Raw genomic sequence first — 103,574 nt, 5'->3', positions numbered from 1 at the left:
TGTCCAGTAGTAGGTTTTGACGTGTCTATGGGTTCAGTATGGTTTGGGGCAGCCTGTCTGCTAATGTGCAGCATTGTGTTCCTGTCTCATTAAATAATTGGTGTGGGGTATCTGGGTACTGGTGCTTGCTGGCTTTTGGGTGGGCTTGGTTTTGGTGTTGAGATGGAGGCCTTTGGGAAGGGTCTCATCTATTAATGTTCCCTGGTGTCAGGAGTTCTCCGGTGGTTCAAAGTCCTGGGCTTGAGTCTCTCACCTCAGGGATTCAGGCTCGATGCCTATTGAAGTTCCAAGACCTTACAAGCCACACAGCACAAAAGACAAATTACCAATACTCTTGGTGAAGGCAACACTCAGCAGCCCAGAACATCCAGTGAGGCTTACACCAAAGACCTCTAATATTTCTAGAAAAGTTTCTGGATCTGTTGTGGGCAGCATAGGGTGACGTCAGTGTCAAATCTGGCCTTATTACAGCTTGTAGTTGCTCCCAATGTTTAGACTTGCCACTTGGGTCCACTGTCTGTTCCTACCCTGGACATGAGGGGGCAAAGGCCAAGTCTCATTGGGGTTCACTTGCTCTCTTAGGCTGGGGAAAGGGGAGGATATGCCCACCATTTATGGGTTGTACCGGGTAGTGCCTGTGGCAGTAGTGACCTATTGGAGTTGATACAATCTGAGGTAGGTCATAAATTCTTCCAGTGGAAAAGGGTTCCTAGAAAGAGCTCAGCTGTTTAAGTTCCCAGCAAGGTGCAAGCAGTAACCTGTGCCTGCTCACTGCCTCATGGTAGCTGCAACCTATGGGATCAGGACCAGATCGGTGGTGTTTTGTCCACTGTCTCTGGCACCCCTCCTGGTTTTGGCAGTAATAGGCAAGTCTATTTCCACTGCCGCATTAAATTATCTCAGCGAATTCTCACTGCCACCAGACCACTACCTCTCCCTGGGATCTTTGCCAGAGCTTCCGAACCAGGTCCTACCCTGTGTTGCAGGTGGAGCTTGCTAGGGGGAGGCTCATGCGGTGCTTTTCTCGGCTTCTTGCCCCCTCCTTCTGGGCAGAGCTGGGGCTTGTTAGCTACTTCTCTTGGCTCCCCACCTCCACCCTCTGGTCAGGGCTAAGACTTGTGAGCTGCTTATGGGCTGAGAAGTGCAACTTTCTCTGTATTTTGCCTTCTGGGCTCCCACTTTTGCATGGCTCTCTGAGGTTCCGCAGCTCCCTCTTGGTCCCACCTGTGAGGGAGTTTCCCAGTGCATGGAAACTTTTCCTCCTTCAGGACTCCCTCCCTCCCTTGGGGCACAGGCTCCTGTCCTAAAGTTCTCTCTCTCTCTCTCCCTCTCTCTTTCTCTCTCTCTCTCTCTTTTAATGTCTTTATCTTTTGTCCTACCTGATTCCAGGGAGCTTAGCTTGCCCCTTTGGAGATCTCGGGTCTTCAGCTGTCATTTAGAGGTTGTTTTGTAGTTGTTTCATATCTTGATGAGTTTTTGATGTTTCTGGGAAGGCAGGTGATCTCCCCATCTTACTTCTCCATGATCTTCTTCTGCTCTAAACTTTAAATTTTTGAGATAAAAAATTTATCTCCCTTTTCTCCCTCTCACTCAAACCTTCAGGAAGCACCAAGTTGAACAAATTAATCTCTTGCAAATTCTTCTAATAAAGCTTTCCTAAGCTTTCTCAGCTCATGTACATACCTAACAGGATATTCTACTTTCTTAGATTTTATTTTTGATGATGAATGTGAAGATAGTTATAATACACTAGAAATTTGGACAATTATAGAAGATGATGGTGAAATCCTTTTCACAGAGTGTCTAAAGGACCACTGAGGCTCATGCTTCATCCTCATATCCCAAACCAAAGAGGAGAAATCAATATCTGTTATAGCAAATTTATGAATTGTAACTGTTTTGTACACAGTATGTGTGGGGCTCCCCAGGTGGCCCAGTGGTAAAAGAATTCACCTGCCAATGCAGGAGACACAAGAGACACAGGTTGGATCCCTGGGTCAGGAAGATCCCCAGGAGAAGGAAATGGCAACCCACTCCAGTACTCTTACCTGGGGAATCCCATGGACAGAGGAGCCTAGCAGGCTACAGTCCATAGGATCATAGAATTGGACACAACTGAAATGGCTGAGCATAAGCACAAGAGATTTGATTAGGGGAAAAATGGATAGGCTGGAACAGCACTTCAACAGAGAAAAAGCAACTAGAGAAGACATGACTTGTGCTCTGCCCACATACCTGCTCTGGAGATTACCACAAGCAGCCCCACGGAATCATTGGCTACATGTGTCTCTCTGCCTTGATGTCTCATTGCTGCCCCCACTGGCCCACAGTGCAGGTCAGATGTGACTGCGTGTCAGTCCTACCAGAACAAGTCTTTACCAATGAAAGGAGAGAAGTGGCAATAAATACCCTGGGTCCTCCTCCTTGGAAAGACAACTTGGTTTTGTGTTCCACATGCTCCCAGAAAGCCATCAGTGTGACTGAGCCTCTGCTTGCAACAGCAATGGCCTCTTGAGGCAATCTTCCCTTTCCCACTTCTTCCACTCAATCACAGCACTTTCTCGGGCACCTCCCAAGGAAAGTAGTTCCTCACTTGTCTCAGGAGAAACCAAAACAATACCAACCAAAAGAAATTCTGAGTAAAAGGATCAGATAAATGGCTTTTAAGACCATGAATAGATACCTTCTGTGTTAAGTAGGTAACTATAGCAAATTCAAACTTATTGAAGGTTTAGTGAAAGCCTGTTATATAACGTTGTCTCATTGGAGTATGTTGAGAGGAGTTAAAGAAGCCCCTGTTCCCACATAGAGTTCCGTGTACAAAACAGATGGAATAACCAAAAAAACCAAGGTGTGAGTAAGAGAGAGATTTCAGAGGATGCAAGAGTTGGAGGAAGTGGTTAGTGCAAAGGATAAGTCTCCAAACACCCTGAGACATAAAAGTGATTGATATGAGGTTTCTCTTCAGATGGGAAACAATTGCTCAAGTCATTTTTCTTTCTATTGAGGAAAATCTCAAGGATTAAACCAGATCAAGGACTTAGGAGCACAAAGGTGGCTGCCGGGTTGGCTTCCACTCGTCAAACCTTCAGAGCTTGTTGCTCAGGATGGAATCAGGAGACCGACACAGATAAGAATCCCCTTCTCGTAAGGCAATGCTCATGCATTAATGGGGCAGAGGCCAAGTGCATGGCACTTAGAAAAGGGCATGACTGCTAAAAATGGGCAACAGTGAACAAGGCGTTGGGGGTGTGTTGATGTTTAATCTAAATACTGAGCTCCTGAGTGACCTATATGCAGAACTGTTGAGTAAAGGCAATGCAGAAAAATGTATTGGTGTAAACCCAAGTCCCTATGTCCAGGGTCTCTACAGTAAAATAAATGTATCAACTTTATGCATGGGTTTATTCTCAGAGCTCATTTCACAGAGACCTGATGACCATGAAGACAAAATATTGTTGGATATGTTAATTTTTAGTGGGAAAAAAATATGTACAATGTAGACAGAAAAGCAAAAACAATGAGTCAGAAAATGATCAACAATTCTACAACCTCAAATAACTAAATGTTAACAAATTATTCTTTCTAGATAACTATTACCACAATCAATGGCATAAAGAGATGGTAAAGGTGATTAACTGATCTATTTTGGATTAAAGGCACAGGTACATTTTTCTCCCTCTCTCTTTAAAGAAATTCTTCCTCAGAGGATTTCTTTAGTTTTTCTGTATGAAGGAGTTCAATCTCCAGGGACAGCTTGTACACTTCCAGGGCCAATTTCACCTCCTCTGGCCGTGGGAGGCACTGCAAGAGTTTCCTGCCTGTGATTACTTGCTCACAGCCTTCAGGATACTCCTAAAAAAGAAACACATGATGAGTATGCTTGAAAGACTTCTCTCTCAATTGTTAGGGGGCACAGTTCATGTAGAAACAGGCAGGGTTGCAGATTCAGGACCAAGACACACCCCAGGACTCCTGGGGGAGCAGGAAAACCAGAAACACCTTGTTTCCCACCATCATCTTCCTGAGAGGAATATAACTCTGCTCTGAGACAGCCTCCCAGAAAGCTTCTGTGGGAACAGACACTACTTCTGACCATCCAGAAATGGGACAAGAGTATGTCAAATCCTCTAGAAAAGTTGCCAGTCAGTACTACCAGGTCTGCCAGTACTACCAGGTCTGAGACCCTCCACTTCAAAGGGGCTGTTTTCCCTGATCACAAGTGAGAGCACAAAAATTTTGCATTTCCTATCTGACCAGAAGGCTCCAAAGCAAAAATGAGAGTTCCTTTGAATGAATGAATCGACAAGTCAGGTATCACCTTTGCTGGCAGGACAGTGCTTTGGGGTTTAATAAAAAAAATTACCTCAAATTGTGTGACTTACCCACTCACACTTGGGTGCCTCCGGGTACCAGGTTCTGTCCTCTGAGCAAGTGATATTTTCGGAACCAACCAAACTATAGCCAGACTTGCACTGGATAGTAATTCTTTCAGGTTCAACATATCTAACCTTCTCCACAGATAACTTTCCATATTCTATCTCTGGTTTCACACACCGTGCTGCAATGGAAACATAATTTGAAGCAATCCACAGGTCTGAGAAGAAACATGCCAGCCTAGGGTACTAAGAATGAACTGTATTTAAGTGTTGCTAATTGTTTTACCTTTTTTTTAATCTTGAGAAGAAAAATAATATTCATTAGCATATTTATTGAGCATTGGAATAGCACTTTATCAGACTTTGGGGTAGATCTTTATGTGATCATCTTATTTAAGTCTCACTGTTTTATCTAAGAGAAAGTGAGATACAGAGAGGTTAAGTGACTGGCTTAAGGATATATAACAATTTCAAATAGCCTGACAGAATATAAAAAGGGCTGCTACTGCTAAGTCGCTTCAGTCGTGTCCGACTCTGTGTGACCCCATAGATGGCAGCCCACCAGGCTCCCCCGTCCCTGCGATTTTCCAGGCAAGAACACTGCAGTGGGTTGCCATTTCCTTCTCCAATGCAGGAAAGTGAAAGTGAAGTCGTTCAGTTGTGCCCGACTCTTAGAGACCCCATGGACTGCAGCCTATCAGGCTCCTCCATCCATGGGATTTTCCAGGCAAGAGTACCGGAGTGGGTTGCCATTGCCTTCTCCGATAAAAAGGGCATGTGACCCCAAATCTTCAACTATCAGATCAGCTGTCTCTTGTATCTTGACTCCTGTAAGACAATAGTTGAAAAATTTTCCCTCTTGCTTATTATTCTCCTGTGTGCAAAGGAAATGACGGTGGCAAATCATCCCGGAAGCTGTTGATGGTGAAATGATACTAAACCTGTGTGCATGCAATAATCAGACCTTATTTTGACCTCTTGTCCCCATAACAGCTGGAAAATTAGGAGTCCCTCACCACACAGCTACATGGTGAGCAACTGGTGCCCTGCACTGGCACTGATGGATATACTTGTGATTTCACAATGTTTGGCATTAGCCCACTAGGGCTTACATTCTAGACCAACTTTTCATGAAAATTTTGCTGCAGGCCACAGCTACACTCAGATAGAATGTACCATCTGTAGACTATTTCCGGAATTATGTAAGAAACTGGGAAATGGAGATGCCTCACAAACTGAATTTTGTACCTGGGAGAAAGAAGGGGAGATTAATGTTCTGTGTGCCTTCTGCGCTTTTTGCTTTGGATACCATCAGACCATAGTAATTGTTTTCAATAAATCAAATCAAATGTTTTTTTGGTGCCTCTCACAGGGAAGAAGCTGTGCTCTCAATCCTTTGATGATAGCCCTACCCCTGCCACCTAAAATGAAGAGGGAGCCAGAGTTACCTTTACACTGAGGGACTGCAGGTGACCAGCCTGAAGAAGTGCAGGAGAGTCTTTCTGCTCCATCCAGGATGTACCCTTCATCGCATTCATATTCAACTTCCTCATGTTGATTCCACAAGCCTTTAGAGACTATTTTATGTCGTCCATGTGCAATGACAGGAGGGGATTCACAATCTTGAGGTGAGACATAAAAGTGAAAGAAGGTCAGCATGTAGAATGCATATAATAACACTTCCTAGAATCTGTCTGGTTCAAAGGAGGCTTCCATCTGTCCTTCTGTCTTCTCTACCCATTCAGTCACTTAGCCAAACACAGAACTCGAGCTGCCTTCATAAAGGCCTGAGGCTGGGGAACCATAGAAAGGTTACAATGGACTGACAAGCACTTAGGATTTGCTTCATTTTTTTGAAAATTCACTAAACTTGACACTATTTAGGAGCCATTTTGGCAGGAAGACAGAATTCAGTCAAAGTCACCCTGTACTGGTGTCATACTCCACTGCTTTTGTGCTAAATGCAGAGAAGTATATCTGGGAGAAACTTACGGTGCAAGATAAATCTGCAAGCTCTGACTCATTTCTCCCAACAAGACCAGTCCATCTATCCACCCAAGAGTATACTCACTGTCCTCTAAAACAGTTCAGAAAGAGCTTATAGAAAGAATAAAAATGATGGCTTGCATGCTGGAACAAGAGACATGACACGGTGCTGAGCACCTGTGTGAAAGGGAACACTGTCAGGACCCAGAAACACTGCATGAGAGGTTTAAATAAAACAGGTAATTGGAAATGCCTTTCCCGGTGGTTCAGACCGTAAAGAATCTGCCTGCAGTGAGGGAGACCTGGGTTTGATCCCTGGGTCAGGAAAATCCTCTGGGGAAGGGAATGGCAACCCACCCCAGTATTCTTGCCTGGAGAATCCATGGATAAAGAAGCCTGGTGGGCTTCCTGGTGGGGTCTCAGAGAGTCAGTCACGACTGAGCAACCAACACCTGACACTTTTGGAAATGTCAGTAAAATATTAAAATGATGGATGATAGTACCTACAGTACTATCCTAAGATGCCTCCTTGAGGCATGGAAAATGTGATGCCAACAATGAGGTTCAAATGCTGGAGCTGCTGTGGCAAGTGGTAGAGAGAGTGATTAAGTGATTCAGAAGAGTGAGTAAGCTGGAGGAGATGTGCCACACACATGCAGGAAACTCCACCAAGTGATTGTGTTGTCTGGGAAGACCTGGAGGATACATTTACCAAGGACAGAAGCAATATCATGAGAGGAGCACTGTATCAGAGACCAGAGCTGATGATGGGAAGACTGTTAAAGACCAAGTTTCACCCTTAGCAGTCACAGTCTGAGAGGTGCTCATAGGCTTTAGAAGGTAAATAATTGTAATCATCATAAGGAGTGGCAAGTTAGAGACACAACCAGACTAAGATTAGGAAGATGGTTAATAGAACATGACATTCCTAAGGGTGAAAACAGATGAGCAGCCAACTAGATACTACTCAGTCTGTACTATGGAAAGAAATAAAGGATGGATGATCAGGAGGCTGATGGTCTTTGGTCGATTAAAAAGTTATAATATGTTGCTTAGTTTCTGGGCCTGTGCTATTAATAATCTCAGATCTGGAGATCACTAACTGAAGAAAAATGTTTCCAAGACTAAGGAGACTACAACAACTTGAGACATATACACAGTAATGAGTTTCCCAGTCTTCCAAGAGGACCTGTGTCCATTTACATAAGCAACTACACACAGATGAGAAGTGCACAATAATCCAAGTATTATTGGACATAGAGTTTGAGTTGACATAGATACCTGGAACCATCAAGGTTCCCTTATTAAACCACTTGGTGGGCATTTCCATTATTTTTGAAAGTGTGGGCCAGATAGACAAAATTGGTCATTGGCATAATCCCCATATTGGTCCTTGGCCTATGGGGTAACACTGTCCTATCCAAGAAAACCAAGTAGGAGTCATTGATATGACCTATACCCTCCCCTTAGAGACAAAGAAGATAAGTTCTTTTAAATATCATTTACCAGTGTGTAGGGGAAATGGAGAAATATGTGCCACTCTTAAAGAATTAAAGATGCAAAAGTGGTCATCATATCCCCCTGTACTTCATAAGTCTGCCTACTACAAAAAATTAGGATTCTGGAGAATTACAGTAGACTACTAACAACATAGCAACATTGCAGCAGCTGTACCACATGTGGTATCTTTGCTAGAGCAGATTAACCTGTCTTCTGGTAGGTGAGGCCACTGATTCAGCACAGGCCTTCTTTTCCATCCCTGTCAGAAAAGAGCATCACAAGCAGTTTGCATACATATGGAAAGGTCAAGATCATCCATCTGCATTTCTAGTCCTTGGCTGTGATAACACTTCCGTCCCTGTCTTAATAGAGTCTGAAGATATTATGACCATGCAGACATCCATAGAGCAGCACTTTGATAGAGAACGTCAAGGGCATCATGTTAATTCTACTGAATAAGCAAGACTAGATGGCATGGTGATGTTCCAGAGTAAGGAAGGTAGAGAAGGAAGGAAAGATGTAAACTCTGAAAGGCAGGTTCAAACAGATTTGAGCAGGTTTTATAATATAGTAGGTGAAGGCACATGGACCAGAAAGAAAGGAAGAAAAAAGAATAAATACCAAGAAACAAAAGGTAATAATTGAAATGTCTAGCTTATCTATTCGGATAAGGCAATGGCACCCCACTCCAGTATTCTTGCCTGGAAAATCCCATGGACAGAGGAGCCTGGTAGGCTGCAGTCCATGGGGTCGCTACTAGTCGGACACAACTGAGTGACTTCACTTTCACTTTTCACTTTGATGCATTGGAGAAGGAAATGACAACCCACTCCAGTGTTCTTGCCTGGAGAATCCCAGGGATGGGGGAGCCTGGTGGGCTACCGTCTATGGGGTCACACAGAGTCGGACACGACTGAAGCGACTTAGCAGCAGCAGCTTATCTATTAGATGTGACCCTTTTTCATTGATTCAGAAAAAGGAGGGAAACCAGCAAAGTCAAAGAAAAGGAACAAATAATGGGGAATAAAGAGAAAGTTGGACTAACGAGCAGTATTTTTTAACAAACTTATCCACTTAAAAAACATTCAGTATATACAAGCATTTAACCTAATGTGTTTTTTGTTGGTGTGTGTGTGTTTTGTTTCATTTTTCCAACTGAATGATGCTGCAGGAAACGATTTTCACTGCAAGTTCATTTCCTGTGTTCAAATTGTACAAACGAAGCTAGGTAAAAAAATGCAACACATAAAAACATCAGATCAGACAAATCACTACCGTTACACATTTCTTAAATTCTAAACTTACACTGTAAAAGCAAATTATGAAAAAGGCATGCATGGTAGGGAATGAACAATGGTATAGTTCCTCTTTCTTGATGGAAGTCACAACAGTTACTAATATTGATCCCTTTGTGAAGTTCATTGTTCTAATTTCCATTATCCAAGGAGGAAATCTGTTCTTGAGGATATCCAAAACCCTATTATGCTATGATATTAGAAGCACCCTTGATATTGGGACAAAAGCCAAGCTTGTTCTCTGATCAAATGATTGATCCATAAGCAGCACAATAATAGGGTCATTCCACTAGTACCAGGTGCCCTGGGAGGGTGCCGAAATGTTTCAACCAGGGGCTCCTGAGATCAACATACTCACAACTGAGCAGCGTATGGGAACTTCTAGGTTAAAAATTGCCAAAGTATGAGAGAAATTTCTAGTACTGGAAACTTTTCTCAGTTCACACACACTTCAGAACTAAGTAGATTTCCAAGAGGAGAAATCAAAATTAAATTTAATAACTTCATCTGCCTCTAGATCGTTCTCCTTTAGTAATGTTCCAACACTTAAACTGAAAAAAATGTAAGGAGGGGAAGAATGATACTCATCTCAAGATCTGATTTTTTATCCTTTCATTCATTTAGCAGATAGAGACTGAAAGCTACTGGGTGCTGAGCTTTGCACCCCTCCCTGTCTTTAAGAAGTCAGCAGTTGGCTTTAGTGAGAATAAGTCAGGAGCTATAGAATTTGTGCCAGCTTTATTCAACATTTTCTTTTTTAAAGTGTGGATTCAGATCTGACCATAAGAATGCACAGTTATAAGCATTTTTTTCTTCTGCATGAAATTGATCAGGATCCTGTGGGACTCCTGGGCACAGAAGCCCTTCTGTCCCTGGTTTCTTGTAAGGAACACACCTCAAACCTCCATGACATTCCCCAAATTCCAAAGGGCAGATTCTAACAAGTATTAATTTGGCAAAGGAAGGTATGAAAAGACAAGGGAGGGGCAGCCAAGAAACAATAGAGCCTTGAGGCAGTCTTGGTCTGCCTCAAGGATACATAACAATGTCTTTAAACTATTTAAGAGGTCAGCTTCCCACTGACATCTAATAGAAGCAGAAGATATTAAGAAGAGGTGGCAAGAATGCACAGAACTGTACAAAAAAGATCTTCAAGACCCAGATAATCAAAATAGTGTGATCACTCACCTAGAACCAGATATCCTGGAATGTGAAGTCTAGTGGGTCTTAGGAAGCATTGCTGCCAATAAAGCTAGCAGGGGTGATGGAATTCCAGCAGATATTTAAAATCCTAAAAGATGATGTTATTAAAGTGCTGTACTCAATATGTCAGCAAATTTGGAAAACCTAGCAGTGGCCACAGGACTAGAAAAGGTCAATATCTTCCCACTTCCTAAGAAGGGCAGTACTAAAGAATGTTCAAATCATCAGACAGTTGCACTCATCTCCCATGCTAGTAAGGTTTTGCTCAAAATCCTCCAAGCTAGGCCTCAGCATTTGTAAACTGAGAACTTCTAGATTTCAAGTTGGGTTTAGAAAAGGCAGAGGAACCAGAGATCAAATTGCCCTCATTTGCTGGATCATAAAGAAGGCATGGGAAATTCCAGAAAACATCTACCTCTATTTCACTGACTGCATTAAACCCTTGACCGTGTGTATCATAAAAATCTGTAGAAAACTCTTAAAGAGATGGGATACCAGACCATGTTATCTGTCTCCTGAGAAACCTGTATGCGGGTCAAGAGGCAACAGTTAGAACCCCATATGGAACAACTGACTGGTTCAGAATTGAGAAAGGAGTATGATGAGGCTGTTAATTGTCTCCGTGTTTATTAACTTATACACAGAACACATCAGGTGAAATGCCAGACTGGATGAGTTACAAGCTGGAATCAAGATTACCAGGAAAAATATCAACAACCTCAAATATGTGCATGAACCACCCTAAAGGAAAAAAGAGAAGAGGAACTAAAGAACCTCCCGATAAGGGTGAAGGAGGAGAGTGAAAAAGTCAGCTTAAAACTCAATATTGAAAAACTAAGATCACGATACCTGGTCCCATCACCTCATGGCAAATAGAAGGGGAAAATATGGAAGCAGTGACAGATTTCCCTTCTCAGGCCCTAAAATCACTGTGGATGGGGACTGCAGCCATGACATCAGAAGATGATTGCTTCTTGGCAGGAAATCTATGACAAACCTAGACAGTGTGTTAAAAAGCAAAGATATACACAATGGAGTATTACTCAGCCATTAAAAAGACTACATTTGAATCTGTTCTAATGAGGTGGATGAAACTGGAGCCGATTATACAGAGTGAAGTAAGCCAGAAAGAAAAACACTAATACAGTATACTAACACATATATATGGAATTTAGAAAGATGGTAATGATAACCCTGTATGCGAGACCGCAAAAGAGGCACAGATGTATAGAACAGTCTTTTGGACTCTGTGGGAGAGGGATAGGGTGGGATGATTTGGGAGAATGGCATTGAAACATGTATAATATCATATAAGAAATGAATCGCCAGTCTAGGTTTGATGCAGGATACAGGATGCTTAGGGCTGGTGCACTGGGATGACCCAGAGGGATGGTATGGGGATGGGGAGGGAGGGGGATTCAGGATTGGGAACACATGTACACTTTTGGTAGATTCATGTTGATGCATGGCAAAACCAATACAATATTGTAAAGTAACTAGCCTCCAATTAAAATAAATAAATTTAAATTTTAAAAAAAGCAAAGATATCACTTTGCCAACAAAGGCCCATATAGTCAAGGCTATGGTCTTTACAGTAGTCATGTATGGATGTGAGAGCTGGACAATAAAGAAGGCAGAGCACTGAAGAATTTATGCTTTTGCACTGTGGTCCTGGAGAAGACTCTAGAGAGTCCTTTGGACAGCAAGGAGATCAAATCAGTCAATCTTAAATGAAATCAACCCTGAATACTCTGTAAAGACTGAAGCTGAAACTCCAACACTCTGGACATTTGATGCACAGAGCTGCCTCATTGGAAAAGAAGACTAAACGCAGAAGGAGAAGAGGGCAACAGATGATTGAATGGCATCACCGATTCAACAGATACAAACTTGGCCAAACTCCAGGAGATGCTGAAGGACAGGGAAGAAGTCTGGCATGCTGTAGTCCATGGGGTCGGGAAGAATTGGACATGACTTGATTACTGAACAACGAGGACAAGATGATAGCATTCTTCTTACCAGAGAAAGACCACCAGGTGCTACATTAAAGGAACCAGAGAAGTTCATCAAGCTAGGTGTGGGAGGATAGTTAGGAGGTTTGGGATGGACATGTATACGCTGCTATATTCAAATGGATAACCTATAAGGACTGACTTTATAGCACATGGAAATCTGCTCAATATTATATGGCAGCGCGGATGGGAATGGAGTTTGGGGGAGAATGCAAACATGTATATGTATGGCTGAGTTCCTTTGCTTTTCATCTGAAATTATCACAACGTTGTTAATTGGCCAAACCCACAAATAAAATAAAAAGTTAGTAAAAAAGATCACCTGAGATCAGATGAGGGAGTACAGGCCCTGAATTCACCATAATCTTATCAGCAAGCACAACCTTGAACCATTGCTATAAAACCCCTCCTCAAATCCTTTCAGGTTGGGAGACGCAATTTTGAGAGGCATGAACCTGCTATGTCCCCCTTTACCTGGCAAAGTAATGAATTTTTGTCTTTTTTACTTCACCCAACACTCTGTCTCCAAGATCCAATTTGGCAACAGCTCACAGAGCCTGAGCTTTTGGCATCATTCAGAGTTTTGAATCCTTTATCGGGAGTGGTGGAGATATGAAATACAAATAGCAAAAAAAAAGGGAAACTGTCCTATTTTCATTCAAACTTTAACCATAGTCCTATTTTTACCACATAATTGTTTCATGAAGCCTAAAAGTGGTCTATAGAAAGCCACTTCTAGTCTTTTTGCATTACCAATTAATAAAACTTCCGCAAAAATTTAATCAATAACAAACCATATAATAACTTGTGTTTTTAACATGAAACTATGACTTTGATTATTATTTGAGAATTCTATTTTGTGAAAGTCTGTACAGAATAACAAAATGGGAAAAAGTATAAGAAAACAGACAATTTTTCTGCTTGAATTCACAAATGGCTGATGCACAGTGGGTTGAAATAGAAACAGCAAAGTTTTACAGAAACTAAAGAGAGTTAGATTGAAATTACAGAGTTCTTCCAAATTCATTCATCAGTGTTCAAACCTCTGAGCTGAATAAACTGCTGGGCTAACTGGGTATGGCATTTTTATTGATTATTAAGCTATCAGTAAAAGCTAATAGCACTCATACTTCTTAAAATTCTTAAATGAGATCTTTCATTCTCTACGGTTCTCTCTGCTCTAGGTATCATGATGTCATCTCTGAAGTTGTGTCTGAAGATAAAAACATGACAAATGGTCACAGATAGAACACAAGCCACAGTGGAATTCTAAAAAGATGTATATTATACAAAGTAAGGCAGAGGCTCTCTGCCTCTTGCAGGCATCAGAAACATCTCTGCACCTTTCTAAGCATTCACAGGCTTGCGCTTCTCTCCCTACTTCTAAAGGTAATGCTCCAGTGTGTCTCCTGTGTGTCTAGCCAAAGCTTAATTGGTCTTAAGGTAAACTCCAATACCTCCCTTGTTTTTACAAAGGAAACTATAAATCTGAAGTTGTTTTTTTGTTTTTTGTTTTTTTTTTTTTTTTTTGGCAGCGTAAGCTATTGGAACCATTCCAACTTGTGTGTCAACAATCTTCTCAAAGTTGAACTAGAACAGTTGTTTCACACCCAAATTGTCATTCTGTTCCCAAGGCTAGAGGCAAATTTACTGAGGATTTTTATTTATTTTTTCCATTCCATAGAGAGGTTCAAAGAATGAAAGCTCTTTGCTCTACCTTGAATATGACCTTAGCTCAAGATAGCTATATTTGACCCTCACAACTCCACCATCTCAAAATCCCCATTGCTTGACAAAAGAAAGGATCCTGGGCTGATTTCCCCAGCCACCAGTTTCTCCAGGACTCCAGGTGAGGGCTTACCATGTCCACAAGGCCAACCAGCCCAAAGCTTTTTACCTAATTTGAAACCTTCCCTTAATAATCTCCATCATTTGGATGTTCATGGAAGTCTTATTTACAATAGCCAAGATAGAAGCAAGCAGTCAATAAACAGATGAATGGAAAAAGAAGATAGGAAGATAGATACATATATACAATATCACTATATTACCATATCACTATGATATTAATATTTATATATATATATTATTCAGGCATAAAAAATTGTTTTGTCATTTGAAACAACCTGGATGAACCTGGAGAGTAGTAAGCTGACTCAAATAAGGCAAACAGAGACAGACAAATACTCTGTTTTCACTATACATTAACAACAAAAGAACAGAAAGAGAAATTCAAATAACAATTCATTACCATTGCATCAAAAAGGATAAAATATATAGGAATAAACCTACCTAAGAAGACGTCCTGGAGTGTAAAGTCAAGTGGGCTTAGGAAGCATTTCTATAAACAAAGCTAGTGGAGGTGATGGAATCCCAGCAGAGCTATTTCAAATCCTAAAAGATGATGCGGTGACAGTGCTGCACTGAGTATGTCAGCAAATTTGAAAAATTCAACACTGGCCACAGGACTGGAAAAGGTCAGTTTTCATTTCAGTCCCAAAGAGGGACAATGCCAAAGAATGTTCAAGCTACCACACAATTGCACTCATCTCACACGGCAGCAAAGTAATGCTCAAAATCCTTCAAGCTAGGATTCAACAGTACATGAACTGAGAACTTCCAGATGTTCAAGCTGGATTTAGAAAAGGCAGAGGAACCAGAGATCAAATTGCCAACATCCACTGGATCATAGAAAAAGAAGGGAATTCCAAAAAAACATATACTTCTGCTTCACTCACTACACTAAAGCTTTTGACTCTGTGGATCACAAAAAAACTGTGGAAAATTCTTAAACAGATGGGAATACCAGACCACCTTACCTGTCTCCTGAGAAACCTGTATGCAGGTCAAGAAGCAACAGCTAGAACTGGACATGGAACAACAGACTGGTTCCAAATTGGGAAAGGAGTATGTCAAGGCTGTATACTGTCACCCTGATTATTTAATTTTTATGCAGAGTGCATCATGTGAAATGCTGAGCTGGATGACTCACAAGCTATAAACAAGATTGTGGGGAGATATATCAATAACCTCAGATGTACAGATGACACTACCATAATGGCAGAAAGTGAAGAGGATCTAAAGAACCTCTTGAAAATTTAAAGAAGAAAGTGAAAAAGATGGCTTAAAATTCTGCATTCAAAAAATGAACATCATCGCATCTGATCCCCTCCCTTCATGGCAAATAGATGGAGAAACAATGGAAACAGAGATTTCATTGGGCGGGGGGGGAGCACTCCAAAATCACTGCAGATGGTGATTGCAGCAATGAAATTAAAAGATGCTTCTTCCTTGGAAGGAAAGCTATGACCAACCTAGATAGCATATTAAAAAGCAGAAAACAGAGGACAGTACTAAGATGGTGGAGGAATAGGATGGGGAGACCACTTTTTTCCCCATAAATTCATCAAAAGAACATTTAAACGCTGAGTAAATTCCACAAAACAACTTCTGAATGCTGGCAGAGGACATCAGGCACCCAGAAAAGCAGCCCATTGTCTTCGAAAGGAGGTAGGAAAAATATAAAAGACAAAAGAGAGACAAAAAAGGTAGGGACGGAGCTCTGTCCCAGGAAGGGAGTCTTAGAAAGAGAGAAGTTTCTAAACACCAGGAAACACTCTCACTGCCAAGTTTGGGGCGAGACTTGGAACCACAGAGGGCAACATAACTGGGAGGAAAAACAAATAAATAATTAAAACCCGCAGATTATGTGCCCAACGGTACCTCCCCCAGAGGAGAAGCAACGCAGACACCTGAATCCAACACTAGCAAGTGGGGGCTGGGCAGGGAGGCGTGGGCTGCATTTCTTAGAGTAAGGACCGGGCCTGAATGCCCTGAGGACAACCTGAGGGAACTAACTTGGGCTACCAAACCAGACTGTGGGATAGTTACCACGTGAAAAGCCCTAACCTAAGACACAGCCAGGCCTGCTTTCAGAATGAAGGACTGAACAGAACTAGCTGGCAGCAGACCATCCCACTCTGGTGACAGGCAGCCAGAGCTGGAAGGGGGCAATTGCAGCCCCAGAGAGGCAGTATCTGCCAAACTACAAGCAGGCTTCATTGATAACCAAGGCTTCTTGGGGTCCTGGACGGTCACCATCCGCCTGAGAAGGTGCGCTGGTTGTACCCCCAGAAAACCAAGCAGCAGGGGCAGGGGAGGCGATAAGTCACAGCGACCGCGCTCGCCAAACACCTCATCACCTGAGCTCGGACCTGGGAAGGGCACAAAACACAGGCCCAAATGAGTCTGCGCCTCTGAGGACTACCCGAGTGCCTGAACCTGAGCGGCTTAGACCTGGGAGGTGCATGGAGCCCAGGGCCAGCCTCAGACGGCTCCCAGCAGAGCAACCTAGAGCCTGAGCTGTGTGGGCAGGGACGGCACACGTGCCGTGAGCGGGGGCAGGCCCAGTGTGGCTGAGACACTGCAAACACACGCCAGTGTTATTTGTTTGCAGCGTCCCTCCCTCCCCACAGCGCAAATGAACAAGTGAGCCTAAAAAAGTGTCCACCACTGCCCCCTTGTGTCAGGGCGGAAATCAGACACTGAAGAGACCAGCAAACAGAAGCTAAAACAGAGGGACCCGCCTTGGAAGTGACAGGTGCAATAGATTAAAACCCTGTAGTTAGTACCAACTACATAGGTAGGGGCCTAGAGATCTTGAGAAATATAAGCCAGACCAAGGAACTATCCAAAAATGAACTGACCCCACACTGCCCACAACAACACCAGAGAAAGTCCTAGATATATTTTTGCTATTTTACCATCATTCTTTTTTTTTTAATTTTTAACTCCTCTATTACTCCTTTAATTTTCATTTTTATAACCTACTATTACTTTGCAAAAAAAAAAAAGACTATTTTTTAAAGCAAACTTCATATATATATATTTTTATAATTTTTGTGACTTCTTTTTGCCTTTATTTTCTTTAATATTGTATTTTTGAAAATCCAACCTCTACTCTAGATTTTTAATCTTTGATTTTTGGTATTTGTTATCAATTTTGTACCTTTAAGAACCCAATCTTCAGTACCCATTTTTACTTGGGAGTGAGATTACTGGCTTGACTGCTCTCTCCCTCTTTGGATTCTCTTTTTTCTCCACCAGGTCGCCTCTGTCTCTTCCCTCCCCTTTCTCTTCTCTACCCAATTCTGTGAAGCTCTTTGTGTGTTCCAGACGGTGGAGAACACTTAGGGAACTGATTACTGGCTGGATCTGTCTCTCTCCTTTTGATTCCCCCCTTTATCCTCCTGGCCACCTCTGTCTACTTCCTCCCTCTTCTCTTCTCTGTATAACTCTGTGAACATCTCTGAGCAGTCCAGATTGTGGAGCGCACATAAGGAAATGATTACTAGCTAGCTTTCTCTCTCCTCTTTTGAATCCACCTCATCTCATTTGGGTCACCTCTAACTCCCTCCTCACTCTTCTCTTCTCCATGTATCTCTGTGAACCTCCCTGGGTGTCCCTGACTGTGGAGAAACTTTTCATCTTTAACCTAGATGTTTTACCTATGGTGCTGTATAGATGGAGAAGTCTTGAGGCTACTGCAAAAATAAGATTGAAAACCAGAAACAGGAGGCTTAAGTCCAAGTCCTGAGAACACCAGAGAACTCCTGACTCCAGGGAACATTAATCCACAGGAGCTCATCAAATGCCTCCATACCTACAGTGAAACCAAGCACCACCCAAGGGCCAACAAGTTCCAGAGCAAGACATACCATGCAAATTATCCAGCAACACAGGAACACAGCCCTGAGCTTCAATATGCAGGCTGCCCAAAGTCACTCCAAACCCATTGCATCTCATAATTCATTATTGGACACTTCACTGAACTCCAGGGAGAAGAAATCCAGCTCCACCCACCAGAACTCCGACACAAACTTCCCTAACCAGGAAACCTTGACAAGCCACCCCAACAACTTCACCCACAGTGAGAAAACTCCACAATAGAGCTCCACAAACTGCCAGAATACAGAAAGGCCACCCCAAACACAGCAATACAAACAAGATGAAGAGACAGAGGAATACCCAGCAGGTAAAGGAGCAAGAGAAATGTCCACCAAACCAAACAAAAGAGGAAGAGATAGGGAATCTACCTGAGAAAGAATTCTGAATAATGATAGTGAAAATGATCCAAAATCTTGAAATCAAAATGGAATCACAGATAAATAGCCTGGAGACAAGGATTGAGAAGATGCAAGAAAGGTTTAACAAGGACCTAGAAGAAATAAAAAAGAGTCAATATATAACAAATAATGCAATAAATGAGATCAAAAACACTCTGGAGGCAACAAATAGTAGAATAAGAGGAGGCAGAAGATAGGATTAGTGAAGTAGAAGACAGAATGGTAGAAGTAAATGAATCAGAAAGGAAAAAAGAAAAACGAATTAAAAGAAATGAGGACAATCTCAGAGACCTACAGGACAATATGAAACGCTCCAACATTCGAATTATAGGAGTCCCAGAAGAAGAAGACAAAAAAAAGACCATGAGAAAATACTTGAGATAATAGTTGAAAACTTCCCTGAAATGGGGAAGGAAATAATCACCCAAGTCCAAGAAACCCAGAGAGTCCCAAACAGGATAAACCCAAGGCAAAACACCCCAAGACATATATTAATCAAATTAACAAAGATCAAACACAAAGAACAAATATTAAAAGCAACAAGGGAAAAACAACAAATAACATACAAGGGGATTCCCATAAGGATAACAGCTAATCTTTCAATAGAAACTCTGCAGGCCAGGAAGGAATGGCAAGACATACTCAAAGTGATGAAAGAAAATAACCTACAGCCCAGATTACTGTACCCAGCAAGGATCTCATTCTTGCTTACAGACAAGCAAAAGCTGAGAGAATTCAGCACCACCAAACCAGCACTCCAACAAATTCTAAAGGATCTTCTCTAGACAGGAAACACAAAAAGGGTGTATAAACTCGAACGCAAAACAATAAAGGAAATGGCAACGGGATCATACTTATCAATAATTACCTTAAATGTAAATGGGTTGAATGCCCCAACCAAAAGACAAAGACTGGCTGAATGGATACAAAAACAAGATCCCTATATATGTTGTCTACAAGAGACCCACCTCAAAACAGGGGACACATACAGACTGAAAGTGAAGGGATGGAAAAAGATATTTCACACAAATAGAGACCAAAAGAAAGCAGGAGTAGCAATACTCATATCCGATAAAATAGACTTTAAAACAAAGGCTGTGAAAAGAGACAAAGAAGGACACTACATAAGGACCAAAGGATCAATTCAAGAAGATATAACAATTATAAATATATACGCACCCAACATAAGAGCACCGTAATATGTAAGACAAATGCTAACAAGTATGAAAGGGGAAATTAACAATAACACAATAATAGTGGGAGACTTTAATACCTCACTCACACCTATGGATAGATCAACTAAACAGAAAATTAACAAGGAAACACAAACCTGAAATGATACAATAAACCAGTTAAACCTAATTGATATCTATAGGACATTTCACCCAAAAACAATGAATTTCACCTTTTTCTCAAGACCACATGGAACCTTCTCCAGGCTAGATCACATCCTGGGCCATAAATCTAGCTTTGGTAAATTCAAAAAATTGAAATCATTCCAAGCATCTTTTCTGACCACAATGCAGTAAGATTACATCTCAATTACAGGAGAAAAACTATTACAAATTCCAATATATGGAGGCTGAACAACACGCTGCTAAATAACCAACAAATCACAGAAGAAATCAAAAAAGAAATCAAAATATGCATAGAAATGAAAGAAAATGAAAACACAACAACCCAAAACCTATGGGACACTGTAAAAGCAGTGCTAAGGGGAAGGTTCATAGCAATACAGGCTTACCTCAAGAAACAAGAAAAAAAGTCAACTAAATAACCTAACTACACCTCAAGCAACTAGAAAAGGAAGAAATGAAGAACCCCAGGGTTAGTAGAAGGAAAGAAATCTTAAAAATTAGGGCAGAAATAAATGAAAAAGAAGCAAAAGAGGCCATAGTAAAAATCAAAAAGCCAAACGCTGGTTCTTTGAAAGGATAAATAAAATTGACAAACCATTAGCCAGACTCATCAAGAAACAAAGGGAGACATCTGCGTCTTTTTTCCTATCTTGCATACAGGGTTGTCATTGCCATCTTCCTAAATTCCATATATATGTGTTAGTATACTGTATTGGTGTTTTTCTTTCTGGCTTACTTCACTCTGTATAATTGGCTCCAGTTTCATCCATCTTATCAGAACTGATTCAAATGAATTCTTTTTAACGGCTGAGTAATACTCCATTGTGTATATGTACCACAGCTTTCTTATCCATTCACCTGCTGATGGACATCTTTTGGACCCAGAGGGAGAGGGAGAGGGTGGGATGATTTGGGAGAATGGGAATTCTAACATGTATACTGTCATGTAAGAATTGAATTGCCAGTCCATGTCTGACGTAGGGTGCAGCATGCTTGGGGCTGGTGCATGGGGATGACCCAGAGAGATGTTGTGGGGAGGGAGGTGGGAGGGGGGTTCATGTTTGGGAATGCATGTAAGAATTAAAGATTTTAAAATTTAAAAAATAAAAAAAATTTAAAAATTTAAAAAATTTAAAAAAAAATAAAAGCAAAAAAAAAAAAAAAGGTATCTACAGTTAACTTAAAAAAAAAAAAAAAGAAGAAGTTTACCATGGTATTTCCCAGTCATTATCAATAAGGGCATTTTTTAAAGCCAGAAAACCCAGAACACTGTGAGTATATATAGTATGAGCGCTGTGTGTACTCATACTTTTAAATGAGAATAAAACTGATACAATGTCTCATAAAAAGAAAAAAAAGAAACAAAGGGAGAAAAATCAAATCAATAAAATTAGAAATGAAATTGGAGAGATCACAACGGACAACACAGAAATGCAAAGGATCAGAAGAGACTACTATCAGCAATTATATGCCAATAAAATGGACAACGTGGAAGAAATGGACAAATTCTTAGAAAAGTACAACTTTCCAAAACTGAACCAAGAAGAAATAGAAAACCTTAACAGACCCATCACAAGCACGGAAATTGAAACTGTAATCAGAAATCTTCCAGCAAACAAAAGCCCAGGTCCAGATGGCTTCACAGCTGAATTCTACCAAAAATTTAAAGAAGAGCTAACATCTATCCTACTCAAACTCTTCCAGAAAATTGCAGAGGAAGGTAAACTTCCAAACTCATTCTATGAGGCCACCATCACCCTAATACCAAAACCCGACAAAGATGCCACAAAAAAAGAAAACTACAGGCCAATATCACTGATGAACATAGATGCAAAAATCCTTAACAAAATTCTAGCAATCAGAATCCAACAACACATTAAAAAAGTCATACACCATGACCAAGTGGGCTTTAGCCCAGGGATGCAAGGATTCTTCAATATCCACAAATCAATCAATGTAATACACCACATTAACAAACTGGAAAATAAAAGCCATATGATCATCTCAACAGATACAGAGAAAGCCTTTGACAAAATCCAACATCCATTTATGATAAAAACTCTCCAGAAAGCAGGAATAGAGGGAACATAATCAAAATAATAAAAGCTATATATGACAAACCCACAGCAAACATTATCCTCAATGGTGAAAAATTGAAAGCATTTCCCCTAAAGTCAGGAACAAAACAAGGGCGCCCACTTTCACCACTACTATTCAACATAGTTGTGGAAGTTTTGGCCACAGCAATCAGAGCAGAAAAAGAAATAAAAGGAATCCAAATTGGAAAAGAAGAAGTAAAACTCTCACTGTTTGCAGATGACATGATCCTCTACATAGAAAACCCTAAAGACTCCACCAGAAAATTACTAGAGCTAATCAATGAATACAGTAAAGTTGCAGGATATAAAATCAACACAATGCAATCCTTTGCATTCCTATACACTAATAATGAGAAAGTAGAAAAAGAAATTAAGGAAACAATTCCATTCACCATTGCAACGAAAAGAATAAAATACTTAGGAATATATCTACCTAAAGAAACTAAAGACCTATATATAGAAAACTATAAAACACTGATGAAAGAAATCAAAGAGGACACTAATAGATGGCAAAACATGCCATGTTCATGGATCAGAAGAATCAATATAGTGAAAATGAGTATACTACCCAAAGCAATCTATAGATTTAATGCAATCCCTATCAAGCAACAAACGGTATTCTTCACAGAACTAGAACAAATAATTTCACAATTTGTATGCAAATACAGAAAACCTCGAATAGCCAAAGCAATCTTGAGAAAAAAGAATGAAACTGGAGGAATCAACCTGCCTGACTTCAGGCTCTGCTACAAAGCCACAGTCATCAAGACAGTATGGTATTGGCACAAAGACAGAAATATAGATCAATGGAACAAAATAGAAAGCCCAGAGATAAATCCACACACCTATGGACACCTTATCTTTGACAAAGGAGGAAAGAATATACAACGGAGTAAAGATAATCTCTTTAACAAGTGGTGCTGGGAAATCTGGCCAACCACTTGTAAAAGAATGAAACTAGATCACTTTCTAACACCACACACAAAAATAAACTCAAAATGGATTAAAGATCTAAACGTAAGACCAGAAACTATAAAGCTCCTAGAGGAGAACATAGGCAAAACACTCTCCGACAGAAATCACAGCAGGATCCTCTGTGACCCACCTCCCAGAATATTGGAAATAAAAGCAAAAATAAACAAATGGGACCTAATTAATATTAAAAGCTTCTGCACAAGAAAGGAAACTATCATCAAGGTGAAAAGACAGCCTTCAGAATGGGAGAAAATAATAGCAAATGAAGCAACTGACAAACAACGAATCTCAAAAATATACAAGCAACTCCTGCAGCTCAATTCCAGAAAAATAAACAACCCAATCACAAAATGGGCCAAAGAACTAAACAGACATTTTTCCAAAGAAGACATACAGATGGCTAACAAACACATGAAAAGATGCTCAACAGCACTCATTATCACAGAAATGCAAATCAAAACCACAATGAAGTACCATTTCACGCCAATCAGAATGGCTGTGATCCAAAAGTCTACATGCAATAAATGCTGGAGAGGGTGTGGAGAAAAGGGAACCCTCTTGCACTGTTGGTGGAAATGCAAACTAGTACAGCCACTATGGAGAACAGTGTGGAGATTCCTTAAAAAACTGGAAATAGAACTGCCTTATGACCCAGTAATCCTACTGCCGGGCATACACCCTGAGGAAACCAGAATTGAAAGAGACACGTGTACCCCAATGTTCATCGCAGCACTGTTTATAATAGCCAGGACATGGAAGCAACCTAGATGTCCATCAGCAGATGAATGGATAAGAAAGCTGTGGTACATATACACAATGGAGCATTGCTCAGCCATTAAAAAGAATACATTTGAATCAGTTCTAATGAGGTGGATGAAACTGGAGTCGATTATACAGAGTGAAGTAAGCCAGAAAGGAAAATACCAATACAGTATACTAACGCATATATATGGAATTTAGAAAGATGGTAACGATAACCCTGTATGCGAGACAGCAAAAGAGACACAGATGTATAGAACAGTGTTTTGGACTCTGTGGGAGAGGGAGAGGGTGGGATGATTTGGGAGAATGGCATTGAAACATGTATAATATCATATATGAACCAAATCGCCAGCCCAGATTCGATGCAGGATATAGGATGCTAGGGGCTGGTGCACTGGGATGACCCAGAGGGATGGTACGGGGAGGGAGATGGGAGGGGGGTTCAGGAGAGGGAACACGCGTACACCCATGGTAGATTCATGCTGATATATGGCAAAACCAATACAATATTGTAAAGTAATTAGCCTCCAATTAAAATAAATAAATTTATATTTAAAAATAAACAAATAAATAATTCAGAATAGGAAAAAAATAAAAAGCAGAGACATTACTTTGCCAACAAAGGTCTATCTAGTCAAAGCTATGGTTTTTCTAGTAGTCATGTACAGATGTGAGATTTGGACCATGAAGAAGGCTGAGTTCTGAAGAACTGATGCTTTCAAACTGTGGTGCTAGAGAAGACTTTGAGAGCCATTTGGACAGCAAGGAGATCATTCCTAAAGGAAATCAACCCTGAATATTCATTGGAAGGACTGATGCTGAAGGTGAAACTCCAATACTCTGGACACCTGATTCAAAGAGCTCACTCAGTGGAAAAGACCCTGATGCTGGGAAAGATTGAGGTCAGGGGGAGAAGGGGGAAACAGAAGATGAGATGGTTGGATGGCATCACTGACATGAGTTTGATCAAACTCTGAGAGATAGTGAAGGATGGGGAAATCTTGCATGCTGCAGTCCCTGGGGTCGCAAAGAGCCAGACATGACTGAGCAACTAAGCAACAATGAGACAAAAGACCTTCACCCCCAAAACCATGCGATTCTGATGACAGAAATCAAAGAAGACACAAACAGATGAAAAAATACCATGTTTGTATATTAAAAGAATCAATATGGCTAAAATGACTATACTACCCAAGGCAGATTCAATGCAATCCCTATCAAACTACCAATGGAATTTTTCACAGAACTTGAGCAAAAAGTCTTAAAATTTGTAATGGAGACACAACGATCCTGATTAGCCAAAGCAATCTTAAGAAAAAAACAAACCTGGAGGAATTAGCCTCCCTGACTATACTGCAAAGCTACAGTCATCAAGAAAGTATTATATTCATACAAAAGTAGAAATATAGATCAATGGAACAGGATTAAAAAAAAAAACAGATAAAACACATGCACAAAGGAGGCAAGACTACACAATGTTGGAAAGACAGTCTCTTCAAATGATGCAGGGAAAATCATATACAGCTACATATTTAAAAAATAAAATTAGATCATTCTTTAACACCATAGACAAAAAATAAGCTCAAAATGGATTAAAAACCTAAATGTGAGACCAGACTCTATAAAGCTCCTAGAGGAAAACATAGGCAGAACACTCTCTGACATAAATTCCACCAATATCTTTTTCAATTCATCTCCCAGAATAATGGAAATAAAAACAAAAATAAACAAATGATATCTACTTAAACTCAAAAGGTTTTGCACAGCAAAAGAAACAGTAAACAAATAAAAGACAACAACGATGAAAGACAACCCATAGCTTGGGATATTTGTTAATGATGTAACTGAAAAGGGATTAGTCTCCAAAATTCATGAAAAGCCCATGATGTTTAGCAGTATCAAAACATACAGCCTAACCAAAAATGGGCAGAAATCCTAAATATTGACATTTCTCCAAAGAAGACATACAGATGGACAAGAGGCACATGAAAAGATGCTCAGAATCACTAATTATTAAAGAAATGCACATCAAAACTACAATAAGATATCACCTTACAGCAATCACAATGGCCATTATCAAAAACTCCACAAACAGTGAATGCTGTAGAGGATGTGGAGAGAAGGGAACCTTCCCACACTGTTGTGAGAATGTAAATTAGTACAGCCACTATGAAGAACAGTATAGAGTTTCCCTAAAACACTAAGAATAGAACTACTATATAACCCTGCTATCCCATTCCTGTGCATATATCTGGAGAACAACATGGACTGAAAGGATGCATGCACCTCAATGTTCATTGCAGCACTGTTTACAATAGCCAAGAAATGGAAGCAACCTAAATGCCTATTGACATATGAATGGATAAAGAAGATGTGGTACATAAATACAATGAAGTAATACTCAGCCATTACAAAGAATGAAATAATGTCATTTGCAGCAACATGGATGGACCTAGAGATTGTCATGCTGAGTGAAATAAGTCACACAGAGAAAGAGAAATATCACATAATATCACCTACATGTGAAATCTAAAAGGAAATGATACAAATGAACTTACAAAACAGAAACAGACCAACAGACTTAGAGAATGATCTTGTGGTTGCCAGGGGGAATCATGGGAGAAGAGATAGTTAAGTACTTTGGGATGGACACATACACACTACTATATTCATAATGGATAACCAACAAGGACCTACTGTATAGCACATGGAACTCTGCTTAATGTTATGTGGCAGCCTGGATGGGAAGCGTGTTTGGGGAGAATGGATGAGTTCCTTTGCTGTTCACCTAAACCTATCACCACATTGTTAATTGGTTACACAATTAACAAAATAAAAGTTTCCCAAAAAATTGATTTTAATATAGATAGAAAAACAAATATATTCACTAAAAAGTTGGTAAATAAAATGCAAAAATTATAATCTCCATCAATTTGACATGAAAAACTTCTTTTAAAAAAATGTGTTTCCATAAGGTCTTACCTGGGCTGCATTCTGGTGTTCTAGGACGCCAGGTGCCATATTTTGTGCATGTAGCATCAAGCCTATATTTATTATGACATTCATATGAAATCTCATCTCCACTGAAATAGATACAGTGAGTACTATTGCTAAGTCTTCTCCGTAGAGTGATGCTTCCATCATTATTCAGGTTTGGTACTGGGCAACATACCTCTAAAAAATATAAAAGAAGGCTAATAGTAAAATCACTATGAGGAGGCTCCTATGGCTAAATCCCATTTCTGCCATTAGAAGATCTCATCACTGAAGAGAGATTGGGATAACAGGAACACCAACTTTGATCTCCCAGTCCCTGATTTGCTAAAGCACTCCAGCTCATTTGTTTCCAATACCTTATTTAAGTGGTGGTAAAAGATTTTATGGTGGCTCAGACAGTGAAGTGTCTGCCCACAATGCGGGAGACCTGGGTTTGATCCCTGGGTTGGGAAGATCCCCTGGAGAAGGAAATGGCAACCCACTCCAGTACTCTTGCCTAGAAAATTCCAAGGATGGAGGAGCCTGGTGGGCTAAAGTTCATGGGGTCGCAAGGAGTCGGACACAACTGAGCGACTTCACTCACTTAAAGGAATTTATTAATGATATTTTAATTTAGTGATATTAAAGTCTTTCTATTTCCACAAAATGAGTTTGAATGACTGCAATTAAACTTTAACTCCTAATGTGAAACAAATAATCTTTCAATAAGTGAACTACCATTTTTCATTATTTGTGAAAGTGAAAGTCACATAGTCATGTCCAACTCTTTGTGATCCCATGGACTATATAGTCCATGGAATTCTCTAAGCCAGAATACTGAAGTGGGTAAACTTTCCTTTCTCCAGGGAATCACTCCCAACCCAGGGATCAAATCCAGGTGTCCTGCATTGCAGGCGGATTCTTTACCAGCTGAGCCACAAGGGAAGCTCAAGAATATTGGAGTGGGTAGTCCATCCCTTCTCCAGCGAATCTTCCCAGATCAGGAATTGAACTGGGGTTTCCTGAATTGCAGGTGTATTCTTTACCAACTGAGCTATCATTATTTGTGCATTTCACATATTTTTTCAATTCCAGTATACAGAATAAAGTTCCCTGTATTCTGTGCCTCATTGAATTCACCTCTACAATGGCAAGACTCTCATCAGTTCAGTTCAGTTCAGTCGCTCAGTGGAGTCCAATTCTTTGCGACCCCATGAATCGTAGCACGCCAGGCCTCCCTGTCCATCACCAACTCCCGGAGTTCACTCAGACGCACGTCCATTGAGTCAGTGATGCCATCCAGCCATCTCATCCTCTGTCGGCCCCTTCTCCTCCTGCCCCCAATCCCTCCAAGCATCAGAGTCTTTTCCAATGAGTCAACTCTTCGCATCAGGTGGCCAAAGTACTGGAGCTTCAGCTTTAGCATCATTCCTTCCAAAGAAATCCCAGGGCTGATCTCCTTCAGAGTGGACTGATTGGATCTCCTTGCAGTCCAAGGGACTCTCAAGAGTCTTCTCCAACACCACAGTTCCAAAGCATCAATTCTTTGGTGCTCAACCTTCTTCACAGTCCAACTCTCATATCCATACATGACCACAGGAAAAACCACAGCTTTGACTAGACGGACCTTACTCAGTCGGCAAAGTAATGTCTCTGCTTTTGAATATGCTGTCTAGGTTGGTCATAACTTTTCTTCCAAGGAGTAAGCATCTTTTAATTTCATGGCTGCAATCACTATCTGCAGTGATTTTGGAGCCCCCAAAAATAAAGTCTGACACTGTTTCCACTGTTTCCCCATCTATTTCCATGAAGTGATGGGACCAGATGCCATGATCTTCGTTTTCTGAATGTGGAGCTTTAAGCCAACTTTTTCACTCTCCCCTTTCACTTTCATCAAGAGGCTTTTTAGTTCCTCTTCACTTTCTGCCATAAGGGTGGTGTCATCTGCATATCTGAGGTTATTGATATTTCTCCCGGCAATCTTGATTCCAGCTTGTGTTTCTTCCAGTCCAGCATTTCGCATGATGTACTCTGCATATAAGTTAAATAAGCAGGGTGACAATATACAGCCTTGATGGACTCCTTTTCCTATTTGAAACCAGTCTGTTGTTCCACATCCAGTTCTAACTGTTGCTTCCTGACCTGCATACAGATTTCTCAAGAGGCAGGTCAGGTGCTCTGGTATTCCCATCTCTTTCAGAATTTTCCACAGTTTATTGTGATCCACACAGTCTAAGGCTTTGGCATAGTCAATAAAGCAGAAATAGATGTTTTTTCTGGAACTCTCCTGCTTTTTCCATGATCCAGTGGATGTTGGCAATTTGATCTCTGGTTCCTCTGCCTTTTCTAAAACCAGCTTGAACATCAGGAAGTTCACGGTACACGTATTGCTGAAGCCTGGCTTGGAGAATTTTGAGCATTACTTTACTAGTGTGTGAGATGAGTGCAATTGTGTGGTAGTTTGAGCATTCTTTGGCATTGCCTTTCTTTGGGATTGGAATGAAAACTGACCTATTCCAGTCCTGTGACCACTGCAGAGTTTTTGCTGGCATATTGTGTGCAGCACTTTCACAACATCATCTTTCAGGATTTGAAATAGCTCAACTGGAATTCCATCACCTCCAGTAGCTTTGTTCGTAGTGATGCTTTCTAAGGCCCACTTGACTTTACATTCCAGGATGTCTGGCTCTAGATGAGTGATCACATCATTGTGATTATCTGGGTCATGAAGATCTTTTTTGTACAGTTCTTCTGTGTATTCTTGCCACCTCTTCTTAATATCTTCTGCTTCTGTTAGGCCCATACCATTTCTGTCCTTTATCTCATAGATAGGTATAAAAATGCATATTGTCAATTGCAGAATCCCATAAAATTTCATCCATATGTCTCTCCGTCCCTCACTTACTCTCAAGTGAGACTAGAGACAGTCTCCTTCCTGTTCTATTGGGGGAAAAACACTGAGCCAGGGATCAGAGTCTGTCTTTTAGAGGCAGGTCATTCAGCCCACAGTCCCATCATTCAAGAGACATGAGACACAAGTCACGCTGCAGTTGGTTGAGTTCATGACTGCTTCACAGACTTTCCTCTGCAAAGCACCCCAGAGTCTACACTGGGGAGGAAAGGGCTGTGATGGAGGTCTGACTCAAGCAATGGTTGAGTTGTATTCTACATTCTACCTTTACCAATATTGGAGCTAATACTTAATCTGTATAGTATTTGACTTCTGTGCTTATATCTCATTTGATTCTGAATCAGGATAAGATTATAATGTCTCAGCTCAAACTCCAAGAAATTTATGGTCCCTCTGGCAACAATAGTTCATATACAGTTCAATTAATATAAGTTTAAATTTATCTTGAGGAAAAAATTATATCCATTTAAGATGAAAAATCAAGCTCATACTGAATATTTAACATACAAAAAGATTTACAAAAAAAAGAAACTCACCCTTACATTCTATGTATGGGCTCCACTTCAAATTGCTCTGACACGTCACAGTTCTAGGTCCATCTGCCTCTGGCTTATAGCCAAAATGGCAGTTGTAGCTCAATACAGTCCCAATATCATGCACTTCGTGTTTTGTTTGTGTCTGGTAGTCATATCTTCCCCACGAGGCATGAGGGATCTGTGGTAAGCCAACACAACCATCTGCTCATAAAGAAACAAAAAGGGAAAAGTACACTCTCAATAGGGATGCAACAGTGATCAATGAACCTGTCATGTAAAAGGGTGACAAGTCCTCGTTCAGCCAGGAGCCAGCTCACCGTGGCTGATGAATCAGCCATACCAGAAACACACAAGGACAGGCATCCAAATGTGCAAGGCATCAGAGAAGTTCTTACTAGGGGCACTGACAAGTGATTTCTGTGCGTTGTGTCAACTTTTTAAAATGTGAATTATTTTTCATCTTCATTTTATATCACAAACTTTAGTCTCTGAATTGAAGCATTGGGCTTGCTAGGTAGGTATGGCTGGAGAAATGTTCCAGGCAATCACATCGAACTTTCTTGTTTCCTGACTGATTGAAGAAAATAAACAAGAGCCATTCCTCTTATTCAGATGACATCAGGAGCTTTATCATTGAAGGGTTTGTCAAGAACAAATCAAATACCAAGTGACTTGTGAGCCTAAACCTGTGTCTTGTCATCTTCACTCTTTCCTGATAATACAGGTTCACAATATGGAAATATAATACAAACACACTGATTTGGACATTTATTATATTTTCATCTTCAAGGGTAAAGGTCTTTTTAAACGGTTTTATTGAGAGACAAGTCACATAACATAAAATTCATCCATTTAAAGTATGCAATCCAGTGGTTTTCAGTATATTCACAGTTTTCCAACCATCACCACTATCCAATTTTTGGATATTTTCACCAACCCCAAAATAAACTCAGTACTTGTTAGCAGTTATCCCCTAGTCTTGTCTTCTCCCAGGTCCTAGAGACTACTAAAAGACTTTCTCTCTCTGTGGATTTGCCTAACCTGGACATTTCAAATAATGGGTGTCTGATTCTTAAAATAAGGATAATACTAGTGCCCACAATTCTGGACAGAATCCATTGAATTAACTTTTGCTATAAACCTATACTAGCATCAAGTCATTATTATTACTATTTAGATAATTTTCAGGGATCCACATGAGTTTATAATTTTAGAGTATGAGGATTACATTGATAGTTAATCCATATAAAATTTTGTGTAAGTTAGAAAAAGATATTTTTTCCCTCAGGACTCTTTACTGTTTATCTTTAAAACAATTATCATATGATCTCTGTTAGAACAAAGCAATTTCCTATCAGTGCAAGAAAATTGTTGAAATAAACATACTATATGTTGAAATAAACATACAATAAACAGTTTATTGTAGAGCAACCTCTACAGTGCTAACCTCTATCTTTAGGGGTGGAGTATGCACAACCTTTACAACTGTGTGTGACAGCTTTTTGTGATATATGATCTTGCACAGTATACTATAATCCTTTTTTTCAACAAGAAGAAAAGAGGGATTGATCTAAATTTAAACTTCTCAGTTCAGTTCAGTCACTCAGTCGTGTCTGACTCTTTGCAACCCCATAAATCGCAGCACGCCAGGCCTCCCTGTCCATCACCAACTCCCAGAGTTCACTCAGACTCACGCCCATCAAGTCAGTGATGCCATCCAGCCATCTCATCCTCTGTCGTCCCCTTCTCCTCCTGCCCCCAATACCTCCAAGCATCAGAGTGTGATTCAAATGTGCTTAGGCATGTAAGTGTGCTCCCAATAATATTTCTGGATATCTTTAGATGCCAAACATTGAAACTCTTTCATGGTCCATACTTACTGAGTTCACAAGTGGGAGGAGGAGGATTCCAGCTATTATCAGCTTCACAACGGATTAAATTACTGCCTTCAAGCCGAAAACCTTTATTACAGGCGTATACAATAGACTGTTGATAAGTATAGATGGGTCCAAACCCAGAGGTTATTTTTCCATCTTTAACTACTGGTTGAACACAAATGACTTCTAAAAATCCACAAGAAAAGACAAATTTCAACTTTTAAAAGCTTCAGTAAAGTGATGGAATCATATCACTGCTATTTGTTACCACATACTGGTACAGCATAAGTATCAGTTTACCAAATTAATGACTACATCATTAAAACAATTAGTTTTTCTTTGAATAGTTTCACCTCCCCCAATACCTTTACCTTCCTTTTTCTTTTAAACTAAGAATTCAAACCAAAATTCATCATTATGACTTACTTTTACAAGAAGGAGGACTTGGACTCCAGACACCTATTGTCTTATTTTGCACTCTGCAAGAAATGGAGGCTTTGCCTAACATTGAGAAGTCAGGGTCACAGCTGTAGGTGACAGAAGAGCCAAATGTGTAGAAGTCTTCATCTCCACCATTGTGTCTCCCATTACTAATGGTTGGAGGAGGTTTACACTTGGCAACTGAGATGAGTGAAGAGGAAGAAAATGAGGGAAGTCATCCTTAAAATCTAATATTCATGATGCAAATTCTAATGAAGTGTATAAGAAGCAACAATGAGGGACATGAGTTTTATTATTACCTAACATGTAATAAAGTTCAAGTTCATAGTCAAGTCAAAAAGAGTCTTTGCTTACTTAAACATTGTGGGAGAGGATCACTCCAGCCAACTCCTTTATCTTGTATCTCACAATAACTGTTGGCTGAGCCAATTAAGATATACCTGAATAAGACAGGATTGAAGATTTTAATGAAATTATTCCTAATGTAAATTAAGTTGAATAAAGAAGTCTGAACAAATAGACTTATTATTCTATATTAAAAATGAAGAAATAATATTTTATTAGATAATACTTTCCATTAGGAATGCCATTCTGTAAAATTTTATCACTGCAATCAGATGTATATCTGTTCATTTGTTCTTTTATTCTATTATTTATTACTGTCCTGGAAAATTAAACTTGAAACTTGATCTCGTCAAATCTGGGTACTCAAGTAAATGAATAAACAGACAAAGAAGCATGTTACTTTCCTAAGTGAAATGATTAATCCTGATTAGCCATGGGAAATTGGATTGCTTAAAAGCAACAGAGGTGATGGTGTTTATATCTTAAAAGTAGGGAGATTTCCTGGGCACCACCTTGTACTACTTCCATGCCCTCTAATTAAAGTCAGTGAAAACTGTAACAACCCAATACATGCAGGACTGCCAATTATCCTTAAAGAATAAAGGTTCACACATCTTGAGTCAGAAATCAAGTCTCAGTAAATTTAAGAAAATTGAAATCATATCAAGCATCTTTTCCAGCCACAATACTATGAGACTAGAGATCAATTATGGGGGGAAAAAACTATAAAATAAATAAATAAATAAACACACGGAGATTAAATAATACATTCTAAGTAATGAACAGGATACTGAAGAAATAAAAAGGGAAATGAAAAAAATCTTTAGAAACAAATGACAATGAAAACACAACAACCCAAAACCTATGGGATGCATCAAAAGCAGTTCTAAAAGAGAAGTTTATAGCAATACAATCCTACCACAGGAAACAAGAAAAAATCGAATAGAAAACCTATGTTAGGTAGTTAGAAGAGAAAACAGGAGTCCAAAATGGTAGTGACTAAAAGACAAGGAAGGGGAAAGCCTGCGAAAATAGAACAAAGGAAGGCCAAAGGAAGGTCCAAGGACAGGAGTGAAGACCTCATGAAAAACGAACAGCACTCCTCAGTTCAGTTCAGTCGCTCAGTCGTGTCTGACTCTTTGTGACCCCATGAATCGCAGCATGCCAGGCCTCCCTGTCCATCACCAGCTCCCGGAGTTCACTCAGACCCACGTCCATTGAGTCCGTGATGCCATCCAGCCATCTCATCCTCGGTCGTCCCCTTCTCCTCCTGCCCCCAATCCCTCCCAGCATCAGAGTCTTTTCCAATGAGTCAACTCTTCACATGAGGTCGCCAAAGTACTGGAGTTTCAGCTTTAGCATCATTCCTTCCAAAGAAATCCCAGGGCTGATCTCCTTCAGAATGGACTGGTTGGATCTCCTTGCAGTCCAAGGGACTCTCAAGAGTCTTCTCCAACACCACAGTTCTAAAGCATCAGTTCTTCAGCGCTCAGCCTTCTTCACAGTCCAACTCTCACATCCATACATGACCACTGGAAAAACCATAGCCTTGACTAAACGGACCTTAGTTGGCAAAGTAATGTCTCTGCTTTTTGAATATGTTATCTAGGTTGGTCATAACTTTTCTTCCAAGGAGTAAGCATCTTTTAATTTCATGGCAGCACTCCTAGCTAAGCCCAATTTGCATAGGGCAGGCCCAGGGGGAGGAAAAAAACATATAAAAGGAGGAGCTAAAGCACTTTCTCTCTCTCTCTCTCTCTCTCTCTCTCTCTCTCTCTCTCTCTCTCTCTCTCTCTCTCTCTCTCTCTCTCTCTCTCTCTCTCTCACTCTCACTCTCACTCTCACTCTCTCTCTCTCTTCTCCGCACACTGGGGCACTCCTGCAGTCTCTTCTCTTTGAGTCTTTGGGTTGGCATGCCTTTACACGTCAAGGATGGATTCTCCTGTTATCTTCTAAATAAAATAGAACTATAACACTGATTGTCTAAGAGCTATAACACGGTTTCTCCAAGACCCAAGAGCTGTGAAGCGCCGAGGGCTTTAATATCTGTCACTCCAAATCTTTGTTGTGATGAGACAGAACCGAGGAGCATACACTCGCCTGACACCTAACTTTACAACTAAAATAACTGGAAAGAACAAAAAGATCCCAAAGTCACTAAAAGGAAAGATATCATGAAGATGGGAGCAGAAATAAATGAAAAAGAAATAAATTGAATTATAATAAAGATTAATACAACTAAAAGATGGTTCTTTGAGAAGATAAACAAAATTAACAAAACATTAGTCAGACTCATCCAGAAAAAATGGAAAAGAATCAAATCAACAAAATTAGGAATGAAAAAGGATAAGCTCCAAAAGACAATGCAAAAATACAAAGGATTATGAGACTATTATGAGCAACTATGTGTAAATAAAACGGACAACCTAGAAGAAATGGACAGATTTTTAGAAAAGTTCAAACTTCCAAGACTGAACCAGGAAGAAATAGAATATACGAACAAACCAATTACAAGCACTGAAATTAAAAATGTGATAAAAAAAAAAAACTCCCAAAAAACAGAAACCCAGGGCCAGATGGCTTCACAGCTGAATTCTATCAAACATTAGAAGGATTAATGCCAACACTTTTAAAACTCTTTTAAAACATTGCAGTGGAAGGAACACTCCCAAACTCATGCTACAAGGGCACAATCACCCCGATACCAAAACCAGACAAAGACAAAACACAAAAAGGAAAACTGCAGGCTAATATCATTAGTGAATATAGATGTAAAAATCCTCAAGAAAATTCTAGTAAACAATTCAACAACACATTAAGATTATTCACCATGAACAAGTCATGTTTATTTCAAGGATGCAAGGATTCTTCAATATACACAACTCAATCAATGTGATACACCATATTAATAAATTGAAAGATAAAAATGATATGATAATCTCAATAGATGCAGGAAAAGATTTGACAAAATTCAGCACCCATTTATGATAAAGACTCTTCAAAAAATGGGCATAGAAGGAATCTACCTCAACATAATAAAGGGCATATATGATAAACCCACCGCAAACATTATTCTCAATGGTGAAAAACTGAAAGCATTCCCTCTAAGATAAAGAGCAAGGGTGCCCATTCACACCACTGTTATTCAACATTGTTTTGTAAGTCCTAGCTATGGCAGAGAATAAAAAGAAATAAAAGGAATACAGACTAGCAAAGAAGAAATAAAACTCTCACTGTCTGCAGACAACATGATACTATATATAGAAAACCCTAAGGATACTATTAGAAAATTACTAGAGCTAATTAGTTGAATTTAGTAAAGTTACAGGATACAAAATCAATACACAGAAATCACTTATATTCCTATACACTAAAGCAAAGAAAAATCAGAAAGAGAAATTAAGGAATAAATTTCACTTACCATCGCAACACAAAGAATAAAATACCTGGAAATAAACCTACCTAAGGACTGAAGAAGTGCATACAGAAAACTATAAAACAATGATGAAAGAAATCAAAGACGACATAATCAGATGGAGATATTTTCCATGTTCTTAGATTGGAAGAATCAATATTGTGAAAATGACTATACTACCAAATGCAATCTACAGATTCAATGTGATCCCTATCAAATGAACAATGTCATTTTTCACAGAACTAGAACAAAAAACCTCACAATTCATATGGAAACACAAAAGGCCAAGAAGTGGTAAAGCAATCTTGAGAAAGAATAGGGCTGGAGGAATCAAGCACCCTGACTTCAGACTACTCTACAAAATTACAGTCATCACGACAGTATGATATTGGCACAAAAATAGAAATATAGACCAATGGAACAAGATAGAAAGCCAGAGATAAACCCACCCACCTATGGGCAACTTATATTTGACAAAGGAGGCAAGAATATACAGAGGGGCAAAGACAGTCTCTTCAATAAGTGGTGCTGGGAAAACTGGACAAAGAATGAAATTAGAACACATCTTAATACCACACACAAAGATAAACTCAAAATAGATTAAAGATTTAAATTTAAGGCCAGAAACTATAAAACTCATAGAGGAAACATAGGCAGAACACTGTATGACATAAATCATAGCAAGATCCTCTATGACCCACCTCCTAGAGTAATGAAAAAGAAAAATAAACAAGTGGGACCTAATAAACTCAAGAACTTTTGCATAGCAAAGGAAACTATAAACATAGTGAAAAGACAACCCTCAGAATGGGAGAAAATAATAGTAAATGAAACAACTGACAAAGGATTAATCTCCAAAATATACTAGCAACTCATGCACTCAATACCAGAAAAGCAAACAACCCAATCAAAAAAGTGGGCAAAAGATCTAAACAGACATTCTTCCAAAGAAGACATACAAATGAATAATAAACACGTGAAGAGTTATGGTACATATACATGATGGACTATGACTCAGCTATAAAAAAGAACACATTTGAGTCAGTCCTAATGAGGTAGATGAAACTGAAGCCTATTATACAGAGTGAAGTCAGAAAGAGAAACACCGATACAGTGTATTATTACATATATATGGAATTTTAAAAGATAGTAATGGCAATCCTATATGCAAGGCAGCATAAGAAACACAGATGTAAAGAACAGACTTTTGGAACACGTGGGAGAAGGCAAGATGGAATGATATGAAATAATAGCATTGAAGCATGTATATCACCATATATAAAACAGATGACCAGTGAAAGTTTGATGCATGAAGCAGGGCACTCAAAGCCAGTGCTCTGGGACAACCCAGAGGGATGGGGTTGGGAAGAAACTGGGGGGGGGGGGGGGGTCGGTATGCAAGGGACACGTGTGCACCCATGGCTGATTGATGTCAATGTATGGCAAAAACCACCATGATATTGTAAAGTAATTATGCTCCAATTAAAATAAATTAACTAATACAAAAAGAAACTAGGAATAAAACCACCATATAACCCAGCAATCCCACTCCTAGGCATATACCCTGAGGAAACCAAAATTGAAATAGTTACATGTACCCCAATGTTCGTTGCAACACAATTTACAATAGCTACGACATGGAAACAACCTAAATGTCCAGTGACAGATGAATGGATAAAGAAGCTATGTTATGTATATACAATGGAATATTGCTCAGTCAGTCACAAAAAAAGGAATGTGTTTGAGTCAGTTCTAATGAAGTGAATGAATGTAGAGCCTATTAAACAGAGTGAAGTAAATCAGAAAGAGAAAAACAAGTATCGTATATTAATGCATGTATGTATGGAATACAGAAAGACAGTATTGATGAACCTATTTGCAGGGAAGCATGGGAGATGCAGACATAGAGAACAGACTTACAACATGGTGGGGGGAGGAAGGAGAGGGTGGGATATATGGAGAGAGTAACATGGAAACATATACACTATCATATGTAAAATATATAGCCAATAGGAATTTGCTGTATGACTCAGGGAACTCAAACTGGGGCTCTGTTAACAATCTAGAGGGGTGGGATGGGGAGGGAGGTGAGAGGGAGTTTCAAGAGGGAAGGGATATAGTATACCTATGACTGATTCATGTTGATGTTTGGCAGAAAACAACACAATACTGTAAAGCAATTATCCCTCAATTAAAAATAAATAAATTTAATTTTAAAATACAAGAATAAATGTTCAGGTGATCCCCTAGGCAAGGATTCAGGATCAGATGTAGTGTTTTCTGAGGACAAAGAGGATATGGGAAGGATAATAGAAGCAAGTAGTTACAAGCACCAACTACAACCACATGATCATTGTAGAAATAAGAACCATAGTAGTTATAAATATTTCTTTCTTCTTTACATGTGAATAAATTTGGTCTAAATTAAATTTTTCCCTTTTCTTTTTTCATCCCTCTACCATCTAAACAAGATATATTAATAGTAGTTTATCTTATATAGCTCAGTATTTAAATTACAGGATATCAAAGAAGTATGATTTTGCTTAAAGAGGATGGTCTTTGGGAAAGGAAGTTAGCATGTTTTCAGTTGTATAAGAGATAGTTGCATTATGTAAGTTGGAAGCATAATTTTGCTATTGCCTTGATCTGGAAGTTAAGCTAAATATGGTTAAAACAAGTGCATATAAATGCCAATTTTGACAAGGGGTGAACCCTGATAGATTTGAACTGCATCAACTTAACCTAAGGAGAAATTTTTCCAGGATTTTCATTCATGCATAATGCTAAGTTATTGTGCTCTGTGAGTGAATTAATAGCCAAGTTCTGTATATGCTTAAAAGATCAAATCACAGCATAAGATGTGCCTACAGTTAACACATATTTTGCTTCTTTGCTCCATCACCTGGGTGCCATAACACACAGCCAGAATTACAGCAAATCCAGCTCCTGGAGGATGTCCTCCTTCACATAGTCCAACTTCTGATCCAAGTACATTAGCACTGTAGAGAAGGGCAACCACTTCTACAAGACATTCTCATCTTTGAAGTCAAAGGCTAAGAGGTAATGAAAGAACAATATGAATCCCAGTCTATACTCATGGGTATACTCTAGTGCATACTATGACTTCCACTCTATACTCCACTCAGCCATGTGGTTCCTCTTTTGGTTTTGCATCTCCCACTTCAAATCCACATTCCTTTTTTGACTGCCTGCCCTGCTGACCTCAGGTCACAGTAGCAAACATAGAAGAAACAGCCTCCTGTACATTTTCGCCAGCTGTCAGACTGTTATCAAGACAGATTCCTATATCAAATCCATATATATATATATATACACCTGAGTTAGTTCTAACTAATATAACTGATATAGACCCAAAAAAATACAACTAAAAAAAGTATGAAAATGGAAATAATCATTCTTTGCGGAGGATATGATTGCAAACTGGGTAATCCCAAGAGAATTAAACTGGAAAACTAATATAAATAACAAAATAATTTAGAAAGTTAGTTTAGGTATCAAGTTTACATGCAGAAATCAAGCATATTTATGTATAAATACACATATAATGTTACAGTATTTAATGGAAGAAATGATCCATTTAAAGTAGCAAAAATAGGGGCTTCCTTGGTGGCTCAGTGGTAAAGAATCCACCTGCTAATGCAGGAGATATGAGTTTGATCCCTGGTCCAGGAAGATTCCACATACTGCAGAGCATCTAAGCCTGTACACCACAATTGAGCCTGTACTCTAGAGCCCAGGGGCCACAACTACTGAGCCTATGCATCACAAATACCAAAGCCCACACACCCTGTGCTCTGCAACAAGAGAAGCCACCACAATGAGAAGCCAGAGCACCACAATTAGAGAGTAGCGTCACTTGCCACTAGACTAAAGCCCTTGCAGTAACAAAGATCCACCACAGCCAAAAATTAAATAAAATAAGTAAAAAATTAAAAATAAATAAATAAAATAGCAAAACTAAAATACCTAGGTTTAATCACGTAAAGAAATGCAGAAAGAAAATATTGAAACACTTCTAAAGAAACAAGAGAAAAACACTAAAATGAATAGGGTATAGCACCCCAAAACAGACCACTTTGGCATCAGTATTATTTTCAGCTAAAGTTACCCAAAAATTAGCAGATGCAAGAAACTTCTGACCACCCCTTTTCTTCAAGAAAGCAGACCAAATTCCCATGTGAAAGATGACTTTTCTATACCAGGAGGAAAGAACATTTTTATCACCTGAAATAAGAGTATTGAGGCCAAGAGAAATCTGTACTAAAAGATCATGTTAAAAATAACGTTTATCTCTCTTAGCCACCATATATATTTTCATTGCTGTCATTGCTGTTTAGTCACTGAGTTGTGTCCAACTCTTTGTGACCCCGTGGACAGTAGCCCACCAGGCTCCTCTGTCCATGGGATTTTCCAGGCAGGAATACTGGAGTGGGTTACCATTTCCTTCTCCAGGTGATCCACAAATACTATTCTTTGCTCAATCTAATATATAAAGGGTGGGGTAAATGTGGCAGAGTAGGGGGACATGGAGTTCACATCTCCTCACAGCTAGGGCATCTACCAGGCACTGGTGGTGGACCTCAGACACGTGAGGATGGGAGGAACTCCTGTGTTACCAGGTAGGATGTGGGGGGAAGGGAAGGGGGAGGAGAAGTGGAAGCGGGAGGAACTGGCACCCCTGAGGCACAGCTGGGGGGAGAAAAGGGATTCCCAAGCTGGGAGAGGGCCACCCACAGTGAGGATGTGGAGAGACCTTGGGGAAATCACAGGATCAAAAGTCAACACAGCCAGCATTTTCCCTGCCCACCCAAACCCTAGGAAGCCTACTGGGATCTCAGACCTGAACCTTCACCCTCTGAGGCCCCCTCTAGCTGCAGGGTTCCTGTGGGCAAGAGAGTGAGGGAGGAAAGGAGGGAGGAAAAGTAGATGCCAGCAGACCCAGTGCTCCTGAGATGCATCTGGGGGAGGAGATGGGTTCCCACACTCAGCTGAGGACCATCCAGTGAGGGACTCAGCAGAGATGAGGAGAAACATTCCAGGGATTGGATTGGAAGGGAATGGAACCATTGTTTCCCCCTCCAACTTGGACCCCAGAGAGCCTGTTGGGGTCCTGTTGCCTGACCTTGGACCATTGAGGTACCCTCCAGCTCTGCTGAGCCCTAAGTCCTGCCTCCATCACCTCCCAGGACTGGTCCTGAGCCTACGCCCCACATCTGCCTAAGCCCCACTCTCTCCTAAGACCTGCCCCCCTACAGTCAAGGCCTTTTTCCACACCCTTTTTCTTCTCTTTTCATTTTTGCTGTTTTGCTTCTGTTTTCCTATGTTTTTGTTTCATTTATGTTTTTGTTTCATTTATGTTTTTTTTTCCTAATATATTTTTAATTTTCTAATTTTACCTTTTGTTCTTTGTTATTATTTTTTTTTCTTTTTCTTTCTTTTTGCCCTGGAGGTCAGGAGTGAGCTCCTGTAGTGAGAGAGTTGCATCCAAACTACTGGACTAACAGAGAACCTCAGACCAAAGGGAATATTAATCAGAGTGAGTTATCCTGGAGGGCCTCATCTCAGCACCAAAACCTGGCTCTGCCCAACTGCCAGCAACTCCAGTGCTGGAAACCTCAGGCTATACAAGTAAGACAGGGACATAGCCTCACCTATCAGAAAAAAAAAAAAGAGAGAGAGAGAGAGAGAGAGACCACAAAAACATATATTACAAGGTTAAAAACCTACAAGACCAAATAAATGAAGAGGAAATAGGCAACCTATCTGAAAAGAGTTCAAAGTAATGACAGTAGAAATGACCCAAAATCTTGGGAAAAGAATGGAGGCATAGATCCAGAAAAATACAACAAATATTTAACAAAGACCTAGAAGAACTAAAGGACTGAACAAACAGTGGTGAACAATACAATAAATGAAATGAAAAACACATTAGAAGGAATTAATAGCAATAACAGAACCAGAAAAATCAATTTGTGAGCTGGAAAATAGAAGAGTGAAAATAACTGCCATGGAATGAAGAAAAAAGAATGAAAGGAATTGAGGGCAGTCTCAGAGACTTCTGGAACACTAAATGTGCCAACAATTCAAATTGTACGAGCCCAGAAGAAGAGAAAGAGAAAGGGTTTGAGAAAATATTTGAAGAGATTATAGTTGAAAACTTTCCCCATCCACTGATGTCCATGAAGCACAGAGAGTCTCATATAAGATAAACCCAAGAAAAAACACATATCAGTCAAATGAACAAAAAGTAAATTCAAAGAAAAGATGTTAAAAGCAGGAAGGGAAAAGTAAGAAATAACATACAAGGGAATCCCCATAAAGTTGTCAGCTGATTTTTCAGCAGAAACTCTTCAAGCCAGAAGGGAATGGCAGGATATAAAGTGATGAAAGGGGAAAACCTACAACCAAGATTACCCAGCAAGGATCTCATTCAGATTTGGTGGAGAAAAGCAAAACTAAAAGAATTCAGCATCACCAAACTAGCTTTACAACAAATTCTCTAGGTATGAAACCCAAGAGAAAAGGAAGAACAACAAAAACAAGCAAAAACAATTAAGAAAATGGTAATAGGAACATACATGTCAATAATTACCTTGAAAGTAAATGGATTAAGTGCTCCAATCAAAAGGCACAGACTGGCTGAATGAATACAAAAATAAGACCCATATATATGCTGCCTACAAGAAACCCAAGGGCTTCCCTGGTGGCTCAGAGGTTAAAGCGTCTGCCTACAATGTGAGAGACTGGGTTTGATCCCTGGGTCAGGAAGATCCCCTGGAGAAGGAAATTGCAACCCACTCCAGTGTTCTTGCCTGGAGGATTCCACGGACGGGGGAGCCTGGTGGGCTACAGTCCAATGGGTCGCAAAGAGTCGGACACTACTGAGCGACTTCACTTTACTTCTTCTCTTCACAAGAAACCCACTTCAGACTTAGGGACAAATACAGACATAAAGTGAGAGGATGGAAAGAGATATTCCATGCAAATGGAAATAAAAAGAAAGTGGGAGTAGCAATTCTCATATCAGACAAAATAAACTTTAAAATAAATAGAGTTACAAGAGATAAGGGAGGACACTACATATTGATCATGGGATCAATCCAAGAAGAAAATGTAACAATTATAAGTATTTATGCACCCAGCATAGGAGCCCCTCAATATATAAGGCAAATGCTAACTGCCATAAAAGGGCAAACTGATAGTAGCACAATAGTAGCGGGGGACATTAACACCCCACTTACACCAACAGGCATATCATCCAGACAGAAAATAAATAAAGAAATACAGCTTTAAATGACATCATAGACTAGATAGATTTGATGGATATTGATAGGACATTCACTTGAAAGTTGCAAAATACAATTTCTTCTCACGTGCACATGGAATATTCTCCAGGATAGATCACATCTTTGGTCACAAACCAAGCCTTGAAACATTTAAGAAAATTGAAATTGTATCAAGCATCTTTTCTGACCACAACAGATCGAGATTAGAAATTAATTACAAGGAAAAAAACTAAAATGTAAACACATGGAAACTAAACAGTACCCTGCTTAATAACCAAGAGATCACTGAAGAAATCAAAGGGGAAAAAAAATTTATATGCAGAAACAAATGACAACAAAAACAGGACAATTCAAAACCTATGGAGTCAGGCAAGTTGATTCCTCCAGTTCCATTCTTCTTTCTCAAGATTGCTTTGGCTATTCGAGGTTTTTTGTGTTTCCATACAAATCTTGAAATTATTTGTTCTAGTTCTGTGAAAAATGTGGCTGGTAGCTTGACAGGGATTGCATTAAATTTGTAAATTGCTTTGGGTAGTATACTCATTTTCACTATATTGATTCTTCTGATCCATGAACATGGTATATTTCTCCATCTATTAGTGTCCTCTTTGATTTCTTTCATCAGTTCTGATGAGATGGATGAAACTGGAGCCAATTATACAGAGTGAAGTAAGCCAGAAAGAAAAACACCAATACAGTATACTAACACATATATATGGAATTTAGGAAGATGGCAATGACGACCCTGTATGCAAGACAGGAAAAAAGACACAGATGTGTATAATGGACTTTTGGACTCAGAGGGAGAGGGAGAGGGTGGGATGATTTGGGAGAATGGGAATTCTAACTTGTATACTGTCATGTAAGAATTGAATCGCCAGTCCATGTCTGACGTAGGGTGCAGCTTGCTTGGGGCAGGTGCATGGGGATGACCCAGAGAGATGTTGTGGGGAGGGAGGTGGGAGGGGGGTTCATGTTTGGGAACACATGTAAGAATTAAAGATTTTAAAATTTAAAAAAAATAAAAAAATTAAAAAAGAAAAAAAAAAAAAACATAGATAGTATTGGGTACCAAGAAAAAAAAAAAAAAAAAAAAACCTATGGAGTACAGCAAAAGTAATTCTAAAAGGAAAGTTATAGCGATTCAACCTCAACTGAAGAAACAAGAATAGTCTCAAATCAGCAATCTAACCTTACATCTAAAGAAACTAAAGAAAGAACAACAACAACAACCAAAACCCCAAAGTTAGTAAAAGGAAAGAAGAGGTCAGAGAAGAAATAAATGAAATAGAAATGAATAAAACAGTAACAAAAATCAATATAACTAAAAGTTTGTTCTTGGAGAAGATAAATAAAATATATAAACCTTTATCCAGAATCATCAAGAAAAAAAGAAAGGACTCAAATCAATAACATTAGAAATGAAAAAGGAGAAATTATACTTGATACCATAGAAATACAAAGGACTATAAGAGACTGCTAGAAGCAATTATATGCCAACAAAATAGACAACCTGGAAGAAAAGGACAATTTTCCAAGACTGAACCAGGAGGAATTAGAAAATATAAACAGACCAATCACAAGTAACCAGATAGAAACTGTAATTAAAAATCTTCTAAGACCAGATGTCTTCACAGGCAAATTTTATCAAATATTTAGAAAGCATCTAATGCCTATCCTCAAACCTCCCCAAAAAAATGCAGAAGGAGGAACACTCCCAAACTTGTTATATGAGGCTACCATCACCCTGATATCAAAATCAGACAAAGATATCACAAAAAAGATTGTGCACCAATATCACTGATAAAAATAGACTCAAAAATCTTCAACAAAATATTAGCAAATAGAATCCAATAATATGCAAAAAGGCTCATAAACGATGGTCAAGTGAGATTTATCCCAAGGATACAAAGATTCTTCTATACATACAAATCAACTTATGTGATACACTACATTAACAAAATGAAGAACGTAAACAGTATGATCATCTCAGTAGATGCAGAAAATGTTTTTGACAAAATTCAACACCCATTTGTGGGAGGAAAAAAAAAACTCTCCAGAAAGTGGACATAGAGGGAATCTACCTCAACATAATAAAGGCTATATATGACAAACCCATGGCAAACATCATTCTCAGTGGCAAAAAACTGGAAACACTCTCACCGCTATTGTTCAACATAGTTTGGAAGTCCTAGTCATGGCAATCAGAGAAGAAAAAGGAAAAAAAAAAAAAAGTGGAGTCCAGGTTAGAAAAAGAACCCAGAGAAGAAAAACGAGAAAAAAAAAAAGGAACCCAGGTTATCATTGTTTGCAGATGACACGATACTATACATAGAAAATCCTAAAGATGCCACCAGAAAAACACTAAAGTTAACCAATGAACTTGATAAAAAGCTTCAGGATACAATATTAATGCAAAGAACTCTCTTGCATTCCTATACACTAACAGCAAAAGATTAGAAAGAGAAATTAAGGAAACAATCCCATTTACAACAAAAAGAATAAAATACCTAGGAATAAACCTACCTAAGGAGACAAAAGGGGTGTACTCTGAAAACTATAAAACACTGATGAAAAAAGTCAAAGATAACACAAACAGTTGGAGAGATAGACCATGTTCTTGATTGAGAAGAATCAATATCATGAAAATGAATATGCTACCCAAAGCAATCTACAGATTCAGTGCAATCCCTATCAAATTAACAATGGCATTTCTCACACAATTAGAATTAAAAAATTTATAATTTGTATGGAAATACAAAATATCCTGAATAGTCAAAGCAATCTTGAAAAAGAAAGAGAGCTGGAAGATTCAGGCTCCCTGACTATATTACAAAGTTACAGTAATCTAGATAGTATACTATTGTCACAAAAACAGAAATATAGATCAACAGAACAGGATAGAAAGCCCAGAGATAAACCCATATAGTCACCAAATCTATGGTAAAGGAGGTAAGAACATACACAGGAGAAAAGATAGTAACTTCAATAAGTGGTACTGGGAGAACTGGACAGCTATTGATATGTGCTAAATAATGAAATTAGAACACTACCTAACTCCATACACAAAAATAAACTCAAAATGGAATAAAGACCTACTGCAAGACTGAACACTTATTCTAAGAGGAAAACACAGGAAAAACACTTTTTTTTCTGACAGAAATCACAGCAAGATCTTTTTGGACACACCTCTTAAAGTAATGAAAATAAAAACAAAAATAAACAAATGGAATTTAATTAAACTTAGAAAACTTTTTCATAGCAAAGGAAACCATAAACAAGACAAAAAGACAACCCTTAGAATGAGAAAAATATTTTCAAACAAAGCAACAGACAAAAGATTAATCTTCAAATTATATAAACAGCCCACAGAGCTCAATATCAAAGAAAAAACCCAAGAGAAAATGGGCAGAAGACCTAAATAAACATTTCTTCAAGGAAGACATACAGATGGCCAAAAGGCACACAAAAATACGCTCAACATCACTAATTATTAGAGAAATGTTAATCAAAATTACAATGAGGTATCACCTCACTCTGATGATAGTGGGCATCATCAAAAATCTATAAGCAATAAATGCTGGAGAGGGTGTGGGGAAATGGGAACCCTCTTGCACTGTTGCTGGGAATGTAAATTGATACAGCCACTATGGCGAACTGTGTGGAGGTTCTTGAAAAAGTAAACATAGAACTACCTATGGCCCAGCAATCCCACTGCTGGGCATATATCCTGAGAAAACCATAATTCAAAAAGACACAGGTACCCCAGTGTTTACTGTAGCACTGTTTACAGTAGCCAGGACATGGAAACAACCTAGTGTCCATTAACAGATGAATAGATAAAGAAGATGTAGTACATACATACAATGGAATATTATTCACCATATAAGGGAACAAAATTGGCCCATGTGGATGGACCTATAATCTGTCATACAGAGTGAAGTAAGTCAGAAAGAAAAAAATGAATATGGTATATTAATGCATGTATGTGGAATCTAGAAAAAATTACAGATGAACCTAGTTTCAGGGCAGGAATAGAGACACAGACATAGAGAATGGGCATATAACACAGCAGGAAAAGGAGAGTGGAATGATCAGGAGAGTAGGTTTGACATATATACACTACCATGTGTAAAACAGATAGCTAGTGGGAACCTATAGTAAAGCACAGGGGACTCAGCTCAGTGCTCTGGGATAACCTAGATGGATGGGATGGTAGGGAGAGATCTAAAAAGGAGGCAATAGATGTATACATATAACTGATTCTCTTTTTGTAGAGCAGAAACTAACACGTGCATTAGTTGCTCAGTCATGTCCAACTCTTTGCAACCCCATGGATATTAGCCTGCCAGGCTCCTTTATCCATGGAATTCTCCAGGCAAGAACACTGGAGTGTGTTGTCATTTCCTTCTCCAGGGGATCTTCCCGACTCAAGGATCAAACCTGGGTCTCCCGCATTGCATTGCAAGTAGATTCTTTACCATCTAAGCCACCAGGGAAGCCATAGGAAAGCAATTATATTCCAGCCAAAAAAAAAAAAAAAATTAACATATAGCACATAGGCCTAATCATTTTGAAGGTCTTCACTTTCCTGTGAAGGCTCCCATGTACATGCAAAAATAAGATTGGTATAGTTTTTTCCTATTAATCTGTGTTATGTCAACTTAATTCTCAGGCCCAATCAGAGATCCTAAGAGGGTAAAAGTAAAGTTTTGTCTTCCCTACAATAACATATTCATGTCTAGAGAGACTCAGCATTAAAAAAAAAAAAAATCCATTCTCCTAAAATAAAGTTAAAAGCTAATCAACATGATATTAAAATATGCCTAACTTTAAAGTTCATGTAGAAAGATAAACAAGTATTATTAGGAAAATCCTAAAAAAGAAAAGTAATTAGATAGGACTACCCATATTACTGTTAAAACATATTATAAAACATCAATAAGTAGAAGACTGTGCAATGTGTATATAAATATATAGACAAAACAATGATTGAATAGAAAGTCTACAAATAGACCCAGATATATATGAGAATTCCATATAGTATCCAAAAACAATCTCAAATCAGTAAGTTGAAGAGGGACTTTTTAATAAATGGTGTTGAGATAACAGGAAAGTCATATGGAAAAATATAGACTGGGATATGTACCTCATACTGTATAGTATATATTGACTCCAAATGGATCATAGCTTTTAACATTAAAAAATATGAAAACATAAAAGTGTAGAAGAAAGCTAGGCAAATAATTCAAAACCTTGTATTTGGGAAGGCCTTTTAAATTAAGACTTAAATTCAGACGCCATTTTAAAAGGAAGACTGATAAATTTGACAACATATATGAAAGCCAGGGGCTTCCCAGGTGGCTCAGTGGGTAAAGAATTTGCCTGCAGTGCACGAGATACAAAAGACGTGGGTTCAGTCCCTGGGTCAGGAAGATCCCCTGGAAGAGGAGATCCACTCAGTATTCTTGCCTGGAGAATCCCATGGACAGAAAAACCTGGTGGGCTACAGTCCATAGGGTCAAAAAGAGTCAAACATGACTGAAGCAACTTAGCACACATGTGTTCATGCACCAAAGCCAAGTCTAAAGAAAAACTTTGAAGGCAAAGTTGCAGCTCACATCAGAAACAAGGTGTGAACCCTAACAGACACAAATCCATGTGAATATGTATGTCCATATACCTTAAAAATTAAGAATAAAATGCCCAACTAGTTAATAGTAAAAATAGGCAAAGGATATACCAAATAATTCACAAATATTGAATAAATACAAACATCTCTTATTAAAACATGCTGAATTTTACTCAGAATAAGAGAAATATACATTTAAACTATAGTAAGATTTCATTTTTACCTCTTAAATTAGAAATTTTTCAACATTTTTACAAGCATTGAAGCTTTGACAGCAAACTTAGTTGGAAAATTTATGGTGAGATAGACATTTGTATACTCTGCAAAACCATGTAACTCCTACAGACAGCAATTTGGAAATAGTTTTCAAATTTTCAAATACATGTACTCTTTGACCCAGGATTCCTACCATGGAAATTTATATATCCTACAGATATAATTTATATATACAAGGTAATGCATTAGTGCATAGTTCAGAACAGAAAAAGATTGGAAAATTCATGGATTCATCAAAGAGATTATCAGCCCACACTACATCACACAATAAAATCCTGTGCAGGCATAAAAGGGAATTAATGAGAAACCTGTCTATGCACAAACACAGAGACATCTTCTGTTTATATTGATAAATAAAATATAAAGCAAGATTTAAGAGATTTAAGACTAATTTTCCTATTGGAAAGTTGTCAAATAAGAATACATACTAATTTCTTAACTTGTATTTGTTAAAGTAAACACTAGAAAAATACATGAGATGCAAATATAAGTTTATCCCTGTTTAAAGATGGAAAGGAATATGGTGATGGCAAGAGAATGAAAGTGAAAATTCTCAGTGGATACCCTTTATATCATGTTTGGTTTTGAAATATATATTATATTATACATTAGCTATTTTAAAATTTTAATTTAAAAGAAAAGTATCTCTAGATTGCCTCACACTCACCCTTCTGAACAGCTGAATTCTATTTCTGATCCAAAAGAGTAATCTGTCTTAACTATCACTTGCCCATTAAGTAATTCTCCTGGGTTTCCACATCGTTTTTCTGCGAGAAAAATTAAAATGATGATTAGTGATTCCATGTACTCAAGGATATGGCATTAGAAAAGAAAGCTGATGGATCATTGTGGTAATGAAGTCTATGGTCCAGAATTTAACATACTGACCAAGGAACTAAGCTCTATTCTATATCTCCAGTGTGTACTTGGAACTTAAGCCACTCAAAATACATGTCCTTGGTCACAAAAGGTAACAAAAAAGTATAGAACTTTTGTGTATATCCATACTACTAGAAAAACATCACAGAATTTATTCTCAATTAAGAGTGAATAACAGCATCTTCTTCCAAACACAGTATTTGGGATGAGTTTTCTTTTGTATTGTCATTTTCTCGACACATAATTTTCATAATTTTATACAATGAATCCAGTTTTCAGTGTATTAAAATGAATTTGCAGTTCACTTCTGAAAAAAGTACTTAATGAATAGATTGTAAATGATAGATTTACTTTTCAGCGCAACTAGGTGGCTCCTAATTTGTTTGCTTTATTCATTTGTTTGTTTTTTTCCAAAAGTGGTACACATGTGTACATTGAAATCAGAAACTGACCAACTGGATTGTTCCTTAGTGATCAGAGATACTCATTTGCATTTATAAAGCTTAGTTCCTGAGGCAACTTTGCGAAGAAGGACAAAGCACAAATAAGAGAAATGAATGTTCATACTTACTGACACAAAACTCTTTGTAATTCCAATTGCCTGTTGCCTTACAGGTAAGAAAATAACTTTTTGAACTTATCCCATAGCCAGGACGACATTTGTATCTCAGAGTAGTTCCCGTTTCAAATGTTGTCTCATTCAACTCATTTATTGGATAAGCGAAGTCTAAATAGGGTGGAATACCACAACTTCCTGAATACCAAAATGACAAAACACTCAAGTTAGAGCTTGAGACACAGCATCCTAAAGTTTCAGTAGCATTACTTTAGGGCAGGAAACATTCTTTTCTCCTCTAATCAAGAAAAATAATAACTCCTATTATCCCCACTGTTCAATGAATCCAGAGAGTAATTAGTAATACATGTTTGTTGATTAACGACAATGATAAAGATATAAGGCATAAAGTTTTCATTTCTTTTCTCTTATAAATGATTTATCTTAAAAGGATGGCAGACAAGATTTCATCAGCCTATCAGATTGCCCATATCTGCTGACTCATATGCATCCATGCAAATCCAGAAGTCCAACAGTTTTCTTCAACAGAAGTATATTTCATTAATAATAACAGAAACTTATCATTTAATTAATAGTAACATTACATGAGTTTGGGTGAATTCCGGGAGTTGGTGATGGACAGGGAGGCCTGGCATGCTGCAATTCATGGGATCACAAAGAGTCGGACACAACTGAGCGACTGAACTGAACTGAACTGAACATTGCATAACATTGGTTGTTTCAGAGAACAGAAACTCGGCGGCTAGGAGAAGGATGACTATAACATTTCTAATTTGTCCTTTTTGCATCCTTTGGACTTTGTGTGGTCTGAAGGAAGAAACATGGAGCCCTTGAAGCATAACAATCTTAATCCTGCTTTACTTGCAAGAACAAAATGTAGGGCTGATTTATCTTTTAGGAGCCACACTAGAAGTTTACACTTTTCCTGTCCATTCTGGATAAACCCACAGGCAGCGAAGATTGTTTAGTCAGGCTAATAGATAATACAGATTTGTTTCAAGTCATGGTTGGGACAAATTGTTTTGGAAATCCCTGAAGAAATTCTAGGAGGAAATGTCTATAAAATTGACTATGTGTAAAGCAAATGACCCCTACATTCCAAATTATTCCAAATCCCCTTAAGTTCCAAATTTCACATAAATTCCAAACTTCACCAAATAAACCCTTTGTTGCTAAAGCTGAATTTCTGCTAAAAGCTTAATCAGCTCTTTGTTAGTCTTGAAAGTGAAGGAGCAAATGATCGGGAAACTTTGCTGACAATTTGAACTTCTCTCCCTATTACTTACCAAGAACAGTAGCCAACAGAGTAGCAACCAAGGTTACTTGGAACAGAATTGGATCAGAGATACTCCACAGCCTAGAGAAGGGCCAGGATGCCATTGTCCCCTTGCTATGAAGGATCATAACTGGAACTCTCTGATGCTTCATTGACACTTTTCTGCTGAAAGAACTCAATTTAAAAAACAATCATTGGATTCCTACTTGTCATAAAGAACTAGGATCATGCTATGGGATCCATGTCTTGAAATTACAGCCTAGAGTTGGAAGAAAAGAGAGGTGCACCAATATTGCAACACAAAACAGTAGGTGTTAGCCTCTGAAGAAGCACTCTACTCATGAAAGAGATTCATTCCAAATGGAGAGATGGGAGGTAGCTTAATCTAAGTTAGGTATTCTGCAAAAGTTAGAAAATGTAGGCAGGGCATATTGGGGAACAGTACATAGCACTACAGTTTGGCTGGAAAGCAAGGTGTTGCAGATGGTTGTTAACCAGGAGGCAGCTCACAGGTGTGTCTGAATGGGACATAAGAGCCAAGGTTAGGAATTTATGGACGCTACTCTTTAGAAAGTAAAGAGCCATTGTTTCTCAGTTTTGTTTTGATTTGGTTTTGTTTTAGGTGTGTTTGTTTTTAATATGTCCTTAGAGTGATACATCATTGTACCTTAATATCAATAGAGTGGATGTATTAACTATACATGATAGATTGAGTGAACAGAGGAGAAACAAGGAGATTGATTAAGAAGACTATTGTAGTTGGCCAGGTGAGCCACAGAGATGATCAGACCAAGGAAATGGCAAAGGAGTTAGAGAAAATGAAATAAACTTAAAACAAAACAAAAAGCAGGAAGATTATAAGATGAGAAAAAAGAGTTGGATCATCATGTATAATATTGGCAGTTCCTCATGATAACTATCAACTGAAACAATAAACCAAGCAATTTGCAGTTTTAGGGGGAAAAGATAGTTTTATTTATAGATATATGTAGGGGCTTTCCAGGTGGCTCAGCGGTAAAGAACCCACATGACAAGCAGGAGACACAGGTTCCATCTCTGGGTCAGGAAGATCCCCTGGAGAAGGAAATGGTAACACACTCCAGTATTCTTGCCTGGAAAATCCCATGGGTAGAGAAGCCTGGCAGGCTACAGTCCATGATGTCACAAAGAATTGGACATGACTTAGCAACTAAACAATAAAAACATAGATATGTGTAAATATATATATATTTATATATATAGATATATTGGTGGTTCAGATGGTAAAGTGTCTACAACGCAGGAGACCTGGGTTCGATCCCTGGGTTGGGGAGATTCTCTGGAGAAGGAAATGGCAACCCACTCCAGTACTCTTGCCTAGAAAATCCCGTGGATGGAGGAGCCTGGTGCAAGCTACTGTCCATGGGGTCGCAAAGAGTGGGACACGGCTGAGCGAAATCACTATCACTTACATATAGGTATATAAATAAAAATATATGTGACAAATGTACTTTCATTATTTAATTAGACTAAAGACTTATTTAAAGCTAAATCGTGAAGAACATTTTCTCTTCACCACGCTCCTGTTCCCACTGGGAAAAAAAAAAAAAACAGTGTATCTTAAATTTACATTAGAATTAGTCTTTGTCTTCAAAGGAACACATCAAGTTAAGCCCCAATGAAATACTGAGTTTCATCTTTTATTCTGACCCTTGTTAGATCCACAGGATTCTACTCTCCCCATAATTCATATTAATTGCATATCCGTTTAGATAAAAGAGGTCCCCTCAATATTTGCCTCAAAGATGTTTCTGTCCCACATTTAGGGGAAAAAAGTTCATAGTGGCCCTTCACACGACACGGAGGGCTCCAACTTCTTCACTGAGCAAAGACTCGTCTAATCTTACCTTTGCAAAACTCAGTTCTGACACTCAGGCCTGCCACCTGCTATCAGCTGTGGGTAACTCCACCCCTACCCCATGAGTCTGGACTTGGCCACTAGGAAAATTCTGCAAAAAAAACACCTGTTGAAGAATTTATCAAATATCTTTAGTTATTTAAAATGTGTTTGCAGAATTTGTACTGTAAAAGTTGAAAAGAGTCAGGACCAGAATTCTGAGCCCCTGTTTTTCTTGTTTTCCCTTCCCTGTTTTCTTAATACCTCCCTTCTGATCTCTAGTCTCTACTCCTCGCAATCTGATGAGACTGGAGACAGTTGGGGGTACAGCAGGCTCCACACTGAAATGTTGTTGAATGACAACCCCCAGAGGAGAAGAAGTCAATCCGGGGCCAGAAATGAGGCTTGATCGCTCAGAGCTTTTGTGTAATAAAGTTTTATTAAAGTATAAAGGAGATAGAGAAAGCTTCTGACATAGGCATCACAAGCGGGCAGAAAGAGTACCCCCTGCTAGTCTTCAGCTGGATGTTATATAGTCACCAGCAGTCTGTTAATGAAAGAAAGGAATGTCTTAAAACTCAGAATGGCAGCAGGCCCCTCACCCGTAAGATGCATTTTGTGATAATCTTGGCACCAAATGGTTCATCCTGGGCCATGAAATGATTAACTTGAATCTTGAAGAAGGGCAGATCACCATACAAATAGTTTCATTTACATAGATTAGAGAAACAATATCTGAGTATAACATACTGGTTTGTCAAATAGGTTCTGAGCCAAAAGGCAGAACCGACTTGAAGACAGAGTTTGGGTAAATGTATAGCATATTAGCATAGCTTAAGAGAAACATTTCCATAAGAAAAAGGCATTGGTAAACTTCGGGTGAAACCAGGTGTCACTATGGCAACACAGAATTTTAAGAGAAACCTCCTTTTAAATTTGTATAGAGAAGGAAAAAATATCGCTCGTTTTTTCCTCCTGCCACTTAAGAGAGATAAAAATGTCTGACCCTTGCAGGCCATTTCCTCCGTTTGGAGACCCCTGGCCTTACTGCCTGTTATCCTCTCATTCCCCTCTTTTCTTTTAGGAGAATTATGTTGCCTAGGAGAAAGGGGCATCATTTTCGTTCCATAACTGCTTCTGAGCTGAGAAGGGGCGTTGTCCCTAAGTTGGCGAGGCAACATATTCTCCTAATCGTCACATTGAGGATATCTGATCTAGGGGCCCCAAATAGTAGTTGGAGGAAGTTGCAGCAGTAGCAGGAGTTTGAGCAACCATTTGTAACTTAAAAGCTTTCATGCGGCTAGAAACAAATCCAGTTATGCAATTACAGATGCAGGGAGCAAACAGTAAAAACTAAACAATAAGAATTATTGTAATTGAGATAGTTGTCCACCATGGGGAATGAGTTAACGTCTCTCAAAGTGAGGCAATTGAGGCTTCAGGAGTATCCATGGCCCCAATCACACAAAAGCTCTGAGCGATCAAGCCTGTCTCTGGCCCCAGATTAAATTCTTTGCCTCCGGGGGCCAAGAATCCCAACGGCGTGATTCAACAACAACCTTCAAACATGATGAAAAACAGTCCCCTAAATCATCTGCAAATTTTACAAAATATCACAAATTTCTCCCACCCAATTAAAGCTGTTATAAACTATAAAAACCATAAGAATCAGTTTCTTTCATTTTTGATGTCAGTAAATGTGTCACGTTTATTGAATTTCAGTGAAATTAAAGAGATTTAAGAATATCAATGTGTTGGCAAAATAGAATTTGCCTGTAATCAAGAGGATAACAGTATAGAGTAAAATTTTTCCCACATGCATTGCTGTAGTTGTTACAATATTCACAAGAAAAACGTACACACAGAACATAATCAGAAAAATATTTGTGAGTATATTTATAAAGATACAGCCATAGATTGAACCCTTAGTCTCAGGAAATTGAACAATACTTAAAATATTATTTCAAAGATAATATTCATTAGTTGTGCTCCAAAAAAATATTTATAACCATTGAATACATTCAAAATGAATACTTCTTAGAATGATATTAACTAAACTGATAATGTGATAAGTTCAGCAAATTGATTTCAGTGAACTGATCCTTCAGGAATGGGCATTCATCAAACTGGTTTCTGATGACTAACTTTTTAGTCATAAACCAGCTGATCTGGACAACCCAGATCCCTGACATTTCTAAACATGTTCTTACCTTCTACGCCTGCCCATGTCACCTTCCCTCTCATCATTTCCTCTTTAGTTCCTACTCATTCCAGCGGTCCCTTCTCCAGGGTCCCCTCCTGTGCTCCAGACCAGTCTCCAGCTTCCAGTTACAACTGAGTGTTTATAATTCTGATTCCGACTCAGCTTAACTGACAGCTGAGGTCTGTCTTCCCCATTGGACCACAAGTTCCTTGAAGTCAGAAGGTGGGCTGTTAGTCATCTTTTTCCTCCAAGATACCTAGCCCTGTACCTCACTCAAAGTGCTCAAAAAATGTTTGTTGAATTTACTTTCAAAAGTACCTAGTGCTAAAAGTATGTTTTCAAGAAAAATAATACCATTCCATGTCTACTGTTACACTGCTTGCTTTGTCAAGGTCAGATTTTAGCTGATTTTGAAACAAGGCAAATCTGATATCTTAATGAAAACAGATTCTAGTGATTTTACTCTAGGCTGTTCCCCATCCTTAACCCAAAGTTACCATAACATCAACTATAAAACATAGGATAGTAGTGAAGGAAAGAATAAACAAACACCACAGTCTATGACAGAGCTAAAAGGCAGCCACACACACGTACAGACCCCATACTGTGATGAGATTAATGGCATGGCCACAGACACAGGGCTGGGGACTGTGACACAGCAGGACAGCATGTGGCCAGACCCTGGGATATGAACGCTGAAGTCAGACCTAGGCCATGTGGATTCAGTCCTGGTTCCCCCACACAGCAACTGTGTGCTCATGGCAAGAGAGTCAGCTCTCTAAGCTCTCAATTTCCATATTTATAAACTGAAAATAACTCTACATGTCTCCCAAAATTGCTGAAAGGGTTTGGTTTGGTGCATGGACAGCACATAGTAAATATCCATGAGAAATGTTAAGGAAGAGGATAACAGCATTTGTGTTGGAATGTGATTCTAGCAGAAGCAGAACTCCTAGAGTCAAAACATCATCATGAAAATGACATAAAATCATAATGGCTACAATTCCAGGAGACTTTAGCTAAGCCCTGATAAAGAGGAAAACACTCTGGACTTGGGTCAGAAGTCTTAGTCAGGTTTCCACTGTGGCCCATCGTAATAGTGAGGCCCAGTGCATGCTGCATGCTAAGTCACTTCAGTCCTGCCCGACTCTGCAACACTGTGGACCATAGCCCACCAGGCCTCTGTGTCCATGGGATTCTCCAGCCAAGAATACTGGAGTGTGTTGGCATTTCCTTCTCCAGGGGATCTTCCCCACCCAGGGATAGAACTTTTGTCTCTTATATTTCCTGCATTGGCTGGTGGTTTCTTTACCACTAGAGTCACCTGGGAAGTGAGACTCAGGACCATACCCATAGCAATAACAATGGCACCCCCAGGGGTCCCTCCTAGACTTCTGCTTCCCTCATCTTAACTCTCTTCTTGGAAGGAACTCATTCACTCTATGACCATCACCTATGAATCACTCACAGACCTCTAGGCCCAACTGTCTCCTACGGGTACAAAAACTTGTATGTGCCATAAACTCAATTATTAATAAAAAAAAATCTTACTCTGTACTGTTACTTACCACATGTCAATTTTGAGCCTTTCAGGCCTGCCTCCTTTACTCTTGTTGCTAACTAGAAAATTCCTGTGCTGAGCCTTATGACTGGAGTTTTACAAAAGACTGTGAAAAAAAATCTCTGCAAAATAAGGAGGAATTATTTTCTCTTCCCTTGAAATTACAGAATAGCAGATATCTACATCATAAATTGACCTGCAAATGTCATATCTAACAAAGGGATGGTTTCCAACACTTGACCATAACTTGTAACCTTTGAAAGTCTAAAATTCTAACTGGTTATCTTAGAAAATTATTTTTGTCTTAGATAATATTTGTGAGGTGAGGTGAAGTTGCTCAGTCATGTCCGACTCTTTGCGACCCTGTGGACTGTAACCTACTAGGTTTCTCTGTCCATGGGATTCTCCAGGCAAGAATACTGGAGCGGATTGCCATTTCCTTCTCCAGGGGATGTTCCCGACCCAGGGATCGAACCTGGATCTCCCGCATTGGAGGCAGATGCTTTAACCTCTGAGCCCCAGGGAAGCCTTGTGAACTTCTTAGCAAGTCCAAAAATAAATTGTTACACTTTCTTCACTTGCAGTCCTGAACATAAATTAACACTTTTGACTGTTGGATTTCTTTTCTTTAAATTTCAGCTTTATTGAGGCATAGGTGACTAAACTGCAAGATACTTAAAGTGTACATCGTGATGATTTGACAGAGGTATACGTTATGAAAGTATTTCTCCCTGCTCCCCTTCTAATTAATTAATACATCCATTATATCACATATTTGACTTTTCCCCACAGTGTAATTAAAAAATAAGTGACATACATCGTTGCATAAGTTTAAGGTATACAGCATGATGATTTGATTTATACAAATTGTGAAATAATTACCATAATAGGTCCAGCTAACATTCATCTTCTCATATAGATACAATAAATAGAAAACAAAGAAAAAAAGACAAAATTTTTCCTAATGGTGAGAACTCATGATGAATCTTCAACAACTTTCCAGTATATCATGAAGCAGTTAATCATGGTCATCGTGCTGTATATTACATGCCTAGCACTTACTTATCTCATAAATAGAAGTTCGCACCTTTTAATCACATTCTTCCAACTCCTCCCCCCAACTCAACTCATGCCCTCCACCTCTGGTAACCACAAGTCTAATCTCTTTTTCTATAAATTTGTTTTGGACGGTTTTGGTTTTTTGTTTTGTTTTAGATTCCACAAAGAAGTATACCTTTTCTTTCTAGGAATGACATTTAAGTTCTATTGTCTTGGCAAATTTCAATTGTACATTACAGTATTACCACTATGTTTTACATTAAATCCTTAAACCTTCATCTTATAGCTGAAAATTTATACCCTTTTACCAACCTCTCCTTGTTTTTCCCATCCCCCAGCCCCTGGCAACCACTTCTTAGATTTCTTACTTAAGAAAAAAAATGTTTTTAAAATTTGTTGTAATAAGTCTCAAGGTTCAGCTCAGTATTTCCAACTGCTTTATTTGTATCTCCCAGATAACATATCCAAAACTAAACATGCCATCTTCTTTCTAACACTGCTTGACCTTCGCTTTCTGTCTCAACTAAGATAATAATCACCACTCGGTTTTCCAGACTAGAAACCTACGAAAACTAGCTTCCTCTCTTTTGTCACCTTTCCATATGCAAATTCACCAAGTCTTGTCACATTGGCTGCAGAAACACTAAGAATCTGTCATTCTCTCTTCTACCTACTACCATGGTGGTCAGGATTTACGTTCTCAGAGTTTCCTTCACTCCACCCTGTGTGATTGTTAAGTTGCTTCAGTCATGTCTGACTCTTCGTGACGCTATGGACTGTAGCCCTCCACGCTCCTCTGTCCGTGGGATTCTCTGGGCAAGAATACTGGAGTGGGTTGCCAGGCCATCCTCCAGGGGATCTTCCTGACCCAGGGATCAAACCCAAGTCTCTCAGGTCTCCTGCATTGGCAGGCGGATTCTTTACCACTAGCGCCACCTGGGAAGCCCTACACCACCCACCCTACACCACAGCAAAAGCCTCCAAACAACTGCAAGCCAGCTTTCACATTGATGCTGTTATATTCCTAAGAAGCAATTTATAAATTGCTAAACTATTAGCAATTTAAAAACACCCACGGTCCCCAGTTCTCCAGGTTCCCATAAGTCACGCAACTCTCCCTCTACTTCTGCTCACTTAAAACACTGTGCTTCAACCACACACATGTGCTTATCTTTCCCAAAATGTATCCTAGAACTTTGTAAACACCTGCAAGCACTTTCATATGATGTCTCTCAGTGTATGAACGTTCTTAAGTCCCAGCCTCTCCATGATGCACTTATCCAGATTGAATGCCACCTCATTGGTGAAGAATTACCCAACCCCTACACCCAAGAAATATCAGTCTTTGCTATGCTTCCCTGATTACCTTGCTGACATCTCAATTGTAACACCACATTGTATTGTAACTATCTATTCACTTTTGCCCCTTGACTGTAGGACCCTTGAAGGCAAAAAAGGTGTTTATCCAACCTTCCAGTTTCTAACCTAATATTAACTGGCATAATAATAGTTATCTAATAAATGTGAAACAAATGAAATGCAAATTAGTTTTTCCTCAGGGTGAGAATGACTAAACACCTACTGAGGACCAAATGAAATAATCTGTGGGAAGTGCTTGGTAAATTTTGAAGAGATGATTCAGTGATTCATCTCCCCTTGCTGGTTCCCAGGGTGTGTGGTGGCTCATTGGGCCAGTGGAGCATTTCCAGTTCACCACCATGACTCATTGTGGTCCCTCAGCACAGCCTGCACAGGACTCAGCAAACCAGACTATGGAGATGGAGGCTCCAACTTACAAGCTGAGGAGACCTGATTTGAGTCCCAGCAATGACAGTCAATTTCTGTGATCTTGAAGAAGCTATATCAGCTCCCCAGTATCAGTTTCTCATCCTTAAAATGATGACATTAAACTTAGATTATCCTTCTATTCCCTACAAACCCTAGAATTATGGAATTACCCACTGAAAAGCTAAGACTTTCTTAGCAAATGCCCTGATATTTCACTATCACCTTTTAAATTCCTATAGAAATGAAACCAACTCAAGAACTATAGTCACCATGGAGGATCTCTTGTGAAAATACCATTGGCATTTACAAAGCAGTACAATTTGAGAGGCTCTGAGAAAATCCTCAGCCTCCAAATTTCCCCTCTCATTAGAGATTACTTTTTAAAGTTAACTAATTTATTTATTAATTATAATTTATTTAATTATTAAATATTAAAATTTATTTCTTTAAAGTTCCCTTTTTAAAAATTCAGATACCTCTGGAAAAAATAACTTTTTTTTCTCCAGTTTCAAGTGAGTGTCTCCTGGCTCACACCTGTACTCTCAATCACATTCCTTGCAGACTCCAGAAAGAACTTGCTTCCACAATTTTCTCTTTCCTAGAATTTCTTTAAATCTCATCAGCTCCTTCTTTCTGAGCCATATTATAATGTATCTCTAAAATTAATATAAACATTCTTTGATGTTTCTTCCCCTTCTGGACACTCTACTTTGTATTCTCCTTTACTACTACATTGAGGGACAGAACAAGAGTCAGCAAACAGAAGGGTGGTTGAAGAATTAAAACTCAAACTAGAGGAGTACTATGTCTTGCCCAGTGAAAAGAGAAGGCAATTTCGAGAAGGAAAGCTAATCAACAACCAGATTCAACAATTGAGGGAGAGAAAAGAAATCGGAACAATTCAGACCTCTAGCTTCAGATACTAACTGGACGCTGACCAATATCCTCCTTACGAGTAAATCTAAAGGTCTTTGCTGTCAGTGGTGGAGGAGATAAGGGGTTCATAAAATCTTTAAAGAAAATTGCACGAATTTTCAGAATGTAGACTTTGGAAACTGGTCTCCTGTGTCTCTCTTTGGGACATCTGGCTTACCTCCTGTCTCAACTTCCCCATGTGGAGAGATGGTAAAGGATTTATAAACCAACACTCTCAACTTTTAGGTGCAATAATAAGAATAACTTCCTACTTCTTTCTCTCTTCAGTTTATTAGTATGCATTATTATTCCCCCACTTATAATAGAACATCGAGGCTCAGTAGGGATTACAAGTACTTTTCAAGTCACATTGTCTCCTAATGCAATATCCCTAAAAAGATTTCTGTCGAAAACACTCCAAGTTTTGTCTCTGTGTTATCCTTATAATCATGTTCTCTTTAAAGGGCCAAACAACCAGCCTTTCCCCCAAAGTACCCCAAATAATCCACTGACCTGCAGACAGCTGAGGAAGAAGACTCTATCATTGTTCCTTGGGTAGTTTCTTAAGGAGGAAGACTGCTTTGATCTGAAATAGCTTTAGTTCCTCCCCAGATAAGAGTTTAAAAGAATACCCTGAAGTTGACCCCACCAAAAAGTCCCTCACTTCCAGTCATGTGGTTGGCTGTTCAGGGACGGCCAGATAGAAATGGATGGGCAGACACTCTCTATACCCAGTGAATCATTACCCAGTGAATGATTAACAGCATAAATAAAGCAGTAGTGTTTATCTAATCTCCTTCTTCTTCACTAGCCCTTTCTTGATAATATGTTGCAATTGTTTTTTTCTTCTCTGCCAACCATTTCCCCTAAGTAGATGGGTAATATAAATTTGATGCCAGAATTCTTTTTTATTTTCCCCATAAACAAAAGAGGGTTATACAACATGCAAACCAGCTATCCTGGAAACTTTGGATAGTGCAGGGTTCAAACTAGGTCCACAAAAGTGATACACTTTCCAAGATTCTAGGTCCAAGAGGCTTTCCTGGGGCTCATGGGATGGCTGACCTTCCCCTGTACTAGTCTCCAACCCACTCCAAAAAAGTACAGAAGGTGAGGAGCTTAACACACTTACTGAGTTCCTGGCAATGTGCAGAGTTGCTTGGAACATAATTAGTACTTCAAAATTGCATGACCTCCAGAAGTTGGTCTACCATTGAGCACTGCTCAGAAGGATGCAATGAAGGGTCAGCCATGTTTGTTATCACATGTGGTCCTAAGAATGCACTCCAACCTTATCCAGTTAAGCTCTTAATCCTCAGGATTAAGGTTTTGTGCTCAGGGGACTGTTACTAAAGAGAAATTTCTCATGACCATTTCACTTTTTCTGTGCATGTGTGCATGCTAAGTCACTTCAGTCATGTCTGACTCTTTGCAACCCTATGGACTATAGCCCCCATGCTTTTCTGTCAGTGGGATTCACCAGGCAACAATACTGGAGTGAGATGCCATTTTCTCCTCCAGGGGAGCTTCCAGACACAGGGATCTGAACGTGGGTCTCTTAGGCCTCCTGCATTGGCAGGCAGGTTCTTTACCACTAGTGCCCAAAATCTCATAAAATTTTCAGAAAAAGAGTTGAACCACAGAAGAGGTTTTGACAAAATATAGGAAATCTGAGCATGGCATTGAATGAAAAAGTGGAAATTATTAGATGAAAATAAGAAAGATACTAGAAGTAAAACGAGCATAAATGAGGAATTACCTGGTGGCCCAGGGCTTAGGAGCAGTAGCAGCAGGACTGGAAAAGGTCAATCCTCATCCCAATTCCCAAGAAGGGAAGTACTAAAGAATGTGCTAGCCATTGGACAGTTGCTCTCATCTCCCATGCTAGTAAGGTCATGCTTAAAATCTTGCATGCTAAGCTTCAGCATCATGTGAATCAAGACCTTCCAGATGTCCAAGCTGGGTTTAGAAAAGGAAGAGGAACCAGAGACCAAATTGCCGACATTTGTTGGATTATAGAGAAAGCAAGGGACTTTCAGAAGAACATCTATCTGTTTCATCAACTATGTCAAATCCTTTGACTGTGTGGATCATGACAAACTGCAGAAAGCTCTTAGAGAGGTGGAAATACCAGACCATCTTACCTGTCTCCTGAGAAACCTGTTTATGGGTCAAGAAGCAACAGTTAGAACACTGTATGGAACAACTGATTGATTTAAGATCAAGAAAGGAGTAGGACAGGGCTCTGTGCTATCACCCTGTTTGTTTAATACACTGAGCACATCAGGAGAAATGCACACTGGGTGAGTTACAAGCCAGAATTAAGATAGGTGGGAGAATCATAAACAACCTCAGATATGTGGATGTTATCACTGTAATGGCAGAAAGCAAAGAGGAACTAAAGAACCTCCTGATGAGGGTGAAGGAGAGTGAAAGGGCCGACTTAAGACTAAATATTAACAAAAAAAAAAAAACCTAAGATCATAGCATTCAGCCCCATTACTGCATGGCAAATAGAAGGGGAAAGTTGGAAGTAGTGACAGATTTCCTCTTCCTTGTCTCCAAAATCACTGTGGATGGTGACTGGCAGCCATGAAATCAGAAGACAATTGCTTCTTGGCAGGAAAATGATGATAAACCTAGACTGTGTTGAAAAGCAGAGACATTGCTGACAAAGGTCCATATAGTCAAGGCTATGGTCTTTCCAGTGGTCATGTATGGTTGTGAGAGTTGGACCATAAAGAAAGCAGAGCACCAAAGAATCGATGCCTTTGAACTATGGTGCTGGAGAAGATTTCTGAAAGTCTCCTGGACAGCAAGGAGATTGAAACAGTCAATCTGACGGAAGATCAACCCTGAATATTCACTGGAAAGACTAATGCTGAAGCTGAAGCTGAAGCTCCAGTATTTTGGTCATTGGATGTGAATAGATGATTCATTGGAAAAGTCCCTGATGCTGGGAAAGATTGAGGGCAGAAGAAGAAGAGGGCATCAGAGGATGAGATAGCTGGGCGGCAATGAACATGAACTTGGGCAAACTCCCAGAGAGGGACAGGGAAGCCTGAGGGATAGGGAGGTTGCAGTCCATGAGGTTGCAAAGAGTCAGACACAACTGGATGACTGAATAACAACAACCAGAGGTTAGGACTCAACACTTTCACTGCCAGGGTCCAGGTTCAATCTTTGTTCAGAGAACTAAGATCCTGCAAGCCATGTGGTGGGGCCAAAAAAAGAAAGAGAGAGAGAGAACATGGGCCAAGTCACAAAAGTGAAGCTGATTTGGGAATTTAACAAAAATGAACCTGGCCTACTGTAGTCCATGGGATCGCAAAGAGTCGGCCACAACTGAGTGACTGATCTGAACTGAGAATAAAAGAGGATCCAAAATTATGCAGTCTTGACAATGAAGTTAGAGGAAATATAACCTTTAAAGCTGGGTCATCAAATTCCATTTCTCAGTCTGAGTCCTTTTCTTTACTTTCCATAGTGACTGTTCCAAATTTTTCTCTCCAGTTCACCAAACTGTCTTACACTCAGTAAATAATCTTGCCTCCTACTTTACTAAGATATCATTCCACATTAGCATCTCTCTTCCTCAAATTGTCTTCCCTATTTACTCTTGTGTCAGAAGAGATATATTTTCTTTCCTTACTTATTTTCAATGTATGTCATCCTGAAATATTCCTTCAGTCTTACCAAACCTCAAATTCAAGTTTTCTTCTGTTGTGAGATGTTGAACTTCTCAAAAGAATCTCCTATGTTTCAAGCCCAGTTTTTCTCTACAGTCACTCTTCATCCCTCCCATTGAGGTCTTCAATCTGGCTTCCTCCCACTCTACTGACACACCTCTGTGACATATGCCCTTGTCTCCAAATCCAAAATTTCTTTAACTCATCAATTTTGGCTTCTCAGCAGCCTGTAACAATTGTGGATCACCTCCTTTCTGAAGCTTCTCCTTCGACTGCCATAACCCTAAATTTTCCTGTCTTTTCTTGTTTGTTATTACCTTCTCTTCCTACTTTTCAACCCCAAATGCAGATACATCCCAAGTTCTTCTTTTTAAAAATGTTTCTCTTTACATCTTTTTATCTTACTTGTTCTCGTGGCTTTAACTGTTCCCTGTAGGGACTGCCCCATAATACACCTTTATCTTTCATTTCTCTTTGAAACTCAAGCTGACATTTTTTATTGCCCATTAGAAATCTTATAAGCACCTTTATACACAACAAGGAAGAACTTCTCATTTCCTGCCCAGAAACTTCACCTTCTGACCACAAGGTTAATTCAGGCTTCCCGGAATGGAATTTTAGACTCACCTTTAAACCTTTCCTCCCCTCATCCTCCAATGCTCATAAGTTGACAAGCTGTTTTGATTTCACAATGTCTCTCAAGTCTGCTGTTTCTTTTCTATTTCTCATGCCATCAAACTGGTTCAGGTTTTCATTGTCTCTTAGGTGGACTACTGCTGTGGCTTTTTCCTTGGTTTCTCTGTCTCAGTCTTTTTCCTGCTATACCTCTACAACATACTGTTGTGAGAGAAACCTATGTTCTGTCCTTACCACTTCCTTGCTTGGAAGTTTTCCACCTCTACTCACTGTCTACAAAATAAAGTTCAACTTTTCGAACTTGACATTTAAAGTCCTCCATAAACTGGCTTTAATGTATCTTTCCTTCTCTCTGATCACCTCTCATGCTTTATCCAGGCTATGCGGATTACCCTAAATATGCTCCATCCTTCTTGCCTCTTTGCACCACCTTTTTTATTTATTTTGTTGTTGTTGTTGATCCAAATTATTTTATTTTTATTATAAATTTGTTTATTTTATTTGGAGGCTAATTACTTTACAATATTGTATTGGTTTGCCATTAATCAACATGAATCTGCCACGGGTATACACATGTTCCCCATCCTGAACCCCCTTCCCTCCTCCTTCCCTGTACCATCCCTCTCAGTCATCCCAGTGCACCAGCCCTAAGCATCCTGTATCCTGCATCGAACCTGGACTGACGATTTGGTTCATATATGATATTATACATGTTTCAATGCCATTCTCCCAAATCATCCCACCTTCCCCCTCTCCCACAGAGTCCAAAAGACTGTTCTATACATCTGTGTCTCTTTTGCAGTCTCGCATACAGGGTTATCATTACCATCTTTCTAAATTCCATATCTATGCATTAGTATACTGTATTGGTAATTTTCTTTCTGGCTTACTTCACTCTGTATAATAGGTTCCAGTTTCATCGACATCATTAGAACTGATTCAAATGTATTCTTTTTAATGGCTGAGTAATACTCCATTGTGTATATGTACCACGGCTTTCTTATCCATTCATCTGCTGATGGACATCTAGATTGCTTCCATGTCCTGGCTATTATAAACAGTGCTGTGATGAACATTGGGGTACATGTGTCTCTTTCAATCCTGGTTTCCTCGGTGTATATACCCAGCAGTGGGATTGCTGGGTCATATGGCAGTTCTATTTCCAGTTTTTTAAGGAATCTCCACACTGTTCTCCATAGTGGCTGTACTAGTTTGCATTCCCACCAACAGTCTAAGAGGGTTCCCTTTTCTCCACACCCTCTCCAGCATTTATTGCTTGTAGACTTTTGGATAGCAGCCATTCTGATTGGTGTGAAATGGTACCTCATTGTGGTTTTGATTTGCATTTCTCTGATAATGAGTGCTGTTGAGCATCTTTTCATGTGTTTGTTAGCCATCTGTATGTCTTCTTTGGAGAAATGTCTGTTTAGTTCTTTGGCCCATTTTGTGATCAGGTTGTTTATTTTTCTGGAATTGAGCTGCATAAGTTGCTTGTATATTTTTGAGATTTGTTGTTTGTCAGTTGCTTCATTTGCTATTGTTTTCTCCAATTCTGAAGGCTGTCTTTTCACCTTACTTATAGTTTCCTCTGTTGTGCAGAAGTTTTTAAGTTTAATTAGATCCCATTTGTTTATATTTTCTTTTATTTCCAATATTCTGGGAGGTGGGTCACAGAAGATCCTGCTGTGATGTATGTCGGAGAGTGTTTTGCCTATGTTCTCCTCTAGGAGCTTTATAGTTTCTGGTCTTACGTTTAGATCTTTAATCCATTTTGAGTTTATTTTTGTGTGTGGTGTTAAAAAGTGATCTAGTTTCATTCCTTTACAAGTGGTTGGCCAGTTTTCCCAGCACCACTTGTTAAAGAGATTGTCTTTACTCCATTGTATATTCTTGCCTCCTTTGTCAAAGATAAGGCATCCATAGGTGTGTGGATTTATCTCTGGGCTTTCTATTTTGTTCCACTGATCTATATTTCTGTCTTTGTGCCAGTACCATGCTGTCTTGATGACTATGGCTTTGTAGTAGAGCCTGAAGTCAGGCAGGTTGATTCCTCCAGTTCCATTCTTTTTTCTCAAGATTGCTTTGGCTATTCGAGGTTTTTTGTATTTGCGTAAAAATTGTGAAATTATTTGTTCTAGCTCTGTGAAAAATACCATTGGTAGCTTGATAGGGATTGCATTGAATCTGCAGATTGCTTTGGGTAGTATACTCATGTTCACTATATTGATTCTTCTGATCCATGAACATGGTATATTTCTCCATCTATTAGTGTTCTCTTTGATTTCTTTCACCAGTGTTTTATAGTTTTCTTTATAGGTCTTTAGTTTCTTTAGTCAGATATATTTCTAAGTATTTTACTCTTTTCGTTGCAATGTGCACCACCTTTTTTAAAAAATTATTAAAAATTCAATATAAAACATTAAAGAACTTGAGAATTTCATCAAAGAAAACTGTTTTCATCTGCACCTATTATTGCCTGGTCCTTTTCTGTGAGAATAAAGGTTTTATATAAATACTATTATAAGTACTTGCTCTTCTGTACTTTATTTTTACTTAAGATTATAAGATTATATTTTTTAAATTTTCTGTCCATAATTATCCCTGTGAAAGACTGCATTACATTTGATGTGTCACAATTTATTAAAAATTTTACTTAGATTGGACATTTCTAAAGCTCACAAGGTCTTGCTAGTTGCTATATACACAATATAGGCAATAATATAATGAACAACTTTTAATTTAAAATCATTTTGGTCAAGTTAGATTAATCCTAGGAATGGATTTACTTGGTTAAAAAGCTTATGACTTTCATTTGCAACAATGTGGATGGACCTATAGGGTATTATGCTTTAGTGAAATAAGAAAGACAAATGTTCTATGTCATCAATTGTATATGGAATCTAAAAACTAAAGCAAATGAATGAATATGATAAAGCAGAAATAAATTCAGTTATAGAGAACAAACTAGTGGTTACCAGCTCTCTTCTGTATTTTGTTTGTATCCTACCCAGAGTTCCTACATGTTTCTTACAGAGATCAGAGTGAGAGATGGAAAGAGCTGATCATATCAGATAATATAAAATCTTGACAAGAAAACCTTAGGATTCCTATTTCTTCCACCTTCTGAAAAAAGAATAACATATTCATACATGTTACAGCATCTCAAATTGACCATATAGATCTAAGTTTCATCCAAAAGGCAGTAAGCAATATTACAGCAGAAGATTTGGAAGACTTGTTTTATAAACAGGATGTTGGGGAGACTCAGGTGAGAGTTTGGGTTCTAATTCTACTTTTGTTTCGATAAGATACAACTGTGCTGACCTGTTTTCCTAAAATAAGACATTAATTTTTGCCTCATAAGTCTTGGTTAATTTGAGATTAATTTTTGCCTCATCATTTGCATTTCATATTGGAAAATGAGGTGGGAATTCCCTAGAAGTCCAGCAGTTAGGACTCCACGCTTTCATTGCAGAGGGCCAGGGTTCAACCCTTATTCAAGGAACTAAGATTCCACAAGTCACACGGTGCAGCCAAAAAAAATAAATACTGTATACCTTAGCTATGATCTAAGTTTCCCATCCTCTTTTAGACAGAAAATTAAACCCTTCCCTCTTCATTGAAGTGAAAGGGTCAGTCACTCAATCACGTCCAACTCTGCAATCACAAGGACTGTACCCTGCCAGGCTCCTCTGCCCATGGAATTCTCTGTCCATGGAATTCTCCAGGCAAGAATACTGGAGTAAGTAGCCATTCCCTTCTCCAAGGGATCTTTCTGACCCAGGGATCGCACCCAGGTCTCCTGTATTGCAGGCAGATTCTTTACCAAATGAGCCACCAGGGAAGCCTTGTGGCTTCACACCCCATTAATACATTGCTAATTCTGGTCTTAAACAATCACCACACTTGGTCATTCTACTTTCAACACTCACACAAACACATACACACACAGTCAAACACACAGTGTATTATACAACTACAACTGGTTACTATGAATTTGCATTTCAGTCCAAAGAGAGAAAAATCTGAAGCCAATTTCAGAACCAAGAGAAAATTTTATTCATGGGAGTATTTCTATTACCCAGTCTGCTCAAGGGCAACATTTTTGCCTTCAATTTAGCCTTCTTTCTTTCCAGAAAATATTTTACTTTCTCCATTGTCAAGTCACTTTTCTTTAATCTTTGTGTAAATTTCTTTATGGCTTTGCAAAGTTCCTTACTCTCCTGAAAGGCAAGCTGAAGAAAAATACCTTTTTAAATTACAGTTTAAGAACTGAGACCCAGTACTACCCCTCAAAAGCTAATGAGTGGTGTTTAGGTCCCCAAATGAAGGCTTCAGTGGGAATCTGGGTCTTCAATATGATGAATCATCTAAATTTGCAGGATGGCTGTGGACTGCCCAGCCCCTTCCAGGATGCTGCCAAGTGTCACTCTCCTCCCACAGAGGCACAGAGATATATATAAAACCTTGCAATTAGGTGTGTCTTGGGAGAAGGCACCACTGTCTGCCATTAGGGTCATTTTTTATTTTCAAAAAATAAAATTTAGAGATTTAAGTTTACTCATCATCCTAGTAATAAATATAGACTAAGAGAGGAGACAGGTTTCCCTGGTGGCTCAGTAGTAAAGAACCCACCTGTCTGTAGGAAATGCAGGTGGATCTGGGATGCAGGATGTGGGTTTGATCCCTGGATTGAGAAGATCCCCTGGAGAAGGAAATGGCAACCAACTCCAGTATTATTGTCTGGGAAATCTCATGGACAGAGGACCTTAGTGGGCTACATAGTCTGTGGGGTCTCAAAGAGTTGGATATGACTTGGCAACTAAACAACAACAACAAAAAGAGAGGCGTCCCAATGAAAACAGATCTTTCAGTGTTTTTGTGATTTTTTTTTTTAAGTCTGGAAAAATTTTAGAGACTTATCATAGCAATACTTCCAAGTCTAAGACACGAAACTATGTATCTTGCTCTTTAAAGCACATGAGACAACAGTTCTTACCAACAGAGCTTCATGAGACATTAATGGTGATTGGAGAATGGGAACTCATATACAAAAACATGAGTTAGTAGTTTATGAGTCCCACTCTACCAACAGGCCAAGATGAGCCCATTCAAAGGCATTGCAAATGAACAGCTATTTCCTGAGCATGTGCCAGGATCGAAATCAGACCCTGGGGTCACCACTGTGAATAGGACAGAAAAGAGCCCACTACTTACAAGTGCCTTCTCCAACGCTAACTCGGCAGGTTTGGGAGCTTCTTGGATCAACTCACAGATGGGAGGGGCACTGGTCCACTCCCCATCAATGCACTGTTGGTGCTGTGTGCCCACCAGGCGGTACCTGGACACAAGAACAACTTTTACCCTTCCATTTCTTGATCTGGGCAACTAAAGTTGATTTTATATAATAGTATTTCACACTGTGATATAGAAATACTAAAATCTACTTTCCTGCCTGAGAGCTCTAATGCATTCTTAAGTTATCTCAGTATTACACAGCAGTCGTAAAGTAAAACCACTCTCCTGGGTATGGAGAGGACCCAAAAGATATATCAGCATGTAAGATATGGAGGAATGAAAAATTCTAAATATGTGTTTTTAAGCACACAGTTTGGGGTGGGAGGGCAAGGGAGGAAACTCATCATCATTCAGTAATTTTTAAAATCAACTGTCATCTGTGCTCCAAAAAGCAGTAGAAAGCTAGAGACAGCTTTCATATAAATCTTGGTGAACTGGCTTTAAAGGAGACTCAGCTTTCAACTAGAAAAATAGGAGAGTTGATGGCAAAATCCACTGGAGATAGAAATGCCTGTGAGGCCTCATGACTATGGGTTAATAAGATTGAGGCTAGAAAAAGAAAAGGCTAGGAGATCATTAAAGGGGCGACCAGGCAGTCTAAGTTAAGGTTAGACTTTAATTATGATGTCTTAAAGATCTATGGGCTTCCCTGGTGGCTCAGCGGTAAAGAATCCGCCTGCCAATGCAGGAGACATGAGTTCAATCCTTGGTCCAGGAAGATCCCCTGGAAAAGGAACTGGCAACCCACTCCAATATTCCTGCCTGGGAAGTCCCATGGAGAAAAGAGCCTGGCAGTCTACAGACCATGGGGTCATGATGTGTTGGACATAACTTAGAGACTAAACACGAACAGCAAGGATCTAAATAATTCTATTTCTATACTTTAATACATTCTGTGGGAGGGTTTTTTTTTTGGGGGGGGTCAGTTTTTTGTTCTGCCATTCTTTAGAAAAACTTTAAACATTCATTTTGTCTTAGCTAAGAGAAAAGAAAGTGATACATAAATTAGGATAAATAGGAGCGTTAGACTGTCTTCTAGAACTTGAGGAGACCTGGCAGTGGGTAAAGCAGCTTTCAAAATCAGAATGTGCCTGGTAATCAGCAGACAAGGTTGAGACAGACTAGGGCATTTCTAAAACAAGGCTACCAGTCAGTGGGCAAAGTCTTATGTTCAAAAGTCTGCAGTACGCTTACCTTGCTTCACAGTAATAAGTGATGGTAGATCCTGACTTAAAATCTCTTCCTTCAAAATAGCCATGAGTTGGAGTCTCAGGAGGGCCACAGTCTCCTGGTAGACAGGATTATAAGGGTGACTGTTGTGAAGCATTCCTGGAATAATGCTCAGAGCACAACACCAGCCACCACAGTGCAACGGTCTAGGCCAGCACCCACCATCTTCAGAGCAGCCCACGTGGGATCTCGGACATGATCTCCATTTATTTCTTTCTGGTCAAAATCATATTTGCCCATGGGAAAGACTCCCCACCCTGGCTCATTCTCTGGGTCATCAGCGATCTGAAAGTACTTTCTGATTGGCAGGAGTGTGAGGAAAGGAAGGTTAAGTTGTAGAGATGCTAACTGTCAGTGTAAGAAGAGAAAAATTAGACTTTAGGTAGCGATGGAAGAACTCTTGAAACAGTAGATAAATAGAGTGAGCTCAGATGGAGATTGACTGCCCTATGGGACAGTTGTACTATATGAGAGCTTCAGAAAAAAAGAGAACAGAACTGGGAGGAAAGAGGGTGAGTCTGTAAAATTGTGGAGAGAGAGTCGGGCAAGGTACTAGATGTCATGAGTTTTGTTTTTGGCCCTTCCACTAACCATATGGCATGGAACAAGCCTTTTCACCTTTCTCAGCTTCCTCCTTAATCTATAAGATGAGCAGGCTAAATAATATTATCCGTAAGGTCACTTTCAGCTCTGTGGTTACATGAGTCTAAACATGTTAATCAAGATTAATGGCTAAATTAATAGTAATTGTGTAGGTATGTTTATTGAAAAGTAAAGGTCTTCAAAACATAAAGATAACTAAAACACCAAAGCATAAAAGAGCATGTGTAATATAATACTATTTTTGTAAAACAGTCATATACCAACATATATGAATAGAAAAAAAAGTCTGCAAATTATATACCAAAGTACTCTGTTATTCTAGAGTGATAGGTCTATAGGTAATTAAATATTTTATTCTCTTATCTTCTATATTTTTCTACAACAGAGGTGTATTGCTTGAGCAATTAGCAAATACTTTTCAAAAGATCAAAACCTGAGTTCAAAGTTATGTGGAAGAAAGGAAGAAGAATTGCAATGAGTTGACTGAGGAACTACAGTGTTCTGAATGGACACCTCAACAAAGACGTACATATGGCATATGAAAAGATGCTTTACATCATATGTCAGGGAAATATAAATTAAAACAACAAGACACCATTGCACATCTATTAGAATGGTCAGTTTCTGGAGCATTGACAACACCAAATGCTAGCAAAGATTTGGAACAACATTATCTTTCATACATTGCTGATGGGAATGCAAAATGGTATTTTGTACTTTGGAGTCACTTTGGAAGATATTTTGGTGGTTTCTCAAAAAACTAAATATATGCTGATCATAAAATCCAACTCTCAAAGGAGGTGAAAACTTTACATCCATACAAAAACCTTCACATGGATATTTTTAGCAGCTTTATTCCTAATTGCCCAAACTTGGAAGAAACCAAGATGTCCTTCAGAAAGTGAATGGACAAGTTAACAGTGGTACATCCAGAAATATCAGCACTAAAAAGAAATGAGCTATCAGCCATGGCAAGACATGGAGGAAACCTGCATGGATGTTACTAAGTGAAAGAAGCCTATCTGAAAAGGCTACAAATGTATGATTCTAACTATATGACATTCTGAAAAAGGCAAAAATAGAGAAACAACAAAAAGATCAGTGGCTGAGAAGGGTGGGGGAAGTAAAGTGATAAATAAGCAGAGCACAGAGGATTTTTAGGGTGGTGAGACTACTCCACATGAGGTTATAACAATGTACATATGTCATTAAACATTGGTCCAAATCCATAGAATGTACACCAACAGTGAACTCTTGGGTAAACTAGGGACTTTGAGTGATAGTGATGTGTCAGTTATAACAAATGTACCACTCTGTGAGTAATGTTGATAAGGGGTGGGAGGCTGTGCATGTGTGGGTGCAGGGGGAATCTCTGTATCTTCCTCTCAATTTTATTAGAAACCTAAAACTGCTCTAAAACAAGAAGTGCTGAAATAAAGAATTAAATTTTGCAGTGTCAGATATGTACCATTTCAAATGAGATTTTTTAATTAATTTTTTGTTTCTTATTTTTAAATTCAAAACCCTGGTTAGGATTGCATTGTAATACTGAGTCTGTGTGTCTGGGATCTTTTCTTTCATTCATACCTTCTTTTCCACTCTTTGATGAATTTTGATATAGGTCTCATGAATGGAATTATTTTTACATTTCAATATTCATCTAATAACTATTACCAGGAAGTGAAACTGTTGATTTTTCAACATTTATTTTGTATCCAAGAAAAAAGTTTTTAGTAATTAATAGAATTACTTGGATTTTTATATATATTTTGCAAATGATGATATCATGTGACTCACCAATCACTCTAGGAATCTATCTTGTAAAAATAATGGCATAAAGTTGTATGTGTATGCACACATATACATATATATATATATATATATATATATATATATACATTCATTTCATCACTGTAGAGCAAAACTATGGAAATAGGAATAAGATATAGAAATAAATGTTCATCAATATGAGAGATGGCATAGCCACATATAGTTAAAAAGTAGGAGAAAGAGCTTTACATACTGATCTGAAAAAGCTCTCAGGTATATCATTACATGAAAAAATAAAGCTATTTCAAAAATACAGATAGCAAAATCCCATCTTTGTAGGTAAATATGTGGTTCATAACACTGTACAAGAGGCAGTGATTAAAAAAAATCCCCAAGAAAAAGAAATCCAAGAAGGCAAAATGGTTGTCTGAGGAGGCCTTACAAACAGCTGAAAAGAAGAGAAGTGTAAAGCAAAGGAAAAAAGGAAAGACACACCCATCTGAATGCAGAGTTCCAAAGAACATCAAGGAGAGATAAGAAAGCCTTCCTCAGAGATCAATGCAAACAAATAGAGGAAAACAATAGAATAGGAAAGACTAGAGATCTCTTCAAGAAATTTAGAGATACCGAGGGAACACTTCATTCAAAGATGGGTACAATAAAGGACAGAAACAGTATGAACCTAACAGACACAAACGGTATTAAGAAAAGGTGGCAAGAAAACAAAGAAGAACTATACAAAACAGATGTTCATGTCTCAGATAACCACGATGGTGTGTTCACTCACCTAGAGCCAGACATCCTAGAATGTGAAGTCAAGTGGGCCTTAGAAAGCATCACTGCAAACAAAGCTAGTGGAGTTGAAGGAATTCCAGTTGGGCTATTTCATATCCTAAAAGATGATGCTGTGAAAGTGCTGCACTCCATATGCCAGCAAATTTGGAAAACTCAGCAGTGGCCACAGAACTAGCAAAGGTCAGTTTTCATTTCAAGCCCAAAGAAGGGCAATGCCAAAGAATGTTCAAGCTACCACACAATTGCACTCACTTCAGATGCTAGCAAAGCAATACTCAAAATTAACCAAGCTAGGCTTCAACAATACATGAATAGAGAACTTCCAGATGTTCAAGCTGGATTTAGAACAGGCAGAGAAACCAGAAATCAAATTGCCAACATCCATGAAATCATAGAAAAAGCAAAAAGAGTTCCAGAAAAACATCTACTTCTTCTTCATTGACTATGCTAAAGCCTTTGACTATGTGTATCACAACAAACTGTGGAAAACTTTTAAAGAGATTGGAATACCAAGCCACCTTACTGACCTCCTGAGAAACCCATACGACATAGGTCAAGAAGCAACAGTTAGAATAAGACATGGAAAAATGGACAGATTCCAAATTGGGATAGGAGTACATCAAGGCTGTATATTGTCACCCTGCTTATTTAACTTATATGCAGAGTACATCACGAGAAATGCCAGGCTGGATGAAGCAGAAGCTGGAAACAAGATTGCCGCGAGAAATATCAGTTAACCTCAGATATGCAGATGACACTACCCTTATGGCAGAAAGTGAAGAAGAATTGAAGAGCCTCTTGATGAAAGTGAAATAGGAGAATGAAAAAGCTGGCTTAAAACTCAACATTCAAGAACACAAAGATCATGGCATCCAGTCCCATCACTTCATGGCAAATAGATGGGGAAACAATGGAAACAGTGACAGACTTTATTTTCTTAGGCTCCAAAATCACTCCAAAATCATTTAATGCAGCCATTAAATTAAAAGACACTTGCTCCTTGGAAGAAAACCTAGACAGCATATTAAAAAGCAGAGACATTACTTTGCCCACAAAGGTCCATCTAGTCAAAGCTACAGTTTTTCCAGTCGTTGTGGACTGGTTGTGAGAGTTGGACCACAAAGAAGGCTGAGCACCAAAGAACTGATGCTTTTGAACTTTGATGTTGGAGAAGAATCTTGAGAGTCCCTTGGACTGCAAGGAGATCAAACCAGTCAATCCTAAAGGAAATTGGTCCTGAATATTCATTGGAAGGACTGATGCTGAAGTTGAAACTCCGATAGTTTGGCCATCTGATGCAAAGAATTGACTCATTTGAAAAGACCCTGATGCTGGGAAAGATTGAAGGTGGGAGGAGAAAGGAATGACAGAGAACAAGATGGTTGGATGGAATCACTGACTCAATGGACATGAGTTTGAGCAAGGTCCGGGAGATGGTGAAGGACAGGGAAGGCAGGTGTGCTGCAGTCTATGATGTCGCAAAGAGTAGGACACAACTGAGTGACTGAACAGCAACAAATGTCTGTTCATGTGTATGTGCATTTATTTAAATATCTGTGTAAACAGAAGAAAAAAGTCATTAAACACATCCAATCAATTACCTCTAAGAGCTATGACTTGTACTGACAAAGAAAATATGCTCAATTTTTATTTTATGTAATTTTGCAATGAATTACGGTTTTCCCCCCCTGTTTTGTGTATCTTTCAAGAAAAGTTATTGCTTAATCTTGAAATTTTACAAAAACATAGTCAGATATCCCAAACTACCCTGTTTTAGACCTACTAGAAATTCTACTTCAGGGGGATTATTGTTAGATGCTAATCATTTCATTAGAATCCATTGCTTGAGTTGAGGCTTGGCTCTTTCTTGACTGCCTGCTAGATCCTAAAACCTTCCCCCCAGATATAAGAAAGAGGACAGTGTTGTGGATTTGTGGCAAATATTTAGATTTTCACTGCTGATCAATGTCTTTGGGATTTTCACTCTTTTCTCTTATACTTACTGCTTTTGCAGACAGGAGAGTGAGTCACCCAGATGTGGTTTTCTCGGCACTGGCTCCAATTGCTGCCCTTGAGGATGCAATGCTCATTGCATTTAAACATGAAAGTGTCATTCACGTTCACAGGCTCCAAGGAACTGAATTCATCAGTTACCAGCAAGGGGTCAGGACAGTGGCCCACTGAACAAGAAAACAGGCAGAAAGCAGAAAGGGTGAAGCTGAAACCCACCACAGCAAAGGGCAGACTTCCTCAGGCTTCATCAAGAGTGAAAACAAGAAGTAAAACTGCATCTTTTGTTTATTTATTTATTTGTTACACTGCACAGCTTGTGGGATCTTAGTTCCCCAGCCAGGGATTGAACCTGGGCGCTCAGAGGTGAGAGTGCAGAGTCCTAACCACTGGACTGCCGGGAGCCAGCATGAGGAACCCCGCCCATGGCAAAGGTCATGAGGAAGGAAGCCTGACAAAAAGCAAGGGTGTGATCAGTCTTCAGGGGGAACCCCTAAAATTTCTGAGCATCCACCCCCAAAACCAGAGTCTGCCTGCCATACTACATTATGCTTTTCATCCACTCTTCTAACATTAACAGGGGCTATCCCCCCACCACCTTTTTCTGGGAAAGGTTAATTTAGAACTTTTAGATAACAAGTCTCCTAGACATAATATGAGCGTTTCAATCCAAAAACCCCTCTGATGGCTTTTTAGCCTGCCTGCAGGACTCTTACAGCTGCACATGTGATTGTTTGCGGCCTCCCGACTGAGAGGCACAGGAAGCTTAAAACATCCTAGGAATGCAGGGGCTTCTGAGGAGTCAAGGTCATTAGAATAAGACTGATTAAGCATTTCATTTTTGAGCCAATACTTGCTGCCAAATTTTCATATCTTTTATTTGTTGATATAGTTGGTATATAGAATAAAAACAAGTAGCAACATAGATCTTTGAGTTAAGTACCTTCTTTGTTATAACCCACTGCGCCTTTGTTCTATAGGGATGTAACTTTAGTGCTTTAAGGAGATGCAGATGAAAGAATAACACTTCAGGGGAAACGAGATTAACATTCTTTAAGGAAGAGAGCCAAAATGTGTTAACAAGCCTCTTGGCCAGAAGATAATGTAAATCACCTGAGACCTTTTGTATAAAAAAAGATACACAAAAAGAGTTAAGACTGCTGCCCCTGCATGACTCTGTATCTTCCATTATGTAAAATTTAGGGTATATAAACACCTTTTAAAAATTAAGTTGGAAAGGGGTTTTTGCACAAGCCTGGCCTCCCCCGTGTCGATTCTTTCTCTTGCTCCCTCTCCCTCCCTCTCCTTTTCAGGCTGATCCCTTGCAGAGGCTCACCGAGTCTACTTACTTGCCCAGGCTTCTGAGACCCACGCGAGAGGGAGCCCAAGGCGGGGCACCCTTCGCTATTCAAGCGGGTGCCTGTGGCCCAACGTTGACAGTGCAAGTTCCTTGTCTGGAACTTTATTGGTTTTCCACTTAAACCAAGTTAATCAGCCTCTTTTCTCCACTAATTTTCCTACTACATTATTTTTTCCTAATCTAATCTTATATTTCTAATTAAATAAATCTCTCCTCACCAACTCCGTCCACCCTTCGAATTACCCTGAATCCACCTGGGCTGGACCCCAGCACTGGACCACCAAGGAATTCTCAAAACTGCACCTTTTATTATGGACTGGTTGCTGCTACTGCTGCTGCTAAATCGCTTCAGTCATATCTGACTCTTTGCAACCCCATGGACTGTAGCCCACCAGGCTCCTCTGTCCATGGGATTCTCCAGGCAAGAATAATGGAGTGCGTTGCCATTTCCTTCTCTAGGGGATCTTCCCTGCCCAAGTATCAAACCCACGTCTCTTACTTCTCCTCCATTGGCAGGCGCCCCCTTTATCACTAGTGCCACCGGGGAAGCCCATTATGGACTGGTACCGGGAACCAAACCATATCAGTGCAGGATGAGAAAAGATTGGGTTGCCCTAAGTACGGAAACATCTTGATCGTGCACAAGAGTGACAACTGACATTAGAACTTATTGAAATTAAGCATGTAACTGGAAATTACCAATAGCATGTTCATCATTCTCTTCTGTTAAGCGTTGTTCAAAATTCTTGAGCCCACGCTTAAGGCAAGTGTTTCCTTCCCTTTCATCCTGTCAGATACACACATTAGTCATCTTTTTTTTTTTTACTTTTGTTGTTGTTGTTGTTGTTGTTGTTCTCCCCTGGTGGGAAAACAGAAGAATACAGAGGGATGTGAATTTGGTAATATGAATAAAGGATAAATATACAGTTGTACTTTATGTATAAAGGAGAAATTTTCACTCTAGGTATAAAGCAAAACTAATCTAGCCATTCCTAAAAACAGTATTAATAAAGAGCATGTGGACTAGTTATTCTCTATCATTTCAGACATCACAAGTGAGTTTTATGAACCTAAGCAAATTACTTAGATTTCAGGTATCATATTTGTAAATTGAGAACATGACTTTTTCCAATTCAAAAATTAAATGATGGATAAAATGGTATGATATATTTACTACAAAATAATAATGCAAAGCAGAATTGTACATGAAAAAGTCATGTGTTGATAATACATATGAGTTCACTTTTCTAATATTTAATTAATTAATTAATTTGGCTGCACTGGGTCTTAGTTGGAGCCTGGGGGGTCTAGCTACCTCACCAGCGATCAAACCCAGGCCCCTTGCATTGACAGCATGGAGCCTAGACACTGGATGACCTCAAAAGTCCCACAAATGAGTTCATTTTATACTTCTGTCTTTTGTATATGTTTAAATTTTTTCATAACATTAAAGTTTTAAAGCAGTGTGATATTAAATAAATTAAAGTTCCCCACAAAAAGTAGTTTTAATACATAGAAATCCTTTCCATCTTGTAGGGGTGACTGGGTCTACTAATTCAGCTAAGTTAATTCTGACTACAAGTTGATGGTTCGTACAGTAAAGAATCTGCCTGCAATGCGGGAGACCCAGGTTTGATCCCTGGGTCAGGAAGATCCTCTGGAGAAGGGAATGGCAACCCACTCCAGTATTCTTGCCTGGGGAATTCCATGGACAAAGGAATCTGGCAGGCTACAGTCCATGAGATCACAAAGAGTAGGATAAGACTGAGCGACTAACACTTTTACTTCACTTTCAAGAGCTGAATGGGCTTCTCAGGTGTCACAGTATTAAAGAATCCACCTGCGAATGAGGGAAACTCGGGTTCGATCGCTGGTTCTGGAAGGTCTCCTGTAGAAGGAAATGGCAACCCACTCCAGTATTCTTGCCTGGGAAATCCCACAAACAGAGGAGTCTGGCAGGGTACAGTTCACCGGGTTACAAAGAGTTGGACATGACTGAGCACCCACACACACAAGAGCTGATTACATACCTTCAAAGGAAAGACTGCCACTAGAGTACTTTAAAAATGGATTCCTAAAAGTTGAGAATTTTTTTTCTTATAAAGTCTTACCATGGCCTACTGGAGGTATGATGTGAAAGAATACAGTGGGATGACAAGATGAATAAAGAAGCAGAAACATACAGCAGCACTCAGGAGTGAGGGCATTCCATCCCTTAGAGGCATCAAAAAATCGTTACATAAGTTAAGTCACCAGAATTTGTCCTTTTCCCTCACTTGCAATGAATATGCTATTGTTCACTGGGGGAAGTTTTGGATAGCTCTTTGTTGGAAGGAGAAAAAAAACCCCAGATTCTCTTGACATGTCATGTGACTTGAGGAAGCACTTACTGGAGTCCCCCTCATAGTGTCTTTTTGCTTGACTCCTTGTATTCAGACTCCTTGTATTCTCCCATGTCCATGAACATCCACATCCTTTCCTCCCCAAGGATTCCCAAAGTTTTGTTTTCAAAAGAAAAACAAGAGTTTGACTCAAATTCAGGCATTAGTTATCCACTCCTAAAATTACAATCCCCTTTCCAAATAGCGGTACCAGAGTTTATCATAAATAAAACCTCTCAAGATTTGAAATTGGTACATTTTTCATTTCCAGAACAAAAAGGGAAAGTTGCAAAAAAATGACTCACTTCTTAGAGCCAGGTCATTAAATATTTACTGTTGAGTACAGAGCATAACACCAAGTAACTTGACATTATTCAATAAAGGAAATATGTTTTATAAATTTCAATTTCATTAAAATCTTAGACAGAATGCCTCATAATCCACATGCTGATATAAAATGCCTTACAGCCTGAACTTAAGAAAAGCATACATACCATCTGAGGCAGAAATCAGCCACACATCCACAAGATAGCACATAAGCCAAAAAAACATCTTATGATCAACTGTTTGACCTGGGTTGGAAATAACCCAGCCTAAGACCCTGGTTTGGATCAAAATAGGTCTTCTCACACCACTGAAGATCAGACCAATCACTCCTTCCTAGAGACGGGTTGTACTGATTTTTTCTTCCCTGGAAGGAAAAAAAAAAAATTCTATGATAGGAAATAAGAATTGCTGTAAGGAAGTTGGTACAAGGAGAGATTTTTGCAAAGACACAAGGGGATGATAAAAAGAATTGCTAGTTTTAAAACTCAGTTTCAGAAATGGCCTGTGTTGTTTATGCAAATCCAGTTGACCAGTCCCTTTGAACTGCAAGCCAATCATTCCTCAACAGATTCAGGCTAAACGATCTTACTGTGACCTTCGCTTCTGTCAATATTTGCCAGTGTTTGCAATCCACCTTGTGCAGCTCTCTCCAGCATAGTGGGGGAAAGTGAGGGGAGAAGTGCATTCCTGGTGATTTCCCAAGTACAACCTAACTCTAGGTGCTACCGCCCACCTTCCCTCTTCAAATATCAGGTATCCTAAGGCTGCAAGCAACACTGAAGCCCAAAAGCTCAAGGAAGTCAACTAACCTTGCCTGTCTCTGACAGCCTCCAGACCGTGTTGCCTCCCAGAAAGGAGCAGGTCCTGGTGGGTTCCAAACTTGAGGAGGACTCCAGAGTCCTGCAGCGACAACATAGTCCTCATTGGCCAGCTCCGCACCAGATTTCCCATTCCATGCTCTTCAGAGCAGGGTTTGACCCGAGTCCAGAGTCAACCAAATGAACTGAGAGATGACGGGAACGCTTTGGTCTTAGGAATGAAAGCATGTAAATTTGCTTTTGGTTTCCCATAGTTTCTTGTTCATGATGATTACAACCATTAACTGGTTGTCTGTGCACCAATTACAAAACTGGGATAAAATTACTCAAAATTTTAGGTTTAAATAAAATAATATAAAACATCATAATAAAAATAAAGCATAAAGACATAGTAAAGTCTCAAATGTAATTCTCATCCCCACCCTTTATCATACTGTGTTAATGATTTATTAATGTTTTTCTCCCACACTGCACTGTTAAAAAACAAAATTCACCTGAGTAAATTTCAAAACCTAGTTGTTTTATCCAGCAATTCATGAATCACTCCATGTAGTAAACAGAAGAGCCCTCTGAGGAGTTGTACAAAATGCAGGGTTTTATTAAAGAAGAGTGGGGCAAGGGAGTTATTAACAAAAGAAAAGGAATAATTGTTTCAGGGTTGGTCACCTTCTTTTGGGGAAATGATGAGAATCTAATCATGCAGTTTATCTCAGTTGGGCTGACCAGAAAATTCCAAAGTGGTCTGATTACGATTATATTCCTGGGAAAGGTAAAAATTGCAATTAGGTCAAGTATTAAATCTAGGTTTGGCATCAGGACATTAGCAGAGATGACGCCATTTGGGACCTGTGTTTCTCTCTTTAACAACAGTTAACAACTCTAGAACAGGAGTGTGGCCTCATCTGTGTTTGCAATCCCTTCCTCTGCATTGCTTAATGCAAAGTAGAATCAGCTGCTAAATGAAGTAAAAGCAACGCAGGATAAATAAAAAGAACAGTCACCCAGAAACTCTACCACAGCTCCTCGAATCCATACTGATAGCTTATCATTGATTATATACTGTTTTTATGGTGTTTCCATATCTTTGGTCAACTAATATGTGAGATCTTATAGTGCAAGCATCTTTTAAAGTATAATTTTCAAAAAATTTATACATGTCATTCATATGATTATAAAAATGAACGTGTCAAAGATTTTACTTGATTCATTAATGAGGGCATTATTAAGATACTATAACTAATTTAAAGAATTTGAGGAACAGAGATATGAAATATATAGTCAGTCAGTCAAAGGCATTCTAAAATGACTTTTCTACTAGAGGCAAAACTGGTTAATGTGCTGAGCAGCAACATATAATATTTGAAATCAGCTCCTCTAACTGATGGAAATTAGCTAAATCTCTACTGGACAAAATTCATTTGTTTTCTGTGATCAGGAATCACTTGTATAGTTCTCTGAAAGGAATCATTCTCACTCCCATCCATTTTCTACAAATTAACTCTACTCTTATAGAGAGTCGTAAAAAAGCCAAATCTAAAAAAAAAAAAAAAAAGACAATCAAAATAACACACACTATGGAATCAATAATTCCTAGAGAGTGTCTGCTACAGAATACTCAGTAAGCCATTAGAAAATGTCTCCATTGATTTCTTTTTCTCTAGTTCCAAGTTTTCAGTAATTTTTTAAGTTAATTTACTTTTTATTGAAGGATAATTACTTTATAGAATTTTGTTGTTTTCTGTCAAGCCTCAACATGAATCAGCCATAGGTACACATACATCTCCTCCCTTTTGAAACTCCCTCCCACCTCCCTCCCCATCCCACCCTTCTAGATTGATACAGAGCCCCTGTTTGTGTTTCCCGAGCCATACAGCAAATTCCCATTGGCTATCTATTTACATATGATAATGTAAGTTTCCATGTTACTCTTTCCATAAATCTCACCCTCTCCTCCCCTCTCCCCATGTCCATAAGTCTACTTTTTATGTCTGTTTCTCCATTGCTGCCCTGTAAATAAATTCTTCAGTACCATTTTTCTAGATTCCATATATATATGTTAGAATACGGAATTTATCATTCTCTTTCTTACAAACTTCACTCTGTATAATAGGTTCTAGGTTCATCCACCTCATTAGAACTGACTCAAATGTGTTTCTTTTTATGGTTGAGTAATATTCCATTGTGTATATGTACTACAACTTCTTTATCCATTCATCTGTCAATTCATCTAGGTTGCTTCCATGTTCTAGCTATTGTAAATAGTGCTGAAATGAACAACGGGATACATATGTCTCTTTCAATTTTGGTTTCCTCAGGGTATATGCCTAGGAGTAGGATTGCTGGGTCATAAGGCTCAAACTACTGCACAATTGCACTCATCTCACATGCTAGTAAAGTAATGCTCAAAATTCTCCAAACCAGGCTTCAGCAATATGTGAACCATGAAATTCCTGATGTTCAAGCTGGTTTTAGAAAAGGCAGAGAAATCAGAGATCAAATTGTTAACATCCAATGGATCATGGAAAAAGCAAAAGAGTTCCAGAAAAACATCTATTTCTGCTTTATTGACTATGCCAAAGCCTTTGACTGTGTGGATCACAATAAACTGTGGAAAATTCAAAAAGAGATAGGAATATCAGACCACTTAACCTGCCTCTTGAGACATCTGTATGCAGGTCAGGAAGCAGCAGTTAGAACTGGACATGGAACAACAGACTTGTTCCAAATAGGAAAAGGAGTACATCAAGGCTGTGTATTGTCACCCTGCTTATTTAACTTCTATGCAGAGTACATCATGAGAAACGCTGGACTGGAAGAAACACAAGCTGGAATCAAGATTGCCGGGAGAAATATCAATAACCTCAGATATGCAGATGACACCACCCTTATGGCAGAAAGTGAAGAGGAACTAAAAAGCCTCTTGATGAAAGTGAAAGTGGAGAGTGAAAAAGTTGGCCTAAAGCTCAACATTCAGAAAACGAAGATCATGGCATGCAGTCCCATCACTTCATGGGAAATAGAAGGGGAAACAGTGAAAACAGTGTCAGACTTTATTTTGGGGGGCTCCAAAATCACTGCAATGGTGAATGCAGCCATGAAATTAAAATATGCTTACTCCTTGGAAGAAAATTTATGACCAACCTAGATAGTATATTCAAAAGCCGAGACATTACTTTGCCAACTGAAGTCCGTCTAGTCAAGGCTCTGGTTTTTCCTGTGGTCATGTATGGATGTGAGAGTTGGACTGTGAAGAAGGCTGAGCGCTGATGAATTAATGCTTTTGAACTGTGGTGTTGGAGAAGGCTCTTGAGAGTCCCTTGGACTGCAAGGAGATCCAACCAGTCCATTCTGAAGGAGATGAGTCCTGGGATTTCTTTGGAAGGAATGATGCTAAAGCTGAAACTCCAGTACTTTGGCCACCTCATGCGAAGAGTTGACTCATTGGAAAAGACTCTGATGCTGGGAGGGATTGGGGGCAGGAGGAGAAGGGGACGACAGAGGATGAGATGGCTGGATGGCATCACTGACTCGATGGGCGTGAATCTGAGTGAACTCCAGGAGATGGTGATGGACAGGGAGGCCTGGCATGCTGCGATTCATGGAGTCGCAAAGAGTCGGGCACAACTGAGTGACTGAACTGAACTGAAGGTGGTTTTATTCCTAGTTTCTTAAGGAATCTCCATACCATCTTCCATAGTGACTGTATCAATTTACATCCCCACCAACAGTGCAAGAGTGTTCCCTTTTCTCCACACCCTGTCCAGCATTTACGGTTTGTAGACTTTGATAACAGCCATTCTCACCTGTGTGAGATGATATCTCATTGTAGTTTTAATTTGCATTTCTCTAATAATGAGCAATGTTGAGCATCTTTTCATGTGTTTATTAGCCATCTGTATGCCTTCTTTGGAGAAATGTCTGTTTAAGTCTTTTCCCCACTTTTTGATTGGGTTGTTTGTTTTTCTGGTATTGAGTTGTATGAGCTGCTTGTATATTTTGGAAATTAATCCTTTGCAGTTGTTTCATTTGCTATTATTTTCTCCCATTCTGAGCATTCATAAGCATTTCACCTTGCTTATAGTTTTCTTTGCTGTGCAAAAGCTTTTAACTTTAATCAGGTCCCACTTGTTTATTTTTGTTTTTATTTCTGTTACTCTAAGAGGTGGGTCATAGAGGATCTTGCTTTGATTTATGTCATCGAGTGCTCTGCCTATGTTTTCCTCTAAGAATTTTATAGTTTCTGATCTTACATTTAGGTCTTTAATCCATTTTGAGTTTATCTTTGTTTATGGTGTTAGGAAGTGTTCTAATTTCATTCTCTTACATGTAGCTGCCCAGTCTTCCCAGCACCATTTATTGAAGAGGCTGTTTTGGCCCCATTGTATATTCTTTCCTCCTTTGTCAAAAATAAGGTACTCATAGCTGCATGAGTTTATTTCTGGGCTTTCTGTCTTGTTCCATTGGTCTTTGCTTCTGTTTTTGTGCCAGTACAATACTGTCTTGATGACTGTAGCTTTGTAGTATAACCTGAAGTCAGGAAGCTTGATTCCTCCAGCTCCGTTCTTCTTTCTCAAGACTGCTTTGGCTATTTGGGGTCTTTTGTGTTTCCATATTAACTGTGAAATTTTTTGTTCTAGTTCTGTGAAAAATGTCATTGGTAATTTGATAGGGATTACATTGAATCTGTAAATTGCATTTGGTAGTATAGTCATTTTCACCATATTGATTCTTCCTACCCAGGAACATGGAATATCCCTCCATCTGTTTATGTCATATTTGATTTCCTTTAATAGTGTCTTATAATTTTCTGTGTACAGTTCTTTCATCTCCTTAGGTAAGTTTGTTCCTAGATATTTAATTCTTTTTGTTGCAATGGTGAATGGGATTAATTCCTTAATTACTCTTTCTAATTTTTTCATTGGTAATATATAGAAATGTAAGTGACTTCTGTGTATTGACTTTGTATCCTGTAACTTTGCTAAATTCACTGATTAGCTCTAGTAATTTTCTGATACTATCTTTAGGGTTTTCTATGTACAGAACCATGTCATCTGCAAACAGTGAGAGCTTCACTTCTTTTTTGATCTGGATTCCTTTTATTTCTTTTTCTTCTCTGATTGCTGCAGATAGGACTTCCAGAATTATGTTGAACAATATAATTCAATAATATAATTCAAGGGTGTCGTGAAAGTGGACACCCTTGTCTTGTTCCTAATCTTAGGGGGGAATGCTTTCAGTTTTTCACCATTGAGAATAATGTTTGCTGTTCAGTTCAGTTCAGTCGCTCAGTCGTGTCTGGCTCTTGCGACCCCATGAATCTCAGAACGCCAGGCCTCCCTATCCATCATCAACTCCTGAAGTTCACTGAGTCACGTCCATAGAGTCAGTGATGCCATCCAGCCATCTCATCCTCTGTCGTCCCCTTCTCCTCCTGCCCCCAATCCCTCCCAGCATCAGAGTCTTCTCCAGTGAGTTGACTCTTCACATGAGGTGGCCAAAGTACTGGAGTTTCAGCTTTAGCATCATTCCTTCCAAAGAAATCCCAGGGCTGACCTCCTTCAGAATGGAATGGTTGGATCTCCTTGCAGTCCAAGGGACTCTCAAGAGTCTTCTCCAATAACACAGTGCAAAAGCATCGATTCTTCAGTGCTCAGCCTTCTTCACAGTCCAACTCTCACATCCATACATGACCACAGGAAAAACCAGAGCTTTGACTAGATGGACCTTAGTTGGCCAAGTAATGTCTCTGCTTTTGAATATGCTATCTAGGTTGATCATAACTTTTCTTCCAAGGAGTAAGCATCTTTTAATTTCATGGCTGCATTCACCATCTGCAGTGATTTTGGAGCCAAAAAAAAAAAAGTCTGACACTGTTTTCACTGTTTCCCCTTCTATTTCCCATGAAGTTATGGGACCACATGCCATGATCTCCATTTTCTGATTGTTGAGCTTTAAGCCAACTTTTTCACTCTCCTCTTTTACTTTCATCAAGAGGCTTTTTAGTTCCTCTTCACTTTCTGCCATAAGGGTGGTGTCATCTGCATATCTGAGGTTATTGATATTTCTCCCGGCAATCTTGATTCCAGCTTGTGTTTCTTCCAGTCCAGCGTTTCTCATGATGTACTCTGCATAGAAGTTAAATAAGCAGGGTGACAATACACAGCCTTGATGTACTCCTTTTCCTATTTGGAACAAGTCTGTTGTTCCATGTCCAGTTCTAACTGCTGCTTCCTGACCTGCATACAGATTTCTCAAGAGGCAGGTTAGGTGGTCTGGTATTCCTATCTCTTTCTGAATTTTCCACAGTTTATTGTGATCCACACAGTCAAAGGCTTTGGCATAGTCAATAGGCTTATCATATATGGCCTTTACTATGTTGAGGTAGATTCCCTCTATGTCCATTTTTTGAGGAGTTTTAATCATAAATGGGTGCTGAATTTTGTCAAAAGCTTTTTCTGCATCTATTGAGATGATCATATGGTTTTTATCTTTCATTTTGTTAATATGGTATATCACATTGATTGATTTTCATATATTGAAGAATTCTTGCATACCTGGAATAAACCCAACTTGATCATGGTGTATGAGCTTTTTGATGTGTTGCTGAATTCCATTTGCGAAAATTTTGTTGAGGATTTTTGCATCTATGTTCATTAGTGATATTGACCTGTAGTTTTCTTTTTGTTTGTTGTCTTTGGTTTTGGTATCAGGGTGATGATGGCCTCGTAGAATGAATCTGGAAGTGTTCCTTCCTCTGCAATTTTTGAAACAGTTTTAGAAGTGCAGAACTTTTGCTACAAAAGCATAGGTATAAAATAGAGTATTATTAAGGAAATAATTGCAAATAAATCTTCATCTCAATGGCTTATTTCAGATTCAGAATGATTAAGACTTTAGAAATGTACTATATTGCTTATAATATTGTCTTCCTAATATTTCTCCATGAAATGTAAAAATATTTACACTAAGTAGGATAGGAAGAGACTATAAATATCCTCACAAAGTTCAGGTCAGGTTTTATGGTCAATAAGTTACAAAAAAAAAATGTCATCAAAGCATATTGAATATTGTAATTCCATATAAAAGATTACACATTTTATGATGAAAGTCCAAGGTTGAATAAACTAATAAATGAGCCTTAACAGACTCTTCTATACTGTTGAACAATTTGATCTAATCCAGATTGTTTTCTGGAGAACTGGAGTAATAAATCAGGTGCAGAAGTTGTACTCCTACTGGTTTGATTAATTTACAAAGGGATGGTGGCCAATAATTAATGGAAGAGATTAGGAGGTATGGGTCGAGGTATAGAAAAACAAAAGTCCTCAATGCCTAGGCTGTGGGAAGAGTTATGGGAAGCTAAACAAGAGGAACACATCCAATGGGTGTGTGTGAGTGAGAGACAGATTTTAAGAGAACTGGAAAAACATTTTTTTCCCACACTATGTTATGAATGGATTCTCTTTGGTCTTTGTCGAGACAATTCAAAAAATATCTGAATTGCTTCAAATTATTTTTTGTTCATTAAGCTGATATTTCTTGAATGCCTCTCCAAGAAAAACCTGGGTCAGTAAAGCATCCTTTATGCAGATGATATGAGAATAAAATACATAAATTTTAAAAAGTCAAACAGTTCATGAAACACTGTTGAATAAGCTTTGCTTCTGAGTCATGACAAATATGCACTATGGCAAGATCAAACTTGATGAATGACAAATAATGTGTCTTTAGTGATGGCAGTATAACTCTTCAAAGACTACTGTTCACCTTGTTTTGTCCCTTCAGACGTGCCACAAAGTCCCTGTTATCTACTGAAGCAGATTGCTTGCTTAGTAGCTCAGTTGTGTCCAACACTTTGCACCCCCATGGACTGCAGGCTCCTCTGTCCTTGGGGATTCTCCAGGCAAAAATACTGGAGTGTGTTGTCATGCCCTCCTCCAGGGGATCTTCACAACCCAGAGATCTAATCCAGGTCTCCCTCATTGCAGGCAGATTCTTTACTGACTGAGCCACCAGGGAAGCCCAAAGCAGATTGCTATTCATTTCTAAAATCTATTCCATCTTTCTTCTTTAGTAATTAGACCCCAGTTATAGCTGGCATGAGGTCACATGAAATTTAAAAAAAAAAAAAAAACAATTCACTCTACTTGCAATCACATATAACCGTGAGCTATGGATGTGAAAGTTGGACTGTGAAGACGGCTGAGTGCCGAAGAATTGATGCTTTAGAACTGTGGTGTTGGAGAAGACTCTTGAGAGTCCCTTGGACTGCAAGGAGATCCAACCAGTCCATTCTGAAGGAGATCAACCCTGGGATTTCTTTGGAAGGAATGATGCTAAAGCTGAAACTCCAGTACTTTGGCCACCTCATGTGAAGAGTTGACTCATTGGAAAAGACTGTGATGCTGGGAGGGATTGGGGGCAGGAGGAGAAGGGGACGACAGAGGATGAGATGGCTGGATGGCATCACTGACTCAATGGGCGTGACTCTGAGTGAACTCCGGGAGTTGGTGATGGACAGGGAGGCCTGGCATGCTGTGATTCATGGAGTCGCGAAGAGTCGGACATGACTGAGTGACTGAACTGAACTGAACTATGAGATAGAATCCAGGACACTGGAGGTGAGAGTAACCTTCTGCATAGGTAAGGTGCTATTATTTTGGATTTGGTGACACCTTCAGTTAAAACCAACTCTAATATGAAATACTGATGAATACAAGAAAATAAGGGTCAACTGGTGTTTGAGTGAAATGACCTAGAATTTAAACTTGGGGGGAAAAAGGCATTATAATAAACTTTACTAAATTGTGCCCAGGGCTTCCCTGGTAGCTGAGTTGGTAAATAATCTGCCTGCAATGCAGGAGATGTGGGTTCTGTCACTAGGTTGGGAAGATCCTCTGCAGAAGGGAATGGCAACCCACCCTACTATTCTTGCCTGGGAAACCTCATGGACAGAGAAGGCTGGCAGGCTCCAAGGGTTTGCCAGAGTTGGACACAACTTAGTGACTAAATCACCACCACCAAATTGTGCCCAGGGACTGTTTTCCATCCCATGCATAAATTCTAGAAAGGCAATGCATGAAAGAAAAAACCTAGGAAGTGAAAACTGATTGTAAACAATAAGGTAAGTGCCTTCCAGTTCAAGATGGTGGAGTAGAAGGATGTGTGCTCATCTTCTCCTGTGAGAGAACTAAAGTTGCAACTAGCTATTCAACAACTGTTGACAGGAGGATGGTAGAACCCACCAAACAAAAACACCCCACATCAAAGACAAAGAAGGAACAGCAACAAGACATTAGGAGGGTGCAATCTTGATAAAATCAAATCCCATACCCACTGGTAGGCAACCCACAAACTGAAGAGCAATTAGACCAAAGAAGTTGTCCCACTGTTGTGAAGGTTCTGAGCCCCACATCAGGCCTTCCAGCCTGGGGATCCGACAAAGGGACTGTGAATCCCCAGGAAATCTGACCTTGAAGGCCAGCAGGATTTGATTATAGGGCTTCCACAGGACTGGGAGAAACAGAGACTTAACTCTTGGAGGGCACAAACAAAATCCTGCACACACCAAGACCCAGGGGACAGGAGCAGTGATCCCCGCACCCCCACCCCTGGGAGATTGAACGAGATCTACCTGATAGTGTTGGAGGGTCTCCTGTGGAGGTGAAGGTCAGCAGGGTCTCACCTCAGGGTCATGGTCACTGGTGGCAGCAGTACTGGAAGATGCCCCTTTGTAAGTCCTCTTGGAGTCACCATTAGCCCAGTAGACCCCAGGGCTGGGTCCCCTCAGGCCAAACAATTAACAGGGAGGGAGCACAACCCCACCCATTAGCAGGTAATTGGATTAAAGCTTTATTGAGCAAGGCCATGCTTACCAAAACAAGACCCAGTTTTTCTCACCCAGACTCTCCCATCAGGAAGGTACACAAGCCTTTTAGCCTCATCCACCAGAAAGCAGACAAAAGAAGGAAGAAGAACCACAATCCCACAATGGCTGGAACAAAAACCACATTACAGAAAATTAATCAGGATGAAAAAGCAGAGAGTTATGCCCCAGATGATGGTACAAGATAAAACCCCAGAAAAACAACTACATGAACTAGAGATATGCAACCTTCTAGAAAAAAAATTCAGAATTATGATAGTGAGGATGATCCAGGAGCTCAGAAACAGAATGAAAAAGATGCAAGAAGTGTTTACCAAAGACCTAGAAGAACTAAAGAACAAACAGAGATGAATAATATACTGAAAGGAATCAATAGCAGAATAACTGAGGCAAAAGAACAGATAAGTGACCTGGAGGACAGAATGGTGGAAATCACAGCTGCAGAACCAAATATGGAAAAAAGAATGGAAAATAATGAAAACAACCTAGGGGACCTCTGGGACAACATTAAACACACCAATATTTGCATTATAAGGGTCCCAAAGGAGAAGAGAGGACTTGAGAACATATTTCAAGAGATATAGCTGAAAATGCTCCTAACATGGGAAAGAAAATAATCAACAAATTCAGGAAGCACAGAGAGTCCCAGGCTGGATAAACCCAAGGAGGAACATACCAAGACACATAGTAACCAAACTGACAAAAATTAAAGACAAAGATACAATATTAAAAGCATCAAGGGAGGTGGGGCGGTCCTAAGATGGCAGAGGAATACGATGGGGAGACCACTTTCTCCCTCACAAATTCATCAAAAGAACATTTTAACACTGAGTAAATTCCACAAAACAACTTCTGAATGCTGGCAGAGGACATCAGTCACCCAGCAAAGCGGATCATTGGCTTCAAAAACAGGTAGGAACAACTATAAAAGATGAAAAAAGAGACAAAGGAGGTGGGGAGGGAGCTCCGTCCCGGGAAGGGAGTCCCGTCCCGGGAAGAGACTCTTAAAAAGCGAGGTTTCCAAACACAAGGAAACATTCTCACAGCGGAGTCTGTGGCGAGCCTTGGAAGCACAGAGGGCAACATAACAGGAAGGAAAAATAAATAAATAATTAAAACCAACAGATTACGAGTCCAACAGTAACTCCCCCAGCGAAAAAGCAGCACAGACGCCTGCACCCACCACTAGCAAGTGGGGGCTGGGCAGAGAGGAGCGGGAGGCACAGGCGGCAGTGCTTTTTAAGAATCCGGCCGCAGGAGGTGCGGCCTGCAGTGCTTTTTTGAGAATCGGGCCAGAACGCCCCACGCGTGGCCAGAGCGAACTAACTTGGGCTAGCAAACCAGACTGGGATAGCTACCAAGCGAAACGCTCGAACATAAGACACCGCCAGGACCGCGCACAGAACAAGGGACGGAACGGAAATAGCTGGCTGCAGACCATCCCCCTCCGGTGACAGGCAGCCAGAGCCTTAAGGGCTGGAAGGGGGCAATCGCAGCCCAAGAGAGACATTACCTACCAAAATGCAAGCAGGCTTCTTTGCTAACTAAGACTTCTGGGGGTTCTGGACAGTCATCATCCTCCTGAGAAGGAACGCCAGCGGTACTCCCAGAACACTGAGCAACAGGGAAAGGCCATAAGTCACAGCGACCGCGCTCGCCAAACTCCTGAGCTGCTCGGACCTGGGAAGGGCACAAAACGCAGGCCCAACCAAATCTGCGCCTCTGAGGGCTTCCTGAGCACCAAGCCTGAGCAGCTTAGACCTGAGAGGTGCATGAAGCCTAGGGCGGGCCTCAGACGGTTCCCTGGTGGAGCAATGTAGAGCCTGAGTGGTGTGCGCCGCGAGCAGGGGCAAGCCCAGCGTGTATAAGATACTGCAAGCACACGCCAGTAATATTTGTTTGCAGCATCCCTCCCTCCCCACAGCGCAACTGAACAGTGAGCCTAAAAAAAAAAAAAGTGTCCACCACCGCCCTCCCTGTGTCAAGATGGAAATCAGACACTGAAGAGACCAGCAAACAGAGGAAGTTAAACAGAGGGAACCGCCTTAGAAGTGACCCCACACAGCCCACACCACCAGAGAAAGGGCCAGATATACCTTTACTACTTTTACGGTCATTTTTCTTTTTTTTGAGTTGATGTGGTTTCATGATTGTTTTTTCTTCTTTTCATTTTCTTCTTTATTTTAACTTTCTTAAATTTTTAAGTCCTCTATTTCTCTAATTATAATTTTTATAACCTATTGTTACTTTTCAAAAAAAAAAAGACCCTATTTTTAAAGCAAACGCTGTATATAGTCTTTTTATGGTTGATTTTGTTTTTTAATAATTCTTCTGGCTTTGTTTTTGTTTGTTTGTTTTTTCTTTTTTTCTTCTTCTTCTTTTCTTTAATATTGTATTTTTGAAAATCTAATCTCTACTCCAGATTTTTAATCTATGCTTTTTGTATTTGTTGTCAATTTTGTACATTTAAAAACCCAATCTTCAGTACCCAATTTTACCTGAGAGCGAGATTACTGGCTTGACCACTCTCTCCTCCTTTGGACTCTCCTTTTTCTCCACCAGGTGGCCTCTGTCTCCTCCCTCCCCCTTCTCTTCTCTACCCAACTCTGTGAATCTCTGTGTGTTCCAGACAGTGGAGAACACTCAGGGAACTGGTTACTGGGCGGATCTGTCTCTCTCCTTTTCATTTCCCTTTTTTATCCTCCTGGCCACCTCTGTCTACTTCCTTCCTCTCCTCTTCCCTGTATAACTCCATGAACACCTCTGAGCGGTCCAGACTGTGGAGTGCACATAAGGAAGTGATTACTGGCTACCTTGCTCTCTCCTCTTTTGATCCCACCTAATCTCATTCCAGTCACCTCTAACTACCCCCTCCCTCTTCTCTTCTCCATGTAACTCAATGAACCTCTATGGGTGACCCTCAACGTGGAGAAACCTTTCATCTTTAACCTAGATGTTTTATCATCGGTGCAGTATAGATGGAGAAGTCTTGAGGCTACTGTAAAAATAAAACTGAAAACCAGAAACAGGAGGCTTAAGTCCAAATGCTAAGAACATCAGAGAAATCCTGACTCCAGGGAACATTATTCAATAGGAGCTCATCAAACATTTCCATACCTACACTGAAACCAAGCACCAACCAAGGGCCAACGAGTTCCAGAGCAAGACATACCACGCAAATTCTCCAGCAACACAGGAACACAACCCTGAGCTTCAATATACAGGCAGCTCAAAACTACTCCAAAACCACTGACGTCTCATAACCCATTACTGGACACTTCATAGCACTCCAGAGAGAAGAAATCCAGCTCCACCCACCAGAACTCCAACACAAGTCTCCCTAACCAAGAAACCTTGACAAGCCACTGATACAACCCCACCCACAGTGAGGAAACTCCATAAAAAAGAGAACTCCACAAATTCCCAGAATATAGAAAGGCCACCCCAAATGCAGCAATATAACCAAGATGAAGAGACAGAGGAATACCCAGCAGGTAAAGGAACAGGAGAAATGTCCACCAAACCAAACAAAAGAGGAAGAGATAGGGAATCTACCTGAGAAAGAATTCCGAATATTGATAGCAAAAATGATCCAAAATCTTGAAATCAAAATGGAATCACAGATAAATAGCCTGGAGACAAGGATTGAGAAGATGCAAGAAAGGTTTAACAAGGACCTAGAAGAAATAAAAGAGTCAATATATAATGAATAATGCAATAAATGAGATCAGAAACACTCTGGAGGCAACAAATAGTAGAATAATGGAGGCAGAAGATAGGATTAGTGAAATAGAAGATAGAATGGTAGAAATAAATGAATCAGAGAGGAAACAAGAAAAACGAATTAAAAGAAATGAGGACAACCTCAGAGACCTCCAGGACAATATGAAATGCTCCAACATTTGAATTATAGGAGTCCCAAAAGAAGAAGACAAAAAGAAAGACCATGAGAAAATACTTGAGGAGATAGTAGTTGAAAACTTCCCTAAAATGGGGAAGGAAATAATCACCCAAGTCCAAGAAACCCAGAGAGTTCCAAACAGGATAAACTCAAGGTGAAACACCCCAAGACATATATTAATCTAATTAACAAACACCAAACACAAAGAACAAATATTAAAAGCAACAAGGGAAAAACAACAAATAACACACAAGGGGATTCCCATAAGGATAACAGCTGATCTTTCAATAGAAACTCTTCAGGCCAGGAGGGAATGGCAAGACATACTTAAAGTGATGAAAGAAAATAACCTACAGCCCAGATTACTGTACCCAGCAAGGATCTCATTCAAATATGAAGGAGAAATCAAAAGCTTTACAGACAAGCAAAAGCTGAGAGAATTCAGCACCACCAAACCAGCTCTCCAACAAATGCTAAAGGATATTCTTTAGGCAGGAAACACAAAAAGGGTGTATAAACCCGAACCCAAAACAATAAAGTAAATGGCAATGGGATCATACTTATCAATAATTACCTTAAACATAAATGGGTTGAATGCCCCAACCAAAAGGCAAAGACTGGCTGAATGGATACAGAAACAAGATCCCTATATACGCTGCCTACAAGAGACCCACCTCAAAACAAGGGACACATACAGACTGAAAGTGAAGGGCTGGAAAAAAATATTCCACGCAAATAGAGACCAAAAGAAAGCAGAAGTAGCAATACTCATATCCGATAAAATAAACTTTAAAACAAAGGCTGTGAAAAGAGACAAAGAAGGCCACTACGTAATGATCAAAGGATCAATCCAAGAAGAAGATATAACAATTATAAATATATATGCACCCAACATAGGAGCACCACAATATGTAAGACAAATGCTAACAAGTATGAAAGGGGAAATTAACAATAACACAATAATAGTGGGAGACTTTAATACCCCACTCACATCTATGGACAGATCAACCCAACAGAAAATTAACAAAGAAAGGCAAACTTTAAATGACACAATAGACCAGTTAGACCTAATTGATATCTATAGGACATTTCACCCCAAAACAATGAATTTCACCTTTTTCTCAAGTGCTCACAGAACCTTTTCCAGGATAGATCACATCCTGGGCCATAAATGTAACCTTGATAAATTCAAAAAAATCGAAATCATTCCAAGCATCTTTTCTGACCATAATACATTAAGATTAGAACTCAATTACAGGAGAAAAATTATTACAAATCCCAACATATGGAGGCTAACAGCACGCTCTGAATAACCAACAAATCACAGAAGAAATAAAATAAGAAATCAAAATATACATAGAAAAGAATGAAAATGAAAACACAACAACCCAAAACCTGTGGGACACTATAAAAGCAGTGCTAAGAGGAAAGTTCATAGCAATACAGGCATACCTCAAGAAACAAGAAAAAAGTCAAATAAATAACCTAACTCTACGCCTCAAGCAACTAGAAAAGGAGGAAATGGAGAACCCCAGAATTAGTAGAAGGGAAGAAATCTTAAAAATTAGGGCAGAAATAAATGCAAAAGAAACAAAAGAGACCATAGCAAAAATCAACAAAGCAAAAAGCTGGTTCTTTGAAAGGATAAATAAAATTGACAAACCATTAGCCAGACTTATCAAGAAACAAAGGGAGAAAAATCAAATCAATAAAATTAGAAATGAAAATGGAGAGATCACAACAGACAACACAGAAATGCAAAGGATCATGAGAGACTACTATCAGCAATTATATGCCAATAAAATGGACAACGTGGAAGAAATGGACAAATTCTTAGAAAAGTACAGCTTTCCAAAACTGAACCAAGAAGAAATAGAAAATCTTAATAGACCCATCACAAGCACGGAAATTGAAACTGTAATCAGAAATCTTCCAGCAAAAAATGTCCAGGTCCAGACGGCTTCACAGCTGAATTCTACCAAAAATTTAGAGAAGAGCTAACACCTATCCTACTCAAACTCTTTCAGAAAATTGCAGAGGAAGGTAAACTTCCAAACTCATTCTATGAGGCCACCATCACCCTAATACCAAAACCTGACAAAGATGCCACACAAAAAAAGAAAACCACAGGCCAATATCACTGATGAACATAGATGCAAAATCCTTAACAAAATTCTAGCAATCAGAATCCAGCAACACATTAAAATGATCATACACCATAACCAAATGGGCTTTATCCCAGGGATGCAAGGATTCTTCAATATCCGCAAATCAATCAATGTAATTTATCACATTAACAAGCTGAAAAATAAAAGCCATATGATTATCTCAATAGATGCAGAGAAGGCCTTTGACAAAATTCAACATCCATTTATGATAAAAACTCTCCAGAAAGCAGGAATAGAAGGAACATACCTCAAGATAATAATAGCTATGTATGACAAACCCACAGCAAACATTATCCTCAATGGTGAAAAATTGAAAGCATTTCCCCTAAAGTCAGGAACAAGACAAAGATGCCCACTTTCACCGCTACTATTCAACATAGTTCTGGAAGTTTTGGCCACAGCAATCAGAGCAGAAAAAGAAATAAAAGGAATCCAAATTGGAAAAGAAGTAAAACTCTCACTGTTTGCAGATGACATGATCCTCTACATAGAAAATCCTAAAGACTCCACCAGAAAATTACTAGAGCTAATCAATGAATATAGTAAAGTTGCAGGATATAAAATCAACACTCAGAAATCCCTTGCATTCCTATACACTAATAATGAGAAAGTAGAAAAAGAAATTAAGGAAACAATTCCATTCACCATTGCAAGAAAAAGAATAAAATACTTAGGAATATATCTACCTAAAGAAACTAAAGGCCTATATATCAAAAACTATAAAACACTGATGAAAGAAATCAAAGAGGACACTAATAGATGGAGAAATATACCATGTTCCTGGATCAAAAGAATCAATATAGTGAAAATGAGTATACTACCCAAAGCAATCTACAGATTCAATGCAATCCCTATCAAGCTACCAACGGTATTTTTCATAGAACTAGAACAAATAATTTCAAGATTTGTATGGAAATACAAAAAACCTCGAATAGCCAAAGCAATCTTGAGAAAGAAGAATGGAGCTGGAGGAATCAACCTGCCTGACTTCAGGCTCTACTACGAAGCCACAGTCATTAAGACAGTATGGTATTGGCACAAAGACAGAAATATAGATCAATGGAACAAAATAGAAAGCCCAGAGATAAATCCACACACCTATGGATGCCTTATCTTTGACAAAGGAGGCAAGAATATACAATGGAGTAAAGACAATCTCTTTAACAAGTGGTGCTGGGAAAACTGGTCAACCACTTGTAAAAGAATGAAACTAGATCACTTTCTAACACCACACACAAAAATAAACTCAAAATGGATTAAAGATCTAAACGTAAAACCAGAAACTACAAAACTCCTAGAGGAGAACATAGGCAAAACACTCTCTGACATAAATCACAGCAGGATCCTCTATGATCCACCTCCCAGAACACTGGAAATAAAAGCAAAAATAAACAAGTGGGATCTAATTAAAATTAAAAGCTTCTGCACAACAAAGGAAACTATAAGTAAGGTGAAAAGACAGTCTTCTGAATGGGAGAAAACAATAGCAAATGAAGCAAGTGACAAACAACTAATCTCAAAAATATACAAGCAATTCCTGCAGCTCAATTCCAGAAAAATATACAACCCAATCAAAAAATGGGCCAAAGAACTAAATAGGCATTTCTCCAAAGAAGACATATGGATGGCTAACAAACACATGAAAAGATGCTCAACATCACTCATTATCAGAGACATGCAAATCAAGACCACAATGAGGTACCATTTCACACCAGTCAGAATGGCAGTGATACAAAAGACTACAAGCAATAAATGCTGGAGAGGGTGTGAAGAAAAGGGAACCCTCTTAGACTGTTGGTGGGAATGCAAACTAGAATAGCCACTATGGAGAACAGTGTGGAGATTCCTTAAAAAATTGCAAATAGAACTACCTTATGACCCAGCAATCCCACTGCTGGGCATATACACCAAGGAAACTAGAATTGAAAGAGACACATGTACCCCAATGTTCACTGCAGCACTGTTTATAATAGCCAGGACATGGAAACAACCTAGATGTCCATCAGCAGATGAATGGATAAGAAAGCCATGGTATATATACACAATGGAGTATTACTCAGCCATTAAAAAGAATAATTTGAATCAGTTCTAATGAGATGGATGAAACTGGAGCCAATTATACAGAGTGAAGTAAGCCAGAAAGAAAAACACCAATACAGTACACTGACACATATATATGGAATTTAGAAATATGGTAATGATGACCCTGTATGCAAGACAGCAAAAGAGACACAGATGTATAGAATGGACTTTTGGACTGTGAGGGAGAGGGAGAGGGTGGGATGATTTGGGAGAATGGCATTGAAACATGTATACTATCATGTAAGAAACGAAGCGCCAGTCTATGTTCGATACAGGATACAGGATGCTTGGGGCTGGTGCATGGGGATGACCCAGAGAGATGATATGGGGTGGGAGGTGGGAGGGGGATTCAGGATTGGGAGCTAGTATACACCCGTGGTGGATTCATGTTAATGTATGGCAAAACCAATACAGTATTGTAAGATAAAATAAAGTAAAAATAAAATTTTAAAAAAATAAAAATTAAAAATTAAAAAAGCATCAAGGGAAAAATGACAAACATACAAGGGAACTTGCTATCAGCTGATTTCTCAACAGAAACTCTACAAGCCAGAAGGGAAAGGCACAATATATTTAAAAATGATGAAAGAGAAGAAACTATAGCCAAGAATACTTTACCCATCAAGGCTCATATTCAGATTTGATGGAGAAATCAAAAGCTTTCCAGACAAGCCAAAGTTAGAGAGATTTCAGCACCATCAAACCAGCTTTACAACAAATGCTAAAGAAACTTCTCTAGGCAGAAAGCACAAAAGAAGGAAAAGACCGGCACAAAATAAACCCAAAACAACTAAGAAAATGCTAATAGGATTATATGTAACAATAATTACCTTAAATGTATATGGATTAAATGTACCAACCAAAGGACATAGAATGACTGGGTGGATGAAAACGTGCCTGCACGCACTTCCACTTACCACATCAATCTACTTACCTCCCCAAATTGTATGTAATTATTTTACATTGTTAATCATGTTTCCATTGTGACTTGTGATTATAATTATGTTTTTTTACTTGGTCTGGCTGTTGATTGCAAAAACTGATTAAAATCTTTTACTATTGTGATTATGTAACTATTATTCACTCAATACCATTGTATCATGATTGCAACAGAAAATAATAAAATTCTATCATCAAAGAACAATTTAATAGAAAAACCTATAATCACTTTTTAAAATCCAGATGCATATCAGAATTATGTTGGAATTTTTTGAAAAATACAAATGCCCAGGTATTGCTTTTTTTATCCAAAGCTTCAGATGTGTTTCTAATGAGCAGCCATGTTTAAAAACTGGACTATATGATGATCTTTTACCTAGTTTGTTTCACTTTTTCTATATCATATTCACTGTTCCCATTTCATTTAGTTTGTTTTCCAATTTCTCCATCTTTTTTTGTTTTTTATGTTCTTTCTCAAGCCTTTATCAAGCATAATAGAAAAAAATTTGTACACACATATATATAAGTAGTATGTATAATATATATATACTTCAGAAAACTGAATTTTTGCCTAGCTAAAAAATTTATAACTTTTTGATTCTACTTGATTTAGGATGAATAGAATGCCAAATTTCTAATTAAAAAAATAGATACACAACAAGCAACAAAGATTTACTGTATAGCACAGGGAACTACAGTCAATATTTTGTAATAGCCTATCATGGAAAATAATCTGAAAAATAATATATGTGTACATACACGTACAACTAAATCACCTTGCTGTGTACCTGAAACATTATAAGTCAACTATACTTCAACAAAAATATATATATTAAGGAAAAAGAAAAACAATAAGGTAAGTGGATTACTAATGAAGAGAACCCAAATGGATAAACAAGCTATTCCCTAAAAGCAGGTTAGGTACTTGGTGAAGGGCATTACTTTCACCATTTTTGAGGCAAGGCCCCATGAGATCTGGAATGCTCTTCCCAAGGGTTACCTATGCCTCTGAAATTATTTCACTTAATTGCAAGCAGAAACTCACCTATAGAATATAACCTAGTTTTCAAATGTGAGGTATCACATACACAACCAAAAATGGTACTTAAGTGTCTTTGGTAATTCAGAAGAGAGCTCTGAAGGGAGTTATCCTGCCCATAATGCAATTGGCTTGATGCAAATAAAAGAAGACTTTGTTTCTTAAAGTTTTTAGGAAAAAGAAAATATTACTTTCCATGAAGAGCAATGTTATCTTATTACAATCTACTCAAATTCCACAAAGGCCAGTTAAAGGAAAAAAAAGTAAGCATTTCAGAATTTCATATATTCCCATTCTCTGCTTAAATGAGTTAATATCAAATAGATGTCTCTTTTTTTATGTCAAAGAAAGGAAAATGGGGTATGAGTAAGTGTGGAGATTATCATCTACCTCCTAGTTTCCTACTCTGAGGTCCAAGAATAGGTTTCGGGAGGTCATGACCACCCCTAAACTGTATGCACAACTTATGTGTGTGAACCTCAAATGATCTAGACAGTGACTGTAGGTTGTTGGTGCAGAATACTTTGAGATCGTATGGCATGGTAACAGGCTATTGCCAGACTGCCAGAAGTGCCAGTAGGGTCGTCACCAACAAGGACAAGCTAGTGAACTAAACGCTGCCCTTCCTCATGGCGAGTCCCCAGTGAAGACCTGGAGAGATTCAAAACATGCAGTAGTTACAGCTACAGAAATAAAGCTAACGATGACCATTACCCAACACTTGGAGTACTCTACAGTCATTTTCTTATCCTGATACTCTTTGAAGCTTCCACCTATTTTTAAAAGTTCCATTATTCCATTTATATGTTCTGTGTTTATTGAGCCCTCACCATCACAAATCTTGAAATTTGACAAAAACTCCACCAGTATTGAGGTGGTGAGCCACTCAGTAAGGGTGTTCATTCACCTGTTTGTAAAACAAGAAGGATCACGGACACTGCCAGCCCTCTACAATGGCTTGACTGCTGAGTAAGAGACACTTACAACAGAGCTTCCCTGGCTCAGACAAAAAATCCCACCTGCAACGCAGGAGATGTGGGTTCAACCCCTGGGTCTGGAAGATCAGCTGGAGGAAACGGCAACCCACTCCAGTATCCT

General features: G+C 39.1%; 2 protein-coding genes across 11 annotated transcripts; both read right to left on the bottom strand.

The window, feature by feature from the left end:
- On the bottom strand, positions 3,387 to 62,263 carry C4BPA (complement component 4 binding protein alpha). Of its 7 annotated transcripts, none has more exons than XM_013970042.2 (13): positions 62,058 to 62,263; positions 54,029 to 54,130; positions 52,153 to 52,307; positions 50,861 to 51,043; positions 50,078 to 50,177; positions 32,790 to 32,875; positions 32,421 to 32,615; positions 31,998 to 32,180; positions 30,118 to 30,318; positions 26,677 to 26,868; positions 5,828 to 6,001; positions 4,386 to 4,561; positions 3,387 to 3,855 (listed from the first exon to the last, which is right to left on the bottom strand). In XM_013970042.2, the coding sequence occupies exons 3-13, from the start codon at positions 52,292 to 52,294 to the stop codon at positions 3,688 to 3,690; spliced, it is 1,800 nt and encodes a 599-aa protein (XP_013825496.1). In that variant the 5' UTR covers positions 52,295 to 52,307; positions 54,029 to 54,130; positions 62,058 to 62,263; the 3' UTR covers positions 3,387 to 3,687. The 7 variants fall into 7 exon arrangements, with proteins under 7 accessions (XP_013825496.1, XP_013825495.1, XP_017915605.1 ...); XM_013970041.2 differs by having other exon boundaries at positions 52,153 to 52,316; positions 62,058 to 62,252; XM_018060116.1 differs by having other exon boundaries at positions 52,153 to 52,304; positions 62,058 to 62,252.
- On the bottom strand, positions 69,906 to 82,815 carry C4BPB (complement component 4 binding protein beta). Of its 4 annotated transcripts, none has more exons than XM_013970049.2 (7): positions 82,453 to 82,815; positions 81,811 to 82,007; positions 79,635 to 79,722; positions 77,569 to 77,745; positions 72,362 to 72,455; positions 71,087 to 71,210; positions 69,906 to 70,104 (listed from the first exon to the last, which is right to left on the bottom strand). In XM_013970049.2, exons 2-7 carry the CDS (start codon positions 81,811 to 81,813, stop codon positions 69,907 to 69,909), a joined length of 684 nt encoding a protein of 227 aa, XP_013825503.1. In that variant the 5' UTR covers positions 81,814 to 82,007; positions 82,453 to 82,815; the 3' UTR covers position 69,906. The 4 variants fall into 4 exon arrangements, with proteins under 4 accessions (XP_013825503.1, XP_005690482.1, XP_017915602.1 ...); XM_013970050.2 differs by lacking the exon at positions 82,453 to 82,815 and adding an exon at positions 70,505 to 70,574 and having other exon boundaries at positions 70,019 to 70,104; positions 81,811 to 82,176; XM_005690425.3 differs by lacking the exon at positions 79,635 to 79,722 and having other exon boundaries at positions 82,453 to 82,807.

Source organism: Capra hircus, chromosome 16 (assembly GCF_001704415.2).
Source record: "Capra hircus breed San Clemente chromosome 16, ASM170441v1, whole genome shotgun sequence".
In the NCBI taxonomy this organism is placed as follows: domain Eukaryota; kingdom Metazoa; phylum Chordata; class Mammalia; order Artiodactyla; family Bovidae; genus Capra; species Capra hircus.
The sequence above is the reverse complement of the archived record's forward strand: the minus strand, read 5'-3'. Positions and strand labels throughout refer to the sequence as shown.

What these genes read in the sequence shown, in the direction of transcription:
- C4BPA (XM_013970039.2), bottom strand. Translation starts at nt 62,089, where the DNA reads ATGATAGAGTCTTCTTCCTCAGCTGTCTGCAG. An exon ending in TCCTCCCACTTGTGAACTCA is followed by an intron (nt 30,319 to 31,997) that starts GTAAGTATGGAC and finishes CTTTATGAGCAG; the next exon opens with ATGGTTGTGTTGGCTTACCA. An exon ending in AACACCAGAATGCAGCCCAG is followed by an intron (nt 6,002 to 26,676) that starts GTAAGACCTTAT and finishes TCTCACCTCAAG; the next exon opens with ATTGTGAATCCCCTCCTGTC.
- C4BPB (XM_013970049.2), bottom strand. An exon ending in GAATGATGAACATGCTATTG is followed by an intron (nt 77,746 to 79,634) that starts GTAATTTCCAGT and finishes TTTCTTGTTCAG; the next exon opens with TGGGCCACTGTCCTGACCCC. An exon ending in ACTTATTACTGTGAAGCAAG is followed by an intron (nt 71,211 to 72,361) that starts GTAAGCGTACTG and finishes TCTTGTGTCCAG; the next exon opens with GTACCGCCTGGTGGGCACAC.